We start from the raw sequence: 144,179 nt of genomic DNA, 5'->3' as shown, positions 1-144,179 counted from the left end.
CGGTGGGTCTGTGAGTGACACTGAATTTGTAACTCACTTTGTTATTTTTGTCTTCTTCCATGCATATCTCTTTAAGTCTGCATGCTTATAAAATGGGGATGCGTCTATTAATAATTTGATACATTCTATTCTTACTTTTACCCCCGAGGGTAATTTGGTCAGGAGGACTTAGATGTGAGTTGTTACAAGTATACTGCTTAAGAATGCCCTGCCCTGGCTCCCAGCCATATTCAAGGAGAATATGCTCTGCTATCAGAACCCTTCCTCAGTTGCTATTAATAGTATTAAAAATATCAAAGTTTTGGGGCGCCTGGGAGGTTCAGTCGGTTAAGCATCTGACTCCAGCTCAGGTCATGATCTCACAGTCTTGGGTTCCAGCCCACGTCAGGCTCTGTGCCGACAGCTCAGAGCCTGGAGCCTGCTTCCGATTCTGTGTCTCCCATTCTCTCTGCCCCTTCCCTGCTCATGCTGTCTTCTGCTCTCAAAAATAAACATTAAAAACAAATTAAAAATATCACAGTTTTGAGAACAGTGGGAGAATTCACCAGAAAACTAAAGAATGTAAGCAAGACAGTAACAGTGAAAAAAATTGATTGCAAGGATATAGAGGATACATGGACTTCTGTCCAGCCTCAGTTCTGCTAGTGGTTAGCTCTTCCATGGCTAAATGAACAGATATTATTATCTCTGGTCCTCAAGTAGTAATTCATGAATATCACAATGTTATGTAATACACAAGTTCGTAATGGTGACCTAGCGTGATTGACGTAAGGTACCTCGCATAGCCTACACCCGAGTACAAGAAGTTGAATCTATCTTGGTGTCCTGCTGGTCCTTGCCTTAGATTTCTGCTTCGTGTTAAACAAGTAGAGAAGATTTTTAGGTTGGGATATCACAGAGGTAGTGGTGAATATGTAAGGAAAGAACCAGAAAAAATACTGATTCAGCCAAGATAGAGTAACTCAGCTTTGAGAACCCATGGATGCAACAGAGTGGAAATAGACAAGCTTTCAAATGGGCTCAGTGTGATTATACAGGATAAGCAGAGTGGCCTTGACTTGCTTCATACTCGTTCTCCTCATTTGTAAAAGAACCTGCCTCCAAGAGCAGTGATGAAGGATAACTATGATGTAGCTTTATTTTTCAAACACCAAAATCTTAGGAATACTTGTTTCTACCCTCTCTTTTTATGCAGGATGTGTTATCAAGGGGTCAAGTGTTGGCATAGGTTTTGGCCCATCAGGTTGGTATGGATATGTTAAAAGACAAAAAAACAACAGAACAAAGCAAAATGAAAAAACAAGGTTTAGGTCAGGTAAGTCAACGTACAGTCTATCAAAATCTCATCAGGCAAAAAAAAAAAAAAAAAAAAAGGATCAAGATGGATCATCGACTTATAAAACTAAGAAAAAAAAAAAAAAAACCTAATAGGTGATGCCAATTTGGCAAAGTCTTCATTCTTAACAGAAAGCTTTTGTCCTGGAGCTGCTGAGAGACGCTTAAACAAGACGAGTCTGGTTGTGGTGTGGAACTCAGTGCCTCAAAGAACTTTCCTTAGGTATGGCAAAACCTGAGTAATTAACTTCACAGCCATTTACTGACATCTGCTATTAAGGACAGATTGGAGGCTGACACATTCACACTCTTGGCCAAGGGAGAGTGCTGCTACTGAGTTAAGCACGGAGACTGTGGGATCCACTTCCTTGAAATATCTACTTCTCAACCGAGAAGCCAGACTACTACTCACTTGGAACTTCAAATTGATCTCACTTCCATCATGTACAATAAACCGGCACTTTCCTTCCTTGTGCTTTAGAATTATGTATATTCAATCTATGATGAAAATCTGGAAAAAAAATTTTTTTCTGTCAGTTCTTAACTTGGCATCTTTCCATATATGAGCTTGTTTTAAGTTAATGCAATAAATGTTTATTAGGCTTTACTGTATAAAAAGCACCATTCCATCCACCTGGATGTAACATCTTGAGGATTCTTTTTTTGGTTGTGACTCGCCTTTCTCTGCTAAGTGCAACACAGAAAGCACCTGTACCGTGTTCCTTCGTCTTGGGAACTTGCCGCCATTTTCTGAGTCAAGGCACATTGACCGTCTTCAGGTCCAATCACCACTATCATCGTCACCTACCTGCTGTGTCCATTCTGAGGCCATATGGCCTCTTCCTGATTCTCGGACACTGTGGTCTTTTCATAGGCAATTCAATTGCTATTTCTACAGGCAATTTCCTCTGACCGGAGAGCTCTTCCCCCAGACATCACAGCTGTCATTGCTCAGTCTTTAAGCCCATGTATTAAAGTCATGTTGGAAGTAAGACCTTCATAACCACCTCATCTAAAGTTACAAACCCGTTACCCTTACCCTCCTTCTTGGGCCTTTGGCTCCACATCAGTCGCCATGTTGCAACCCGCTCTATAATTTGGTTGTTTTATTTATTTTCCGCCTCTTCCCACAGGAATGGAAGCCCTATGCGGGCAGGCAGGATTTTGTCTCCTTTGATGTGCTTCCTGTGCCTGGCAGTGTGCCTGATACAGAGGCAGTTCATTAAGTATTTGTTGACTAATGAATAAACCATCATCAACCTCATCTCAGAAATCTCATCCATTTGGATATGGAAGCTGACTCCTACAGTCCTAATATGAATTGAAATAATTAATGAGTTTTGACAGTAGCTATCAAAGGTATTAAAATTCTCCCCTCTGAAGATGTTTTCCTAATTTTTGGCAGCTGCATTTGAAAAGAATGGGCAAATCCTGGAGATAAGAGTCTCTGAGATTGGTCATTGATATATACAAGAATAGGCATAGAGCAAAGGCAAACGTATCTAAATTCTAAAAAGTAGAGGGATGGTATCTTGACACCATCATAGCTGAAGATTTAGTGAAGGAATAAAAATAAATTTTTAAAAAGTTGAAAATCATGGCCATTTTAAATTTCCAAAAGTGTTGAGAAGCAGAAATCAATGAAGACCCTCAAACTCTGTGTGCTGCCTCAGGCATGCTAATGTAAGTTTCCATGTTTTAGAACTTGGCAGAGAAATCCTTATAAAAATAAGGAATAAGTTCACTGCAACGAGAGCCTCTATAAGTTATGTGCTTGTCTCTAGGCCAGATCAGGGTGGCAATGAAAATATTTGGAGCCAGTCCTGGCCCACAACTTTTGACATTTAGGTAAAATTCACTGGGAAAAGAGTCATTTTAGGTTAACCCAAATCTGAAGCCTCATTATATTAGAGACATAAGCATTCATTTTTGCCGTCCTGCATTTGGTCTGCAAGCCAAATGGAGATGTGACTGTGGTCTTCTATTGGAGTGGTGGGATGTACCGGAGAGAAAATGAGGGGTCTCATGCTGACTTTAATCATCATGCCTAGAATGATGGTCTCTTTTACTGCTTTAAATACTTGACTCCAAAACAAACATCATATCTATCTATCTATCTATCTATCTACACACACACACATACACACACACACACAAATGTGTATATATATATGTATATGTATATATATGAAATTTATATAGTCCAATGCTTTTCTATTTTTCTACCAAAGGGCTTCAATTCAGCACATTTAAAAATGTGAGAATGCCTATGCACCTTTCTGTGTGCGTGTTTTCCTGGAGTGGACAACTGTTCTTTCACACTTTCTAAACTACAGATACCCTGTCGTGGGGGGAGGAGGAGCCGAGATGATGGTGGCTGAATCCTTCTGGCAGCTAAGAGGTGGGCAAATGTCCTTAGCTCAGCCAGTTGGATGTCCCCACCAAAGGCTTTGCACATTTGGTCACGCTCTTGAGATGGAGACGCAGTTTTGGACAGAGCTTGTTTCCAAGGGCTGCAGTATAATTGAGATCCCGCAGCTGGTCACGATGTTAAGAGCACCCAAGGGCGCCTGGGTGGCTGAGTCGGTTAAGCGTCCGACTTCAGCTCAGGTCATGATCTCGCAGTTCGTGGGTTTGAGCCCTGCATCAGGCTCTGTGCTGACAGCTCAGAGCCTGGAGGCTGCTTTGGATTCTGTGTCTCCCCCTCTCTCTCTCTGCCCCTCTGCTGCTTGCTCACCCTCTGTGTCTCTCTCTCAAAAATGAATAAACTTAAAAAAAAAAAAGAGCAATGGTGCCAACCAAGTTGGCAAGTGCCCTGACTTGATGGCTCTAGTCAGAACATACAAACCACGTTTTCACTGTCAGGATTCTGGCTGTGATTTGCCTCCCTCGGTCTCTGCCTGAACCTCTTTCTTCACACCCCCTGTCAATTACAAGAGCTACCTAAAACCCTTGCCATGAATTTCTTGTCCACTTAAGTGAATCAGACCTGGATTTTTTTGTAAGCAGATATTCAGGTGAGTACCATATAGCATGAGTGTAACTTTCTCTATGTTCGATGAGGATAAAACTGTTTATATTGTCTCTGCTATGAAAAAAAACATAGGAAATGTAGTAAGCCCTTTCTTTTTCTTGCTGACAACCTTTCCATTTTCATATTCTTTGAATAATTACTTGTACATTTTCTTGGTGTCATAATGACATTAACAATTACTCATAGTATTATATTTTAGTGGTTTCACTGTTCATCACCATTTATCTTCTATCATATCTTGGATTGGATTATTCAATTGTATTCATGTTCAGTGGGCTAGAGTGTTCCTTTCAGGAAGGGTAAATGGGTGTTCTATATTCTGAGCCCTTGCATTTCAAAAAATGCTTAAAGCTTTCTATGATACCTAAGCAATAGTTTAACTAACACATCTGTATGTTTATAGGATTCTCCCCATCTATTTTTAAAACAAAAATTATATTTTTATATTATAAACATATTTCTGTATATGTTTTATATATTATATATACAAATAAATACATTTTCTGTAGCTTTTCATTATTTTTTCTTAGAATTTGCTATAACCCTTTGATATGAAGGATCCCAGTCATTTTCAGCTCAGAGACTTGTTTTTTCTTTTTTTTTTTTTTTTTTTTTTTTTTGATTTGGGTATTGCTTTTACTTTGCATGTTCTGGATTTTCCTTTCTGCAATTCTGCAATTTCTGTTAGTAGATCTCTTTATCTCTGTCTCTCATCTTTATTTTCTAGCCTTCATTTCTTCAGTTTTCTTCAAATTCTAAGCATGATGTTCCTAGCTTCTTTTGGCTTCATTTCTCTGCAGAATCTATCCTTGATATGCTCACTGAACTATTAGTTAGTTCTTTTTCTGTTTCCCTGAAGACTTCTTTCAGCTCAATATTTCTTCCTCTGACTACTCTCTCTGGCCTACGAGATACAATAACATCCTGAATCTTTGTGAAAAGGTGAATTTCACATTTTATAAAATTTACTTTTATCCTTCAGATGAGTCCCCCCTTTTGTTTTTCCTACACGGAAACATCTTTTCTCACGTAAATGGTTGTTCCATCTTGGGTGATGAGATGATGTCATAAATCATCTTGAACCTCTGTCTGTAATGGTCAACCCAGGTACAGGAGGAAGGGAAACATTAATTATGGGCCATGGCTTTTGTTTTGCCAAATCGCAAGGGAGAATTGGGAGAGAGCAAGACAGGGGACATCCAAAGAAGCAAGCTGCTTTTTGTTGTAAAAAGATTTGTTTTCATTATTATGTGGGCCACCTGGAGTTAGCTGGGGGAGAATGCCCCTTCTCTAGCTGAACTTTCATTAGGCGTCAGGTATAGATAACACACCTTGCAAATCACTTCCGAGCACATCTGTGTGATGGAGGTTGGAGGCAGGGCCAGAAAGCTCTGGTGACTGAGGACATGAAAATTGAAATGTCCAATATAAAAATCTCAGTTGAGAATTAATTATGAGATAAGGAAATCCCATGGATTATAGCCTCAATTCAGTAGCCAGGGCTTTCCTCTGGGCAATAGAGTGAATAGACTAGCACCAATCAATCTCCATAAGGGGATATCTTTAAGTGCATTAAAAAAAAGAGAGAGAGACATTTTTTTCAGATGATTTTGACTCTGTCCAACCCTGTGGCTTTTTAAAAAATAAACAAGTAGATAGAAATTATTTTTCTTTTGCCTTAAATCTAAATAAGTGCTCCCTCCCCCCTGCCTTATTTGGCAGGTACAATTGCTGTTGGAAGGTTACAGAATAGACCACTGACATAAGAAACATGTGAAATTGAGGGCTTCCAAATTCAATGTTTTTGAGTCAGAGCTGTACAAAATACAATCCAGGATTAATATAGGCTCCAGGGTATAATCTTTTCATGATCAGAGGAGTGTGGAAATGAAGCAAAGGCATTTCACAAAAAGTAGACAAATGTAGAGCAAAGTCTGGAGCTTGAACTTACCAATGTGCTAACGAGCATGGAGAAAAGACAGCCATCCCCTCTCACATAGCTTGTAGCCAGGGAGGTCACAAAATAAACCTTCTGACAAAGCCCTGTCATCCAGTAAAGCATGGAAAAGGTCAACGTTGACGGATGTTCTTCAATGATATTTGTTTTTCTCTGACTTATTTTGCTTAGTGTAATACACTGTAGCTCTATCCATGTTGTTGCAAATAGCAACATTTCATTCTTTTTGATGGTTGAGCAATATCCCATCACGCACGCGTGTGCACGCACACACACACACACACACACAGCCCACATCTTCTTTATTCATTCATCAGTCAGTGGACATCTGGGTCTTTTTATAGTGGGGCTAAACATCAGGGTGCATGTATCCCTTCGAATCTGTATTTTTGTATCCCTTGGATAAATACCTAGTAGTGCAATCGCCAGATCCTAGGGTAGTTCTATTTTCAACATTCTGAGGAAGCTCCATATTGTTTTCCAGAGTGGCTGCACCAGTTTGCATTCCCACCTATAGGGTAAGAGGGTTCCCTGATCTGCTTACTCTTGTGTTCATCTCCAGAGACTTCGTTATCAGTTCACTGCCTTGTTTCACTCCTCAGTCACACTGACCTCCTGATCTAGACCCAAGGAATAAGTACGCAGGACTATGGAACTTAAAATTGGGACCATGATTTTGAAGCACAGAGCATTACTGTACCTTAAAAAGAAACGTGTATTTCAGCTCCAAACTCTTTTAAGTGAATATAGCACGATCTTTTCTTCTCTCAAAAATAAAGTAATTTTAATAAAAAAAGATACAGTAACTGAATTCACTAGAACAACAACTGATTTATATCAACAAAGGATCAAGGGATTTCTATTATTTTAAGCCTGAATCGGTTAGCCTGTTAGGAACCACAACACGTTTAGAAATGCCAAGGCTCCAACTTTAACTAAAGGTCACTATGTTAAGTTGTTAGTCTCCAAACATCAGATCCCCGTATCTTATCAGCTGTGACCTTTTCCCTTTTCCTCATCCTGAAACAGGTAGTGGTGACTTAGTGAACTATTTATTTTGCACAGTCTCCATAACTGCCTTCCATCCGTGCCACTGATAAAAAATTAACCTCCATAAATAAATGGTTGCATGTATTCTAACATATTAACATAATGAGGAAATAAATCCATCAAAAGTCCCAGTTTTAAGGTTAGCTACTCATTTATTTTAAATTAGAGTTTTAAGGCTATTTTGTTAAATTATCTAAAATACTCAGTCACCTCTAAGCATCACAAAGCCTGCAGATACCAGTAAAAGTTATTCCATAACACGAAACAGTATCCTTATCTGTATTTCTTCCCAACATTTTCATAGTTAAACATGAAAAATTGACAAAAAAAAATGCATGAGCTCTCTTACATGCGGAATCTAAAACAAAAACAAAAACCAAGCTCATATATACAGAAGACAGATTGGCGGTTGCCAGAGGTATTGAGGAGAGGGCGTGGGGAGAAATGGGTAAAAGGGCATCAAAAGGTAAAAAAATAAAAATAAAAAGTAAAAATTTAATAGGTCACTTATAGAAATGACTAATCATTTCAGGAAGTTTGGAGAGGCTGTCTCACTATTCTGAAGCTTCTTAACTGACAGGGAAGTTTTGATTTGCAAGGTAATTATTCACCTGACACTCCCTGGAAACTTGAGGTCCGTATAACAGTCATCATGGAGATTCAGATGCCAAGTGTGTGTCCCCCACAAGAGTTAGCTGATCTTGTGATACAAAGTACCATAGTCAAAGTTAAAACACTGACTTCATTTTTTTCCCCAAAGTTTACCCATCTTCCTTTAGAGAGAGAGAGAGAGAGAAAGCACAAGTGGGGAAGGGGCAGAGAGAGAGGCAGAGAGAGGGAACCCCAAGCAGGCTCTGCGCTGTCAGCACAAAACCCTAATGCAGGGCTCGAACTCATGAACCTTGAGATTAAGACCTGAGCCGAAGCTGGATGCTTAACTGACTGAGCCACGCAGGCGCCCCACACTTTCAGTTGTTTTTTTTTTTTTTTTTCATTTGAATCTGCATAATTATTCAATTGCTTGGCTAAATGCTAAATTCTACTTGCTGCTTCATTCTGTCTGAATTATTTTCACAGCCTTCTTGACATCTGGCCCCTGCTCTGGTCAATACTGAAATGTTGGATTTTGCCTCTATTGCTTGTCTTTGTTGGGCTTTCTAAGTCTCCCACTAATGACATTTGTTTAAGAGCCTCCTAGATCCCCACCATGTGTTATGGACAGAATAGACTGCTCTCAAAATGTGACTTACTGGAAAATATCCATAGGAGAGATACTATAAATGAATGATTAGCAAGTGAGCCCCAAAGCAACAGAATACAGCTTTTCCAGAATATAGCTTTCAGCTACTTAAATTCCTTTTAACCTAAATTACTTGTATGGAAAGCCATGTTGTATCCAACCCCCAAACCACCAAACCACAGGTGTTTAAGTAAGTCATGAACTTCTATTATTTTTCTATTCAAATAGATTCTTTGGGGTCCTAGGAAAATACTAGGAAAAACATATATCGTGTCACCAGTGTTTAGGTGGGACATTTTAACATTGGCAGCTCTTCCTGTCACTTCCCTCACCCTCTGTAGAGTAGACATACATAAGTCCATTTAAATGATTGCTGGGAATTTACAGGCCAAATGCCCTTCCTCATAGAAACCTTGAATCATTCGTTCATGTTAAGCACATATTCATCTTTCTCTGGCCTTTCCACCTGTGTGCCCATCTGAACTATTCTAACTATATGATCGTGTCGTTGTGTAGCCAGGAAATTTTCATTATCGTTCCGTTTCTCTCTCACCCCAGCAGGATGCTACAAGTCCACAGAAGGGCCTTTTGATTTCACGGCTCTCTCCTTCAGAACCATTGGACCTGATCAGCGTTGAGTTCAAACTGACTCTGGAGACACAGTAGGCGTCAGCAGGTGCCAAGTTTATTTAATTTTAAGAAAAGGTAGAGCCTGGCAGCAATAGAACATGCACAGAGACAGCACGACAGTAGCTATGTGCCTCCCAGGCACAATTTCCATTGTCTTAGCCACCCTACGCTGAGGGTATGTGTGATTGAAGAGTCCACACTGGGGGACATGGATCTCCTTGGTTGAGGGAAGCCATCAGCTCGAGGCCCCTTCAACTTTCAGCTTTTCAGTCCTGTGGCTCCCTCAGGCTCAGGGGCACCTAGCTTGTCCCATTCCCCGCTGCAACTGCATGCCATTAATGTCTGGCGCTTGTCACTTGATAAACAACCTTGACAAGGAAAGAGAAGAGCTTCATCTGGAACATAGTAATTGTGGCTCCTTAATCTTGGAAACTTGAGTCAACGTGGCAAGGAGGATTTCATCAAGGGTCAAATTCTCAGGAACCTACTGATTAATCCCGTCCTTGCAGAACCGTCCCTCAGGGGACTCTTTATCCCAATTCCTAAAAATTGATACGATTTGTGGATTAATCTATCTTCTGTTCTGTCTCTCTTGGTTGTGCTTCCCTCCCTCAGTCTCCTTATGTAACATTTGCTTCCACATTTGCCCAATAATTTTGTTTGTCCCTTTGTTTTTGTTTTTGTTTTTTTTTAAATCTCTTTAATGTCTTCTCTTCAATCCTCCTTTTTAAGAGCCATAGGCATATGGATTTTTACAAAGGAGCCTCAAGAACGGGTTTATCAATCATCCCTGTTTTTATTTCTCTGATCTTTTCACTGCCTGTGGAGATTTGGGCTACCTAGTACAGGATTTTGTCCCTGTGCTCTCTCTTCCAAAGGAGCACACAAGCCTGCAAGCACTGTCCGGTCTCCAAACCAGCCCAGGGGGTAGCAGTCTGTTCCACAATTTCCCAATGGCCTCATTGTTTGGGTTTCTCTTTTCCAGTAGATTCACCAATCCAGGCGGTCAGTAGGACCTGTCTGTGACATTGAACCACGTGGAAACCACTCATCTGAACATGGCCAAGTGACTTCCACACATCCATGGGGGATGGCTCACACTCACCAGGCTATCGCAATACTTCAGTGATCCATGTACATGAGCAAGTCTCATCTAAGTTAGGCCGTGTGACCCACTGACACTTATAGGGGTGTTTCTCTCACTTTTGGCGTGGGCCAAACCCTGTGCTGCTTCCTGAAGGCTGTGGCCCCCACGATGACTGACACTTACCTTGTTTATTTTCCTCTGCCAAGCAAAGGGAATGAGTAAATACTCCCAATGTCAGATGCAACTCAAAGCAGAAATTCACAGGCACAGGGCTAGTAGGGTGAATGATGTCCTCCAGACTCTCACCATTCCATGAGATGTCTATTTAGAATGAATGCATTTAGACTCACCAAGTGTTGTTCTGGTGAGTGTGGTCACTAAATCCCTGCCCCCTGCATATGTCTAGAGGATTTGGGAAGGAACAAGGATCATCCAACGGATTGGAAGATCTCAAGTTTATGTTTTCAGATGTGCTAGAATGAGAAACGTGATGTTCTTGGATGCCACAAGTGGGGGCATTTACATATTAGAAGGCTAGACGTCTTCCTGGGTGAGCTAGCTCGTTGCTGGGCTGCGTATAAGAGGGCCTTTCAGGTCAACTCAATAACGCCCTAACGTGCTCTTCATGGAAAATGTGCTACGCTCTCCAGGCATCTTACCATGATGATAAAGACCCCAATCCTGGTCCCTGGGAAGTGCAGCCTTCTATATATCCTGGCAGCCAAACTGAATCTAATTTCATCTATATGCTCTGTGAGTGAGGAACGGAGAAACCCACAGTTTCTCTCTCTCTCTCTATACACACACACACACGCACACACACACACACACACACACACACACATAATTTTTGTCAGGTCAGCTACCCTACTGTGTATACGGTGTAGTCTTGGCTTGGGAAGTGACACAGTTGCTTTTCCATGGTTGCATTTTCAGGATGATGCAAATTAGTGGCAAAATACTTTCGCAGGTAAGGAAGATTTGGTCCTTCATCAAGTTATATCTAGTGGTAGGATAGAAATTTCAAAGTAATTATAACAATGGAATTCCTACTTGCCATTAAAGTTTAGCATCTCTGCCCCGAGTAACTAGTACTCCACGAAACACTGGAATAGACTTTGCTAATGTGTCCCTGCTCCCTTTTGACTCATTTGTTCAAGGAAGTTCTGCTTATACATATTGAAATAGTGTCCGTAGTAGGCTTGCCATAAGGCTTATTGGTCGGATTCCTTTCCTGTTCAGCCCAGTTTCAAGTTTTCAAGTTGCTTCTACGTGCATTGTATTTTTGTGGCTTCCCAACTAGCCTAAGGGTCAAAGCAAGGGAACCACTGTTTCCACTTTGCAAGTGAGAAAAGTAACATCCAGAAGCCACAGACGGAAGAGCCAGAACTAAATCGTTACAAGTCCCAGAACCAGGACCCCATCCAGATCTGCATATATTCTATCTAGTAGAGCATTCGGACATAACACCACTTCCTACCGAAAAGAAAACTATGAAAGACAAATGGCCGGAATTTCACGTTTCTAAAGAGAAACACCAGTGATTAGAAGAATTCCAGCAAATATGAGGGATCGCAGAGAAACCCAGACCTGGTCTCAGAAACAGGAAAAAGAAAGGAAATTCTGCAGTGCCGTAAGGTTTACTCTGGGCTGCACTTTAGCGTTGCCATTGTTTAATTTTTTTAGTCAAAGCCATTCATCTTCCACGGGGATCAAATAAGCTGGGTGGTAAAACGAGGGATGTGTGATTCATGGGGAGCAAGGGAACAGCCTTACGAGGTGAAGGGGGAAGAGCTTGCAAATGCATGCGGGCTTGTGAGACTTGCTGCCTGGATCTTAGCACAGGGCTCGAGGGAAAATGTTGTTTTTCATACAAAGTGCAAAAGAGAAATGTGGGCTTCGCCTTCAGCAGCACTGTGCACTAGGGACCCTACGTGAAAAAAACTGATCCTGTTTTTACCCCAGGACCCATATCAGTTTCAAAACCAGATATTTTTCTTCTCCTCCCAAGATAACAGATAGTGTAGGTACAGTGAATTATCAGCATCTGCTTCTAGAAGCATAAATTCACAGCCACTGCCGGAATAGCCAGTTGCAAAAAAAGTGAGAAGTAAAACAATGCACAAAACTTATTTTGCTTTATCCCCCACCCCATATACATAAACACTTTTGCAAGTTACTAAAATCACTGTAACGTTCTGAGTTCTAACTAATACAGATTCCCTCTCTGAAGACTGAAAATTGGCCTGCATTATTGTTAAGAAAACTTAAATCCTGGGCGACGGGGTAGCTCAGTCTGACTTTGGCTCAGGTCATGATCTCACAGGTCACAAGCTCGAGCCCCGCGTCGGGCTTTGTGCTTGACAGCTCAGAGCCTGGAGCCTGCTTTGGATTCTGTGGCTCCCACTCTCTCTGCCCCTCCCCTGCTCATGCTCTGTCTCTCTCAAAAATAAATAAAAACATTAAAAATCAAAAAGCAAGAATAATTGACACACTTCTGATTTCTTTCCTTATCAGAAGTGGGGCAGATCAAATAAATTACATGGACTATTTCACTGGCTGCCTTCTCCCCAAGATTATAAAATGGTATTAGGTTTTCTTTTGGTGCATATTGACTGAGTTCCTTTCTCTGATCTCCTTAGGTCAAGGAAGTGATCTGCTCTAGTGTGAACACTCAGACATGATATGGAGATGCTGGAGGAGGAAATACGAAATCTAATTTTTTTTCTTCCAGAGACAGAATGACCTGGAAAAGACTATTTTTAAACCAGAGGAGACTAACATATTATTAAGTAGCAAGTTGTAACCCCCTCCCTCTACCAAAGTACAAATCCTGTATCTGATATAGGATTACAAAGTGTAACACATCTTGTGGATATTTTTAATATCTGACAACCTTCAAGAAACTTTCTGAAAAAAATGTTGGCAAACCGGACAGGGACAGAAGCTAGTCCTAAAATGAGAAGGGATTTTTTTTTTTTCTTTTGAGACTAATTTGTGAAGTGTCAATAAAGATGTAAATTTATAAGTGAGTTTTATGTGTATCCTAATCCTTTATTTCCTTCTGTAATTGTGGAAATTCTGGTAAAAATTATTTGGATACAGAAATATACTGTATTGAGTTGGAATAGAAAGTAGTTTATTACAAGCTTCCACCCAATGAAAACACTCAAGTATCTGAAACCTTAAGACTTCTTCAACCGTTATTATTGACGGTGTTTATTCCACTCATAAAGATGGAAATGGAGTGGAGGCACCTGGGTGACTTAGTTGGATAAGCGTCTGACTTTGGCTCAGGCCATGATCTCACGGTTCGTGGGGTTCGAGCCCGGCATTGGGCTCTGTGCTGACAGCTCAGAGCCTGGATCCTGCTTCGGATTCTGTGTCTGCCTCTCTGTCTGTCCCTCTCCTGCTCACACTGTCTCTCTCTCTCTCTCAAAATTAAATAAACATTAAAAACTTATGAAGAAAAATATGGAAATGGATGAAATTTCTTAAATAAGGATTCACTGGTTAGACAGATCACTTATGCAAGATTTTTTTTTCAGCAAATGAGCTAAAATCCTCATATAGCCACTGCCTGTTAAATCTTCACTACTCATTCCAGTCCAGAGACTTCCATTGACGTCAGTAGAAATCCTTGATATGAAATAAAAATATTAAAAAAAAAATAAGTATAAAGGACTCTGTGTGTTCGTGTTTATAGTAGGTTACAGATGTACGTACAGGGCTCTCTGCAAATTGGTCTACTTAAATAAAATGTGTGCTTTTGCTTGTACAAACAGAGTTTCCTTATAAGATGAATTAAGTACGATTAAGAAAAGAAACTTGCAGTAGCTGTAAGTACCTGCAGTTTTCCTTATTTTTTTTTCCCAGAGTATCTTCTCTACCCATGGAAACATTTTCCTTGTGAAACTGTGTTCAAATATTTGTTTTAAGGTGGCCAAGGACTACCACATAACGATACAATGAGGTGTTTATACTGACAAATCTAAACTTAAGTGAGATGTGAGAACAGGGCTCAGTCATTAGCATATGATTTTCAGAGGAGAAATAATCTATCCTATAAAGAACTTAAAATAGTACATGATTTGCTTATGTTAAGATGAGACAGAACTATACATTTTAGGGATAAATTATACATTCATGAAGTTGTTAACTAAAAGGGTAACGTGAGAGAGAGACACACACTTCGAAACCTGAAACGGATGAAAATAGGAAATTTCATTTATTGCTAAAAGAATATGAAGGATATATCAAAATGTCAAATGTCCAACTTTCCAGTGGTTGTCTAAGATTTTTTTATGATATTAATGAACCTTAGGGTTTATTCTGTGTTCTTGCTAATATATTTTTTTTAATGTTTCTTTATTTTTGACAGAGAGAAACAGAGTGCAAGCAGGGGAGGGGTAGAGAGAGAGGGAGACACAGAATCTGAAGCAGGCTCCAGGCTCTGAGCGGTCAGCACAGAGCCCAAGGTGGGGCTGGAACTCATGAACCGTGAGATCATGACCCTGGGCCAAAGTTGGATGCTTAACTGACTGAGCCACCTGGGCGCCCCCATGTTTTTTCTAATATTAAGTGAAGCCCATTTCCCTATCTGGGTGATCTTGGGAGGTACTCAACTTCTCTGAAACCTAGTGCCCTTCACTGTAAAAATGAAGATATCATTCTATACCTCATGACAATGAAATGGGTCATGTGACATGTTCTGTGTGTTAGCATATGGTAGGCGTCTACTAATTAATGGGTCACGTCTCTGGACCTTGGCCTAGACTGTATTTCCACATCTCTCTGAGGAGTTATCTGAAAATGTTGATAGACCCTCTGGCAATAGATTTTAACAATCATTCTGCCTCCGTAATCTGAACGTTTCCAGGAAAAGCCGTTTACCTTTAAATAAAATGCCCAGATAATGGTCCCCATTTCCTATCAGTGAAACGTACGTGGTTGAAGGGAAAGTGAGTGTCTGTGAACTTGAGGAAGGCTCACAAGAGAAGTTGGTGACTAACCTGTTTCACATGTGGCAACCACAATTACATTTCATACTGGAGCTCGTTTGCTTTCTTTTGCCTTCCCCCAAGTGGATTCCACGGTAGCTGGGAACTTGCAAAATTATTGCCAGTTATAACTAGAGGAAAAAATATATTGAGTTTAACTTCATTACAGCGAAAGCACTTGTATCAACAGGGCCTGGCATAAAATGGGAAGGCTGCCGAAATCCATCAAGTGACGTCACTGTTTAGAGGAGGTGGTGGTGACTGTTACCCCTCCCGATTCCAGATCTTCTACTGGTCCTGCTGCTGTGGTCTTCTGGCTCCACAGACTGTCCACTTGGGGACTGAGAGTCTACCAGGCATGGGGCATGGGCGGGAGGAAGCTACTAAACCTAGGTTGGCTCGAGAGTGAAAAATGGTAGGAAGAAATAGAAAGCTACGTGAGTCTAGACAGACAGGCAAGATCCAGGGTCGGACAGATTCATAGAGAAGCACTAGTCAGCAAAGGGAACACTGATTCTAGTTCAGAAACTTTTGTCATATCTTTATTCCTCGAGCATTTATTGGGTGCCTGATATCCATAAAGTGCCGAGCTGAATATTGACATAGACCAGACTTGTGCTTTTCAGCTTCAGCATGATTGACATTTTGAGCCAGATAATTCTTTGTTTGGGGGAGGGAAGAGTCCTCTGCATTGCAGGGTGTTCAGCAGCATCTCTGGCCACTACCAACTAAATGGCAATGGCAACCCTTCTCCCCAGTTGTGCCAACAAAAATGTCTCTGGACATTGTTAAATGTCGCTTGGTGGGCAAAATCTTCCCCGTTGAAGATTTTGGACTACAGGGATAGAAAATATGATCCCTGTACTCGAGTCTTCAGATCTAGGAGAACATTACTTCTGGAATTTTTTTTACATTTATTTTTAATGTTTATTTTATTTATTATTTTTTAAGTGTTTATTTATGTTGGGGAGAGAGAGACAGAGCATGAACAGGGGTGGGGCAGAAAGAGGGAGACACAGAATCCAAAGCAGGTTCCAGGCTCCGAGCTGTCAGCACAGAGCCTGACACGGGGCTCGAACTCATGAACCGTGAGATCATGACCTGAGCCGAAGTCGGATGCTTAACCGAGTGAGCTATCCAGGTGCCCCAATGTTTATTTATTTTTGAGAGAAAGAGAAAGAGAGAGAGAGAGAGAACATAAGTAGGGGAGGGGCAGAGAGAGGGAGACACAGCATCTGAAGCAGGCTCCAGGCTCCAAGCTGTCAGCACAGAGCCTGGTGTGGGGCTTGAACCCATGAACTGTGAGATCATGACCTAAGCCAGAGTTGGCTGCTTAACTGACTGAGCCACTCATGTGCCCCAATGTTTATTTATTTTTGAGAGAGAAAGAGAGAGAGAGAGAGAGAGAGAGAGAGAGAGAGAGAAAACATGAGTGGGGGAGGGGTAGAGAGACACACACACACACACACACACACACACACACACACACACAGAATCTGAAGCAGGCTCCAGGCTCTGAGCTGTCAGCACAGAGCCCAATGCAGGGCTTGAACCCACAAACCGTGAGATCATGACCTGGGCAGATGTCGAATGCTTAACCGACTGTGCCACCCAGGCATCCCAGCTCTGGAATTCTTTAGCACTGGTACCTGTCTGTGATTCTGGGCTCACGTTCTTTCTAGAAAGCTGTCTGATAAAAACAGGAAAATTCTTTTACTCTTGGATTCTTCGTAGTTACTCCTCACATTTTACCAGACAGGTAGGTGTAAAATTTAGAGATTCTCCTCCTCTCAGGCTAATTTCGCATGGGAATATTTCTGAACTTGTGGCTCTCAGTACAGTGTCTGACTTGTAAGAGAAAAGTGACATACTTGAAATAATCAGGGAACATGCAACCTTAACTTTGCATGCAGCAGGCTTCTAGAACACTGAGAAATCATTTAAGTAATTTGGAAATGAGAAGTGTAGGAAAATAACCTGATTCAAGAAGAGCCATGGGATCACATTTCAGAGCGATGAGGAGCTCAGACTTGAGAGAGCGGCACATGTTTGAGAATAAGGAGAAGCCACTTTAGAAATAGAAGCTCTTCTGTTGAACGACAATAAACTGAGCATGCACATGAATCGAAACACCCCCACAGCACTTTGTTCACGTGATCTTGACTCAGAATATCCCGGAAGGGAACGCTTAGTCCAGGACATTGCTTGAATTGAAGCTCAATCATTATTTACATCTCTGGACATAACCTGCAAGCAGTTCGGTCCCAAACCACTATCTCCGGGGCACCTGGGCTGTTTAGTTAGTTAAGCATCTGACTTTGGCTCAGGTCATGATTTTTCGGTTCATGGGTTCGAGCTCCGCGTCGGGCTCTGTTCTGACAGCTCAGAGCCTGGAGCCTACTTCATTGAGGTTTTGTGTGTCTCTCTCTCTGTCCCTCCTCTGCTCATGTTCTCCCTCTCTCAAAAGACATAAATAAACATTAAAAAAAAAAAAAAACGCTATCTCAGGGCTCAAAGGTCTGATGTCACGTCCATCGGGGAATGGAAATCTGAGCCTGACGGGGCCAGGCTTGAATAGTTCACAGGCAAGTCCCCAGGTTCAAGGCTAACAGACTTTGACATGTGAGGTAAACACATTTTGCAGGCTGTTTGTTGCAGGGAGAAGGCCAGCAAGCTTCTGAGGAGACAATCCGTGTGCTGGGATCATGGGAGCAGAATTCTCCACGTTGATAAATGAGCAAATTAAATCACCATGCCCCCAACTCTGAGCATGGTGGCTGTTGAAAAGAATTCAGCATGAAAGGCTGTAAAACAGAACATTAAAGTAAGCACTGGGCTCAAATATACCTCTGGGGGCAGACAGGGGGCCGGCGGTGAGGCGGGTTAATTTGTTTTTATTTGCAAGTTTCATTCCAAAAGGTGATGCTTGATGTTACCTCCAGAACTGGTGCCAGGGAGGAGATGCGCCCCACCCCCACAAAGGAGCCAAGGACTTCCCAGGCAGAACCCTCCCCCCGCTCCCCCCGGAGATGTTTGTTAGAGTTCCAGACATTGGTAAACAGCCCCTTGGATTTCCTGAGCTTGTTGTTATTAAAAATGGGTTGAAGGCCGATGAAAGCTCCCGGGTCAGTAGCCTCTGAACACTGTAGTTTAACAGCAGGGAAGATACAGCAAGGACACCCTCCAGTGCAAAGATAACCCCCCTCCCTTCCTTCCAGGCACTGCCTCCAGCTGGGCCAGAATCTTTGGCAATGGACCTCAACTTTGATTTGCAGGATCCTAGGGGAAGAGAAAGTTATTCACGCTTCATGACACATTCATGCCAGACCCTTATTTCTGTAAAAAGACCAGTGCTTGCCAGTGACCCCTAAGGTGTCTAATGAGGAACAGGGAAATGGGGAGCAGAATTCTCATACATGGAGAAGTAAGCAACATGGGAGCTGGGAGGCCCACGAAACAGCCAGTGTGTGACAGTGTTTCCAGAAGACAAAGAGGTCCCTCGTCATCTTAAATGCTGATGACTTCTAATTGGGCTAACATAATCCAACAGATCATGTCTTATATGATTTTGGTAGCAGATTATAGTCCTTCAGAAACATTAATGATGAATGTCATCTTTTCTCAAAAACAGCATAGTACTTCAATGGCTACCCAAAGTGGTTTTAAGGGCACCTGGGTGGCTCAGTCGGTTAAGCGCCCAACTCTTGATTTCAGCTCAGGTCATGATCTCACGGTCATGAGATTGAGCCCATGTCAGGCGCCACACTAAGTGTGGAGCCTGCTTGGGATTCTCTCTCCCTCTCTCTCTGCCCTTCCCCTACCTCTCTCTCAAAAATGAATAAACATTTTTTTAAGTGGTTTTAGAATTACAAGATTAAAAAGGCTGTATTTGCATTTCTTTTGCTCTTTTCCTAACTGGAAACTTGGGCGTCAACAACATTTCCTGAATTTTAAAGTATCTGCCATTTAGTACTTTCTCATTGAAGTATATGTTTTGGGGGGCACTTGGGTGGCTCAGTCGGTTAAGCATCTGACTTCGATTCAGGTCGGATCTCACAGCTCCTGAGTTCGAGCCCCACATCAGGATCTGTGCTGTCAGAGCCTCTGTCAGACCTGCTTCGGATCCTCTGTCTCCCTCTCCCTCTCTCTGCCCCTCCCATGCTTGTTCTCTCTCTGTCTCTCAAAATAAATACATAAAATTTTTTAAAAGTGTGTTTTCTTTACACTTAATAATCTGGGTCTAGCCATCTTACGTGCTAGCCATCTGTTCATATTACTTGACTCTCAGGGTGAGACATACTATGATTTCAAAAATCCTGATTACTTTTCTAGAAGGCTATGGTTGATATTATTTCTATTATTAATTACTGTATACCATATTAATTTAATGAGTAGTGATGGGTTGCAACCACGAAAGAATTGTGTGTGGGGTGCCTGGGTGGCTCAGTTGGTTAAGCATCCGACTTCAGCTCAGGTCAGGATCTCCTGATCTGTGAGTTCAAGCCCCACATTGGGCTCTGTGCTGATAGCTCAGAGTCTGGAGCCCACTTCGGATTCTGTGTCTCCCTCTCTCTCTGCCCCTCCCCTGCTCGTGCTCTGTTTCTCTGTCTCTCTGTCTGTCTGTCTCTCTCTCAAAATTACATAATAAACATTTAAAAAAAAAAACCGTGTAGGACCCGTATTCTGGACGTCTTCAACCTAGGAATGTCTGTGACTGCCTAGACTTTGCTTGAACATACTCACACACACACACATACACACAAGCTGCTTGAGCTATCATTGCTGTTGTTAGAACCTTCCTCTTCATGCTCCCTGTGTCTTTTTTTAAATTTATTTTTATTTTTTAAATGTTTTAAATTAAAAAAAATTATTGATTTATTCGAATTCGAGTTAATTAACCTACAATGTGGTATTGGTTTTAGGAATCGAATTTAGTGATGCATCACTTATGCATAACACCCAGTGTTCATCCCAACAAGTGCCGTCCTTAATGCCCATCGCCCATTTCTTACTGAGACCAGGGCAGTGCACATTTGACCAATGGGACAGTATGTAGCTTGCTGGTTTCAAGTGGAATAGAAGCTGTGCAAAATGTGATATCTGTAGAGAAAGAGCCATTTGAGGGATTCAAGTACAGAAGACATTTTGTAACTGACACCCGCTAAAGCAACTATTTCTAGGAACTAACTTCTTAAAATATTTCCCTATTATAAGATATTTCTAGAAGGAGTCTGTTTTGTGTTTAATTGAAATTTTCTGTAAAGTCTTGAATACGATCCAACATGTAGATATTTTTCTGACCTGGCACAACTTTAAAAATACGGTGTCTTCTAGGGACAACACCCTAGATGCCCACGCTTTAGTGGGAATGAGCTAAATCGGTTCTCCCAACCATCAGATGAAATGCACTGAACTTGGAGTATTGGAATTTTGGTGAGAGAGAGAAATGGAGGTGATTTACCCAATATCAGGTTAGCTGAAGCCCCAGGTATAAGTACTGAGAGCAGGGACATCTGTACTAAAGGTCTCAGTCACTATACCAGGGAGGAGTGCAGGAAGAAGCCTGGATTGTCTCTTTGAATCCTCTTGAATCCGTAGCCTTTTTATACACCCCATCACTTCAGGCAGTAGCCTTTCATGCACTGTCACTGATGCAGTCAATTTGTTACAGGCCACAGACTGGAAAGGAGACGGGATAAAACAGGGACACCACTGCTCAGGCTAGAGACACTTCCTCTCGCTACGACTTTAGTCATCAACTTCAACCTCGGAGTAAGGAAGATGGATTTAACAGCATCGGAAATGTCATGAATTTTCTAACATACTCAAAATCCTAATTCCTTTAGCAAAAGTGAAATGTTGGCCAAATTAAGCTGCAAAGACACAGATACACAGAGAATTTTTTTTTTCATTTTTCTCTAATTTTCCATGTATTGAAAATACATTAACATTCATTTTCTTGATGAAAGCAAGGTTAAATTATCTCTGGTTGTGTATCTAGATGAGTCCCTGTGTCAGAATACAGGTAGCCTTTCCATTATTGTTGCTGTGTTTATCTATCCTTAGTAAGCTTAATAAAAATAGGAAAGGAACATTGCCTTTTACACTTGGGATTTATCTGGATTATTTTACTTACTTGTTTATTCATTTGATTCAGTCAAAATTATTTACTGACCACCAACTAGGTACTATATACTATGTATTATGCTCTACGCTGGAAAACAGTCACAATCAAGACAGTTAAAGCTTTTATCTTCGTGAGTCTTAACAATCTTCTGGGAAGCTTATAATCCATACTTGTCATCTGTCATTCATTTTCCAGAATTCTATGCAGCAGTATTGGTAGATATGGATAGTTTAATGGTATTTTTTTCTAAACATGGGTGATTTTTCTGGATATTCTAAGTCAAAAATACTACTTGTATGAACAAGACATAATTCTTTTTTATCTTATCTTATCTTATCTTATCTTATCTTATCTTATCCAGCAAGAGAGAGCAGAGCCTGTTGTGGGGCTCGATCCCACGGCCCTAGGATCATGACCTGAGCCAAAATCAAGTAGGATATTCAACCGACTAAGCCACCCAGGTTCTCCTCCTATTTATTTTTACAAGAGTACGTCCTTGGGGCGCCTGGGTGGCTCAGTCGGTTAAACGTCCGACTTCGGCTCAGGTCACGATCTCACGGTCTGTGAGTTCGAGCCCTGCGTCGAGCCCTGCGTCGGGCTCTGTGCTGACAGCTCAGAGCCTGGAGCCTGTTTCGGATTCTGTGTCTCCCTCTCTCTCTGACCCTCCCTCGTTCATGCTCTGTCTCGCTCTGTCTCTCTCTGTCTCAAAAATAAATAAATGTTTAAAAAAAAAAAAAAAAGAGTAGTCCTTCCCTGAGAGGTTACAATCAAATTAGAGACTAGATAATTTCACAAATGATAAATCATAACCACTAACTGAGTGCTGAAGATGTGATTCAAACAAGAAGTTATATTGAAGAAGTTATATTGAAGTGGGGCTCCTGGGTGGCTCAGTCAGTTAGGCATCTGACTCTTGATTTCAGTTCAGGTCATGATCTCTGATTGGTGAGATCGATTCCCGCATTGGGCTCCGTGCTGACAGCGCAGAGCCTGCTTGGAATTCTCTCTTTCCCTCTCTCTCTGCCCCTTCCTCCCTTGCACTTGCTCTCTCTCTCTCTCTCTCTCTCAAAATAAATAAATAAGATTAAAAAAATAATTAATGTTGAAGTGAATGAAAGGGAATAAGCCCCAGGAAAGTCAAGAAGAAGCTTGTGGGTAGGACGGTTCTTAATTAAGCTGGAGCCTGGAAATCACTTAGGATGTAATAAATAGGAGTAGAGCACAGCAGTTCAGAGAAACGATTGGAGCAAAGGCAGAGTATGGAACAGATACCATGTGAGTAGAGAAAATGCATAGATCAGTTTAACTGAAGCAGGGTTTCTGGGCAGGGAGGATTGAGAGAAAGGAAGCATGATAAACATTGCGATACGGATACATAGATATGCCCATGAATTGGTCCCGTATTGGTGGAAGAGCTCCAGCAGGAAGGAGGATGATGCTTGCAGAATGCAACCGTTAACCATCTCCTAAGAAAACACTTAGCTCTGCAAATTTGTGTTAGTTTAGGGCTCGCAAAAATTGCTGAAAGAGAATAAAATGAACATATGAATCTACAAGCAAGTAGGTCATAACACTTCGAGAAGCCACACATAGAAAATGTACCTCTCTCCTTTAGTTAGATTAAAATTCCCAGAGTACATACGTGAGCATTACCATAAGCTTTGCATCACCTCAGCTTCTTTCCTGCTACTTCCTGCAATTAGATTCTTCAAAAAGGAAATGAGTTACATGCTTGTTAGGCAAACTTCTGTTGGACTTATTTATGTTGAGTAATACTATATTTTTATTGGCATGTCTCTGATCTCAACACTGTGGGTCTGATAGGTCAATGCTATCATAATAATCCATCAGAAAAATAAAAGTTTTGAAACTCAACATATTTGGGTACGTTACTTTTGTCCCAACTTGTCTTTGGTGTGAGTTCCTCAATTCACAAATATAAGAATATTTAGTTAGCAAGGAAGGGCTTAGATGAAGAACCTTCCTTACTATGAAATTTATCAATAAAGTGAAGGTTCTAAGAATCCCAAAACATGGGTTCTTGCAAGAATTTCTAATGACCTGTATTACCTTTTCGTGTTATCAAGATAATGGTGATTTATTGTAATTGATATACATCTCTAATTCTCTAATTCAAGAATCTTTAAGCAGGATGGCATAAATTCAATTGGGGAGGAGGGCCAATCCCTGTGATACAGAAGTGGACAATGAAGAAGTCTCTTGATCATAGAGCTGGGATAATTTCACGTGCATTGAACACAAATTAAGAGAAAGGGAGCAGAATGCATTGTTACTCACCCAACAAACTCTCTGAGTGAAAGAAATTAAACTCCTACTTCGGGAAATACAAAAACTAAGAGCTGGATCTTACCTTAAGGCACCTACACTCTCTTAGAATAGAAAGGCATGATAAAAAGAAGACCACGAGAGAAAAATAGCGAGAGGGAGTTCTTTTGGCTACTGGGTAAGGAGGAATGAATTCATTTGTTCAATTTAAATGTGAGGAAAGGGATGGCTACATCCTGGTGGTCTGGGTGGGCTCAGTGTATCTGGTATCCATTAAGATCCAAAATTTACTCGAACCTACGGATTAATTCTCCTGCAGGAACTGAGACAAACCAATAGCAGCTGAAAGTTAATCAAGCACTGATCTCCCCCAATCCTTCTAATCACAGCCAGCTGTGGTTTCAAACCTTTGCACTGAGGTTCCCTGGGGCAGTTCTGCATCAGCCCTGGAGAGAGCACCCTCAACTTTTGAAGGGCAAGAAAGAAGTTAATAAAATAAAACTTAATGCCTTCAATCAAGGAACCGAAGAACAGGACCGGGATGGTCCACAGCTTTCTGTGTATTAATCTCTTCCCTCGTTCCCAGCTGCCTATCCCTGGAAGGCATAGGATTTCTTCCGAATGTTTGCTGGGAATCCTTAATTGAAAAGAGTAAAGCAACTGGGAACAGCTGGCTGTTTGTCCATTGGGGAATCTCAACTTGTCTTATAAGAAGTGATTTTTTTATATATATATATAGTGCCTAAATAGGTTTTAAAAATTTTATTGATACAATCATGGAATTTTTGAGTTTTTATAATAAACGTCGCCCAAATTAATATGAACATTATTAGCCTAAGCTTAAGGGAGTCAAAACATATTTTGAGTACACATATCTGAGCCAAGGCAGTTAGTAAACTTTAATACTTTAACTACAAAGCCATAAAATTTGCAAAGGTGCTTTCCATAAGGCTGGTAGTCTTGCGATTTTACTTTTGTACATTGACAGTATGAATAAAAGCGTGACAGATAAAATGGTGTAATTACCTAGCTACTCTTCCTCTTGTCTATCCCCCTCCCTAAGGTCTGGTACCTACACCTCCTCTCTGAGCCAATTCTCTTTCCCTGGGGTTTATCTTTCTCTTTGATGCTTTGTCATTTTGGGCACACTTGAATGTTGGGATTCTCTGGTGTAGACAGCAAAATACAAATGTCATTGATTGTTGTAAGCCATATTTTGTCCACTAGACTAGACTTTCTTCTATCATTAAAATATCCCAGGGGCACCTGGGTGGTTCTGTCGGTTAAGTGTCTGACTCTTGATTTTGGCTCACGTCATGATCTTGTGTTTTAGTGAGTTCGAGCCCCGCGTCAGGCTCTGCACTGACAGTGTGGAGCCTGCTTGGGATTCTCTCTCTCCCCTCTCTCTCTCAAAATAAATAAATAAACTTAAAAAATGTATCCCAGAATTCACAAATGCTTCAGGCAGGCATTCACTGAGCCCCCCATACCCTCTACTGCAACTTAGGATTCAACTGTAAAATAAAGCCATAATGGATAAATGAATGTCTAAGTTAATTTATTATAAAATATAGAATAGGAGTCATAAGCTTATTGATTATGTTAACATACCAAAGCTGTTCGGTGAGGTTGTGAGATGTATTGAGAGGAGAGTACAGAATCTGATTCGGACATAAGGGAATGGCGCCATTCATGTCTAAAAATTTCAAAGAACAGCTTGATCATATAAAAATATTAAAGGATGGATCAACAAACAGATGATTCACTGAATGTAAGATGGCTGATTAAATTGAAATTACGTGGATGAGGGGCTCCTGGGTGGCTCAGTCAGTTAAGCATCCGACTTCAGCTCAGGTCGTGATCTCGCAGGTGGTGAGTTCGAGCCCCACGTCGGGCTCTGTGCTGACCGCTCAGAGCCTGAAGCCTGCTTTGGATTCTGTGCCGCCCTCTCTCTCTCTCTCTGCTCCTCTCCTGCTCACACTCTGTCTCTCTCTCTCTCTCTCTCTCTCTGCCCCTCCCCCACTCACACTCTGTCTCTTTCTCTCTCTCTCTCTCTCTCACAAAAATAAATGAACATTAAAAAAACTTAGAAATTACACGGACAATACAACTCCAGTAGATCTATATAAGAATCCTCTATCTCAAAGCTGCAAAGTTTGTGGGGGCCATGGCAGGATGCGGGACCATTGGTCAGCCCAAATCCAGATCCTTGTCAATATTTTGGAAAGTTCTCCAGCACAAGAGAATTGAGAGGCAGGGCAAGGTCCCACAGAAAACTTACTCTTGCTTTTCATTTGACGTAGACAGAAGTGGTAGGCGAAGCAAAGGCTTGGCTTCACCTGTTCTCTCATAGATGCCAGGACTGACAGATGATGAGGGCACTGCCCCAAGAATCTTTGATCACTGCAACAAACTAAAACAAACAAACAAACAAACAAAAAACCAAAAAAAAACCCCACAAAAAACCTATGTAATCTCCGATAGGTCACAAGTAGAGACACATGGGGATGAGGAGGCCAAAAAGTAAAAAACATGTAGAAGGACAATACAAAACAGAACTTTCCAAGTCAGGATAACAGACTGAACCCATGTATTTGCCTAACGTTCTTCCCCAAATCCCCAAATGGCAATTAAACCAATTAAAAATAGTAAGGGCATAGTAGCAGTAAGAGCAAAGGATAAAAGGTGCTGTCAGCAGGGATGCCTGGGTGGCTCTGTCGGTCAAGCATCTGACTCTTGATTTTGGCTCAGGTCACGATCTCGCGGTTCAGCGGGTTCGAGCCCCATGTTGGGCTCTGCACTGACAGCACAGAGCCTGCTTGGAATTCTGTCTCCCTCTCTGTCTGCCTTTTCCCTGCTCATGCTGTCTCTGTCTCCCTCAAAATAAACGAACAAACAAACTTAAAAAAAAAAGTTGCTGCCAGGGATTTAAAAACTTTAAAGCTTTCTTAAAGAACAAACAGATCATGTCATTCCCAGGGATAAACTATAGCAGAAGCGAAGCTGAAGCTGAATCCATGCCCTTTTCTTCAAGGTGCTGGAGAAGCTGGCTGCAAGGTGAGATCTGATCAGCACAGGGAAAATGAGCAGGCGGTGCAGCCCAGAGTACTGGAGCTCAGGGAAGTCAGCTCCCCCGGCGATTCCCTTCCACTCCTGCAGGTGAATCAGGCAGGTGCCGGCTACCTTTTTCCCAGTGGAAGCCTTAGCTGCTCTCTAGGTGACGCAGAGCGATTTGGGGAGACGGCCTGTTCTGTAGATTGGGCCTGGAAGAGACTCAGAACGGAGGCAGATCGAGTTCTCTACCTCCCAACAGATCAAGAGGGAAAATTGTCCATCCAGCAGGAACTGACGTCAAAGAAGCCTAAGGCAGGGTGCTTTAGCTTCTTGTCCCAACTGTAACAAATCACCACACGCCCAGTGGCTTAAAACAACACACATTTACTATCTTACAGTTCCTTTTTTTTTTTTTTTCTTTTTGGAAGATTTTATTAAAGGTTTTTACAGAGCCAAGTCTGGACTCCAGGTCCAGTTGCCAGGGAGACCCTGTTAGGCTGTGGGTACCTGCTGTACCTGTTCCGTGGTGGGGGTGGTGGGCAGTGTCTCAGCTCTGGCTTCCACGATGCTCGCACGATCAGGCAGGGGCTTCTTAGGACCAGTCTTACCACTTGGGTCCCATGGTCCTCTCTTTGATGTCCAGCACCTGTAGAAGATGCCGTAGTTAGAATCTAGCTGTGTTTACACCACTTCCACGATATGATCGGGCAGAAGGAAGAGAAGAGTAAGTTACTCAATACTATGTCACGGTTGAGAAGACCAGATGTCTGAAATGGGTTTTCGTGGGCTAAAATCAAGGTGTCGGCAGGCTGTGTCTCTGCTGGAGGCTCTAGGGAAGATTCTTTCCTTGCCTTTTCTAGTCTCTGGAAGCTGACCGCATTTTTTGGCTCGGTGGCCCCTTCCTCCTTCTTCAAAGCCAGCAGGGTAACATCTTTCAGTCTCTCTCTGCTGTTAACTTTTCCGGCTCCCCCTCTGACTTATAAGAACTCTTATGATTTTATTGGTTTCTCTCCAGATTATCTGGGAAAATCTCCCAATCTCATTATTTTTCACTTAATCATACCCTCAAAGCCCATTTTGCCACACAAGGGAATATTTTTACAGTGTCCAAGGGTTAGGACATGGACGTATTTGAGGAGGTATTGTTCCACTCACCATGCTGAGTAAAGTGATTCTTAATCTGGAAGTTTAGAAACCACTTTAGTTCTCTCTGTCCATACAACATGAATGGAAATCTGATGGTGGATAACACTCATGATCTTTGAGATAAACAGAATCTATACATCAGCAAAAGAAACTCAATCAAGTTGCCGATGCAGACATCATAGCTCATCATTCACGTGTTATTAACTTCAAAGTAGGAAGAACAGGCCTCCTGTATGCCAGGAATGCAAAATAAGTTGGAGAAAGATAAATGTCAGGTCTCAGTATCACGTACATAAGTTATATACTGTTAGGGTAGACAGAAGCAATTGATCTATTCCTTTGGTCCATTGACAAATCTTCTTTGTGCCAAAGACTGCTGTAGCTGCTAGTAGTTAGCGGTGAGCTACAGAGAAAATTCCTGCCCTGAAGAGTTTACATTCTAATATGGGGAGACAGACATATATCTGAACATATACATACACATATTACATACATATATATTGCCTATAATGTATTAAATGTATTTCTACATACATATGGACATAAATTCTAATATATCAGCTGATGATCAGTGATGTGAAGAAAAATAAAGCAATATAAAAGGTGTTTTTCATGTTAAATATAATTTATCAGCCCGATCTAGAACATTTTGAGAGGAATAGGAGATATTATTAATCATTATGCCATGACAAGGAGAATAATCTTAGACTAACCCAGGCAAAATGGAAAATATGATCATTCTAGATGGTCACGCATGTGTGCATGTGTGTGTTTGTGTGTGTGTAGGAAGACAGCAGAGTGTTTTATATACACAGCCAGAGAAGGTCTCACTGACTCACAGATACTTGGACTTCAGAGGTCTGAAGAAAGAGTCAGGAAAACATAGGCTGTTGATAATTCTGTGCACAGTCTTAAGATAGGCTGCTTTTTTTATACGAGAGGTTAATTGCTACTTTAAACTACGGTCAGAAAAAACCTTAAAGAGATGACATTTGTGTCAAATCTGAATGACAAGAAGAAACAGCAATGCACATATCAAGGAAAAACTGTGAGTTTCTGCTTCCAGTTGTGTTTGATAAGCTACTGCTGGACTAAATCTCCTACAGAGATAACAGCTAGAGGCTCTGGACAAAATACAAAAATAATTACCTGAAAGTGTTGGAGAACAACTAAAACATGACAGAAATTAGTGGGGGGTAACACTTGAAAGAAGGAAACGGGACTGAAAGTTTTCTATGTTCATTGGTCCCAGCCTGAGGACATGTACCATTCCGGATCACGAGTGGGGGGTGGGAGACAGCAGTGATGGCTAACATTTCTATAGAAAACCCATAATGATTCTGGTTTGACAAACCCAAGGGTCGAGTTGGGGTGCTTTCTAAGATATACAGAATTGCAAATGTAAGTTAAGTGTGTCGTGACTCAGGGGCACCTGGGTGGCTCAGTTGGTTGAGTGTCTGACTTTGGCTAGGGTCATGATCTCATGGCTCCTGGGTTGGAGCCCCGCATCAGGCTCTGTCTGGAAAGCTCAGAGCCTGGAGCCCGTTTCAGATTCTGTGTCTCCCTCTCTCTCTGCCCCTCCCCCATGCGCTCTCTCTCTCTCTCTCAAAAATAATAAACATTAAAAAAAATGTGCTATGACTTAGAGTCACAGATGGAATTTCAAGTAAGATAACTTGTTCTTAGCGTTTGGGGTGATGTTGTTTCCTTCCCTTCCTCTGTTTTGGTAATGGAAACTACAGGGCACCCAGACAAAGATCACAGTTCCAGATTCCTTGCAATTATGTGTGGGCCTGTTACTTGTTTCTGATTAATGGATTATAAGTAGAAACAGTATGACAATGTCAAAAATGTCCTTAAAGAGCGCTGTACCCTTCCCAACACCTGTCCCATCTCACTAGGTGAAAAGTAAGTAGGGGAAGCAGCTGTATTTGAACTCGAGTGGATTTACCTATCTCTGGATTTTGTTTATGTAAGAGAAATACACTTCTCTTTGTTATTACCCTATTCCTGGGTGTTCTTTACTACTAACCAACAAAACCTCTGATAACAGCTATTCTTAACTTATTCCCATGTGTGTTTTTATGAAATCAATTATAAATGCTAAGGACAAAATTATTATTATTACTATTATTATTGATATTTTTCTCCGAAGATCATTGTGGTTTTGAAAATGCTGTGTTCCAGAGGACTCAAGGTTCTACAAAAGATGCAAATGTGGGATTCAGCATTTTCAATGTGCGTGACTTATGTGCCAGCTGCCTTTAACACTGTTACAAACACAATCGTTTATATACAAAATGTTTGCATTTGGGAAACATGTTCATTTGTGCTGTAAATTGGACATACCATGGCAAAAATGCCATACAATATCGCTATTGTGATACTTTTCCTAAAATTGTAAGGCAGAGATTGAAATCTGTTACTATATATTATTTGGTCTTAATACACCAATGTGCAATGAAATAAAAATACAGGAACGAATAGTGCACTGAAGTGTAAGCAAAATTCCCATTAACATCTCTATTGACATCGTTATTATTTCAAAGATGTCCCTGTTTAACAGAGTAATCTCATGGTTCCTGGTGGATGATTCAGTAACTATCAGGAATTATAAACATTAAATCTATAAAATAAATAAGATAATAGTTTACTTAATAAGATAATAGTGTACTAGTTTTCACTTATTCGGATTTCAAGGAAGATTAATGTGGAAAATGTTTCCCTATGAAGAATTTGAAAATCATGGAGCTAGCATGGAATAATAAATTTTAAATACTTAATTTTTCCTTGCTTAAAAAAATTCTAATATTGAATGACTCTACAAGGTCAACTTTATTTTTTAAGAGAAAATGTTTTTTTTTAATGTTACAGTATTCACATAACATGTTTATATATTAAACTTCAAAATTCAGCTTTGTTTAAATCCCCTTGAAATGAATAGAAATGTTGAGGGTGCATGAAAATGTAAGTATGTTAAATCATGTTGATTATGCCAAATCTATAAAATACAGGGTAGTTATATTACATTACTTGTAACACGAATAAAAAAGAGTAATTTGGATGATTTCGGTAACCTACTGAACACACAATATCTGTCTGCAAATTTTTCTAAAAAGTTGCCAAAACCTAGTTATGTCATATATGGAATCCTATAATTATCTTCCAGATTCCCTTTCAAATAGCCTCTGGGTACATGTTTCACAATGACTGTTTCTATTTTGCACAGATGCTTATTAATAGTAGCCAAATCATCTTTTCTTTTTTCTCTACACATCAAAATCTCAAAGAAATCAGGGTTATCTACAATGAATCATCATTTCACTGAAACTGAGGGGCTTGTCTTGATGGTAACAAAGTCCCCTTTAAATTGTTGGCAACTAGCTGCATTTTTAGTAAAGGGGAGTTGAAGCCATTACTCTAAATTACTTCCTCTTGGAAATGCTACAGTGTTATATTTTATATCATTTACTTGTACTATGCAGCTGTAAGCATATTATCCTTAACAATTTGAAGTCATAGTTAGGCTGTGCACTTGATTTTCTCATTAATGCTCTATCTAAGCTTTTAGTTGAGAAGGGGGTGACTGTGCTTGCATGTGAATTCTCTCCAGGCCAATCCAGTTTCTTGAATGTACCATTTGCTTCCCTCTGACCTAACCAATGCTGACCTTCTCTAATCAAATATTCCCTAAGCTAGAAAGAATGGTACAAAAAAGACTTAAGCTCAGATTTCACAGAAAGTTCTTACTAAAATTGTGATCTGACTGTGATCACATCGCATCGATTCTGAGGGTAAAAACAGAAGAGAGGCAGCCAAATTCCACTAAAATATGAAGAAAAAAGAAAGAAAGAAAGAAAGAAAGAAAGAAAGAAAGAAAGAAAGAAAGAAAGGGACACTTTAATGCCTGTCTAGTGAAATGTAGCCAGAACGCTGTGCTGTTTGGCCCCAAAGAACATTGTCTATGCAAATCTAACCTCTTGCTACTGTCCATTGGAAAAAGTCACCAGTTTCTGTTCAATTTAAGGTATTTGCCTGCCTGATCATTTTTTTAATGTAAGGAAGCTATAGAGTAAGCAGAGTACAGAACTAATAATTGGGTGAAAAATGACACATTTAGAAAGTATAAGATTTTAGTGTACCATACTAGACCCCACTTGTAGTAAAAGTAAAAAAAAAAAAACAAAGGAGAGAGAAATTTGAAAAGCAAATGTTCATTTTGTAAATTCCAGTCACTTCTCAATTTTGATCATTCTGGTGATCCATAACAAGATGTGGAAAACTGAACAAAATCAAATATTATACTGACATGGACGTGTCTTCTTTATTTATCGAATATCCACGCATTAAAAGTTAATACAATACTCGGTTTTGGGGACAATAGCAAGAGTCCAGACCTGTTTATTCAGATGTGCTTTAATGCTACTTTATTTGACCTTCGGCACTTTGCAAAAAAGAAACAAAAATCTTTTTTTGTTTAATTGAAAGCACAGATATTAAAATCCAAAATGGTTTTTGTTTTTCTGATCCTCAAATGTTTTAGGCTGATATATATATATATATATATATATATATATATATATATATATATATCAGTCTGTAATGTCGAATGGGTTAATATAGTGTTCTACTAAAATGCGTAGTTAGATTACTTACAGGGCATATGCACAAAATTCAACTCTAGTAAAACATTTTTTATATAATCTCTAGTACACATCGGCCAAATATCTTATCATCACAGTTATTTGCAATATGGGAAAAGCAATTTAAAATTAAAACTGGTCAATGTAAGTGTAATTGCATTACATTTAGGCAATATAATACTATGTTAAAGCGTGGGTGAGAAGTGAAAAACCTTTGAAGGTAAAAGAAGCTGATTATGACTCTTTATCTTATAAACACATTGTATTTATTAAATTCCCATGGTTCTTTTAAGCATAGCTAAAAGAGGATTAGAGGGTTTTTCCCCCCTCAAGCTACCAAAGTAATTTATATTCTGTACCAGAATGCAGCGACTTTAGGTGATGATATCCATTTGTGGACAAATGGAGTTCATAGCAATTGAGACCTACCCAGAGGTCTGATAGAAGTAAATATCTTCTTATTAAAGAATCACCCTAGTTATAGTATAAAATGAATGTTTCAAGTGTATTTAAGTATATTCCAACGTTGCCAAAATATGTCTTTCAAAAAAAAAAAAAAAGATTTTCCTTCAGAATGAGACAGTCTGCTTTCATTTATTTCAGGCGACTGGAAGACAATGGAACAGAAGGAAAAGTTTAACACTGGCAAGGCAGTGTCTTGGAGCTAATCATTTTTCACCAAACACACACATGTAGCAGCAAAACATCCTTAAAATGTAAAACATCTTGCTTTTTTTAATAACCCCTTGTGGTATGTTTTTACTTTAGCAATAATTGTATTTTCTTTTTTGCACATTTTATTTAACAACATTGCCATGCCAGATAATCGGTTCCATGTGTGCAGGGCCCTAGCAAAGTGCCTAACGGAGAAACAATTAACTTTATTGGGCTCCTGTTATTGGCAGACACAGCCTCACACCCTTACTTTTTCATGGTGCTGAGCCACATAGGAGCTGCAAAGAATTTGGTGTCCTAAGTAATCTCACAGCAACCTGAATTGAGAGCCAAGTTGTCATTAAAAAAAAAAAATCACGATCACGAACTAGAAACAGAGGTTAAAGTCCATGGCAAGATCAGGATGTAAAGTTCACGTCGGCCACAAAAAGCAGAATGGATAGTCCAGCGCTTGTAGCCAGTGGTTGATGAGCAAGTCTGGACTTCTGCAGAACATATAGCGTGGGTTAAGGCCAAGACGCGCTCTGCGATTGGAAGGCAAACACAGCCCTTTGAGTTACAGGTATCGAAACAATGGTTACATGCAGTAAAGTGCAAGGAGTAACAGAGTTAGGTTTTATCAAACATTAACACTTGTACTGGAGAGTCCATAAAATTCTAATTGCCCTCTTCTGTGAGAAGCTGCCCCAAGAGGTTCTTTACGCACAAAGCAGCTCTCACTTATCCCAGGGGTGCTGTGAGAAATAAACCCCTGCTAACGTAGCAGCTGTAGATTGGTCAAGGAAATGATGCCCAAGTTACAGGCACGATAAATAGGTCAGGCGTGAGCTCTGCCGGGACTCAACCCGAAACTCCGCATTGCGTTGGACAAACGGAACTGAGCAAGTCCTCTCTTACCAGATAAGCCGGACAGCTCTTTTGCGTTAGGCGTACGTAATACACCTTGTGTGTTCAACTCATTCATCTGGGTCTCGGGAGACGGCTGATGCCGAACAGACACCTAAGAGGAGACTGTGGGCTCTGAAGAAGAAAAACGTTTGCAAGCAGTCGCTGGGCCGCGTGTTGCTTCAGGGAATCCTTAGCGGTAGGAAGCAGAAAACTAAGCACAAAATTAGAAGCACCTCCGGGGAATTTGGACAGCTAAAAGGAGATGATCGTGTGGAAGAGGAATAAAGAGGTGTTGAGGACACATTTGTTTTTACTTGTGTTCTGGATTGTTCCTCTTGAAGGGGCACAACCAGCAGGGCACTATTGGCACATCATCTATGTATCAATTTTTTTTTTTTAAATCATGAATTTTATTTTTTTAGATGGCCCCATGACCTATCCTAGTATTTATGAAAGTATGACCCCCCCTGCACTCTGATCTGTTTGGAGATGATCCAAGGATTATTGCCGCTAAGGCTGAATTTAACATTCCTTTCCTATGTTAAGAAAAACAATCAATGGATGAAATTATTGCAAAGTTTCGATTTCTTCCGCGAGTTAGTCTTGAATAGTTCGTACCTACCTTATCTAAGTTACAATCAAATATGTCGCAATCACTCTTGCCGTATGATTACACATGTAATTTCTTCCCGTGTCTACCATTTCAATATTCCACAAATGATATTTCTGAGTTGTGGCAACCAAGGGGGGATTGGGCTCAGATTGTGCTTCAGGAGAGAATCTGTCAAGAGAAATATGGATGTTTGACAGCCTCCAGCAGTCACATCGTGGGATGCAGTTCACCATCCCTCTGGGCTTATCGAGGAAAATGCCTGAGCACAGTTAGGGTATTAGAGCTCAGCCTTTCCTTTTGAAATAAGGATTCTTCTTACAAATGATCTTTCTCCTGGAACTCCCCTTCAGCCTGGCCAAGACTCTGTCAGAGTGGTTATAGCAGTCTGAGACTTTTCCATTCCATCCTTCCTTCCTTCCTTCCTCCCTCCCTCCCTCCCTCCCTCCCTTTCCTTCCTTCCTTCCTTCCTTCCTTCCTTCCTTCCTTCCTTCCTTCCTTCCTTTCCTTCCTTCCTCCCTCCCTCCCTTTCCTTCCTTCCTTCCTTCCTTCCTTCCTTCCTTCCTTCCTTTCCTTCCTCCCTTCTTTATTTCCTTCCTTTCCTTCCTTCCTCCCTTCTTTATTTCCTTCCTTTCCTTCCTTCCTCCCTTCTTTATTTCCTTCCTTCCTTCCTTTCCTTCCCTTCCTTCCTTCCTTCCTTCCTTCCTTCCTCCCCTCTTTCCTTCCTTTCTTCCCTCCTTTCAAAGATGTCAGACCTCTATCTGCCTTCTCCTAGCCTCTCTCCATCTTATTCTTCAAAGGTGTTTCTCCAATAAATGTGCTCATATCGAATTCCAGTTTGATGTCTTTTGCTTGGAGAACTCAAAGTGATATGCTGATACTCAGGTACTCTGTTTCATAATGTAAGAATTATCCTTTGACAGCATAGGTAAAAAGTAGATGATGTTACTAATATTACTGAATCAACTATCACGTGAAGAAAAAAATCTAACGTCACAAAGAAGCTCAGATGCACCGGCCCAGACTAATTTCCAACCTGTAAATAGCATATTTTAGAAGAAATATAGAGGTGTATATAATTGTAATTTCAGGGCTAGAATCACATCATGGAGAGATCTAGAGTACACAGTTTAAGCAAAATGCTCCTTGTCATATACCAAAACAAGGCATAACTTTTATACTTCCACAGTCTCTGAGCAAGTAATTCTTCCTTCTTTTGCAATATATTCTGCTAGTGAAACTACTAAATGCTTTATATGCTATCCATGGTTTCAAACATCACCATAGTTAGAGCTACGTATGAAAGATAGCCACGTCCTCAGGCATGACATAGTGTAGAAACAATTAAATTCAGTTCAAAGTGTTTGCCACCCATCTCTGCCGGGCGACCGTCACTCAGCAGTTACCCACCATGCCCGAAACTCACTCTAAGTGGTTAGGGTTGTTCCTGGAGCCTAGTTTAACATTCCCTTTCTTTAGCCACTAATATAATTTTTTTTCTCTGAAAGTGGATCTCATTAAGCATAACCCCTCTCTCAAACTACTTTACCCTATATCTGGAAAAACGATCTTACTCAGACTTCTGTGATCCTGAAAGCAACCAATGAAACATGCATTCAATCTGACTCAAAATGAAGTGTCTAAACTAATTAAGCTAAAAATAGTCTTAAATTCTGTGCGTCTTCTGTTCCAACCACCCAGAAGACGTTGGGATTTTTAGCAGCCCCAGGAAAACAAGAATCTTTTCTTACTCTCAGGGTCGTGTGAGAAGGGAAATTGATTTCATATTATATTTTGCACTTCATTGCTTCTGCCTTCCCTGTTGAGAGACCCCGTTAGATCTAAACAAAGGACATCACTTTTATGAACTGCCTATAACTCCATGTCTTTGTTGGGTTATGGAAAAGTCTGCCAGTGTAGAAAGCTCGAATTCAGAGTGCTCAGTGAGGCTTGCCCGATAGAGGCCAGCTCCGTAAATCATATCTGACAGCCTTTTGTTAAAGGACTTTCTCAATGCTGCTCTGGTGCTCTGTTTCGGTCCTGGCATACAACCCCCCGCGCCATACCCATCGCTATTGGAACCGTGTTGATTTTTACACGTGATGATTTTGCGGTGCTTGCCAGCATTGACTAATCTAATACTTGACTAGCCTAGCTATAGACTCTACCTTTTGAAAGCGATTTAGAGAGCCTCTATTTCTAAGTTTTGGTAGACATAAAATGATGCCAAAAAGAACGCATGCCCTTTTAAAGACCGTGAACCCTTTCATGAATCTCAATAGATGAGATCAGTAGTTGCTCAAGTGAAGGTACGGACATCTATTCTTAAATACAAATGAAAGTCGGTTCCTTGAATGGTATCACTGTTTGTAGCCAAGAAGATGGTGAGTCTGCCTCTTCCTGGAACTTTGGGGGCATAAGGTCACTCTCAGATTTCTACTTTTACCTCGGTTCTACCGCTCACCGTTGGCATTACTTTGTGTAGGGAAACGGATGCCTGTATGCGTCCGATTGCCTTTTCATTTTATACTTTAGTGATGCTATCTTTGTGTCTGAAGGGCTGTGCCTCCAGCCGCCTACACTTCCCCAGACGAGTCATTTCCACCTAACTTTATAATAATGAGGAGCTTTAATCCTAATATTTACGTTGTTTTAGCATCTGCAAAGCCTTCGTAAGTGGTCGACATTCTCAGATTTAATACACACGTACAACTGTGAAACAGCTTAAGTTGGTTTTCTCTAAGAGAGCCACTTAAGAAAAAAAATTAGGAATAGAAATTGTAAACCCTGTGATCTTAGACCAATGTGGTAAAGATATTCAGACAGTTTCTCTAAAAGGTTTCTCTCTTGTTGGAGAAAAACCATCAATATAGATGAAAGTTATAAGGTAATACTATTAGGTGATTAGTTCGTAGCCAGACAGGAGAGCTAAGAACATAATCCACGAGTGTGATTTCCCGCGCTGATGGCTCAATGTCTGTATCAAAAATCCTAAAGCAATGGTTTATCTCTTCTTTAAACTTTTTATGTAATAGAAGTTGTAACAGTAAAATTGTACAGAAGCCAAAAAAGTCCATAACAGATCCTTCTAATGCCAGTTGGCTAGGAGGCTCTTTTTAAAGAGGCTTTAAAAAGGCTCTTTTTAAAGTGACAGAGTCCTGCATACAAGGCTATTACGGTGTTTCCAAGGGATCACCTTGGACGACAAGACAAGTGGATCACTGAGGCAACTACCTCTATAATGCAGGCAGATAAAGTCTGTCATTAAGGAAAATATGGGTATTTGAGGCTTGTTTCCGTTGTCTTTTAATTGTTCATTCTTGCTATCTTCGTTAATATAAAGATATAGAAAATATTTACTTTCTTTTTTGCTTCTAATAGTAATTGCATGTCAAGAGCTGAATTCAGATCACTTGTATACAATCAAAATTGCCACCAAAAATCAGGTCCCCAAACGGCTTCCTGCCCAAAATAAAAGTTTTGGAACCCACATAGAAAGTTTAAAATCCTGATTCTATATTTAGCATTTCTTTATTTTTTTTAATGTTTATTTATTTATTTTTGAGAGAGAGAGAGAGAGAGAGAGAGGAAGGGGCAGAGAGAGAGAGGGAGACAGAGAATCCCAAGTAGGCTCTATGCTGTCAGTACACAGCTTGATGCAGACTCAAACTCACGAACCATGAGATCATGACCTGAGCCCACTGAGCCTCCAAGGCGCCTCCCTTTTTTTTTTTTAAAGTTTATTTATTTATTTGAAAGAGAGAGAGAGGCAGAGAGATCACGAGTGGGGAAAGGGCAGAGACAGAGGGAGAGAAAGAATCCCGAGAACTGAGAGCACAGATCCTGATGCGAGGCTGAATTGCACAAACCATTAGATCATGACTTGAGCCAAAATCAAGAGTCAGAATGGGCTGCTTAACCAACTGAGCCACTCAGGCGCCCCTACATTTAACATTTCTGACATTGAGTGAGCCATTTAACCTCTTTAAGCTTATGGGGCTTAAGAATCATACTTTTCCTTTCTAACTCATGAGGTTGTTATTAGAATCCAATGAGATAAATTACATGAAGGTCATTTGTTATACACCACGTAAATATCACCTGCTACATCTATATAAAATACGTTTTGGATTGTTCAGCCTTATAAGTAACTGCCAAATTTTTATTTTTTTTATTTAATGTTTTTAATGTTTATTTATTTTTTGAGAGAGAGAGATACAGAGTATGAGCGGGGAAGGGGCAGAGAGAGAGGAACACACGAAATCCTCTCCGAAGCAGACTCCAGGCTCTGAGCTGTCCACACAGAGCCCAATGCAGGGCTGGAAATCACAAACTGTGAGATCATGACCTGAGCCGAAGTTGGACGCTTAATCAACTGAACCAACCAGGAGCACCCCAAACTTTTATTTTTAAACCACATTTACTCTTTCTTCATCTCGAGTAACACTTTGTAATTTTAATAGTCAGGAAGGGAATAAGAACTTAAAATGGCTTAATTTTATTGAATTAAAATGGTTTACATTTATTACTACACTATAAATAAAATATGTCCAATGATTATTTAAAGCAGCCCATGGACCAAATTCTCCCTGCTGCCTGTTTTTGTAAATACAGTGTTACTGGACTGGAGCTATGCCTATTCATGAATGTATTGTCTATGGCTGTTTTCATGCTGTAAGGGCAGAGTTGAATAGTTGGGCCAAGGACCATATGGCTTACAAGCCAAAAATTCTATCGAGCCTTTTACTGAAAATTTTGGCCACCCTTGGCTTAAAGGGACAACATGGGAACAAAGCTGCTTCATAAGAAATATCTTTTGTGTCTGTCAAATATTTGGTAGATCTTTCCAAATCTTGCTGAAGCTACTGGGATTTGGTGAGAAAGTGTATTATGTTACCCGCCCCCCCTCCCACATCAGTGTGTGTTTGCCTGAAAATGTGCACCTTGTCTGACTACAAATTTGGTTACATTCAATGGCTTAAATATTCTGACACCCGGCCAGAAGGATTCCATGGTGATAGTGAAAGCAGTGCCTTGCTTCACAAATGAAACCAATTGCAACTGTCATCCTGTGTCACTTCAACTTAATTATTAATATAAAGACAATTGGTTTGGAGCACACAGAACATGGGAGATTTGAAGATAATTGTCATGAAATAATTCTGCCTAGAAGACTAGTAACAGTACATGATTTTTATTGTGCGCCTGTCATTACAAAAATCTGAACTGTCAAGCCCACTTTAAATACGGATCCAAAGAATAGGAGGTTTGCGTGCGTCTTTGAATTGGTAAACCGAAGCAAGGAACACACACCTGCAGAGGAATGGGCAGATAAAACCTTTAAGTGCAATGCAGAAAGAGACGTGACTTCTTTAAGTGAAAAACTCAGGGCAAAAAAAAAAAAAAAAAAAAGAGGGAGCTGTTACTGGGGTAGAACTCTGTATAGTTATTTCAGAAGTTATTTCAGATATTGAAGAATATCACCCTTGGCTTTCTCTTCTCAGCACAGATGTTCATCTGCCTCCCATCTGATCCGAATATTTGGCTTTCTTGGCACACATCTCTTTATCTCAATGGCGGGTTCTTCCTCTGGGCCGAACTCCAGGGTCACAGATGTGCAAAGAGAGAGAAAGGAAGGAGAATAGAAGGGATGGAAAAGTCAGAGCTCAAATTTATCAACAGGTCCTTATGGGTGCTGTTTATTTCCCTAAACTCCCACCTGTGGTCTTGCAAGTCTAATAGACAAATCTGGCCACAAATCTCCAGTCTGTGAAAGACTTTTATTCTATTTTATTTTTTAAAGAAATAATGCCATGCGGAAATAAGCTTTTAAAAAAAGTTGAACTCGGGATAGATAAACCATCCACAAATGCTTTACTTATTTACTTACTTTGTGTAGAAATGGGGAACATAATTCAAAATTCAATTTGTCTTGAATTAAATTTAAAAGCTGATAAAAGCAACACATTCTGACTTTTTATACCGCCTTACTGCATCTAACCCTGGCTGGCACCAAAGAACTATTTGCAATTCTTCTGTCCTAGTGGGAGCACAGAGTCTGGGGAGTGGCCTTGTTAACATTCCTACAACTGCTGCTCTTTCAATCTCTCCCTTCCCTAGTGAAAATCTCCCAACAGCTCAAGTTTTTCTTTGTTGTAAACCTTGGGCTTCCTCGATGCACAAATTTGTGCTCTGTGATATCGTACTTTGTCCATGTTCAGTTTTACCGTGGTTTTTGCTTCTTATTCTCTCTGATAAGACTTGGCAATTTTTCTTCTGTAAAGTGCCAGGTACCATCTCTGTCAGAACTCGGCTCTGCAATTGGAACACAAAGGCAGCCGTAGACAGTATGCAAATGAATAGGTGTGGCTCTGTTCCAATAAAACTACACTGGATTTGGCTCACAGGCCATAGTCTGATGTACCCCATTGTGCGCGTCTGAAGAGAGCGTATTTCCCTTGTAATTGTTTCCATCAACTGATATTTCTCTTCAGTCTGAAGAAATCCTTTCAACGTTCGTAAAATGTTGATGGTAATTAATTCTCTCCACCACTGTTTGACGGGAGTTGTTTTACTCCCTCCATCACTTTCCAAGTCTATTTTCACTGCATGTCGAATTCTAGGTCGACTTTATTCCCCACCACTTGGAAGACATTGTCTCAGTGTTTTCCAGCATCCTCTGACATCGATGAGAGATCAGTGCATTTCATATAATAAAATCAAATGTAATCTTTCTTTTCCTTTGGCTGATTTTGAAATTTCTCCTTGTCTTAGCTTTTTAGCAGTATGATTGTGGTATACCTAGCAAAGGCTCTTTTTATATTTATTCTACTCAGTGTACATTGAACTCCTTGAATATGTAACTGGACTTCTTTTCCCAAAGGGTGGGAAATTTCTTCCAAAGAGTATTTTCTTCCCTTCTTTTTTCTCTTTCCTATCTTGGTCTCCAATCACCTGTGTGTGAGACCATGTTTTATTTTTGCACAGGCCACCGAGTCTCTGTTAATTTTCTTTCAACCTTGTTTCTTTCAGTTTCTTTCAAATGTTTTCAAGCATTTTCTATTGATGTATCTTTAAGTTTACTAAACCATCTGTAATTAGTCTCCACATTATTCTCAAGCCACTCAGAGATTTTTTTTTTTCATTTTAGATCTCAAAGTTCAAAAATCCCCATTTCCTTTTAGTTTTAATTCCTCTATTGAGATTTTTTATCTGTGCATTCATTACGATTGTTTTTCCTTTTATGTCCTTGAACTCAAAAAGATTCCCTCAGTTAATTACAACCTTTAGGAGACTGTATGACTTATTTATATTAACAACTTTTGTTTTGGTCACATTTCCCTGCACTTTCACATTTCTAGTAATTTTTATTATAATCTGATCCCTATGGTCGCTATGTTATGCCATCTTTCTTAAAATAATGGGGTATTTTTTTGTTTTTGTTTTTTTTTCTGACAGTTAAATTACTGTGAAGCTTGGTTTTATTATTTCTTTCTTTTTAATGTTTATTTATTTATTTTGAGAGAGACAACATGAGGAGGGGAGGGGCAGAGAGAGGGAGGGAGGGAGAGAGAGAACCCCAAGAAGGCTCCACAATGTCAGCACAGGGCCGATGCAAAGCTCTAACCTATGAACCGTAAGACCATGACCTGAGCCAAATCAAGAGTTGGGATGTTAACTGACTGAGCCACCTGGACACGCCTTGGGTTTATTATTTCTGAGGACATAGCAGATTTCTATTTTGAACTGAGACCTAGGGTGTGGCCTTTATTCTAAAAGGTAGTCCTTATCACTAAGCTGTGACTACTATTCTGGGCCCTCACGTGAATACCTCAGTTCTTCAAAGATGTTTCTCCATTTTTTTCTTTCTGGGCCAAAATTCCATTTTCCATCGCTGAAAAACCCCAGTATCACTGTTCCTCTCATCTCTGCAGGAAGCAATTTCTGCTGTACCTTACGATCCCTTGTCCTGTGTGCACAAATTCTCTCAGTGGAGATCTCATGGTAAATCCTCATGCAGACTTCTGGACTCTTGATGCAACTTCTTATTTTCTAGGGTCTACTCTACAAATTCCCAGTGCTTCAGCAGCCTGAAACTCTTGTCTGTGCCTCATCAACTCAGAGACATTTCTTTCTCCTTGGGCTCCGACATGGTCTGCCAATGAAGTCTGAACATACCCACAGGCAGAACATTGGGAATGTGTTTACCTTCTTTGAGGGAACTACCCTTGTTACAGCCTGGATTGCTGGTGGAGAAACCAAGTGGCACTCAAAGATCTTGGTGGATCAGAGTTTTATTTCACATAGGCGGGCTCAGAGGAGATCTTTCTCCAGAGATCCGAGTCCCGAGCACAAGCATGGGGGACAATTTATCGCCTGTTACTTCCGCATTCCCTATTAGTAGTAATTTGGCAAGCCGGGGCAGGAAGAAGAACCTGGAAGGGGAATATCTAAGCTACGGACTAAAGTTTATGTTACTCCCATGGGCCATCTTATGGTGCAGAACTTTACTTATTTTCCCAACACCCTAACCCTGAACTACCTGTGGCCCAATGCTTAAAAACTGTTGGCTCCTATACTTTGTTTGTTTCTTTTTATTCTTGTTATGGTGAGGGCGATGGCGGGGGAGGGGGGCAGTAGGGAAGGGGGGCTGTGTGGACAAATCACAGCAAACATGGATGGAAATTTAGTAACAAATTTTAAACTAATATTCATCCTAGGACAAGTGAACTATGCATAATAAGTGGTCAGATATTTAAAAGAGCAAATATAAATGAAAAAGCAATTGTGGTGAAGTGAGAAAGCTCACCACTAGTCCAAAAATAATTCAGTCTTTACTAAGAGTTTGGTGAGTGTTTATGAGCACGTTGGGTAATGACAACTGACAGCAAATTCATTGCACTTGGGTGCGCAGAAGGATGTCCTATCTGCTAAGTATGTTTTCAGGACATGATGTGGCCTAGCTTAGATAGACATGAAAAAAAAAAAAAAAAAGTGGTACTTGGATAGACATGAGTTTAATTCTCAACGTAGTATCTTGCAGTTATGAGAACTTAAATAAGATCCTCTCTGAATCTAAAACTGGGATAGTATTAAGTAATCTTATTATTAAATAAGATGATTTATGTTAGCATCTTAGCTGACACATGGCAAATACTCAAGAAATGTTAACTAATAATTGTACTGGTAATGCTTGTAATAGTAACAAATAGCAACGTAGAACCAAAAAAACTAAAGTGCGGAATTGAATGCTATTAGCATTGCATTATATAATCATGAGACTGGCCTCTTGTGTTTGAGAAGATAGCTGGACATCAGTTTTTTAATTACTCTGCTTTGATTCAATTCTAGTTAACTGAATATACAATGACACCCTAAACTTTTTTTTTCCTGATACTATTTACACAGGCAAAATGAAGCGGGAGAAAGTCAGTAAGTGTAATCATCATAAACAATCAATAGGAACCAGCCAAGAAAAGAAAAATTTTTATCCAAGTATTATATTTCAAAAATATTTTGTCTTACATTTTGTCATTTTTTAAAAAGTTTGTCTCATCTGTTCTAATGAGATTATGCTTTAGCTTAAACAATTCTCTTTAGCTTTCATATGGAAACACACAAATTGAAGAAAAAATAAAAACATTTGGGATCCATTAATATGCCCTATCAGTCCATTTGAAACTTCTCCAGCTGTCATGTTGTTATTTCTAATAACTTCCTGTGCTTAGTCTATTTCTTTACAAATCTCAACTCTAATTAAAGCAGAACTTTATCACTGAGAATTCCTGAATTACAAGGGAATGCTGAATTTTATCATATGAGGGAAACATTGCAGGTTACATAAACCAGTAAAGAATCACCTCTTGGTGGAGCATGTGTGGCATATTTTGAATATATATGTTGATGATCTGTTTTAAAATGTGATTTCTGTTTGGGTTTTATTGAGAACGCATTAAAACAGAAGACAGTGCTAGTTAAGATACATTTTTGAGGACTAAATATTAAGAAAAAGCCAACTAAAATCTTCTGTGAAAATGGTGAGTCTCATATTAAATAAGCAGAATAAATATTAGAACTCATGGGATTCATACGAATTTCCCTAATAGATCTATTTATTCACAAAAGGGACAACCTGGAGATTTTGCCAACATTGGGCTAATTCTCTATGCAAATGAGAAACTTTGGAAGTATGTCTGTAAGAAGAGCTGTGGACTGGTAATTCCTTGGGCTTTAGTCATCAATTTGAGTGCTAAGATATCGAAATCAAATAATATACTTTCTATTTTTTTTTTGTTGTTTTGGTGCTCTGTTTGTAGACAAATCATTTCTTTTTAAAATAATCTCATCAACAGTGCTTTTTTTCTTTTTTTTTTCTTTTCCAAGCAACATCTTTGTTTTTGTCAGACATCCAATTCAATCAGAAGCATTATCAAGGTTTCCGGAAAGTATGAATAGATATCATGTAATGAGTCAGGATGGAATCTCATTGCTAGATTTTATTTACGGGTTTGCTAAGAGAAGGATGAGTTGAAGTTTTATATCTTCAATAAGACAATAAGAACTCCAGATGCTAAATGTATCGCCATGCTGAATTACAGCAACAGTATTTATATTTCTTAACATTTGATCTCACACTGTGAAAGCACCGATTTAGGAAATCAAAATGGTTTTGTGAGGCAGGCATTAAGTTCGGTCTCCTCATCTGTCACTTGCATAGTAATAAAAAAAATATTCATGTCACTACGTCTTCTGATTTCAGAACTTCTCTCTCCCCTGTTATGTTTGTGTTTAGCAAGGCATTAGTTCTTTTGTATGATATACAGCACTTAGCATAGGGTAAATTATATGGTAGATTCTTAGGAAATACATGTTCATTGATGTACGTCTTTTGATACAAATAGAAAGGTTTTGATACATAGATTGAATGAACAGATAGTGAATATATATTATTCATCAGATTTCAACCACAAAAACAAACTGATTGTGGAATTTTGTGTGTAGATGGAGAGATCTACACATAAGAAACTTACAATGTGTGTGAGAAATATGCATATGGATATACAAGCAAATATAAGGGTACTTTGTACTGCAGAGTAGGAATGCTTAATTGTCTTGGGGATGAGAAGGTTGATAAGGATGCTCCAGGCTGAAGAAACGATATAAAAGAATGGTATATGCCATGGTTCACTTGTAAGTACAAATAAGTATGTTCTTTTCATTTAATTTTTAAATTTATTTTGAGAGAGAGAGAGAGAGAGAGCAAGAGCAAGGGAGGGGCAGAAAGAGAGGGAGAGAGAATCTCAAGCAGGCTCCACACTGTCAGCACACAGCCTGATGTAGGGATTGATCCCACGAACCATGAGATCCTGACCTGAGCCAAAATCAAGAGTCAGATGTTTAATTGAGCGCCCCCAGATAAATATGTTCTAAGAACAAGTCGCTGGGTGTTATTTAGGATGTAAGTTGATAAATAGGTGATATGAAACTAATAAAGACTCCATTTATATATTATTAGTGAGTTTTGTTGGTATACGCATACACCAATTATACTTAGAACAAAAGCGAAATTTACAGACATGTTTCTAAACACCATCACTGGATTGTGGGACTGGGAGAGATTTTTATTTTGTTAACATTTTAGAGGGTCTCTATTTGTGAAAGTCTATATAGAGTGTTTAAAAACTCAGAAGCTGGTGAGATAAAACAAGGCTAACCATGATAAAAAGAGGTGCCAGTTAAGACGCAGGACTGACGTGATCAGAGGAAATAAAATAAAAAGAGAAAAGAAAGCAGACTCTTGGCGTTCAGTACACACCACCCTAAAATATGCTGCGTGATTCCAACTACACGACATTCTGGAAAAAGCAAAATCATGGAGACAGTAAAAAGATCAGTGGTTGTCAAGGCTTGGGTTGGGGGAATAAAGAGGTGGCACCCAGAGGACTCTTAGGGAAGTGAAAATATTCTGTATGATGCTATAATGATGGATGCATGTCATTATGCATTGGTCCAAACACATGAAATGTACAGCACCAAGAGTGAACTGTAATATAAGCTATGGACTTTGGGTGGTTATGATGCGTCCATACAGGCTCATCAGCTATAACACATGGACTCCCCTAGTGGGGGATAACAGAGGGGAGGCTATCCACAGATGGGGGCAGGGAGTTATAGGAAACATCCCTATCTTCACCTCAATTTAGCTGTGAACCTAAAACCGCTCTAAAAATAAATAAATAAAATAAACATCCAAGCACACAAAAGCACACTGCCTGACATTTAGCGTGTTCGTAAAGAAAGATCTTCTCTAAAGAGCTTGCCTGGTCTCCCTAAAGGCTTGTTCCTCTATTTCATTTTAAAAGGGGAGCATTTCCAATCTTACTCTGCTTTCATACTGATTAAATCTTCCAGGTTGTCTATGGAAATGGAAAGACTTCCTAAAATCCTCAGACTACAAATATCAAATGTGGATTTCAAGTTCATGAATTCCTAGGTGTTCGGTAAATTGGCAAAAAGCAAAACTCACCCTAGAATTTCAGGTTTAAACAAGGTGGTTAATGGGTAAATTGAAAAATAGACAAATATTCTTATGTCTCCTAGAAATTTTTAGTTTTTAAGTTTATTTATTTTTAAATTTATTTTGAGAGAGATCACTTGTGTGTGTGCACATGAGTGGGGGAGGGACAGAAAGAGAGGGAGACAGAGATTCCCAAGCAGGTTCCGTGCTGTCAGCATAGAGCCCTATGCAGGGCTTGATCTCACAAACCATGAAATAATGACCTCAGTTGAAATCAAGAGTCGGGCACTCAACCCACTGAGCCACCAGGGCACCCTTAAATTTTCTTATTAAAACCTACTCATGGAGACACCTAGTACTTAGTCATGTCATATTTTTTAATGGGTTTCTGCAAGTATGTGGCCAATAGAAGCCACAAACGCTTAACATCCATTCATGTATTTATTCATTGAGTCAACAACCATCTACTATGCTTATTTGTTTTTAAAGGAAAAGGAAAAACCAGTGGAGAAAAAAAGATAATATGAACAATAAGGAAGCAGTAAACGCTAATAGAAAATTATGACAAAACGGAAACGAATGAACGTCTCTGAAAAAGGACGGAATGGTACAGAAGAGGTGCAGAGGATTTACACCAGACAAGTGGAAAAGTAGTCATCCACTGAAATGTAAAAACAAACAAAACGGAGAGAAAACAGGAGAGGCAAATATGTGCACTTACATGTTGTTATTAGGTTTGTTGGTGTTTCAAAAATCTACAACACAAAAGTCTACTATACAGAAACTTGGTCAGGAATTAGCACCCCCACGTGAACAAAGAGGCAGAACTATATTTTGTCACAAGGTCAGAGTGATCTGGGATGTCAGGTATAATTTTATGATGATAGAATTACAACATTTAGGGGATGATGAGCATCTGTGGCCTAATTTTGAATCTAACTTGAAATGAGTTAACACTCCAGAAAACATTCATGAGGCACTTAGAGGAATACAAAAGTTATAAAGTCAGTGAACACAAAAACATAAATTCGGTCCCAAGAGAAGAAAGCACAAACAACATCTCCACATAAACCAGTGACAAGAATAACGAAAAGAATGACATGAAAAGAAAAAGGCAAGAGGAAAGCCATTTTGTACAACAGAAAATATTGTTGAGAAATGATAGATGTAAGAGGTTTATCAGGTTACTTAAGAGGCTGGTTAAGGTTTGAATATCTTGTGTTGAAATTATTGAAAATAATCATAACAAATGTCAAAGCTGGTATCAGCAAATGTCATGGGACTATATAAGATATGTATTTTTCTCTCATTTTTCATGTAATTTTCACATCAATCTTCTGTGGTGGGCACTAACATTACCTATGCTCCCTGAATTTCACAGATGAGGAAACTATAGCACAGAGAGGTAATGGGTAATGAATGAACTTGCCCAAAGTTACATAGTTATTAAGTGACACAGCTAGGGTTTTTAACTCCAAAACCTACAAAACTTAGCTCCTGTCTGAGTAAACACTTTCCGCTCTATGTGTCCCAACAAAAAAATTCTATTATTTTTCATCCCAGTGTTAATCATAACTACAATTTTATGCATGCCCTTTTTCTCATGTATGATATATTACTTAGTAGTTATATCATATGCCTCATATATAAATAGTGTAATAGTATGTAGGTATAGTTCTGTATAAGCAATGTATTCCTAACATTTCCCAATTTCAGTGTTCTTCATCAAAAGGGGACTCTAAAATATTAATTGTAGAAAATGTATTGCGGGACGCCTGGGCGCCTGGGTGGCTCAGTCAGTTGAGTGTCCGACTTTGGCTCAAGTCATGATTTCACAGTTCGTGGGTTCAAGCCCTGCATCAGGTGTTACCATGAACCTCTTTTTTTATACTGAAAAAGTAGAAATAGCTAAGCTTTACATTCATGCATCCAGGGATTCATTCTTACCAGGTCTATGATTTAAATAGCAATACCCCCTTAATAATAACAGCAATAATAATTATATGTGTCTAATATCTATTTTGTGTACTTAACTGTGGGTCAGGCATTGAACTAAGCTTTTTCAAACGTGTGGTCCCTTGGTATGCATGGTTTTTAATTCTCATAATATTTGAAAGAGGCACATAACTGTTTTCAGTTTTCAGGCAAAGAAACACAAAAATAAAACATACAAAATAAACGAGATTTAAATTGGGTAAGTTAGTGGAATTGAAGGTCAAATCAACCAAAACCTAAGTTCATGACTTTGATCGTCCATTATATTTCCTCCTCACCTATTAGGCGTTTATAATACTGACAAATTAGAAATGGCCTCCCCAAGAAATGGGGCTGGGGATGGTCCGTCTCTCTTCGCATCATTCATCCTAGTTCAATCTAGTCAAGATGTTAAAAGCCGTATTGGGAAGTTCTGCATAAGAGGGGTCCCCATTCAAAGGAAAGAACACTGGTCTCATCCTGCGGATAGTAGTTTGAGCTTCTGCTGTTCAGTGTGCCATAGGCTGGTTGCATGTGTTCTTGCAAGGTTAACAGCACAAGCATGTCATATGTGTGTGTGTCACAGCAGGACAAGGATCTTCTTCTCCTTCTCTTCCTCTTCCTCCTTCCCCCCCCCTCCTTCTCCTTCTCTTTCTCCTTCTCTTTCTTCTCTTTCCCCTCCCCTTTCTTTCCCTTTTTATTTCTCCAGGCAAGAGTTTGATGCCAAGTCTATTTACAAAGTTCAGCTTTGGGGTCATGAGAATTTTGCTGCACACAACTGACAGTTTTATGTTCCTGAGACTCACAAAGCTTTTATGCTCTTCCTTCTCTTTCTTTAGTGCCCTGTATCTTAACCTCTCCTTCCTAATGTGCCCAACTATTGTTCAGAATCATATAGTGAAGTCTGGACACAGACAGCTAGAAATACAACTTATAACCTGAGTCTGATTGCAGAAACACATTTGACAATATTTTGGTGAGTTTTTGCAGTAGTGAGATCTATGCAATGAGTTCGATAATAGTCTCCTTTTGAGCTAGTTAGGTCTCTGGAGAGGAACATAATAGGAGTTTTGGAAAGATGCAACTATTCTGAGGTTTTCCTGAAATCACACAAAGAAAGTAATGAAGGGGGATCACTTAGTAGTCTTAAATATGATTATCTTGTTTTCTTTCAGACATAGTTCATACACAGATCAGTAAATTTATGGTTTCGATCAATGACCTTAAAAATAAATTAATAAAGAAATCCCCCTGGAAAGAATGCTCTATACAGAACAAAGATCTAGAAAAATCCTTTCTTAACTAGAGGTCAAAAACAGTCCAGGCCACAATTTCCGGCTGTGGGTGTACTGTATTCTCAGGCAATTAATGACTTTAGGGTACCAACTTGCTTCCAGTAGTAAAAACAAGAAAAAAAAAAAGACTATCTTCAATGTACAAACAAGCTGTTTTGAATTTGTTTTTATGTCAGCTGTTTGAAACTTGGAACATATTTCTCCCCATGGAAACAATGATATAAATTGCGGTTAGGTTCTTAACACAGTCAACAAAAAGCCTGTTTAACTAATAATGTATTTGAAATATAGCACTAATGGCATTAACCTCAGGTCCGGGTCTTGGTGGCAGAGGGCCAGGGGGAACCAATGGATGAAGGAACATGGGAAAATAGATTTCTTTCCCTTTAAATTTCCAATGTCAGGGGCACCTGGGTGGCTCAGTTGATTAAGCGTCCAACTTCAGTTCAGGTCATGATCTTGCGGTTCGTGGGTTCGAGCCCTGCTTCGGGCTCTGTGCTGACAGCTAGGAGCCTGGATCCTGCCTCAGATTCTATGTCCCCCTCTCTTTTTGCCCCTCCCCTGCTTGGGCTCTGTCTCTCTGTCCCTCAACAATGAACACATGTTAAAAAATTAAAAAAAAAATCTGATATCAAATCATCCGTACATATTACAAAATAGTGTTTGCAGTGGCTGTTTCTTTACTTAAAAAAAAAGTTTATCTATTTATTTTTGAGAGGGAGAGACAGAGGCAGAGAGTAGGAGTTGAAGCCCAAGCAGGCTCCACACTGTCAGTGCAGAGCCCGATGTGGGGCTCAAACTCACGAACCGTAAGATCATGACCTGAGCCAAAATCAAGAGTCAGATGCTTAACTGACTGAGCCACCCAGGCACCCTGGCATGTTCTTAAAAAAAAAAAAAAAAGGAAAGAAAGAAAGAAAGAAAGAAAGAAAGAAAGAAAGAAAGAAAGAAAGAAAAAGAAAAAGAATACGTTTGTGTGTTTTGAAGTTTTGAAGAAGAAAATTTAGCATCACATAAAATCACAGACAAGGGATAACCACTGTTAGCATGTGGGTAAATGGTGCAGAAGCTGGTTGCAAACAAAAATGCACGGTATAAACTATTTGCCCAGCCGTGAGAAACTCTGGAAAGACATAAATACATTTTTTATTTGTGCAGGTTATTTTCTGCTTAAATAGTCATTTGGAATACCTCTTTGCTTTTCTTGGGATAAACGTTTCAAATTGTACTTGCTAGGGCAATGCCTGCTGTGTAAGCCTCTTGGTAGGCGTTGCAGTGACCCTCCAGAAAGGTGTTTCTACTTTACGTTCTCATCAGAAGGACGTGCAATAGCTGTGCAAAAAAAATGTGAAATGGGTTTGTTCGACTTCAGCACTGTTTCGCTTTCCTTTCGAAATAAAAAAACATAACACAATTTTCCTTTGCACATCCTTTCTAAAGGGACCCTCCCCCGTTTGTTGCTGTCGCTGGTGTTTCTTCCACTCGAAAGACTCTGGTACCTTCTCCACTGTAAACGTCTCCGCTAACACCCGACTACTCACCTCACTGCAACATTACTTAGAAAGCGCTCTTTCTCCAAATTCTCACTGGGTCTCCAAAAATTGCATCTGCACATCTGTGAAAAGATCCCCAGTAAGTGTAACTACAAACTGAAAAAGACGTGTTTTAGTAACGAATGCACATCTTAAGGAGCCAATGTTTTCTGCAGGGTGGCACGATTCAAGGTATACAAAAAGGCCAATTTCAAAAGAACAGCAAAAGTACTGAATTCCAAAATACATTGTGGCTGGACGAGATGAATTATACTTACTAAATCATTATCAATAGCCTAAGAAAGAGTTATGTGTTTTGACTTAGATTGCTCATTTCTAAGATGTAATCAGAGATATGAGCACAGATTTGAGTGAAAGGGGTCCATCCAGGGATGCTTAAAATATAGAATAACTAATTAGACACAAGTGCCAATCAAAACACTTTCACGTGAAGGAATAAACACTCTTAACATACCCCCCATGGAAGATGTTCATGGCATACAGAAGGACAGTAACACCGATTAGAAATCTTTTCGAATCCTCATAAATTTGTTAAAATTGGATTCCCGGGTCCATCGAGCAAACTGCAGTCACTACTCATTTTGGTGTTGATCGTAGATAGTGATTTCAACGATCTTTTCCATACTTTGATGCACTGTGAGTTTACACAGCTCTCAAAGCCTGAGCTGCAAAGTTTGTTTTAATAATGAGATCTGACCGTCAAAAGTCAATAATAAACTCTCTGAGCTCCTGTATTTCTGAATTTTTTTTCAGTGGAAAACAAGCTGTGGAAAAACACACATTCAAATAGCATCCGTGGATCCTTAAAGAAACAACAGCCCTTTTTTTCTTCTTCTTCTTCTTCTTTTTTTTTTTTTTTTTTTTTTTTTTTGGCCTCTGCCACTTTTCATCTTCAATAGTGCAGGTGCTTGGTTCTTTTTCCCATCTCTATGGCATAGAATAAAAATAAATAAATAAAGACACACACAGCTTCCTTGTCATTGCCATACTCAGCAACAAGCATTTCAACTGGGGTTTATGGGGTAATAAATTATTGTACCCTGTCCTGGCGAGTAGCTTTTTTGAAAGGCCACATCCGGTCTTTGGGGCACTAGCTTTTATTATGCATTTCATATTGAAACAAAGGTCAAATTAATTGACCTTATCTATGTGAAAAACCAGCTGGTTGCCTAGAGAAATAAAATCTTTTACAGAGACTTTAGGGACAAGTAAACAACAGGGAAGCTCAATCCACTAGCAGCTGGAATCTGCAATTAGAAAGAGAGTAAATTCGGAGGAATTTAATTTTTAAGTGACCAGTTAAGAATCAGTAACAATTACATTTTTTCTAAGGAACATTAGAGCCGAAGAGATTCCAAAGGTCATCTGTATGTACACGTGATACTTCACAATTTCGTCACGTATTATACATTTAAGGGAGGGGGGCAGAGAAGTTATAAGCCTTCCATTCTGTGGTCTCTAGGGACAAACTTCGCAATCCTTTCGATGAGAATAACCAAGTCATTCAGAGTCTGAAAGAAATCATTTTAGATCTGAAAGAATCAAAGTTGGAGTACCGTTTTAGTTTTCTCCCCCCAAACTCAAAATAGATATTCTATGCCCTCTGAATTTCCTGTTATTGTATATACCAGCCCAAAGACTGCAAAGTTTAATGTAGAGACCCAATAGGAGAGGAGGCTAATTTAGTTTTCTAAAATATCTGTCCCTCCATTGTCTCATCTGGTAAATGGATGATGATTCTTGAATCTCACAACGTTTGGGAAAATCACAACAGACAGTGTAAATTAATATCTCAACACTCCGGGTCTGGCAATAAGCAATAAAAGAGGTTATAATAAGGATTGCCATTCAGAACCACCAGATGCAATCGTCTCCACTTGTCACACACAAACAAGTAAGCTTAGGTCTCCAATTTCTTAGTTTATTGCTTCACTTCTCCCCTTTCAGTTTATATTCGCGACCACAGCCCTCGACACAGTTTTGTCTGAGAAAATGGCTCTGAGTGCCGTGCTAGGGAACGGGCATTTTGAAACCTTTGACAATTGTGACTCTAATACGTGAATTTGACTCACATGTGAATTTAACAAGTATATGAAGAAATAATGGGCTGCAGGGACCTGATGAAAGTACTTTCCCTGTGTCTCTTATTTTAATTACTGAGCACACTTATGACCCTGTGCGTTGAAAAATAATTATTTTGAATTAATCAGATGCAAACATAATGGGCACATTGGATTTGATGGATGAGATTTTCCTGCTCCTGCAAAGCCCACATTGGGTGGAGTCCTGCTGTACCGTCCAGCATGGAAAAGATTAAGCCCCAGAAAGCACATCTGCATGGTGGAACTTTGAAAAAGTTAATGGCTGTGAAAAAGGGTTTGAACTTCTAGCTGAGGTCAGAAACAGGGTGATTTAGTGACTTTAGTAAACAGACTCGCAATGAGGTAAAATGAAATTTGGTTTCGTTTTGGCCAGGACATAGAGAAAGAACATCAATAAAGTTTTCAGTGCTCAAAGGTAAGCCCAAGGCCCACGTGGCGAGTGAACTATTGGTAAAAAGCAGTTCATTGTTCTCTCCGATGATTAGTATTATCTTTTTATTTGCTCCAACCCAGGATGTAATCTTGGAAATGGGGACACAGAGGTAAAGGGATTCAGTCAAATCACACACACACACACACACACACACACACACACACACACACACACAAAGAAAAAAAAAAAAGAAAAAAGAAAAAAGAAAAAAAAATAAAAGAAAAAGAAAGAAGAGATAAATGACTGATCACTGAACACACAATGGTTGGACTAAATCCTCTGAAACCAGCGGAACTGACTCTCTAAATTCATATGCAAGGCAACATGTTAGTTCCTAGCAAGGCTGACTTAATGTGACAAAACCATGTTAATGAGCATGCTTTTTAAAATTCCTGGTGTTTGCTTATGAGGTGGTTAGTGGGGAAGAAAGTCAAAACAAAGGAAAAACAGGTCAGAAATCAGTAGAACAAAGATACTGATTTTGGAGCTGGATGGGGGGAGAAGAGGGAGAGACAAAATTAGATGCCTCTAGGAAGGAGAATTTTCTTTCCATTTTTCTAAAGATGTAACAACAAAAATTATCTCTACTTAGTAGAAAGGGCTGATGGTACATCTCCAGAAACCCATGTACAGACAGGGGCATGGAAACGATCTCACGGGAAATACATTACTGGATCTTGGGCCACAAGATGGATCCCTTGACTTGTCAGATTTGCTGCAACAATTTGAGATTCAGTCACAGTTGCCAGTATTTCAAAGGCATTTGCATTTCTTCATGAGTCTTGGAAGAGTGACCGTGATGTCCTTTGCTGCAGAAAAAGGCCAATTTGGGGACAGAAGGCTGATCAGATTCCTGCGGCCTCCATGGCTCCATGTTTCCTGGTGGAAAGCAGGAACGTGCGTGAGCTGCTTTGACTCCAAGTACCCCAGGAACCGCCAGTGAACCTGAAAGCCCCCACATCTGGCTACAGCTTGCCCTTGTTTGCTTTAAATTCTGCACACAGACGACCACCCTGGCTGTGAATTCAGGGATGGCCCAGCCTTCTTTCCGCATGGCCAGGGGAGGTGGGGAATCTGTAAACTCACCTGGTCTGAGGGTGAGGTCCACTGGCGTTTTCAACTCGCTTTTGTTTTTGTTAGTTTTACTCCTTTGGAAAGGGGTTTCTGCGGCAGTGAACACACATCCATCATCCTTTCTCCTTTGCTTATTCCTTCTCCGTCAGGTATAAACTATGTCCTGGCAAAGAAATGGTCAGTGCTTTACAGAGACACCCCCAAACACATACCCCTATAGAACAGAAACTTCTGGGTAAGGTGCCTCTGATAACAATTCACTTTCCACAGATTTTCTTTAGCTCTGTGACAGTTCAGCTTGTTTCTCTTTCAAAAATTGGCTTCTCTCTGGGAGAAAAAATGAAATAGAAGAGGAAACTCTCAAAGATCTCAGACAATTATTAAGTACAATGTGTTGCTCTTTAAAAATCAGTATTTGGTTATGAGACAAAGAGTACATGAGAGAACAGCGACCTCAATGCTCTGGTAGCTGATAGTTCAAACCATGAGCCACTCTCTTGTGCTTTCAGAAATCCATTAGTGTTCTTTTAATGGTGTATATACAACATTGAAAAGCAGTCAGCCAAGACATGGTCCTTAAAATTAAACCAATGCAATTTTTACAGTTGTTTCTTTTCTTTCAAAACAAAAATATGACTTTTTTGTGACAATTCAAATCGCAGGGACACAGCCTCAAGAATACTAGTCAAACAGTGAAAAATTTTATTGGAGCATTTTGCCCGTCCCCACACTGGACATATTTCTGAGTGCAAATGATAGCATGGAATGCTATTTCTTCATATATTTGATACAAATGGCTTTAAGTATATCAAGTGACTGCTGTATGAAGAAAAACAAAACAAAAACAGAGAACAGCAATAACAATCTAGATTCACCCTTTCTTCCTTTTATAGGCAAAAATGTGTGAAAGCTGGCAGGTACTGGAAAAATCTAAATTACGTTGAGGAATCACACCGCCGCTGTGTCTCTAGCTAGGCACCTGGCAGCCCGTTCTTCTCCCTCCTGAAGAGTCAGTAGGGTTATCCCTCCTCTCTCTTGTCGAAGTGGTGACTCCACAGAAGGACCACAGTGGGGGCTCTGCCCCCCCAACCCCTGAGTCAGACGTGGCAGAATTTTTCCAGAATATACACCGTACCTTATCTTTCTGGATCATAAGTGTTCACAATTCATCATCCAGGTGGTTTTTTTTTCTTGACCCCAAATTCTGTCTTATAATTGTCCAATGGTTGGCAAAGAATTTGCTTCTAACTGTCTATGTTGATTAATTATTACAGGGCAATTGGGAAGTAGAGGAGGCTTCCTTGAAGCAGGAAGGACGGATGCACAGAGCGGTCTACATTTCTGATAAAGGGCTTTCTAACTACACACCGAAGTCCGTAAGCACAAAAGTCCTTCTCTATTAAGTGCAATCCCTGAAAATGCCGTTTAGGGGAATCGTTGCTGCAAATAACCGAAATAAAGATTAATAGATGGATATGGACATAAAGAAAAGGAGAGTATAAAGGGGAACGCTGTGGATCACTAATGAGGAAACCAAATGTATCTTTTTGAGATTTGCACCATGGCCGTGAACGTGGTTGGCAGTCAACGTGGAAAATGTTGTTCAAACATTGTGTTTCAACTGCGGAAAATAAGTGTACAAATAAATAAAAGTAAGTAGATGGTATTTCTAGAAACAAATGGCGTTGCGTGTTGAGCACTAAAGGTTTTAGTGTTGGGATGTTTATTTTCTCAACTATTGATGGTAGGTTTTCTCGATTTAAAAGAGTCAGTATAGATAATTATTTCTTTTCCCTGGGTTTTCCTGATAATTGGGACAGGAATAAATTCTCAGATTTTAGCATCGTTTAACTTGAAAAGCAGGTAAAGATGCACTTTACACATGACATAAAAAGCCTTATAACTTTTTGAGAAGTCGGAAAATGGACAAGAACAAATATTGATTTCTGTTATTTCAGAACTTCAGCATCTAATGCAATGTGGTACACGTCATTGAGCCAATCCATACTGTTAACTTTTGACTGCATCACTAGGTTTCTCTTTGTGTTAAGTTGTGTCTAATATAATCTTTCTGGGAAAAAAGAAAAGTCCTGGTTTCCACTCATACCTGTATCAGTCTTTATGGAGAAAGTTTATACAGAGAACAGAGAATTTGATTGACTTAGAATCCAAGTCATAACAAATATCGGATTGCTCAAACTGACAAATGAAATTAATGAAATTGGAAATCACAAGGACACCTCCTTTTTTTGGAGACAGGAATCTATTCTATTTGCTTTTGCGGGAATGGGGGGGCGGTGTTTAGCATTTGCCTTCCTAGTTACACTTTGCATTGGCCGATAGGAGAGCTTTTAGTTTCAGAATGATTCAAGGTGTAAAAAAAGAAAGTGGCCGAAAGGATATAGATCGGTCCTTTAAATGGAAGCTTCCAGTCTAAACGGTTCGCCTGTACTTAGACATATCACCCATATTGAAGCACAGAAGGCATCTTGCTGACCATTTTAGACTTCCGTGCCTTGGTAGGCTCAGACATTGCATGCTACGCTGATGTCTAGGGAAAGATAGATGTCCGTTAATTCTCCAGATGTGCTATTGGTCGGACTGCACTTATATCCGCGTCTGGAAATGTTTAAAGAAATGGCTGAATTTTTTCCCCACTTTATTTTTGGATATCTTAGTATCCTGGATTCTTGTCGACAGCCAGTTTATATCTTTCTTGATCTTCATCACCACACTAGGAATTCTCCCTCCTAATATATATATATATATATATATATATATATATATATATATATAATGTCCTATCAGAGCATTTTTCAAATGTCCTTTGCTTGCAAAGTGTCGGTTTTTACCTCTGGGTGAGGAATGAATTTTAACTGATGTGTTGTTACTTCCACCTAGTGGCAAGAGTGGAGAATACAACTTTCTTGTGTTGAAAACTAAAAATCATTCCCAGATCCTCTAGAAATCAACGGATTTGGCAAATATTTCTTGAGTACTTTCCATATGCTGAATGCAGTGAACAAAATGTAATGAACCAAATGGTCTCACTTTAGAAGTAAAAATAAGATAATGGATTGAAAAATACTCCAATATACTTATTGAAACATATGGCTCCATGTTTAATTTTTAATAAGCATTATATTTTTAGAACACTTTTTATATTTACAGAAAAGCTGCAAATAGAAAACAAGAGGTCCCATATACACCTCATCCCCTTTCTCCTTATGCTGACATCTGACTTTTTCATGGTGCCTTGTCGAAACTAAGAAATTAACTTTGGTACCTTATTATTAACTAGTACTTGTGACTTCAGACCTCATTTGGATTCTGCTAGTTTTTCCACCTATGTTCCTTTTCTGTTCCAGAACCCAGTTTAGGAGACCACCTTATATTTCATATCATGTCTCCTTAATCTCTTCTGGTTTGTTCTTTTTAATATATCGAGTTATCGTACCCTACCACAATTATTTTGATAGCAATAAAAAGAGCAACAACAATACAAAAGTGAGTACAGTGCGTGTATCTGTGAGTCAACTATTACATTCTTATGAGAATAAACCTTGACTTTCAAATTTGGAAGATTTTAAGACTTGGGGAAATGACAACGTTTGCAAGGACAGAATGAGAATGTGCTGAGTCCATTTAAAAACAGGAATCTGGGAACAACATTTTCTTTGTTCTTTTCTGGTTGACCTTAGGGCATCTCTAACATGTGACCAGTGCTAGCATGAGCTGGCAAAGGAATAAGCTGTGTTACTTAATGAAACAGCAACAATAACAACAACAATGAATTGGAGGCAGAAGCAATAAATATCACATCTAAGAAGATCAGAAGAGAGAGCGTCATGGTTAAAAAGTATCAATAATATCCTTTCAAAGTTCAGTCGTAGATCTAGTGAGCCTACACTTCCTTTACCCACAGTGACTTACACCTCTCCAGGTAGTCTCACGGTCTACACCAGTTGATTGGTGAATAATAACTTCTGATTGGGTGATGCTGCTGTTTAACTTGTCTATTTAACTCACAGGTACTATTTGTCGCATTGTCTGCCCAACCACTTTGTACTCACTTTTAATAAAGAACGATGTCTCTTAATTCTATCCTGTTATGTGATCGACAGGAATACAAACAGGAAGACAAGAATCATTCATTCACTACTTCACTCCTTCATTCATCCCACAGATACTCAATGTCTAGCACAGGAAAGCCCTTCCTCTAGTTGCTAGGTGTGCAGAGTGAAAAACAAAACAAAACAAAAACATCCTCGATTTCATGAAACATCACAGACTGAGTTGAAAATAAAAACTTTCTGAACGGCCATCAAAGAAAGCACCTCCCTACTGTTCTTCGGCAATACTTTTTTTTTTTCTTTTTCAAACCATTTGTTCTGTGGCCACCTTGTATACCCAAGCCCCAGAGTCTTTTAAAAAGAGGCTTTTACGATCAAAGACAAGAGCTGAAAGTCTTCAGCTGTAAGATAAATAGGCTGAGTCCCTCTGGTTGCATCAGAACTCAGTTTCTAAATTATGTGAGACTAAGAGAGACTCCGGTGGTAGGGAGATGTCACTTTTGGTAGCAAATGAGCACTTGCTTTTCCAGAAAACTTTTCTTGAAACTGCAAAGAAAACCATTGTTAAGTGCTTCGGATAGAATCAAGAATACATACAAATTTAAGTTCATGATAGAGAAGGTACTCACATAAGTACGGAGAGGATAGTCTCATCCATAAATGTTGAGGAAAAATATTTCTTTCTCTGAGGGAAGGAAAAGCAGATTTCTCTTAAATCACAAAACATACAGAAAACAAAATCAGGTAAATTAAATGGTGTTGAAGGAAGAGGACACCATTCAACATTTGAAAAAAAGGCTGAATTTATTACTTACTTTAAATTTTTTTTTAAAGTAATAGCTATACCTGGGCCCCTGGGTGGCTCAGTCTGTTAAGCGTCTAACTTTGGCTCAGGTCACGATCTCACAGTTCCTGGGTTCTAGTCCTGCGTCGAGCTCTGTGCTGACAGGTTGGAGCCTGGAGCCTGCTTTGGATTCTGTGTCTCCCTCTCTCTCTCTGCCCCTCCTGGCTCGCTCGCTCTCGCTCTCTCTCTCTCTCTCTCTCAAAAATAAATAAACATTAAAAAAAATTTAAAGTAGTCACTATACCCAACATGGGGCTTGAACTCACGACCATGAGATCAAGAGTCCAACCCTCCCCCAAATGAGCCAGCCAGGTGCCCCAAATTTATTACTTACTTACATAAGACAAAGCTGTGCTTTTTAGGCATGGTTTTCCTGATTGCAAGGCAGGAAGCTTATTTTAATAGGGATTTGGGAAAGGTAGAGTTCAAGGATTTGCAAACTTTCATAGAAGCAGCTTGCTGTCAGATGTAGAAGTGTGACAGTGTAGGCTTATGCGGGTAGGCTTATTGCTGACTGACTGACTTTCAGAAATGTGCACATGGTGGCTGTAACACACTATCTGAGCTTCAAAAACATGTGGCATTACTGATTGGCTCTCAGAAGCATGACCACTGATTAGCACTGTCAGCAGCCTTTAAACAGATCCTACAAATAACGTAAGGAAAAATGGGCAAAAGGTTTGAACAGACACTTAACCCAAAACAAAAATACATGATGGCAGATAAGGATAGGTAAAATGAAAGATGTCTGGTACCATTAGTCCTTGGAGAAATGTAGTCTGAAACCACAATGGGACACCATTACAAGCATTAGGCTACAATGAAAAAGGCTGATCATAACAAGTGATGGAAAGGATGTCGGGGGGTTGAGGGCGGGAGCTAGAGCCCTCATATACTCTTGGTGGGAATGTCAAATGGCACTATCAGTTTGGAAAACAATTTGACAGTTTATTTAAAAAGTAAAACATATGCCTACCATGTATTCAAGCCCTTCTAATTCCATATATTTAACAGAGAGAAATGAAAGCCTGTGTCCATACACAGACTCCTACACAGATGCTCCCAGCAGCTTTATTTGTAATAGTCAAAAAGAAGAAACAACACAAATCTTCATCGATATAAGGATGGATAAAAAAAATTACGGGCAGCCGGATGGCTCAGTCGGTTGAGCTTCCGACTCTTGATTTTGGCTCAGGTCATGATCCCAGGTTCGTTCATACTCACTGTGGAGCCTGCTTAAGATTCTCTCTCCCCCTCCTCCCCCTCCTCCTCCCCCTCCTCCTCCTCCTCCCCCTCCCAGCTCATGCTTTCTCTGTCTAAAATAAATTTTTAAAATACGTTATATCCATATGATTTTATACTACTTACCAATAAAAATGAATGAGTTATTGATACACTCAACAACATGGATGAATGTCAATAACTTAGCTATGCTGAGTGAAACACATCAAAAAGGTACATACTTCATGCTTCTATTTTTATCAATTTCTAGAAATGCAAACTAATTTTCAGTGACAGAAAGAGGTTGATGTTTACCTGGGGATGAATGGGGATGGTGTTGAAAGAAATTACCAAGGAATCTGTTCAGGAATGAGATTGATGGGTAACATCATAAATCCATGTTTAACTTTATAATAAGCTGGCAAATTATTTTAAAAGCAGCTATACCAGATACCATATGTTTTCACTCTTATGTGGATCCTGAGAAACTTAACAGAAGACCATGGGGGAGCGGAAGGGGAAAAAAAAGTTACAGACAGAGAAGGAGGGAGGCAAACCTTAAGAGACTCTTAAATACAGAGAACAAACTGAGGGTGGATGGGGTGGGGGAGGGGAGGAGGGAGGGGGAAATGGGTGATGGGCATTGAGGAGGGCACTTGTTGGGATGAGCACTGGGTGTTGTATGGAAACCAATTTGACAATAAATTTCAATTTTTTAAAAAAGCAGCTGTACCTTTTTGTATTCCCACCAACAATGAATGAAAAGATATTTTAAAACTTGCTATAATATACCCTTGCTGGAATTTGGCATTATTTTTTTTTTTCTTTACTTGACTGTAGCCATTCTGATAGTTGTATCGCAGTATTTTGTGGTGGTTTTAATTTTGCATTTATTTTACGACTAATAATGTTGAGTATCTTTTCATATGGTTATTTTCAATCTGCATATTTCCTTTGCTGAAGCGTCTATTTTTAATCTGAATGGCTTTTTGTATTGCTATTTTGTAAGAGATCTTTGTGTATTTTGGATATGTATATGTCCAGATATGTATAACTGGCAAATATGTCTTCCCATTTCAATGGCTTGTTTTTCCATTTCCTTAGCAATTTTCTTTCACAGAGAAAATATTACTGGAGCCTTTAATTTTAATGGAGTCCCATTTATTTGTATAGTTTGTGGTTTTGGTTTTATATCTTAAGATATCCTTACCTGACCAAATGCCACAAACACTTTCTCCAGTGGTTTGTTAGACTTTTTCTATAGTTTTGTTTATGAGTTAGGTGCATGATTCATTTTGAATTAATTTTGTATAAGGTGTGAGGTATACCTCTAAGTCTCTCTCTCTCTCTCTCTCCCTCTCCCCACCCCCCTTCTCGTAGATGTCCAAACATTACCATCACTATTTCAACACGCTGAATAAGACTGGTGTTGACAGACACTGTTGCCATATTTATGATCCAGGGATAAAAATTACTGTCCTTCACCGGTAAGTCTGACGACACTTGTAGGTTTCCTATCGTTGTCAGTGTCTTTCGGGAGCATAAAGAAACTTCTAGTGTGCTGGCAGTTTTTTATAATGGATAGATGTTGAGTATTAAGTGTTTTCTGAACATCTGTTGATGCTATTAATTAGGCCGTTTTGGTTGTCACATGTTCTATATTCTCATTGGTTTTCTGTCTATTCATTCTATCACTTAATGGGAGTAGAATGTTAAAGTCTCCAAGGATACTTGGGAAGCTTGTCCATTATTTCTTTCAGTTCTATTATTTTCCTTTGTGCATTTTTGAACATTTTTGTTCGGTAAACAAACATTTAGAATTCTTATGTTTTCTTGATAAATTGGCCCTTTAATCATTACGCAATGTTCTTTTTCCCCCTCCATTATTTTTCTTCTTCTGAATTTATTTCATAGTAATACAGCCACTCCATCTAATTTTGATTACCATTTACATGTGATATTTTTTCCATCTTTTTATGCTTTTAATCTATCCATGTCATTATATTTCAAGTGTGTTTGCCAAGTAATTGGAAATAATTGTGGTGTTTCCCAAGTAATTAGGAACAATTCAATAAGTGGGTCTTGTCAATGTTATTCAATCTGACAATTTCTGTCTTTGAGTTCTTATCTTTCAGCCATTGGTATTTAATGTGACATTGATATGATTAGATTGGGTCTTACACTTAAAAAAAGTTTCTATTCATTTGTTCTTTTTTGTTCCTCTGTATACCCTTTTATTATAGACTATTTAAATATTTTCAGTATTCCATTTTAATCAGTCAGTTGCTTTTGGGCTCTTTCTACTTGTATCATTGGGAGAATGGGGTTAGTTCTAGGAATTATAATACACACAACTAATTTTTCAAACTCACAGTTGTTATTTTACCAAATCAATTAAAGTATAGAAATATTACAACCATAAGCCTTTTACCCTATTCATCCTTATGTCTTAGTTGTCATATATATTACATTTACGTAACACTGAACAATGTCAAAATTTTTGCTTTCAATATTCACATACTCTTTAAAGAGCATAAGAATAAAAAACATAATGTTTTCTTTACTCACATATTTTTCCTTCCTGTTGTACTTCCTGTGTTCTTAAACTAAGACTTAGACTAATCCCTTAGACTAAGGGATTTATGTTAGCATTTCTTTTGTAGCAACTAATTCGACAGCTGAGAATGTTTTTAATTCATCTTCACTCCTGAAGGATATTTTCATTGGATATAGGATTGTGAGTTGACAGCTACTTTTTCTTATTACATTGAAGATGCTTTCCATGGTCTCGCGGACATCAAGTCTCTTGTCGAGTGATCTCTAGTCTTTAAATCATGGTGCCCCCTTACAGATGTCATTTTTTTCTGGTTGATTTCACGTTTTTTCTTACCTTTGGTTTCACACGGTTTGATTATGATGTGACCAAGCATTGTTTTCTTTGACCTTTGGTTTTATTTATGTATTTATGTATTTATGTATGTATGTATGTATGTATGTATTTATTTATTTATTTATTTATTGCTGTTATACAATACCAAGGTTTCTTTGTAGCAAGTTCAAATAACACAAAAACAGAGGAAAAAAAAAAAGAAAGAAATGTACCACTGTGCAGAATTTTCTTTCAATTTCTCCCCTACCAACTGTAATCATTTCATCCTTCCACTCATTCAATAACTAACTTTAATTATGATTCCTCTCTTTCACCCCATAAATAATACTTTCGCCAATATCTCACATAATATCTATTTCAAGAAATGTAATGGAAATGTTTTGGTCCTTATGTTTATAGATGTCTCTTGTAACTTGTGCTGCAACTTGTAACACATTTGACCACTCCCTGCTTCCAGAGAATTATACTGGCTTATGTAACTCTACACGTTAGATTTCCCACACTGTCCAGTCTTTTTTTTTCTTTCTTTTAACCAGTTTCTCTTCATCTTTTAGTGTCATAAATGCTTCTAGGCTTCATAGTTCTCTCTGGGTTCTTATTTTAATACCATTTGCAAGCAATGTAATCAGTGTTCTGGTTTTCTTTATCCTGTATGTGTAACTCATGCATACACACCTCTGTTTCTGTTTTCTGCTGAGCTACAAACCAGTACAACCCAATCACCTGTTGGCCATCTCTACCTGGATAGCTCTCAAATATCTTAAAGTCAGCACTGACAAATTTAACTTACATTTCCCACCGTGTATGCTCCTCTGCCTGTATTGAAAGCATTTTCCAGTAAATAGTAATACACTATGTGCAATCAGAAACCAGGAATCTTAGCACGAATATTAAGTCTCAGTTTTGTCTTCACGTGCTCATCTATCAAGTAGCAAATCTTGTCAATTCTCCCACCTAGATATCTCTTGAATGGACGTGTCTGTTTTCTCCCAGCTGCTGCGTATTCTGTTCCAAATCGCCATCACATATGAACGGCAATCGCAACAATCCCTCTCACACGTCCCCCTGTGTCCACTATTGCTCCCACCCACCAATTCTCAGTGAAGCAAGTTGGAGTGACCCTTGATGTGCGAACCGGACTATGTCGTCTTCCTTCCTGAAGTAGACAATAGCTCCCTGTTGGCCCCAAAGAATAAAATCCTTAACACAGCTTATAGGGCTTCCCCGATCCCCACACTGGCAACACATCTAATATATTAATTTTATGTTGCTGCCCAAGAGAATGCCACAAAACTCAAACTAAAACGGCCAAAATGTATTCTCTGTACTCTCTTATCCTTCTTTAAGTCAGAAGTGCAACACACATCTCACCGAGTTAAAATCAAGGTGTGGAGCGGGATGTGCTCCTGTCTGTAAGCTCTACAGGAGAAGCCACTAGCTTGCATTTTCTAGCTTCTAGATGCCACCCAAATTCCTTGGCTCATGACCTCCTTCATCCATCATCAGAGCCAAGAATGATGGGTCAATTCCTAGTAATTTCTTGAACTTCTCCTCCTTTCATCTCATCTATCTGCCTTACCCTTCTTCCCCCACCCCCCACACTTAAGAGCTCACAGAATTAGATTGGTATCACTTCCCTATTTGAAGGTCAGTGGGGTTCACATTGTTCCCAGTGCCTCAAAAGTTCTTCCTCCTTTCCATCCACTTCCCCCCTTTATCTGATGAGCTCTCCTTTTTCCTTCATTCTTTAAATTAAATTTTAAATTTGAGTTTATCATGGTGGTCTTTTCTGACCTTCAAAAAAGGGCAAATCCCTTTGTTTCAGGATAATCTACTCCCCCTTTTCTCTCATTCATTTCATGTATGTGACTTTACTTGTAAGATATCATTTCGATGTTTGCAGGGACATAGTGTGCCTTGTCTCCTGTAGTGCCCTGGCACCTAGTGGGATACCTGGCAAATGAATCATGAAGACATGAGAAATAGAACTAAAATGTTTACTCCTCTCTATCCACAACATCCTTCCACCTTAATTCCACTTCTTCCCCTACCTTACTTCCCCCCAAGCAGTTTTACTCTGCTTGGGGAATTTCTAGACTAATTAATCCAGATTATTTTCCAATTTTCAAGATTTAGCTCTCATGTTGTCTCTTTTTCAAGGCTTCTCTGAGGGTACCAGTCTGAGTTGGGTGGCTTACCTGGGAATTTCTATAACATCTCTTGGTCATGACCCTTATATTGTAATAATATTCAGCCTCAGTTAGATCTTGAGCTGTTTGAGGACAGGCACATATTCTTTTTAAGTCATGTATCTCAGGTCTAGGACAGTGCCTAACAAATATCAAGCACTCACTCAATGATGTTGAAAGAGTCAATAAATGGGTTTCCTCTTAAGAAACAAAAATTACATTCATTAATTTCCAAAATATAAAAGTACCAAAGTTGCTGAAAAAGTGTATGCCGAATAATATGTATCCTGATAAAAACTTTACTGGTTTATCTTCTTTCTTTCCATCTATCGATCTCTATGTATCTATATCTATCTATCTATCTATCTATCTATCTATCTATCTGTCTATCTACCTATCATCTATCTACCTACCTACCTATCATCTATCTATCTATCTACCTACCTACCTATTATCTATCTATTATCTACCATCATCTATCTATCTATCTATCTATCTATCTATCTATCTATCTATTATCTATCTATTATCTATCTATCTATCTACCTATTGTCTATCTATTATCTATCTATCTATCTATCTATCTATCTATCTATCTATCATCTATCTACTTTGCTTATTTATTTTGGGGAAGGATGCCATGTAGCCATGACATTAGGATAAAACTCACTGCACCTGAGAAAATAATATGCCTGTCAAATGTCACACTACCACAAGATGGCAGGATTGTATTGTGCTTACCACTTATGTATAAGTATTTTATGCATTTATAAATAGTGTACATGGCGTATATATATATATATATATATATATATACATGCATATATATACGTATATACATATACACATATATATGTGTATATATGTATATATATACATACGTATGTATATATATAAAATCTGTGTTCTTCCAGAACAATTAATATCTATTATTATAGAATAAATCACTAATAAGTTGATCCCATTCAAAATAAATTATACAGAGGCAAATTCTGACTAAATTTTTATTTTTATGCTGAAACCCAAGATACAGTCACTAGCCTTGTATTTTTTTTTTTCCGTTCCTAATACTCAATTGCTACAATTTGATGCATGGCTGCTATAAACAAGGGGTCAATCCTATAGGCGGATAATAGCATCTCTCTTTTTATGAGGAGAAGCTGAAACTAGGAAATGTTTGGCTACCTCATCTGAAAACATCTGGAACAATTATGAGTGAAAATGTAAAACCCTGGCCTTTGGATCTTTTAAATTCAAAGTTACCAATTTTTGTACTAGGCCATTCTGCCTGCACAGCCTGTGCGTGTATATGTTCTCCCATGTGGTCCTATCTTCCTAATGTTGCTTGGTTTTGAAGGACACATGCCCTAAACAATAGATTCTTCTCCAATCAAAACTCTCAATGACACATTCCCCCTTCTGTGAATTCCTGACCCTTTCAGGTTCCCCAGCTTTCTGGGGTGGGCTGAGGCAGAGGTCTCCCCATGGCTGGCTCTGAGATGCTGACGGTGCTTGAACGGACCAGGTTCAAGTCAAAGAGTCTAATCAGCAAAGACCAAATATATATATATATATATATATATATATATATATATATATATATATATATCTCACTCTTAAAAGCAATTCTATTTACACATGGTGAAGTTGGGAGAGCTCTCTTACCAGCAGATAGATAAGTAATCAATTTGATACCCAGGAATTCCATGCAATAGGTGTAGGATTTTTAAAGGAAGAATTGGGGTGAATGACTCATTTGAACTATGCAAGCCAGTTAAGTGTGGTTTGGAAATCCAAGGGCACCATTTGACAGAGATGCTGAATATTGCCACTCTACTTTTAGTGTAGATGACTCAAAGTCTCCAGGGCTTGAATAACTGGAAGAAAGAATTCCTATATTAGGCAGATGTCAATAAACCCGAGAGCTTCAGTTTCATGATTCTGGATAATAAGACTGACATATTTGAATAGCAGGTGTCTGTAGAAGAAGCCCAAGCCTGGGTGCATGGACAATAGCTATCCTTACTTAAAACAAGTGCAAAAGATGTCAATAATGCTGCACCACCTTTAAGGAAGCAGTCTTCAGCCATTGTTACAAAGGATAAGTCACATATATTGACACAGACAGATGAGGTCTCTCTTCATTGAAAGCCCGAGTTTACTCATCTCCCTGTTGCTGGTGAAAGCAATTGTCAGGGTGTTCTAATCCACTCAGGCACACAAAGTAAATCCAGGGTAGATTAGAGAATTAGTATTTGCAACAATGTATTACCGACTAATAACAATTATGTATAATGTCATTTCATCAGTAGGGAGAGAGAAATGTCTACTCACTGAGAAATTTATTTACTGATTATTAGAAACTTGCACTTTAAAATGTTAATGGGTATCAGGGCACCTGGATGACTCAGTTTGTTAAGTACCCGACTTCAACTCAGGTCATGCTTTAACAGTTCATGAGTCCGAGCCTCACATCAGGCTTTCTGCTGTCAGTAAGGAGCCCGCTTTGGAACCTATCTCCCTCTCTCTCTGCCCCACCCCCCGGCCCTCTCAAAAATAAACAAACATTAAAAAAAAGATTTAAAAATTTTAATGGGTATTTAATAACATTTCTTTAATTTAAATATGTGAGTTGTGGATCTAATAATAAGTGAGGTGACCAAGATATTCATAAGGTAAGATGTTGAATATTCTAGAAGTTATAAGGTTTTTTTTTTCAGGAAAATAGTAATATTAGATAAAAATTTAATCTTAAAAAATAGTTTAACTGACCCTCAAGTTCCCCAAACCCTACAATGATATGATAAATTTTGTGAGTAGGAAATGTAGCTATATTCTTCTGTCCATAAGGAGGGAAAGAAGACAGGTAGTTTCAAAAGGAGCTAACTTTCTACAATATGGAATTATCTGTTGCACGTTGAATGACGGTCTGATGGATGAAGTTGAACCTCCAGCTGTCCAACTTTGGGCCAGAGTCATTCAAGGTGTGTTGTGGAGATGGGACAGGTGCAAGGGCGGACCGCCACACTCCATCACTTCTTCAAAAACTGATGACACAGAACATATGTTTCTAGTAGTCTAAATTTCTCACTTTCTTGACAGCTGTGCAACCAGCATACAGGCTGACTAAGCTGCATCGCTCCCTGGTTAGGAGGAGACACATTAGCAGGAACCTCAAGGGAGAATGGTTCAAAGGAGTTGAAGTTGTCTATGCGGAAGCCACAAGTTCACGGAGCACCCTCCAGTATCAGAAGTTTCTGGCTGACACAGAGTAACTTGAGATAACTCAGGGAATGGGGTATCCTAAGAAATGTGGCACAAATTTTCAAACTTAAATTCATCACTTAAAAAAAAAAAAGTAGAGGGGTGCCTGGGTGGCTCAGTCGCTTAAGCATCTGACTTCGGCTCAGGTCATGATCTCCCGGTTTGTGAGTTTGAGCCCTGGGTTTGGCTCTGGGCTGACAGCTCAGAGCTGGAGCCTGCTTCACATTCTGTGTCTCATTCTCTCTCTACCCTCCACCGCTCGCACTCTGTCTCTATCTCTCCCTCAAAAATAAATAAGCATTAATTTTTTTTAAAGAGTAGAAATAGGAAAAGGGTGCTAATCGTTTTCAGAAGCAAGACTCCTCTGCATTGGTTATTAATTTTAATGACTTCTGTTTAGTACCACTGCCTAATGGGCTTCTTCCAGAACACAGGGACTCTGCTGCAGTGATTGCTTAAATAATATCACACTGTTGAAGGAGAAAATAAGGGAACAATGTTTTCTCCCAGATCATTAGCATTGGAGAGAATAAATAAAAGAAGGCAAAACGAAATCCTAAATATCCTCAGATGATGTCTGTTTGACAATCTTTTGTCTGGGATTAATAAAAGTAGCTACTTATTAACAGTAATGAAAACATTATTTCTGGGAAAACAGCACGTCTAAGTTCATTTTACACAGAGGTGAATGCGATCACTGGCAAAAAAAGAATCACTTACAGAAGTCCTCATTGTGATTACAATAAATAAGTCATTTTGATAGCTTTCTTGTGAAATAACGGAGCAGCTTCGATTGACCCAGTAATATTTCAGGCAAAACTGGCCACGAGGACTTTTAGTTGTCAGATCAGTGCCTCCAGAATGATCTGGAAGGAGTTAACTTTGGGACAAAACCCTGTTTTCTAATCAACTCCATTACATACGCACACAATAGCTTCTTGATGAGCTTGCCCAGCCCCACTGTTACTCAGAACTGCATGTTCTAAACTATACCTGAGTCTTTTTACAGTAAAAATACTACCATTTAGCATTATCCCTATTTGTGCTTAAAACTGTTAGCCTCAGGAATTCATGCTTCCAATGGTGAAAATAAGTCACAGAACGACCATACAAACAGCCCCGCTCCCAGGTTAGAATATTGGTCCTGATTTTCTCCTCCTTTCTACTTGCCATATCTTTCTGACTTATCCATACTGAGATCAGTATGCTTTTGTATTTTGAATTTGTTGGTTTCTTAGAATTTATTTTCCCCTAATCCAGAACAATAACTCTGTTAAGTCTTGATAGTTACTTAAAATTTTTTTTTAATGTTTATTTAGTTGTGAGAGGCAGAGAGAGACAGAGCACAGCAGGGGAGGGGTAGAGAGAGGGAGACACAGAATTTGAAGCAGGCTCCAGGCTCTGAGTGGTCAGCACAGAGCCCGACGTGGGGCTCAAACCCAGGTATTGTGAGATCATGACCTGAGCCGAAGTCGGCGCTCAACCATCGGAGCCACCAAGGAGCCCCTTAATAAGTACATAAAACATATACATAACCCTCAACATTTTCTCATCAAAGTAAAACCTGAAAACTATTGGGCTTGTATCAAATTGTTTTTTCAGATGATCAATACAATATATTCTGCATAATTTTATATAATTTTGCTGGAGACCACAGGAAGGATAAAAACAGAGACCCTCGATTCTACATTGTATTCTATTAAATTCTACTCTACTCTACTCTACTCTATTAAATTCTATTCTACTAAAATTAAGGGAAGTGTTTCCTACTTAGGAGTTAGTTACATTTAAAGAATATTCTTTACATGCCTTAGAATATATGGAGACTTCCTGGTGTTACCCAATTGCTTTCTGAAACCAGCAAGGGTTGGACTATTTCTGGGGAGTGTGAGAAAACTAGTTCTCAGTCTGAGAGGACAGAAGGACAAATTACCAGCAGCAAGACTAACCAACATACACGAGGGAATGGATTGTAGTGCTTTAAGGGGTTCATGGTTCTGGAGTTATGTCCAACTTCAATGCCAAGTGAAAATGGGTTCATGTGAGTGACACAGGCCACTTTGGAGGAACTGTCAAAGTATGTGTAAGAGTCCATTCCATACCCCAGATATAAACTGCGGCGGTTTGTGGGATTTCTTTGCAGAGAGCTGATGTCATGAAGGTGAGGGATTGCTCATTTGCTCCCAGTCTAGAGAGAATGGGCTTCCACAAGACTACTTGGAAGGTCTGATATGTGTCCTGGCATTTGAAGACATGGTGGACTGGGGTCTAACTTCTACCCAAGGCACTGCGAAGGGCATGAGGAAATTTGGGAAGCTGCTTTGGCTGGTGGAATAGAGGTGAGATGCTTCTTGGTTTCAGAAGTAACTGTGCTTCTGGGGCACCTGGATGACTCAGTTGGTTAAGCATTCAACTCTTGGTTTCAGCTCAGGTTATGATTTCATGGTTTGTGAGTTCGAGCCTTTGGTCAGGCTCTGTGCTGACAACATGGAGACTGCTTGGGATTCTCTCTCTCTTTCTCTCTCTCTCTCTCTCTTTCTCCCTCTCTCTCTTCCCCTCCCCTGCTTTCTTTCTCTCTCTCTCTCAAAATAAACAAATAAACTTAAAAAAAAAAAAAAAAGAACCACATTTCCATTCCATAGCAGGCCAAAGGATGTATGACTATTTTTCTAGGACCAGATGTGGGCTTGGGTAGGATAGAGAGCTGGTCTGGAGCTGCTTACATTCTACCCAGAAGGTCCATTAGGAGGGTTCAGAGGGGAATCCAGTATTTGAGAGGAGAGAGCTTATCCAAAGATAAGGTCTTGAAGAGGGGGAGGAGGGGCTATGAGGAGGCAGCACAGCACACATCCAGAGTTTGAGATGGAGAGGGCAAGGTAAATTTCCCCTAAAGAACCTGGGAAAGTACGTATCCTGGACACCTCTTATGCATCATAACAGATCCGTTCAACCTCACTCTCTGATTTTGACCACCACTTCAGCAATGAGTTCTTCATGGGCTCCAAGTAGCTTCCTGTAGGTGCATTGTGGCACTGCCTCACTTCAAGCCCATGCATTATTCCTCTTACCTGTCCCTGGGCTTTTTTTTTTTTTTTTTTTTTTTTTTTGTGGCACTGTAGCAGAAGCTCTCTTGGAGCTCATGCATGTTCGCCTTTGAACTTTAGGAGAGGTAATGTCGTAATGAAAATTACCTCTTAACAAGAGTCAATAGGAGCCAATGAATAAAAGCTTCTCCTCCCTCCACTGAATGATTGTTTCAAAGCCTTATGCCATGCAGCTTCTCAGGAGGTCTCAGTGGATCCAACAACCAGTTAGACCCTGGCTGACCTAACAAGACATCTTTATTTTGCTTCTCTCTCCTGCCTTGTTTCATTATCCCTGCCCATCACTTCTGCTCTGAGGTCATAGTCCCTAATAAATTATGCAGGTTAAACATTCTGAGGAACTATGACTAAAAAAAAAATCCTTGAGATAAAGAGAACTCTAAGCCAACATAGAACTCATTTAAATACATTTCTCATGCTCATTACCTTTTATATACTTTTTCATGCTCCACTTCTCAGCTTTTACCTAATAACCACTCCAATTCCAGCTAATAACTGGGAGAAAAGGTGAGCAAGAAAGGAAATGTATCATGCCCTTCCTTCTCCCAGTGTGCTGTGGCCAAATTCTTACAGCTCAGCTGGGAGGAGGAGAAAATGGAAGGTTAAATCCATTCAGGCATGTGAATATTACATAAGCCTGAATACTTCAGCTTTCCAGTTAAAACTGAGTTTGTTACCTAAGGTGAGTGAAGGATTTCCCAATATCTAAGAGTGGGCAGGAACTCAAGGGCCACCCCCAAGTTTTCATCCAGAGTCCTGGAAAGGCTACACCACTGAATAGATCCTGAAGGAACAGTATGGAACAAAAATAAAGTTCCATGTGTTTATATCTCGTTGATCACTCCTACTGAACATATGGGTTATGTAACTTTGGATGGGTTAGTTAATATCTTGGATGGGTTAGTTAATTTGGTTTGTTATTATCCAAATTCAGGAAGCAATTAAATACCCCTTATCTTATTAGAATCGTGATAAATGAGATTATGTAGGTAAAAGTACCTAGCAAAATGCCGTGCAAATGGCAGACACTCAGCCACTGTTAGAGTCTTTCTTTCTCCAAACATTTGTATCCTGTCATCTTTGATATAGGAGCAACACTGAGGAATTATTAGAAAACTCAGTTTATTAGATAAGGGGAGAGTAGATAGAAATCAGCTGAGGTCTGAAGATATTATTCTTTGGTTATTAGGCAAATCATTTAACATCACTTTGGGCTATGGTCATGACTGGATTCATGGGCATGATACCTGAGCAGTCAGTCACACGTGGTCTCACCTTCTGAAGAACTTTATGCTTGGTTTAATACTCTGCTTTCACTTGTCTTGGAATTTTAAACAATGCTATCTTTGAACTTGTGTTTTGTAAGTAAAGTCCAATGGGACACTAGATCATATGTGTAAATGAAGATCTACATGATACATATGTCAACTGTGGTTTCTTACTCCCTGTTTACCTACAGCATCTGCAATGCTTCATGGCACAAAATTCTACTGGACTCTCCATGCATGGAAATCCAGGTATGGGGGAACACCACCAAAAAGACATGATCATCAACTGACCCGTGAGCAGGACCTGGGCATTCAGAGTTTCTTCACCCCTTCCACTGTCCTTGCAATATGGGTTCCACTTGACTTTCCCGCTTCCAGAAGCTGCTCCAAGGACATAGCCTTGAGATAGTAATGTGCTGAAAACTCCTGCATGGTATATGTGACTGCAACCAGTTAAGGCCTCTGCAAGCTTTTAAGATTTGATGTGCAGGTGTGGGCATCCATCCATCTTGCTGCCATTCAAGACATGCCTCCTATGCAAGTTCCCCTTGCTAGCTAGTCATTGATTGATTGATTGATTTGAGAGAGAGAGAGAGAGTTAGTGGGGCAGAAGGAGAGAGAGAGAATCCCAAGCATGCTCCATACTCGGCATAGAGCCCAATGTGGGGCTGGATCTCATGATCCTGGGATCATGACCTGAGCTGAAATCAAGAATTGGTCGTTCAATGACTGAGTCACCCCGGTGCCCCTCCCTTGCTTTTTAAAACTGCCACCACCAACCTGGAGTGCCCTCCCTCTTTTTCCGTCTCTCCTTGTACTCTGAGTGCAGGGCCGTTTCAGATTCTACCAGGGAGCTTCCTGGGAGGGTTGTGAATCAACGACAGGTAGACTCAAGGGTACAAGGTAAGCGTGTTTCATCTCTAAGTGAGTAAGCCAGGGCTCTGACATCCCTGGGAGGCCACATTTTCCATTCTAATTAGAAGCTGTTTTCCAATGGGAAGGAAGACAGTGACATTCTAGAAAACCCAAATGACTGAGGAACCTATCATGTCCTTTCTTGCTTGCTACTTCCCTGTATCAGCCAAACGTTTATGCTGAATAGGATGACCAAGGTGGAAAGGTGGTCATACCCACAGTTCCTTTCCTTTCACTCCATCTTTATTTATCAGTAAGCCACAGCTAGAGTGGTGATAAAATGTGCATGTATCAAGAAGTGACAAAACAGTAGAAGTAGTTTTCTAGAACATTTCCACTGCTGCAAAGGAAACACATTTGCATGTATGACCTACGAAACACAAAGTGTACAATTCAGGTGAGTCTGCATACCAGCAAAGTGCTCTTATATTTGTATTTAAAACTGTCATTGTAGAATACAAAGATGGCCTGGAAATTTATGCTAATAATACCACATCTTACAATTTTCTTACTGAGGACAACAGTAAAGAAATAACACCAAGGAAATTAAAAGTATTATGACAAGGTGAGAGAGATCTCAAAAGAAAGAAACTTTTCTAAAAAAATATTTTAGTACTTAAAAGTGTATTTATTTATTTTGAGAGAGAGTGTGTGTGCATGTACAAGCCGGGGAGAGGCAGAGAGAGGGAGAGAGGGAATCCCAATAAGGTTCCGTGTTGTCTGCAAGGAGCTTGGTGTGGGGCTGAGTGCGGGGCTCAATCTTGAGATCATGACCTGAGCCCAAATCAAGAGTCAGCCGTTCAACTGATGGAGCCGTCCAGGCACCCCTATATTTTAATACTTTTAACAGTACTTTTTTCCTGTTTTCTGAACCAGGGGTTCCCATTTTCATTCTGTACTGGGATGAACAAATCATACATCCCAGGCATTCATTCCCTTGTCTAGAAAGAGGAGTATTCCCACAAGAAGATCTCCTAGAGCCCCTGGTTTCTAACATTCTATCCAGAGTTTCTGCTAGAAAAATGGGCTCTCCCTCTGGCTGACCACAGCCCACTAAAGACAGTAACCTGTCTATGGGTTTGGCCAACAGATGGCGCCTTTGTGCTGAGAAGGAGTGGCTTGGATCCTGGGTGCTCAGTTAGGATACAGCAGCTTGAGATGAATTGTAAGCTTCTCTTCGCCCCCTTGGCTGGGTGCCTTTATGCAGAGCAAGCCACAGAGCATTACAGGGCAGTCTTGATTTTATCCGTCCAAGTGTTTTCCTCTTACCACTTGCAAATTTGAGTTTGCCTTCTCTTCTTCTAACCTCTAGTTAATGAATCATGGTTCAAAGCGTGGCTGCTCCTAATATGGAACTTGTTTCTGTGCTAAAAGCAGAAGAGACCAGTTTGGAACGATGCTTCTTGCATTGTTATCTGGGTTTTGGCAATTCTAAACCAGTGGTGGTTGAGTGAAACGTTATGAACTTTTGGAAAAATAGTAGGAATTGTACAAAAACAGAACCCAGTTGACTTTCCTTCTTTGCTGTTGGTGTTCTTTCGTTGTTTTGTTCTGAAATAAAAGCCATCAACTAAAAAAAAAAAGTGCTCCTTTGGTAGTATGTTCAAAACAGAAGGACCCTTAAAAGGATACCATTTAAATGTCTCATTGCCTTTCAGCAAGAAGTTGAAACCAAAGACCTGTTCTGGTGATTTCATTAAAAATTCACCGCCTTCCCCTTTGGAGTAGGTCTGTTGACTAATTAGACACTCTCAATTCTAAATGGTTGTCTTCTGCCCCGGTACCTTACCCTCCCAGGGCAGTTTAATTTAAGCACATTGCTCTTGTCTGTTTTCCTCCCACATTGCTGTGAAGTGTTGCTATGAGGCAGCTGAACAGCTGCTCTGCCTTTCCCCAGAAGTGGCTGCGTTCCAACAGTGGGCAAAGCCAGTTATGTAAAGATCATCTTTTTCAGGGTTTCCTAGGAAACTAGTGATACTGGTCCAGTTCCGATTTGACACGAAAACAAGAAGATGGAGTCTCACTTTGAGGGAATTGGAGGTAGCAGGGGGACAGGGAACTCTAGAGACTCCTTCCATACTAGTCTGCTTCATTTTTTTTTTAATTTTGAAAGTATAAAAATTCAGCTTCAAGGGGCTGCAATAGTCCCGATAGTAAAAATAGGAACTGGCTTGCAGTTCATGGCCTCATCCACACATCCACAGTGACCTAACTTGACTCAGTCCATTAAAAATGGGGAAGAAACAAAATCCACAATGTTTCCCCTTCTGAACTAAAAAAAAAAAAAAAAAAAAAAAAGCTGAGCTATGTAGAGGTTCCAATGACCCTCTGATTATTTCAATACATAAAAACCCAAACTGGGACAGTTCATCCTAATCTTCTCATAATGTATTCATTCCATTTAACTGGTAGATGAGAGAACCTACTTTGTACTCAGTACTGTGTTGGATCTTGAGAAACCAGAAGGATTAAAATCAGAGTATTCTTGGTTAGAACCAATAGGTTAGGAAAGGAAATAAGAGACACTGAAACCCTACTGTAATGTAATAAACAACTCAGGAGCATATGAGGACCGCTGACTGTATAATAAAGGCTTGCTGATTCTCCCTGGATATTTCAGGACTGCCTACTATAGCATGATTCTTGCTAAATACTCAAGAAAAGTTATTTAGAGTTAGTTCTAAAAATGACTATCCACATGATACCAAACAAAAAAAAATGTCAAACAACCAGTTGCTTTGCACATTATGCCAAGTAACTCATTGTCCAAAATATATTTCACTGAAGTGACTGACCACAGATGGAATAGACTAGATGTATTGGAAGTAGACAAACACGATAATAGAGGAGTTTTAATTCTTTACAAAACTCTCATCCAAAGAAATGGACCCTACCCACAAACGCTGATTTAAAAAAAAAAAAAAAAAAGGAAATTCAAAAGATTATAGAAATGCACCAAGAGTAAATCTTTAAATGGTGTGAGAAATTATGAATTTCTTGTGATGGTATTATATTATTAGTATACTTCCACTCTTTTTACAGTGTTTCTATTAACTTGATGAGATTTTTTTAAGTTTATTTATTTATTAGAGAGAGAGCAAACGGGGGAGGGGCAGAGAGGGAGAATCCCAAGCGGGCTCCACACTGAGTGTAGAGCCCGACACGAGGCTCGAACTCCCGAACCATGAGACCATGACCTGAGTGGAAACCAAGAGTTGGATGCTTACCTGACTAAGCCACTCAGGCGCCCCCGATGAAATTTTGTTTTGACGTGTGCTTTCAGTGACCAAAAATTTGCTTTTATAGACAATGCATGTGGTTTTTAATCAATATTTCAATCATTAAAACATTAAGACTTTATATTTCTTGGTAGATTGGATTTCTTATTTCTCACCCCAAACATAAATAAGTAGACTTTAAAAAAATCAATCTTGAAATAAGAGGAATTAGGCTTTGAAGGTTTTGACTGATAGATTTTGTAAACATATTGATTTTTTTCTATAATCCCATGTCTTAGTTTTTGGTAAAAAAAAAAATGTTCCCATTCAAATGTACCACATGATATTGTGGGGTGAGTCATATCTCCTTTGTCATTTCTAAGAATTGGTCAGGATCATTTGTTTTTCTCCTCTTTCTTTTCCTCTTCCTGCTTTTAAACCTCACAACAGTCCTTTAGGTATTGTCTGTATCCTCACAAATAATTTAGCCAGAGAGTTGAGTAACTTTGTAAGGATGTTACGGCTCTCCTAACAAGGGCCTTCAGAATTCTCTCCCCTATTATATATTTCTTTTGGCCAACACCCGTGGCCGAAATCCAGAGGCTGTACCCATTCCACTTGGGAGATCATATTCTCATAAATTATACCGTTTCAAAGCAGGCCAGGAGATGTGTGGCTTCTGGTTTGTAAATATACACTGTCAGTTCTCCCTGTCTTGAAAATGCAAACTTGTTCCAATGCGATCCGTACTTTAAGGACCAGTTTGAGGACAACACAGACCTTGTGTTTGCTGATGTGCTTTTCATGAATGAGGAGCACCAGGTAAACACAAAAAACTGCCCTCATGTGAACAGAGCGGTCTAGGAATACACAAAGCACACACACACACAGACCTCACTGGGCCAGGAGCCACACCCACCCACATCTGGTGTTATAACTTCCTGGTGTTCCTTCCACCACCCTCAATAGCTCCCAGCTGCTGCAATCTTCCCCACTTCCACCAGCAAGCTGTACTTGCCAGATTTACGGTGGTAGCTAGGTAGTTCTTAACCATTTTGCACGTGCTACCATTTTTATGAGATTCTTACCATTTTTTTAAGTGTCACTGATTAAGTTTATGAATGTTGTCCCCCTAATTTGATTTATCCAAAGCTCTGTGGTTTTAATTGTGTGATTTAAAAAAAAAATAATTTATATATTTTTGAGAAAAAGAGAGATAGAGCAAGCAGGGGAGGGGCAGAGAGAGAGAGGGAGACAGACTCCCACGCAAGCTCTGTGCTGTCAGCACAGAACGCCCTATGCAGGGCTTGAACTCAGGGACCGGGAGATCATGACCTGGGCTGAAACCAAGAGTCAGACGCTTAACCAACTGAGCCACCCAGGCACCTCCGTTTTGGTCACTGTTGATGCTAACACCCAAAAGAAAGAAAAAGTGGAAAAATTCCAGTTTATCAGCACACAGGGAGCTAACTGCTCGTGCTCCCCTGGAGCCCCGAGGAGTTCACCTCCAGCTTTGTCCCACCCATTGTTCCCTCCCTTTATCTCCACTGGCTGTGCTCCACTGGACTAAACAGTTCTCATTAGCTCTGCTAGGTACCCACATCGGGTCCATGGGAAGTAGTTATGCTTTATTGTTCCTGGGAATAATTGGAAGAGTAGAGCAATCCCCACGGAGCAGCATCTCTGTGTCTCCTAACACACAGACTATTCAGAAGATCGCTCATTTTCTGAGTTTCTCAGGTACGAGGCAGATCCCAACCTACCATGCCTCTGACCTGCTGGAGTCCTATTACAAATGCTCCAAAGAGCCTTTTGGAAGCTCTTTGGAAGGTTGGAAGAATGATAGAAGGGGTTGAAACCCAGACACTCTTCTCCAAAAAATGCATTTTCATAACATTTCTCCCTCTTTACTCTCTTGGTCCTTTCTTACCCTCAAAGTAGGCAAACAGAATCAACTGTGTTAGAACAGGTTTGACATTCCTGTTGAAAATCTGCACACAGTGATTTGGGACTTCTTGAGATACCTTGTCTCACAGTCCTTTCAGAAGAGGAAATGAACGGAGAGCAAGGGTGCTGGTTCCCAGGCCCACTCTGAAACTCAAGCAGAGATATGGAGAAAATAGAAGAATAAGAGAAGCTGAATATACCCACTAATTGGCTTTTGTTGTGGCTAAGAAATGTGTTTTGGAGCTGTGAACACAGTGTGTGAGAAGAACATTCTTATCTCCGTAGCTTGTAGAGGCTTATATTAACCCAGGCAAATTTTTACCCTTATGTCTTTGTCTCTTAGCTGTTGTGGAAAGGCCATTCTGCTTTTAATTGGCTGTGCTAAGTGTTGGGTGCTGCTTGTGGTGGCTTAGTCCACAGCAAAATAACTGTTTCCATAGAATCAGGAACACATGTACAGGCAGCTTCAAGTGAAAGCTTGGGCTCTACATGTCTCAGCCAAAGGGGCATAACCTTTGTCTAAGGCCCTGGCCATGAGCCATGGAGCAAGAAGGTTTCCAAGGATGTTCGGGCCACTCAGACCTCAGGCAGGCATGCAGGTCACGTAACAGCTTCGGGAAAGCCATGGAAGCCACGCAAAGTGGTCTCCATGGGTTCCAGCCACACAGGTGGCCTCCCTCAACTAAGATGCAGGTTGTGTGTGGGCCTCATCTGAGCCACTAACTTGTTTAACAGTGCAGGAAGCCTCAGTGTCAAGCTCTTATATCTTACCTCGGAAGTACAGCTTCTCCTTAGCAGAAATCAGCCATCAGACAGATAATCATTCTGCGTACAAGCTTTTTAGGTATAAGGTGTTGAACCACAGTTTTGGTGCCAGACTGAGTTGTGTGTACATCAGTTAAGATTCAGTATTTAAAGTTTATTTATTTATTTTTGAGAGAGAGAGAGAGAGAGAGAGAGAGAGAAGCAGGGAGAGGCAGATAAAAAGAGAGAATCCCAAGCAGGCTCTGCACTGTCAGCATGGAGCCCAATGCAGGGCTTGAACTCATGAAGCTTGGAAGTTGGACACTTAACCAACTGAGCCACCCAGGTGCCCCAGTAAGATTCAGTCTTTAAAGTGTAGATACTAGGTCTAAGCAGTCAGTTCTAAATCAGCCAAAAAAAAAAAAAAAAGAGAGAGAGAATGGACCAGTCTTGCATCATGTGGCCTGTCCACTGATTCCATAATCACCTCCTAACACATGGGCTTTTAAGTTGGGTCTAAATTGGGGAACATATTTTCCCTAGGAGGCAGGTGTCTTAGACCTAAGCAACTCAAAAAAACAGAAGTGGGAGGGGTCATTTTGATACAGAATTGATAAGGCAATGCCTCTGTTCAGAAGTCTGGATGCAGAAGGAGATTCAATTTCGAACAAGGGTGACGGAAATGTGAACCTCAAGTGACAAACAGAAATTAATAGGTTTTGAATACGTAGATATAAAAGATAAACACACACACACACACGCACACACACACACACACACACAAAGAGCAGAGAGGTCAGACTGCACCATTGCAAAATTTTAATTTCGGAATAAAGCAGTGATGTCTAACAGAATAACACGTACATTTTTCCTCCCAGGTAGAGCAAGTGAGTAGTGCTAAATATCACCACCGGTAAGGAGCTTACTCTCCACCAAGCGAGTTTACAGACTGCAGATTCTGGGCAACTGACATGAACTGAGAGCCATTCCAGTCAAGATAAAACCAAGGTGTTCTTCCTTTCCTCAGATGACATTGGTATCGTCCACAGCTTTTGGCAAGTGCTGGGTTCTGAGACCTACTGTATTTTCTAGCATCTATCTCTGTAGCTGAGGGGGATCTTGTTTTCTAAATTTGTGGGTGATAATTATGTGGAGTGATTTCTATTGGAATCTTTAAAGAAAGAACATGGGCATCAGAGTCTCAGTGTTGAACCAATTTAACTTCCAAAGTCCTGGGAAAAACTGTACCCGTTCTTGAGAGAAACAGCCCAGGCTACAGCTGCTGACTGAAAAGGACCTTTAGGTTGACATGAAGTGACCTTTAGCTAAATCTAAGCAGAACAAGAAGCAGGGTTGTCTGCATATAAATCAGTGCATTTATTTTAATTATAGTGCAAATATATTAAATTAATATATAAAATAAATAACAAAAAGAAATAATAAAATAATATAAATAAAATATAAAACATAAATATAATATAAAAATAAATAAAATAATATAAAATATTAAAAGTATATATCTATACATATCTTTGATTTGCAAAAGGAAGAGAGTTTGGTTGAGGGTTAATTCTTTTGGACCCTAATATACTATACCTAAGATACCAACTTTGACTTAATGGGGAGATACCATTTGGATTCATTCCCTCCTGGAATCGCTCATCTGAAGGAATTTTATTATTGAATCATAAGGCTGTCATTTAATCTATTTACAGTGTCCTGATACGCTCTGCCAGATTCTGTGGCTGGACACAGTTCAAGACGGAAATAAAGAAATAGAACAGGGTGTGAATTTTCAGCCGTGGGTTAAAAATGTAGCCTGAGAGTCCTATTCTGCCCCATTTCAGAGCGTCCTGAGAACAAAATGTGGACCCTCTACTTGTGGGTCAAGCAGGAGATCCCAAGACAGTGTGGCCGGTACTGCAGGGGTCCGAGAAGCTGAATGTAAGACTGTCCTGAAAACTGGCTCTCCCCTTCACACAATGTGCGAAGACCATGGGAACCTGGAGGGATAATATGGGGAAACGGCTCTTTCCCGCTTCGGAAGTTTCCCCAGATATAAACATTCCTGACCTTTCGTGACCTTTAATCACTGTTCCAGCCGAAGAAATGAGATGATTGATCGGACCAGCAACTTTGAGGAGAATCAATTTGTCATACTGACTTTAGCTCCTCTTTTTCCTTTTTTCTTGTTCATTCTTCTCTTCCTTTGCCCCAGGATGGGAAGTTCCTCCAAGCCCTAGGTCTGACCCTAGAGGGGGGTGGTCTTTGCCTCCCAGGTACAGTCTGGCACGTACATGGTGGTTATTTGTTTTACTCTGAGGTTCGCTTAGTAGGTCTGTCTGGGTCGGACACTAAGCTATATCCTCTAACTTAAGTTTTATCATTAACTCGGCCGAATAAACTCCATCTGTCCCTTCTTTGTAAAATTTTCTCAGTTTTCTCAGAAGTTGGGTAGAGAAGAGGGGTGCTATGTATTAAGCCTGTGAAATTCTCAGACAACTGACATGGATCCCAATATGCAGAAAAGAAGACTAAGCCTTCGTAAGAGGGACCGGCTAACCAAGTTCATATCATTAACAAAGGAAGATGCCAATATTCAAGGCAAAGCTTGGTTGGTTCTGTAGCCCCAACTTTAACCATCTTGCTACTTTGTGTTGTTTGTTTGTTCCTGGAGCTTGAATGCATACTTTATTTTCTGTGTTTAATGAAATCAGTCACTTTCTTTTAATTATCTAAGCAATTATTTGGTAACAAAGAATGAGTAGAGGTTTCAGACTCCTTTGCCCTTTGGAGGCAATGTTAACCTAAGAAGAGAATGATGAAAGGAAAGGAGGAGAAAAGGAGAGAAGTGCAGAAGAAAGTGGGGGTGGGGAGGGACATCTGGGAGGGTGGTCTTTTTGCAAATGTCTTTTCCCGCTCCTAACTCTCCATGGCAAGGAAATGATCATGAAAAATGACAAGAATTTGTCTCCAAATAATTTCCACGGTGCAGGTGCGGAAAATAAGAATGTGGTTAAGTATTCACATATGTTAGTAATTATAATTTATGTATATTTATAAGAAATGATGTATGAGATATGATATTTCTGGCACTGATATACATTTTAAAGAGCATTTCTTTATGGTATGTGTGCACCTTCATGCATTGAATGAACTGGGCAAAAGTATTCAAACTCAACGCAAGATTGACCTAAATCAAAGAAAACACATCCTCAGCCTTGCGGAGCTGGGGCACTAGATATCTCATTAGAATTCAATTAACTAGAAACCACCAAGAGTTGAGTAAGGATTTGTCTTTACTCTCAACACAGGAATGATTTAAGTAGTTGGATACAAGAGCCAATAACTGTTTCTTCCAGTATAATTAGTATAGTTCCAAAGTCTTACTGCTGCCTGAGGACTGACAGGGAAAGGAGAAAGAAGAACCCTGAATGGTAGCCCCCATTCAGTGAGGGCTTGTGGAACCTCCTTAGAAAGGAGGTTATAATGGGATTTCCCTGTAAAATATCTGGTTCATCATATGCATGTTTCTTTTCTAAGGTTCTAGATCTCTTTAGTTTAATTACACGGAGGTTGGGTTTTTAAGGAACATTTAAAGAAGGCAAGAAAGAGTCTGTGATGCTCTATTTTAAAATTTCTCAAGAGTGTTTGAATGTCCATAGCCAATGAGTTTTGAAACCAAAAAAACATAATAAAAAGAGTCCAAACAAGTAGGGGCGCCTGGGTGGCTCAGTCAGTGGTTAAGCATCTGACTGTTGGTTTTGGTTCAGGTCATGATCTTATGGTTTCGTGAGTTCAAGCCCTGAGTCAGGTTCTGCGCTGGCACTCGTGTTACCTCTGTCTCTCTCAAAATAAATAAACTTAAAAAAAAAAGAGTCCAAACAAATAACAATATCCATCCATTGCGTTTGCCTACAATGCACTTATTTTAAAAAAAGAAAATTTAATCAAAATCCCCTCACCGTTGTCTTGGTTAATACATTATAACCATAGATTTATATGATGTATATATGTTATAGACATATAGGACATAAATATATACTTATGAAATAAATAGATACTAAAAACAAAGACACCAAAAATAAATAAAATCTTTGATCTATTAAGATACATAGACAATCATTGGTTGTTGATATATAAAGATATATATTCATTGATCAAGGATTTTATTTATTTTTAGTGTCTTTGTCTCAGCTCTTAGAAAATGACTCATCTTCATATTCAGCAGATCTCCTTTGTACTAGAAAATAATTCTAGCTCTAATTATTTGTAATTTGAATTATTTGAGCTTCTCATAGGGAAAATGTGATACAATACTTTCTGGTTGTGTTCACCACTACCTACTAGGAGAGCACAATGTTTAAATTGTAAGATGTTGCTGGCCTTGACTTTAGGAAAGAGAACTCTCTGCCAGCAAGAAGAATCTTGCCCCGTTGTCCTGTTTCTTCTTGTGTTTACAGGGACACTCCACCAAGCTGTGGAGGAGAAGAAAGTTCCCCTAATAAACATAGTCTTGCAGTCTCTTCCTTCTAGCTTAATGCTGTTTAGAAAGAAAAGGTTCTTGCCTAATTACCCCAATACTTTTGTAAAAGAAAAGCAGTCTTCCAGATAACTGGATTTGGCCACAATAGAGCAAGTAGCAATGTTGGAAATAACAAACACATGTTAATTGCTAAATGTGTGGGTTCCAATAGCACATTTACTGGCTCTAATCCTATATTCATCCTATCCTTACCTTAGCCAAGGGATCCTGGGTAGATCATCTTAACCTGTCCATGTGTCATTTTCCCATTCAGAAAGATCTTAATAGCAATAATACTCCTATGGTTGATACGAGGATTCAATGAGACCTATGTCCAAGGCATTCAAAGAGTGCCCCCAATAAAACACGTATTCAGGTATTACCTGGTTTTGCTAAAAAAATAAGCGTTCATTTGCAAACACGTACTGTGAAGAGAATAAATATAAGACTTTTTCGATATAACCTGGACTTCAAAACTCTGAACATTTGAATGAAGGGAGAAATTTTATTTCTCTGGATATTTTCAAAGAGGCAGAAAAGGATTTGCTTTAGGTCAATTTTTAGATTTTTCATCTGCGCTGAGTAATATCTAATAGCTTCAAACTCTGTGCTTAGGCAAGCCTGGGTCTTGCCCTGGCACCCAGTGTTAATCAGCCAGCTGATTGAAGCACAAATGAAATCCCAGTCACAGAGATAAAATAGATTTTAAAACAGTATCCCATTGAGGACCAGATTATCATTCATCTATTCATTACAAAACAGAGTGCTTTATATTTCCTTCCTAACAAAAAAGACCAAGTACAATAACGTATTGTTCTCAGTTGTTGCTTTGTTGTTCTTTTTAACAAATCAAGAAATACTTGTCAGGCTCTCCTCACAGAAGAAGAGTAAACATCTAAATTTATGATAATATTTTGCAGGCTCAGGAAAACTAAAATATAAAATGGGATCATAATAAGAAAATGCATAAACATGCTGGCTGCAGAAGCTAAGGGAACAAAAAGTCTGAAGGTTTTTGTTTTTGTTTTCTTTTGCTTGGTTTTTGTTTTTATATGTCCACATTGCTGTTGCAGACCCTGTTAGGTTATCAGGTTCATTAATTAACGCATCTCAAGTGCCTCGCACCGTCTTATTATTTGCCATTTTTAATTGCTCTGGCCCTGTTTTTACATCAAGCATCCTGCTGTCTATGGGGTTTGATTTCCATAAGCTATAAGTCACCATGAACACTAAGATCTCAGGCTGAATTTCTCAGCCTCTTTTCCTTATGGTACCAGTGACTCCAATAGCGATGATGAGTTTCTTCAAAAGATCGCATGAGGCTTCCATAGTGTGAATCAAATGAGTTCCAGGTGCTGATGGGAAGATCATGTTACAGTGACTAATCACGCTCCAAAGGAACTGACTACTAAAAAAGGGTATTGTATGGAATATTGTGGGAGCTACAAAAAATGCAGAGACCACCTCGTATTCCAGTGGATCTCATTTTTCTTCTCTGTAAAAGAACAGAAATATTTCAAGTACTCTTTTCTGCTACTTAATAAATACTAGTATCCATCTTATTCTACCATTATTATATAAGAGAAACAAACAAACAAAAAAAGAACTTAACAAATAAAAGATTTGCTTAGTCATACCCACTTCTCATTGCTAGAGCCCTCAGAAATACCTTGCACATTTTCCCTGACCTCAGAAAAGGGGTGAAGAAGAATCTAAGGCTAAGAAAGAACTCTTGAGTGAGCACGTATTTTAAAGAAATGAAAGAAATATTGTGTCATTGTAGTTAATAAAGAAGCAATTTTAAAAGCATCTATCTGTAAAGCATCTTCCAATTCCTATAAACTGACTGCCATGGGGGAAGGTTACTCAAACTCAGTGTTGTGCAGAGTTTATAAATGCTTCTGCAAGGAGATAAGAGAGATTTTTCATTAGGATATTAAGTGCTCACAATAGAGCGGAGAAAATATGCCATTCACTGAATTTCTGTCGCTTCCATGAGTTTAATTTGCTTTATATATTCTTTTTTTTCCCCCCATGGATATTACAGAAGTTAGTTTCATCAGATTCCTTTAGCATGTTAAACTATTCAGAATTTAGAATTTTTGTACTTCAAGTAAATGAAGTTTTGGTATATTGGGTTCATTATCAAGCTTTTTTTTTTTTTTTTTTTTTGCACATACCAAAATTGCCACTTGCAAATTTAAAACTCTACTTTTCTGTCAGGCCCTGTCTCTTTTTCCTCCTGTAGTGAGATGCTGTTTCTGACTTCAGTTTAACTTATGCTGAAAAAGTCAGAAATAAAGCATTTGTTCCTGCAAAAAAGATATAAGACAGTTAAAGGAAACAAAAATGTCTACTTTGAAATTTCATTGTTATTTGTTTATTTATTTGTTTTTTTTAAGTTTATCTATTTATTTTGAGAGAGAGAGAGAGAAAGCCAGCATGGGGAGAGACAGTTAGAGAGGGAGAGGGAGAGAACCCCAAGCAGGCTCTGAACTGCAGAGCCTGATGCAGGGTTTGAACTCACAAACCTTGAGATCATGACCTGAGCTGAAGTCAAGAGTCAGATGCTTAACCAACTGAGCCACCCTGGCGCCCAGTTGTTATTTAGATATGAACAGCTGATCATATCTTTCTATCTTACAGGGATATGTTTATATTCTTCATTAGGACAAGAAATTTAAATTTAAAGTATAAAAAGGCTTAAGTTCAGCAAATCTTAATTGTCACAAATTAATAAACTCTTAACTTGATAAAATGCTCATTTATAAAAGGCGAGAATTTAAAATGCTAGTATCTCATTTTTTTTAAAAATGCTCATTTATAAAAGGCGAGAATTTTCCTAAGTGTGTTAATGGCTGCCTAAGCTATTAATAAATGTTTGGTGAGGAAGAGTTTCCATGATCCAATAAATTTGGGAAATACTTGACTTAAAAAGATGACTACATGTATTTTTGGGCACTTACAAGAATCTTAATCTGCTAACATATATTGTGATAGAGAATCAGATACTGTATGTGGTGTTTCCCAAACTTCTTTGATCGTGGAAGTACGTTTGAGCATTCTGTGGAGTTAATGGTCTTTAGAACACACTTTGGAAAATCCCTGCCCTGGGCCTCTAATTCAAAAATCATCCAACACATCATAAATATACATCTACATTGGGTTTATTATAAAGAATCAGAACACTACTTGTGATCAGCAAGGAAATGATAGATTCAAATTAACCTCAAAATAGTAACATCAGATCATAAGAGTAATTTGCACTGGGCCTTTCTCTCAGAAAAAAAGTCATGCTTCATTAGATCAGAACCATCTGTGGACTCAGAAATTAATCAGTGTAATTTTCCACATTAAAAATGTAAAGAAAAAATATACAAACATAGGAATAGACTCAGAGAAAACATTTGGTAAAATTCAACACTGACTCACATAAAAACCTTCAGCAATGAGGAAAATACAAAGTCATTATATTATAAAATACTTGTGTAAGTACATAATAATGATGGAAGCTAAGGTCACCAGGTGAAAGTTTGAAGAAAAGCAAGATACATGTACAGTTTCAAGGTCTCTCTCTCAAGGAGTTTTTTTTACAACAAGGAGAAAGGTAGTAACTTCACCGTAGAGAAAAATGGCAGGCACCACCTTAACCAAGGAAACCCAGTAATGTGGCATGGACTTCATATATCCTTGTGATACACAGAGAAAGGCACGATGCCCTTTCTATGGTAGTCTTGCCAAAAGTGCATAACTTCAATATAATTTAAAAAAAAGGACCAGGCAACCCCCAAATTGAGAACCTGTTATAAGATAACTGGCTGGTACTCATCAACCATGTCAAGATTATGAAAAACACGGGAGCTTCAGGATCCAGCTGCCACAGATTGCTGAAGATCAAGGGCCCATGATAACTAAATGTGAAGTGGGATTCTGGAGTGGATCCTGAAAAAGAAGCAGGATATCTATGGAAAACCAATCATACTTAAAAGAAGTCAGTTAATAGTGTTGTGTCAGTGTTCATTTCCTGCGCTGATCATTATACTACTGAAGTTATCAACATTAGGGGAAGCTGGATGCAGGGTACTGTGTGATTTTTTGCAAACAGAGAGCTTTTACAATACGATTTTTAAAGCATTTCTTGGACGACTTTCCAATACCCTCATATGCTTTTTTATGGGTAGACCTAACCTCAGTTTGGATATATAGTATGAGATTGTAGGCATGGTGCAAGGCAGCAGGGAGTTCCGTTCCATGGCTTGGGTGGAATTTGTATTCTAATGTTCATAAAACATATTTTATGTATGAGCTCATAAAAGTACACAAAGTCAGATCATCCAAAAAGTTGTCTCTTCTACCTCTCATTCACTTGAAAATGCTTGCATGTTAGAATAAGTTGTGGTTTGACAATTGTTATTTGTTGTTGTTTTGTTTTGTTTTCTGTCGATTTGGATAGTTTTCTAGGAAAAACCTAGAGTATTCATGGGGAAACTTTTAAGGGGAGGTTTGCTTCCAGCCATTTTTAACACAGACTCCTTTTTTTCCAAGTACAATGGGAGACAGAACTACTCGGTGCAACTCGAGGGCTCAGCTGCTTTGTTTCCAGGAGGGCCATGGAACTAGAGTTGTCTTTACGTGGCTTACCTCTCAGTCCCTGCAGGGAGAGAGCCTTCAGAACCTTCTGCAAGTCACAAGGTTACTGCTAACAAGGTTTGAAAACCATTTACGCAGAGAAAGTTTCAGAACATGAAAATGGGCGGAGGGAGCTAAGGAGAGAATTGCTTGGCTCGGAAAGTCTTCATTTCCTTAATGGAATAATAATATGTGCTTTACTCCCTGGGGGATGATGGGAATGAGCAAATTTATGATTATAAAATATCCTGCAGTTTGAGAGTATTTTGTTTTCAAAGTCCTATTGGCAAATACAGTACTTAAAATTGAATCCGTTGAGTTACTTTCTTCTCAAGATGTGTGTGGGAAAATGAGATAAAAGGAATATAGGAAATGTGCAAATGAGAAATCGGAGAGAGAGAGAGGAATTTTAAACTAGGACTCTATTTGCTCAAGCACAAAAATGCTTATGCTGCTTTTGGGGACAAAAATTAAACTTGAAAATCAGAAGCCAACTGTGTTACCATACGTAGGGTGCAGACAGGAAAATGGCAGAAGTTTGGATTGGGGTGGAAATGGAATTTGCATGTAAATTAACTGAGATATAAAAACATATTTATATCCAAGGCAAACATTTAGGAAGGGTAAGGGGGAAGCTCATGGGGTGTATCCAACCAGTGTAGTTCAACCTTTTTTTAAAGGAAATAAGGATTCGTTTAGAGCTTTCAAAATTACTTTTAGTCATGACTAGAGTTACTTCCACTTTCTAACCCATTGCAATTTAAATCCATTGGAATTATATATTAGATCTTGCTATCTTCGTTTTAAAAGTTAAAAAAGAAAATATTTGAGAAATAAAACCATCGCATTAGAAAGTAAACACACATCCAGAATGGGAGCAAAATAACGAATGCGAGTGAGGATAATTAAATGGGATGGAAAATATATGATAAGCTTAAGAAGTAACTATAAAGCTTCAGGAATTATTAATAAAAAAATACCAGAGGGAGCCAAATGGACTGTGAGTTGATCAAAAGACTAAGGAATTGAGAAATGCTTTGATGTCCCGAAGGACATTCACTTCAATTCAGTTCTTGTGGGGATTTTCAATTAACTTCCTGCAAGTTGAAGCCAGTTCTCTTGCTAAAGGAAGTGAAATTTCTTGAGAAAATTTTTTTCCTACCTTTGCTTGTCAGAGACCATTGTTTTTAGATATCGCATTAGAGTTTTTTGCATTGCATATGTTAGTATTCTTCACCCAAACTAGCTTTAAAAATCCAGGGAAACTGCTCTCCCCTGAAAAACCTAAAGATAGAGTAGCTTTCAAGACTGATTGGATCCAAAGTTTACCAGGGCTTGCAAATCCATTTTGCGGCCCTTCCTTTGAAGTTTGGTTTTTCCTCTAGCGAGATCACTATTCACAGCAATGGAGCCATCTACACATTTGCTTGTTTCATTTGACAGAAGAGAGAGTGCTTTCATTCCAAAGACATTACAAGGTATCCAACCGTATGGAGGAAGATAAGTGCAGTGTATTTCTTTTTTTAATTAGCATGCGTTTCCAGGTAGTATAAACATGCAACCTTCCATTATTTATGGTACAGTAAAGAAGGCTCAGGCATTTAACCAGTGGGGACAAGTCTATTCCTACTAACAAAAAAAAAAAAAAAAAGTAAAAGAAAAGTTTTAACAAAGTGCAGGATAGATTAGGACAAGCATGTTCAAGACTAAGAGGCTAACATCTCAAGAATTTTCAAAATTGTTGAAGGTGACCCAATTTTGCTGATTCACTTGAGGATATGCTATTGTCAGAAGATCTCAGTAATGCATGGCATTAAAGTTTTGAATAAGGGATGGAATACCAGGAGACAACATGCCCACTTCTGTTTTCCTTTAAATATTGTATTATTTGATACCTACAATGCTACATGCAATGTATATGTATGTTGTGAAGCAAAATAATACAATGAGCACTTGCAAACCCACCCATTCAATCACCAAAACATTACCACCCTTGGGTTTCCTCCTGCCTGATCCTATTTCCCCACCTCTTTCCCATTATCCTTTTTTTTTATGCTTTATTTATTTTTGAGAGAGAGAGAGAGAGAGTGAGTGGGGGAGAAGCAGAGAGTGAGAGAGAGACACACACAGAATCCAAAGCAGGCTCCAGGCTCCAAAGCTGAGCTGTCAGCACAGAGCCCGACATGGGGCTCGAACTTACAAACTGTGAGATCATGATCTGAGCCAAAGTCGGAGGCTTAACTGACTGAGCCACCCAGGCACCCCTCCCATTATTCTTAATCTATGGTTTTTCTCTCTTACCTGTGTATACACACAGTGGAATAAACATATGTATGTTTATGCAGTAGGATAAACAGCAAGGAGTCTACAGCTGCACCCATGGGATTGTTGAATCTCATAACCAAAATGCTTAGCGAACTAAAACAAACCAGAAATAAAAGTATGCATGCTGTACAATCCCATTTAAGTAAAGAACTAAATAATAAAAAGCACAAAAATAATCTGTGCTGTTAGAAGTCAGGACCTTAGTTGGATGGTGATATGGAATCGGAAGAGAGCAGGTGAGGAGTGTTTAGGAAACTGATACTATTCTGTTCCTTGGATATTGTCTTTGTGACATGTGTGTTTAGCTGTAAAAACTCATCAGGTTATAATCTTAGGGTACATGTACTTTATTGTGTATATGCTATCCTTAATAAAAAGTTCTAAAAATAAAATGGCAGAAAAATATCACCTGAAATGAATTACCTGAAAAGTCGAACTCTTAAAAAAAAAGAAAAAAGAAAAGAAAAGAAAAAACAGGAAAAAAATGGCAACATGATAGAAAAAAATAAGATATTAGAGGAAAGTAATAGAATGTCAGTATACCCAACATAAATTTAAGATCTTAAACATTAAAGGCAAGTGTAGATCACGTACAAAACACCTGAAAGAATAATAACTTTCGGCCTTTCAACATTAATATCAACGTTTTCAGAAGACAACAGATAAATGCCTTGAACATTGTGAGGCAGAATAATGGCCATCCCAGAATTCTATAGCCAACCAGACTTAACGGTTGTCTGGGTAAAATAAAGTGCTCAATCACGCAAACTCTCAAAAACGGTACTGGGGTATACTGTTTAGTTTTAGAAAACTGCTAGAAAATACGTTCCCCTGAAACAAAGAGACAAATCAAGGAAAATGAAGAAAATGGAAACCAGGGAACAGGAGATCGTAGTCAGGAGCCAAGCAAAGGGATCCCAGGGTGAAGACCAGAGGAGAATGGGGTGGCGGGTCTGGAGGACAACCAACCCAAATTGTGGGAAAAAGACAAGAGGGCTCCCGACAGAGGTCTTTGGGGGAAAATAATTAACGAGATGGGTTATCCGCCAGGATGTAAAAATGATTTTCAGGATTGTTGAAGGAGACGCCAGGGCTTAATGAGAAAATCAATGAAATACATACATTATTGCCTCCGAGAAAAAGAAAATGTGCAATAAATGATAGATAACTATAATATCTAAGGCTCAGTCGTGGGTAATTGCTATGTAATTGAAACAGAAGCGGATGACAACGTGAAAATTAAACTTTGCAAATGGTTGTCTGGTGACCAGTTTTGGGGGTGGGGGGTCAGGAAGGGTGTCCCTAAGTTTTGCTATATGCTTATTCACAATGTTTCAATTTTAAACATAAGCAAGACTTGTTTTTCTAAAAATAACTTTACTTGAAGATAATAACCATAGATCGATAAAAAGTGAACTGAATCTGTGATGTTGGGCTTCAGCAAAGTTGTGCTGGTAAACTCTCCCACTTTCACAGAAGAGCAGATGAATGAAAATCAAGGAGTTTAGGGCGGCTAGAACGAGCCCACGCGTGGTCTGCTTTAAAGAGGAGGAAGGAGAAGGTATAAAACATGGTGTCAGTTCTGTAACGTTGTTTCTGCAAGAATCTTGTCTGGAGATCCTTGTGCCATTTGGAACCTCCTAGTTCTCAAGCCAACCTTTGATACATTACACAAGGCGCCAGTGTCCTCAGGAGTCTGGGTAACTTGCTATCTGAGAAATGGGTGTGGAAAATGGAGATGTTTGGCTCAGAGGAGGCACATATGACAAACTACCATACATAATTTTCGTTGGGCCAGATGCCAGAACTGGGAAACATGGATAAAAATTCACGAAAACAGATATAAAACAATTCAATTTAGAAACCCCAAGTAGGAAAGTATACTTTCCCATGAAAACGCCTGCCGCCTAGCACTGCCCCTTTCCTTCCTTCCTTTCCTTCCTTCCTTTCCTCCCTTCCTCCCTCCCTCCCTCCCTTCCTCCCTCCCTCCCTTTCCTCCCTTCCTTCCTCCTTTCCTTCCCCCCTCCCTTCCCCCTCCCTCCCTCCCTTCCTTCCTCCCTCCTTTCCTTCCTTTCTCCCTCCCTTCCTTCCTTCTTTCCTTCCTTCTTCCTTCCTTCCTTCCTTCCTTCCTTCCTTCCTTCCTTCCTTCTCTCCCTCCCTCGCTTCCTCCCTCCCTCCCATTCTTCCTTCCTTCAAAAGGTGGGGAGGACCAGAGGGAGGGAGAGAGAGAGAGAGAGAGAGAGAGAAACTTTAGCAGGTTCTGTTCTCAGCATGGAGCCTGACACAGGGCTCGATCCCATGACCCCAGGATCATGACCTGAGCCTAAATCAAGTTCAGACACTTAATCAACTGAGCCACCCAGGCACCCACAACTTGGTTTTACTTCTAAATTTTGTGTTTATGCCTAATCTTGCCTGCAATGAACAGTAAATAAACAACTTTTGCCTTATCTATAGCTTCACTCTCTCCCTAGCAAGTAGGGACTTTGTTAGCCAGATAGAAGCAAGAAAAGCACACAGAGTTGCTTCCACTGTTTACTTTTTGAGGATCATAGGAAGCTCTGAGATGGCTCAGATGTGGGGCAGGGGCGGAGGAATGAATTTAAGGAATATATGAGCCTTCCAATTGGCCAGAAATTGTCATACGTGCTAATGGAGAACAAGAATGTAAATGGTCTTGAAAAAAGGATGATGCCATTGACAATGGCATTCCTTAATTTAAGCAACTGTTTCTTATCACCCTAGACTGCCAACACCCCGGCTGGAGTTAATATCCTTGGTTTGCAAAGCCTCTTCTCATCAGGGTTCAAAGACATCTGCGAGCTTTCAGTCAGTTGTTAAAAGAATGCAAAGTGGTGAGTTGTCATGAAAATAACAATCTTATACTTACGTTACAAATGGAGAGCATTACCCCAAAGAGCACGCTTTGATTGATCACCGCATCCATACCAGTTACCTAGGCTACAGAGACCGCAGCCCTGCAGTTAGCAAACATATTGCTCCTCTTCCTCATCTATCTTTTGCTTGGTTCTGCACAGATACTTTGTAAATCTATCCGCGCACACACAGTCCACCCGCGCACACCACAGGTGTACTTTCTTCTTGTTTTACAGTTTCAATGTTGTGACAACAGTGTGTTTCCATGCAGTTAATAACCTCTGTTAAGTCTGGATTGTTAGGATCTCTGTAATTTTGTTCTTTCTGCATTTGCAGACACAGATGTCTTTGACACAACAATGTCTCGACACAGAAAGCCTTGACACAATGGCTTCGCAAGCACACACAACCATCCTTTTTTTTTAAAGAAAATTTTTTTCATTGTGTTTGTTAATTTTGTTTTCCAGTTTAGCTGGTGCTTATCAAAAGGCACCAACCATTAAAATAAGCTCACCAGATGAACTCTTCAATGATGAAGTCTCCAAGATGGGAAGCTTTAGATACCACTAAGTCTCCATTCTATAAAATGGAATATTATTGTGCACCTAAAGGAGGCATAACTGGGAAGAAAAGGTAAAACTGGATCACAATTGATCCTGGAATTTTGTCCTTTCAATTTTTTTAAATTTTTAAATTTTTTTATTATTTATAAAAATTGTATTTAAATCCGAGTTAGTTAACATATAGGGTAATAATGGTCTCAAGGAGTGGAATTCAGTGATTCATCACAAAGAGCCTATTCCCATGACGTATTCGACCTCTTTATGCCATATGCACTTCCATGGGATGTAACAAGCTAAACTGACTTCTGTTTTAATTGGCCATTCTTAGCCATGTGCACAGTTGGTACGTGTGTAATTGAGGGGAGAGGAGCTCTTAGTACCCCTAAGGGTGCTTTGGGTTCTATATGCGTCCCCTCTTAAGAGAATATTAGTTTTGGAATCTGATATAGGCTGACCCATGGATAAGGGGCTTTAACTGTGAGAATTAGGTAAGAAGAGAAACGAGTAATCAACCAGATCATTGCAAAGACTCCTCCCCTCTTTGTAACCCCTTTCTGTTTCCTTTCTCTTACTTGTGTGTGCAAACTCTTCCTTTATGCTATTTCTGTCTTATGTAGGCGAACATACTTGCCCTCCTCTACCTTGAGAAAGAAAATGCCACTTCTCGTTCTGGGACTGTCTAGAATCAGCATTCTTTTGATTTTACTGCCTGGTTTCTCCACCGTATTTGCTCGAATCACCTCTATCTCCTTTTCATATGTTCGAACTCTAGTTTGACACCGAGATTTTCACTCCTGTTATTTTATCAAAATGGCTACAGACAAGGTTGTCAATGGCATCCTAACCCTCAGACACAGAGTAATTTTCTCACACCTCTATGATCACGTCAGCAGTTATATGTAATTTCTTCCTAGAACTGTTTTTTTTTTTTTTTTTTTCCAGGGTAGAGCTTCTAACAGCACACTGTTTTATATCCTTGTGACCCGGCCATATATATCATTTTACTCCTTCCCGTCCCCTCCATTTCCCAATTCTCCCCACCCCCAAGTCTATGGATGTGTAATTGACCAATACAAATTGTATATATTTAAAGTGTATAATGTAGCAATTTGATATACATACACATTGTGAGGCTGTTACCACAATAATGCTAATTAACACATTTGTCACCTCACATAGTTATTGTGTGTGTGTGTGTGTGTGTGTGTGTGTGTGTGTGGTGAGAACACCCAAAATGTACTCTCTTAGCAAATTCGAGTACGTAAATGAAATTCCCGGAGCTTAGTCATATCGTAACTGAAAATCTGTCTCGTCTGACCAACATGGCCACATCCTGCCCTATCCCCAGACCCAGGCAACCACTGTTTTACTTTCTCCTTCTGAGTGTGACTTTTTCAGATTCCATACATAAGTGAGGTCATGTAGTATTTATCTTTTTGTGTCCGGCTTATTACACATACTAGAATATCCTCCAGGTTTATCCATGTTGTCACAAATGGAAGGATTCCCTTCTTTTTCATGGCTGAATAATATTCCAGTGTATGTATCACGTTTTCTTTGTCTGTTCATCCATCACCAGACACTAAGGTTGTTTCCGTATTTTGACTGTTGCGAATATCCTCCTTCCAAATTCCAAAGTTCAGACTGGCACCCTTTTCCCTCTGTTGAATCTGACTTTATCTGGAGAGTTCCAGAATTATCAAAACATCAACAATCCTTTATTTGAAAATATTAAGTATATTTTCTTCTGCACACAGTGGGAATGAGGGATTCTTTGATTCCTTACTTTTATTCATCACTCCACTTTGAGTTAATCATCAGGTTCTGATTTTTCCTATAGTATATTATTTGTCATTGCTGTTTTTTAAGTGTGATTTCATACTTCTTAGTCTGTGTTTTTATGTCATAGAACAGTAAAACATCTGTTGTGACTTTTATGCTTTGCTTCATGCTGACATTTTGATTATGTCAGAATCATTATAGATTTCTATAATTATTGAAATTCCTTCTCATTTGTTTTGCAATATAAATTACTTAACTGCTGTTCAATAAACAATTATTTATTGAGTACGTACAAAACGTCCTTCTGAGTAAAATGGTTACTCATGTATAATAATTATAACCTTGAGTTTGGATATAAAAACTAAGACATGCTCCCTTAGCATGTAAATACAGATGTCTAATGACTCATTTTGGCGCTTATTATTGGTATTAACTATTACAACAATAAACCCTTCTGATGGTTTCATATTGGTTATGGTCCAGCGTTTCATGGGAACAACTTTAAGAGGCTGTTTCCAGGAATAGCATGAGGAAGAAACCACGGATTTATGAAGTTCTCTGGTTAGACAAGCTTTGTCCAGTCATCATCTCCTAACTAATTCCTCCTTTATAAATAATATCAGTCTCAAGTAGAAAGAAGCATGCTTCTCTCTTTTTTGCCACAGATAGCAATTGCCTATGCTTTTTATATTGGTAAAAAAGAAATCCACATTACATCCAATATCTCAAAGTAGCCTACATAGCTTTCAATAGACCCTTCAATCATTCACTTCAATGCAAAATCTATTTGGTCCAGCTGTGCAAAATTACAACTCTTTAGTTACAAAATCACATACGAGAAATTTGTTTTCACCCGCAGAAAAAGAAGTGTACCAGCAAATTTGGCATTGTGCAAAAATGCTCTTGTAATGCAGAATCCATAAAAATTTGCATGTATCTAGTGAATTTCCTGAATGGCAACTGAACTTACCAATAAGAATTTAAGAGGAATAATACATTCTGTATTCTGGGTTGTTTTGGAAAAAGACCTAATTTACAGCAATAATTAACATTTCCTGTTATGCTAGGCAAGGTTGTCTGTCAGGGTCAGCAAACTGCTTCTGGAAACGTCCAAATATGAAATATTTTTGATTTTGTGGATTACACAGCCTCAGTGGCAACTGTAGTTGCCTTTGTGGGAGGAAAGCACTCATATTTAACATATAAACACGTGCAAAGCAGCCATATTTAACATGTAAACACGTGGATGTGCCCACAAACTTTATTTACAAGAATAGATAGCAGATGACTAGACTTGGCCCATGGATTATATATATTTGCTGCCCTCTGGTCTAAGTAGTTTACTTCTATAATTTTGTCTGATTTAACTGTCTTTAACACCTGCCTTAGGTGGGAACCATTTACTTATTCATAAATTGTATTTTCTTGCAACTAAATATTTGAGAAACACAAAGACACAAAAGTAAAGTAAAGTTTCGTTAGGTAGGTGCTGTTTACTATCCTTAGTATGCACATGAAAAACTTGAGCCTCAGAGAGAATAGGCAATTTACTCACATTGAGTGGCTTGTAGAAGATGGGCATTCTGACTTTAGGAAGAAGTGACAAGGGAACACAACATAATATCAGATAGAGACTTGGGTGTCTAAGGTCATGACTTACCACATAAGATGAGAAATGGAGTGGGAAATTCAATAGGATCAGGGAAGTTGATAAGTCAGTGGATATCTAACCGATCAAGAGCAAAGCTGCAGATTCCAAGAGTCCACTAATAATATTGTAAAAATTTCCTTCCTTAATTTAATTTTTATTTATTTTTAAATCAGCTTAGATGAACCAGAACAACCAGAAACCTATTTTTCAAAGTATCCTCTTTCTTATTTTAACACGCAACTGAACACTTGGCAGAATGAAAAAGAAAGAATTCACTTCTTCCCCCCAACCAATTGGGTCATATTGGTTAGTGGACCCGTTGACAGTGTGTCCACGGATAGAATGAAATGGAAAATTCTAGCATTTTCTGCTCGAAAACCACCCCGGGCAAGTCTTTCAATCCCTGCAGGACTCATAAATAAAGTGAAGGGGCTTGAGGTAAATCATCCTTGAGATCCTGTTTAGTTCAATTTTCTTCTGAGTATAAATTTTGAAGACATTGAACTCAGACTTACTTCACATTTCAAATAACTATCAAAATATTTTAGATAACAGCCTTTTTACTGCTACCTGAACAATGGTATTATTTAATACTTCAGACAATGTTGTCATTGAGCCTTAAGAAACAACATAATTATATTTAAATAATATACAATTATAGTAAAATAATATTTACAGGTCTGTGTAAAATATTCAACCCAAAACAGAAGAATTGGAAAAAAATAAAAAATGCACTTAGGAAATGGGGGTTGGGGGGGGTATCATCAAAACGTCTCTTTCTTTTCCCTCAAATACTATCTATTTAATCTCAGTCTGGGAATCTAGTTACAGTGACATTTTACACGACCTGATCTCCAGTTCAGAAATCCTACTGGTTTCTTTGTACAACCCATTGTTATCCTATCTTTTTGGTTCTTCATTTCCTATGTCTTATTTTTTGTTGTTGTTTTTTGTTTTAGAACGCTGCCTTAACTTAATTTGTAGATTCAAATCTTCTGTGGAAATTCTCCATTTTTGCTCTTGTTTTTGTCTATTCTCTTGAGTGTATTAATCACAGAGATCTTAAAGTCCTTTTCTTGGTCTTTGATGATGCCCATATACTCTTACTGCACAATCTGAATGATTGCTAACTGTATGCTGTTCATTGACTATAAAAAATGGAGGCATTGAATGGTGTCACTTCCACCAATCTGCCCAATAGATTGGGAAGCCCATCACTTTAATCCAATCAGAGGCTGAGTTTAGCAAGGCTGGTTGCCACACTTAGGACTCCACCTCCTTCGGGTTCATCATTATTCCTAAGACATGGCCTTTGGGGTTTGGTTTGGTTTTGTTTTTAAGTAGGCTTCACGCCTGAACTCATGACCTTGAGATCCAGACCTGAACTGAGATGAACTGACTGAGCTACTCAGGTGCCCCATGGGGGTTTTCCACTCAGAGGTTGGGGAAGGTTTCTTTATACCTCTAGAACTAAGAAGTGGTAAGAATTTTTACTATTCTCTTCACAATGTTTTGGTTTAGTTAATTAGCCTTCTGCCTCAGGCAGGCTCAGAATGTGAGAAATGTCCTGGGGGGAAGACCACCTCTGTTTTAGGTCTCAATTAGTGTCTTATGTTACCAACCTAGCCTTACACAACCACTAACAGTTCTGCTGATTTCTCTTTCCCCGCACAGACTCTGCCTGGGCCTCGTCAGTTTTCTCATCTGTTGCCAGTTCTGAATGTCACGGAGCTTGGAGACGGCCACAGGTCCTCATTGACCTCTGGGAAGTTTTATTCTCTCTGGAATTTTAGTCCCTGTCCTCCTCATTGTTTCTCTTATCTTCTGATTCTTCTAGAAATACGGGTTTTTGTCATTTGCCCAGCTGTCCTTATTTTATTCACCGGGAGTGCTGACAATTGTAGAAACAAACAGAAGTCAAGTTTTTTGTTTGTTTGTTTGTTTGTTTTGTTTTGTTTGGATTTCTTAGTTTGATGAAGGTATCTACAAAAACCTATGAACATATGTTATGCTTAACGCCATGTTTTTAGAAATTCACCTCCTGAGATCAAAAACTAGACAAGGATGTTCTTTTTCACCGCATCTGTTCAATATTATTTTGGAGGACTTTGAAAGCACAGTAGATCAATGTATGAATGCATACATATATATGTTAAACATATAAGATCTGGAGAGCAGAAATAAGTCCTCATTTGCAGGAGACAGAAAATTCAAAATGATCTGCAAGTAAATCATTCAGATTAACACACGAATTTAAACTTCAAATTCAACATAAACAAACTGTATTCCCGTATAGTACCAATAGAAAATGAAATGTCAAGGGGCACCGGGGTGGCTCAGTTGATTAAGAGTCCAACTTTGGCTCAGGTCATGATCTCACAGTTTATGAGTTTGAGCCCCGCATCGGGATCTCTGCTGTCAGTGCAGAACCTGCTTGTGATTCTCCCTCTCTCTGCCTCTCCCACTCATGCTCTCCTTCTCTCTCTCTCAAAAATAAACATTAAAAAAATAAAAAAAAATAAAAAAAGAGAATGAGATGTCAAAAAAAAGCAACAACATGTATAATAGGTTAAAAATCATCAAAGAATTTGGAAATCTCTTAAGAGAGATGTGAAAGAGCTCTATACAGCCAACTATAAACTTCAGAGAAATTAAAAAGACACAAGTAAATAGAGGGATGAATTATTCCTATAATGGGAAATTAAATATTTTATAAGATGTACTTTACCTCGCTGTGATCTGTAGATTTAATGTAATCCTAGTAAAAATTCTGGCAGGGTTTTGTTTGCATATCTGTATAGAAACTGACAAGCTGATTCTAAAACTTACAAAGAAATTCAATGGGCCAAGAACTTTGAAGAACAGAGTTGAATAACTCATTCCACAAGATACCAAGACATATCAAGAGTTAACACAGTGGAGTATTAGTGCAAGGAAAAGGAAACGTAGACCAATGGAACAGAATAGGGGGTCCAAAAACAAACCCACAAATGGTCAGCTGATATGCGGCAAGGTGCCCTACGAAGTAAGGAAGGAGAAATGATCTTTCCGATAAATTGTGCTGGATTAATTTATGCTCTATATTCACATAGAGCAAGGAACACTAATCTCTCCCCACCTCATGGTTCAAAAGAAGCTTCAAAAACACTTCTAGAAGGTAACATTGATTATCCTTATAATCTTGGGGTTGTGCAAATATTTCATAAATAGGACAGGAAAAGCACTAACCATAATGGAAGAGATTGTGAAATTAAACTCTTTTGAAATTAAGTACTCCTGTTAATAAAAAATATATAGTATTAAAAGTAAAATGTAAGCCCTAGATTGAGGCAATAAATATCAAAATATATAAATAATATAGAGATGCTTAATATATTACTAATATAGAAATGCTTCCTACAAATCATTTCAAAAATAACAACAACCTTTTTAGAAAGAGCTAAAGTATTGACAAAGCACTTCGCAGAAAAGGAACAGGACACATTAAAAAATGCCAATGAGTATGTGAATGCTCGCAGTATTCATTATCAGAAGAACAATCCGAAAAATAGAAAATAAATAACAACTCGACCATCATTGCTAAACTAAAAGGAAAATTGGCAATACACAATGTTGCCAAGACTGAAGGACAATTGTCATTTTTGTGTACCGCTGGTAGGATTGTAAACTGGTACGGCCACGTGGGGAAATTATTTGATAGTAACTAATTTGAACATTACCTTACTCTAAAGATCCCATAATTCCATATATATATATTATATATTATATATATGTGTATATATATATAATATAGATACAGATACATATAGATACACAGATACATACATACCACATTTATATGCACCAACAAGAAGCCTAAAAATTCTTGAAATAATTGTAGCAACATTGTTTATAATAACCCCAAACTGGAAACACACAAATGTTCATCTGGTATAAAAGGAATACATTGCAATATATTCGTATGATAGAGTGCTGTACAGAGATGGAGAATTATGAGCTAACTCTGTACACAGCCACAGGAACTAATCTCGGGGACATAATGCTAAGCTAAAGAAACCAGACACAAAAATGTATATGCTGTGTGATTCCATTTATAAAAAAAATTCAGAAACAGAACAAACCAATATCCGATGACAAAAGTCAAAACAAAGATTACTTTCTCTTGGTCAGGGAGGGGCTTGAGGGAGTACTCTGGGGTATTGGTAATGATAATGATATTTTGATTTTGGTGTTTACACAGTGTGTTTACATTGTACAATTCATCAAGCTGTAAGTTAAAATCTGTGCATTTTATTTATGCATATTATAATTCAATAATAGGAGCTTACTACAAAATGAGCCAGAAAAAGCGAGTTTTACCTATATATATCACAGACTCGATGTGTAATGCAGAATTCATGGGCTCAGCCCTCATTTTGACATTAACAGAAGTGACTCAGATTCACCTGACTAAAATCAACTCAAGAATAAATGCATATAAAAGGAATCACATGAATGATTATAAAAATGTTACTTAACATCAAGCAACTACATGAACTTTCTTTGTGCCCTTTTCCCATAAATGCCACCTGAAGATGTCAAATAAAAGCCTGTTTATTTTTGAACACATGAAATTAATAGTCATTTAATGAATGGAAAGAGTTAAGAGGATCTGGCAAAGTCTTAAAAGGACTGAGTAATTTTCTTAAACACATGAATGCATTTGTGTGTGTGTGTGTGTGTGTGTGTGTGTGTGTGTGTGTGAAAGAGACATCGCTCAACAGATTTTTCTTGGAGACAAATATTAATCGAAGACATGTACAAGTATATGAATATGTAGTTTGAATTATCTGCAATACAAGTCTTTTTATTGTGCACAAGAAGACTAAGTATTCTTAAAGTAATGCAGGTACGTGACATCAGCAGGACTCTTTGTATCATTTTTCCCCCTACAAAATCAAACAGCTGTGCAATTTTGCCATTATTCCATATTCACTGGGAGTCTAAATAATGAAAGTTCCCTCATTCCAAAATGCCGCTTAGTGATTTCAGTTCCCTATTATAATAAAATGTTTTTTTTCCTCAGTCAAGACAAATATCAAATTTGATTTTACCATACTTCTTAACATCTGACTTAAAAAAAAAATAACTGGTTTTAAAGTGATGGATAGAACATTCTAGGAGATCAAGTTCTCTGGAGCTGCCAATTTCAAAATTTCATCTTAATTAGAAAACAATGAACTCTCATTCTCTTTTCTCTTTTCTCTTTTTGCCTAATTAAAAGCCAAGTAATGGATTTTAAATGAGCTTAATTAGTTGCAAACCTTTTACTGTTCTTACAAAGTCCTTTTCCCAATTTAGCTAACAAATACCTATTTAATGGTTTTCCATGTGTCTGTAGATACAAAGGACATTTCTCATCTTTTGGAATGACGTCCACCCTTGCAGAATTTCAAATACCATTTTATGGGTTCCATGGAAACCCAGTGAGACTCCAAAGGCAAATATATCTTTTAAGGTGAACTATTTCTTGCTCTTCATAATATACCCAACAGCTTGTCCTGCAGATGTGCTATGTGAATTCTGTTCCATCAGAAACTCATGAAAATTCAGGAAGAGGCATGAAAAGGAGGAGTTTACAGCTTGCTTGTTGTAATAATATTAGTTCACATTTATATATCCCTTCTGCTGCATTTAGACCTTTCTAAACAGTCTACATATATTTTATTTATTTATTTATTTATTTATTTATTTATTATTTATCTATTTATTTTGAAAGAGAGAGAGAGAGAGAGAGCATGCACATGGGAGAGGGGCAGAGAGAGCAGGAGAGAGAGAATCTCAAACAGGCTCTCTGCTGTTAGGGCAGAGCCCAATGCAGGGCTCGATCTCAGAACCCGTGAGATCATGATCTGCACCCAAATCCAGAGTTGGACACTTAACCGACTGAGCCATCCAGCCTCCCCAAACATTCTACATCTAACACATTAATCTCTCACAATAACTGAACGAGAAAGGAATATTTTATAGGTGAAAGAAGTGGGGGTCATACCTAAGTACTTTGTCCAAGATGAGAGAGGTAGGAATCTGCAAATTTGGGGATTTGAAACTATGATGGACTCCAGATATCACCTGGTATAATGACATATGAAGAAAAGGAGAAAAGAATGCCATGCAAATGAAAATCAAAAAAATAAATAAATAAAAAAAGCAGGAGCAGCTCTTTTGTATCAGACAAAACAGACTTTATGCCAAAGACTATACATATCTTAAAGCCTTATACATACACACACCCACACGTACATATACATACACACACACACACATATATATATGTGCAGATACGTGTATATATATAATTTTCCTTGTACTAATTATATTCCTTCTCGCGAAAATTTCCCCCACCACAATTGTTGCGTTTGTGCGATTTGCATCCTGCAAATGTTCAGTGGATTTGAACTGCGCTCTAACCTTTCCAGGTAGCCGAGCCTCCCTCCCTCTCTTATATGCACTTTCTGTGAAAGGGACTCAAAGTGACCGCAGACACTGGAGTTCCCCTTAGTTTTTAGTTAATGCCCAGGAACACAGACAACGCCATGGGTGGGGACCTAGGGAGAATAATCGCTTGTTAGTGGGAACTTCCTATTTCTACAGGTTCACCTGCTACCCTATTTCTCTTAGCCAAGCTTCTGTAATCCCAGACCATAACCATGTGCAGAAATCGGATCACTACCACCTACCACCTGGCCTGGAAGAGCTAAGTGCGCTTGGGGGAGGGAGCCACGTGGCCAGGGGCCAAGGGGAATTCTTAGTGGTACCGTGTCATTTGACCCCGGACCTCCTGTGGCTGCTGCCATGCCTCACCATGCTTGCCCTCTACAGTTCATCCTGTTCTGGGGCTTTCTTTCCTTCTCCAAATTTCTTCACCCTAGAGAATTTTACTGTTCCGAACATTTCTCACAAATCTCTCCTTCCTTCTTTCAAAATGTGTAGCACATACTCTGTCTGCCGTTTGAAACCAAAACAGCACCCCTTTCTATATTCAACATATGTTATGCAAATAGAACTCTGTGTAAATGAATCACATCGTCTCCCTCAGCTACCTTCCTTTTATATCTCCGAACATCTGACTTGACACTTACATTCCCAACTCCTTTCCACCCTTCGCTCTTAGAGATCGACTTGTGTTTTTTGCTACTAGTAGTAACTTCTAGAACATACATGGTAGTCACCTGGTGACTAACCCTGAAAACAGGCTCTTATAGTCAAGGATCATGCGGAGATATACCTTGGCTTCACTTAATCTTAAATATATTTTCTTGCATTCTTCTTCGTTTGTATATGTACGTCTTACCTTAACAAATAAATTATACAGTTTTGGGCTGTATAATTGGACTGGAAGAAATAGTACCTTCTAAGTTTTTTGTTTTTCTTTTCCTAATTTTTTTCTATGCCTACCATGCCTTGGACATAGAGTCCTTCGGTAAATCTTACCTGTTTACCTTAGTAGCTGTCTTTGTCTTGTGAGCCAACAGTATCACAATGCCTTAAAAATGACATCCTCCCAACACGTTTTGTTACTAAGTTTCAGCAAGGGAAAAATTACATAAAACACGTGTAAAATGATTTGAGTAGGCTCTTGTTTCAATGCCAGTGCCAGGTGGATGAATTTTATTTTGAATAATACTTTAGATATTTGTTCTCAAAACCTAATATTGTTTTGGGAAAGTTTGGACTCTACCTGTTCCTCTCTGCCTTGTGTTTAATCTAATGCCAGGGGGAAAAAAAAAGCAAATAAAATGTTGTGGAAATTATTTTACTTTTACTATAATGAGCAAATGGCCATCAAAGGCAGTTGAAAAATAAATATTTTACTATTAATATATATTCCAATATTGAGAATTTAGAATATAAATTTATCAGCTGCTTCTATGATCTGGGCATTCTTTCATTCTTCTTATATTATACCTACATATATGTATATATGTGTATATAGTTACCTCTTTTTGAACCCTATAATTGGATAGTAGAAGATTTAGAGTCTTTGAGACTTTTTTTGCTTGAGAAATCACAGACCTGTGTAATCCTGAAAATTTGCCAGAAGTTAGAAAGGTGTCTGGTAGAGGTAATTTAAGATGTAAAATGTTAGGGGACTGGATTTTTTTTTAAAAATGAAGTCTGGGAGTCTTACTTGGCTTTCTCATAGCCCTTGACTTTTGAAAAACAATAGAAATACCTTACTGATATTACATGTTGTTTCACATTTATTTCTTGGATAAAATGTATATAAAATAGTATGCTTGGGAAAAAAATGTACGCTCGAGCTTATTGTTCTAAGAAGCACATTTAGCCTTATAAGCCTTATAAAAAGAAGTTTGTTCACTGGATTTAGTGTAGCACAGAGCTGTATTTGAAGGTAGACATCAGAAAGAAACATAGCTCAGAGAAAAGCCTGGCTGTTATCACAAAATTCGCCTTTCTTTGGCTAATCCATCATCCCAAAATACAGACAATAATAAACAAGAAGCCTTGATAGCCATACCCAAGTTCAAGTTTCTATTACCTGATTGAAATGGAATGGGACATACACTACCTCCAGATTATAAAGCAAGAAAAAATTATTATTATAATTATAATGATGATGATCTGGATTTTTCAAGCAGCAACTGGATGAACAGGAGGCATTAGAAAATAGCTTTTCAGTTTTTTTTAATTTAAATTGATTTTAGCATGAGACAATACAATTTATTGCTATATTGCTATTTACTTTAAATAACTATATTCAGATTCAGAAAGCATAAGAAGAGTCCCTTGTGTTGAATGTTTTACCAAAAGCAAAAGATTATCAAAACAAGAGATGACTTAATTCTGCCATTAAATATATGATGTTATAGGACAAAAGAAATCCATGAATAATGAAAAGAAATACAGCAAAAGCAGTAAGAAAGAGTAAATTCAATAAAACTTCAGGGATCCTGATATTCAAGGCATTTGTTAATTTTTATATGTTCATTTATGTATTTCATAAATGCTTTCTGAAATTATTTCAACAATATTGGATATAAAGTGTGTCTGATTTGCTGTGTAACCAAGTGTGGCCAACTTGAGTGGCTTGAAACGACAGTTACTGCTTATTTCACAGTTTTTGTTGGTCAAGAATCTAGATATGGCTTAACTGGGTGTCTCTAGCACAGAATCTCTCCAAAAGTTGCAATCAGGGTGTATCTAGGGTTGCAGATCATCTGAAAGTCTGATTAGAGAAGGACCCAATTCCAAGCTCAACCACGTGGGCTGCCCACAACATTTCAGCTGGCTTCCCCAAAGAGAGCAATTAAAGAGAGAACAAAAGAGGGTAAATGCAGAAGGAAGTCACAGTCATTTTATAACCTAATCTTGGAAGTGATGTCTCATCACTCCTGCTGTATTCCTTATGTATTCCGCTAACCCACAGTATTCTATATGTATTCCATTAACCTGATGTGAGTTTCTGGGTCCAGGGAGGTGAGGTGATTACACAGGACGGGGACACAAGGAGGCAGGGACCATTGGAAGAAAACATACAATGATAGGCTGAGACCAATTAAATGTCACAATGTCTGATATAAATGAAAATCCAAAAGTTACCATGCATATATAGAAATAAAAATGATTTAACACCAGAAATTACATTAGAAACAGTGGATGAATGTTTTTAATGCAATTAGGACAAAAAGATCTACTTATAATAACCACAGACATATATACATGCTATCCACACACACATAATATACACAAGTACATAAAAATCCAGATGAACTAATGATTTACATGTGAGAAAACAGAAATGTTTATATGATCAAAAGTGAGCATTTTTAACCATTTATATAGCTCAAAATGACATTTTAGGATCATTTTGAAATAAGCATGGAAATAAAAGACAAAAAGTATGTCCCGTATTTTAGATATATATTTGAAAACCAGAAATTACATTTAGGAAAAAAAAAAGAAATTTATATTTAAGAGCAGTATTTGTCACTTTGAGAAACTTCCTAAGTTTTAATGTGTTTGAGAGCTCAACACCTTGAGTTGTTAAAATGTATATTACATAATATTACTAAAATCATCTGAAATGAAATAATTGGTATGTGAAAGCTGAGAAATATTTCAGTCCTTAAAATTAATGTTATTTGTTATACAGAGAGAAAGCCTGAATGTGAAATTCTTCCAAAACCTGTTATTTGATTAGTTTTTCCTAGAATGGAAAACAAAAGTGTTTTGTGAGCACCTGTTAAACCGTTCTATGCACTTAGTGCAATTATCTCAAGACACACACTTTCATGATTGCTGGATTCGGAATGAGACTTGGCTTTGGAGATTAACATCAGTGTATCTACCCATCAATGGTTCCTTGTGCTCATCACCATACAGTAGGCAACAAATTCATTCCTCAGACCAGTGTTTATTTGGAGTGTTGTCATGGCAATCTAAATTCTCACCATAAGCAGCTGAAACAGAGAGAGAGAGAGAGAGAGAGAGAGCGAGAGAGAGAGAGAGAGAGATTAGAGAGAAACAAGGAAGAGAATAGAAGGAAAGAGAGAGATAGGACATTTAAATTTGATAAAGCTTATTGACTCTTCTCTTTTCCTTGAATTTTGGTAATATTGTTTCCTTGAAATCCCCAGTGACATTCATGGCCAACTTATTCTCCGGTCAAATTTTAAATTGAATACACATTTATGAAAACAAATGGAAAGCTTTCATTTGAAAGCTCCTTCTGCGTAACTATTCTGTATGACACCCAAGTATTAACCTGGGTGGGCACTTATAATGGCACCCACAGTTAATATTATATATGTTGGTATCTTTGCCCTTGGTCTTCCAGACTTCACCTCTTTTATGAGAGACAACAGAAGGAAGAGGAACTATCACCAGCATAGAGACACGTTAAAGAATTTACTAACTATAACCCTGGATTCAAGGTCTGTGTATTGCCTCTAACTTCATCTCAGATTGTTTTTTCCCTCTATTCTTTCCCCAAATAGACATCGATGTGCAAGCACACATTTGGTTGTTGTTGGTGAGATATTGATAGTATTAGATGGAAAGTAGAATAAAGTTTTGAGATCCAAAAAAGTTTCTACAAATTGTCGGGTGTCTCTAAGTAGAGTTCCTGATGGTTCTTTACATATACTGGCTGGCAAGCGTCCTATGGGATCTCATCTGGAATTCAAGATGATGGTTAATGGTGTCACTATGACACGTTTGTCCATCTGTCCCTCTTTGGACCCATGAAGGTTTTGCCGGTGAATTGTGCATGCAAAGGGAGCAGAAACACAACAATGTGTTATCTTTTACTGTGTGGATTGATGGACTGGTTGATGGTGTCTTCGTTTTTCAATAAGCAGTTAGACTCTCTGGGAATTCAAAGTTAAGTAAGAATGACACTTTACTGGAAAATCTTAGTCTCATAGGAAAGAAAACATATCGACCAATATTTAGTAAATGGTCATTCCACATCAAGAAAAAGACATATACCAGAATTAGTGAATATAAATAAGGAAAACACACAGGCTAAAATGAAAGTATGTGTGGGCTAATGGGAGTGATGGGGAGGGGGCTGTGGAGTGGATTCCCTGATGAGGGAAGAAGGATGCTCAGAATAGAAAATCTTCTGAACTTTTCTACAGAGGGTGCAGTGTTTGCTTGGTTGCTAGGTTGTGGAAGATTTTCAACAGAGGACAGAGCATATGCAAGGATTGAAGGTTCATGATGTGTTTGGAGAAGTTCAGACAGGCTTGTGCATCTTTCATCAACAGGACATAATAGAGACTGGCTGGATATGAGGTTGAAGGGACAGTCAGGCACTGAATGATGAAGAGAATTCATTACCCAACTTGTGTGGGCTTTATCTGAACATGGGCAGCTAAAGAAGGATTCAGACTAATGGCATTTGCAGCTTTGAATTCAGAACCATCACTCAGAGGAAAGCATAGACGAACATCATCCCAGAAATATCCTCTTTCTCCTCACCACTCCTGAAGGAAAAAGAATACAGTGCACAATTATGGTGGCTGTGAAGCCATCTATGAACAGACTTACCGAGGCCACCCATGTGCATAGAGTAAGCAGGAGAATCAGGTTTCTCTGACCCCAAAGTCTGTGCCCCTTTTCACTAGCCCGTGGTGCCTCCCCAGTGTGATCTTTTCATCCTTGGAATCCTCATACAAACTTGAACTCTTATGTTTATTTTATAGTACGTCAACCTATTTGAAAATTATCTTATTCTTAAGCTGCACGTTTTTGGGAAAGGGGTTATATGTCACTCACCTTTTTAAATTCTTAGCTGTGTTCAGCACATTCCCTTATATTAATAGGTGCTTGACCTATCCCTATTAAATATACACATAAACAAACAAATTAAAAAATAATATAAATGCTATTAACGTTAGTAGAACAACTCAGCCATCTATCACTTATATTAGCAAAAGTCTTATTGGGTAGAAAGGGATAGGTTTAAAAACTTTGTATTGGTTAAAGGATCACTAACAAAGCCTTACTTGCTTCCATGGGGGAGGGGACACTGATTTGTCACGTGCCACGGGCACTTCAGTGCTCAAAGTATCAGGATGTTAAAGAATAAATCCTCTATTTAAATGCATTTAAGTCCTTATCAGTTGTTTAAATTCCAGATAACGGAACAATTTCTTTTGGTCAAATTTATCATTGAGGTAATTATTGTCAGGTGTCTTGAGGAGATAATGTGAATTAGCATCACAGCTAATTAGTCAACTTTCAGAAAGATACACTTAGTTGTCACTTCACGTCTTCTTCAGTGCAAGAAAATGCAACAATATTTATAAAACTTCTTATACATGCCTAACAATAAACCATACTGATCTTCAATTTATTTTTTAAATATGATGTTTATTTTTGATGACAAGGATTCACAAGAGATTCATTTATTTAGTTTTTCCTTCAGCACTATTTATTGGGTGCTTATTCTATGCTAAGTTCTATGTTAAATGGACAGAAATATATGTATCCTTTGCCTTAATGGAGCATATAGTATGGAAGAAGTGAGTGGGCGAGGCTTGGATAAGATGGTAAGGGAATTAGAACCGATAAGCACCAATCAGCAGGCGTCATGGCCTCCAATCAACGCTTCCTTGGATGTTTAGCAAGAAAGTGATAGAAAAAAATCAGCGAGCTCCCCTCTATCCCAGCAAACATTTGGAAACAAATTTTGAAAATGAAAAGCGTGTCATGAACACCAACCATTGAAGAAGGTTGTGTATAACAGGTTCCAAGACCCAGTGAAATGAATTGCGGTCTCTAACAGATGGGAAAGAAGAATGGCAACACACCAGGAGCCCATAAGGAAAAGCACCCAACCAAACAAATCTTGCAAAATGAGGGGCCAAAGAAAGAAATAGAAGAATCTGATACTTCTTACAATAGATTTCTAAATTCCAGGCACTGTACAGAGGAGACAAAACACTGACATGTTGCACTTAGAGTTTTAGTGCAGAGGAAGGAGACAAGATGGGAGAGAGAGAAAGGCACAAACAGGCAGCCTTGAGGAAAACCGAGAGAAATTTTCCATGTGGATTTACCCTGCCTTCTACCACTAGCCTGTAACAGTGGCTGGAATGACTAGCAGGACTTACCTTTTACCATGGACTTATGATATTACCATGGTAATATGGATATTACCATGATACTGCCCTGCCCTGGGAGAATGAACCACAGCTGAAGAAAATGGAACTCAACCTTGACTGTTTGCAATGGGCCCTGGCATAGAATGTTCAGATTTCAGAAGAAAGACCAGGACAAGTGTCCATGAGCAAATGGAAGAAATCAAGAAATTTCATCCTCAAGAAATTTCAGAGGATTTCCCCTATACCCACCCCCATGTCCTTAGGAAACAGAACGAAGGTAAAAAACAAAAACAAAAACAAAAACAAAAACCCAACTTCCATGTGGTCAATGTAGTGCAGAATGGACAAAAGCTGTACAGTGTAAGAATGCTTGGCATCCTTCATAGAAAGCATTTGAGAAATGCAGCAGAAAAAACTGTTTTGGATATTTAAAAGGAGCAGTTGTCTCTGAAACCAAGGAGAAGATGAACCCTCAGATAGGAAGGACACATTTTGTTTCATGTTTCAGAAAAAGAAAAAAAAATACATATAAGATAATTGGCACTAAAACATATTCTGGTTAAGTTTTTGAACATCAATAATTAAGAAAGAATAGTTGAGATTTCTAGACAAATAGAGCAAGCCATCCACAAAGGATCAGTATGTTGAGCTTTTGATGCCCACACAGTGTTCAGTGCCAAGAGGTTATTAGATTACTGTCTACAAAGTTCAAAAGAGAATGAGGTATGACCAAGAATATTCCAACCAGGCAAAGTATCATTTAAAAAAGAAGGCAAAATGGAATATTCATCCTTCCAAATAGGTGATGTTTATATCCACCCATCCAAGAGATCAAGGTAAAGAAATTAGAACAGAGAAAAATTGGGTGAAGTTCTACTCATAAATCTTATTTCCATTTAACTATAGAACTTAGACTAAAAACTGCACCATTATGGCTAAGGAATAAAAGGTAACATAAAAAAAATCTTGATAAACTAAAATTGATTACAACTGTAACAGGAGAGGTCAGAGAAAGTAACAGTACAAGCAAACTATCCCATTTTCTTCTAGAAGGAAATCAATTGGTAATACTCAAAAACAGATAGATGGAGATACAGCTATAGATAAATATTTAGCATCATGGTGGGCAGAATTCTCAGGTGGCCCTGAATATTCCCTCCCCAAAGTGCAGAATTCTCTCCTGCTGAGTGTGGGTATAATGGGATGTCACTCTGTGATGAGGTTATGGTATATGGAAAAGGTGGAGGGGTGTTGCAGATGTAACCCTATTTCTCTATTGGGATATTCATATCCATTTTGTGTCTTTTTCACACTGTTAAAAGTAAAATCACACATATGGTTATGTTGTGAGTAGTGGATAGAGCGACCCCCAAATTTGGACCAAAATCAAATGTCATTTTTGAAAGCTTTGGCCTTTCTGTGTCATTTCACATCTAAGCATCCAATATACTGAGAGAAGAGTAAATTAGACACTTTGAAGACTGATACATCCTCTAGAACGCATTGATCTGGAGAGAAATAAATGGGTGTGAGTATTGTAGGGCCTTCTGGAGGTGATGTCACGGAGTTTCCAATTCTGACTTCATAAGTCTTTTAGGTAGGAGAGCCTGACAGGATGGCCCTGATTGAGAGAGCTTCTGGTGGAGAAAAGATGCCAAGGTTTAACGTGGAACTCATGGGATGGAGGGATCCAGAGCTGTTCTCCAAGACTTACACCGAAGTTGAAGTTTGGGGGGCCAGTCTCGGCACAGCTCATGGCTGTGTTTGGAAGCATTGGGCTCAGCAGCTTATAGCTGAGACTAGAGGCTGCTCTAAATTCCTCTATTCTGGCTAGCAGAGTCACAAGGAAAAACAGAAGGACGAGCATTAAAATGTGAACCGAAAACTCTGTCATTTTGGAGCACTATGTGAGCATTATTACTATTCTTGCAAGGGTATAGATCAGCAAGGGCAAGCCTGGGTTAATTACTAAAGCAAAGTCACCACAAATAGATTTGACTTTGCAGATCTCTCTCTTTGGCTTTCATTCAGGATTTGGAATCGGGAATTGTTCCTTTTAGATACAGAAAGCCTTGGGATTCTTAGACAATTTGAGATGACAAGAACACCCTAAGAGAAGAAACAGAGAAAGAGAGAGAGACATTTATACCTACCTATGTGTATGCACACTATGATTTTAAAATGTATTTATTATTTTTGTAGTGAAGTGTAGTTGACATACAGTGTTATATTAGTTTCAAGGGTGCAGTGTAGTGATTCGACAATTTTATACGTTAAGCCATGCTCACCGTGATAAGTGTAGTCACGTCTGTCACCATACGATGTTATTACAATATTATTGACTATATTCTCCATGCTGTACTTTTCATCCCCGTGACGTATTTATTTCCTAACTGGAGGTTTTTACCTCTTAACCTCCTTCAACAATAGGGGGAATTCCAAGAGGGCAAGTCTGAACTGGCTATCAAATGGGGAGTCCTACTGAGCAACCAAATATGTGACTGTATTTGTACCTTAAGCTCACAAATTAGTTCCTACTGGTTACCTAAAAAATGTCAGAACGACTGTCATTCTGTTTAATTCTATTATCTCCAGTCTAAAATTCAGAAGCTTTGCCACTGTCCTTTCTTCTCTATACATTTGCAACTTCTTGTAACCTTACATTTCCCTTTAAGGAATTGTATTTGCTAGCTCCTTTGCAAGTAAGGCATTGCTAACGGCTCCAGTCTCTTTGCCAATCTTTCCTGATATTTTAAGCTTTAGCAACACAGAATTTCTTACATTTCTTTGAAAGCATTTGACTTATTTGGGTGCAATTTCTTGGGCTGTCCAGCTTGCCAGGGGAACCAGGAGCAATCTCCCCTTACTGTGAGGCTGGACAGCTCCCAGCATATTCAGTGATGCACTCAAGATAGACCCTCTCTGTTATGTGTTTCCTGAAGTGATTGCCCCTTCCCACCAGGGCTAGACTCGATGCCTTCTTTCCTAGTTACTCCCAAGTGCATGGGATCTCTACCACTGCACGGTATCATGCTTGCATGTTCCCCTGCTGAGAACAGTGTCTTATACATAGAAAATACTTGCTTAGTATTGACTGAATGAACAAATAAATAAATGGCTCATGGCAATGGCTCTTCTGGGTAAGCTATTACACTGCCTTTATACATGTTGTACAGCTTACTTATTGTGTCGCTGACAGAAATGTGCAATTCAAAATATTGCCTGTGCCATCTATCTTTTTGGATGTGTTTTTCATATACAATTACATTTAGTTTGAATAGGAAGAAAATTAAAAACAAATTGAATTGGAAGAAAATTAAAAACAAATTAAACAACTCTCTGTGATTTTTGACTGTTAAAATATGTGGAATGAAACCACATAACTCACTTATTTGTTTTTTAAGAACACCCAATTTTTAATTTCCATCCATTTTTCACTTTGGGTAATTCTACTTGACCGTGACACTCAGTATGTTATTTTACAATTTCAAGAATTACAGGGACAGCCACTAATTTGATAAATGCATTGTCACATAATTGAAGTTGTCTGCACTTTGGTGATAATGGTAGTTATTAACTTCTCTAAAAATGCCAGAAATATTGTAGGAAAGCAAATGTGCATGTGTTATCCTTTTAGACTTTTATAATATTTTACTTTCTCAGGTTTATAAGCTGATCATAGGAAAAAATATCCTATCACCTTGCAAGATCAATATGCAAGAAATACATGCATGATTCCAAGATTTAGCAAGTATAATCTTTAGAATTGTTTCTCTAACCATTTTTAAATATTAGACAAATAACAGTATAGCTCTCCGGCCAAAGTAACCATAGGAACTGGGTTTTTCGAGACAGTCTTAGATTTGAATATGCCTATAACTACCATGGCAAATCTAACTTCTGTCAGGGGGAAAAAACAACACTGCTTCATGCGGAAATAAAGTCTAGGCAAACTGCATCAGGTTTAGAATATTTATTTATTTATTTATTTATTTATTTATTTATTTATTTATTTTTGAGAGAGAGAAAGTGTGAACAGGGGAGAGGGGCAGAGGGAGAGAGCGAGAGAATCTTAAGCAGGTTCCACACTCAGCACAGAGCCAAATGTGGGACTTGATCCTACAACCTTGGGATCATGACCTGAGCCAAAATCAAGAGTCCAATGCTCAACTTGACTGAGCCATCCAGGCGCCATAGGATAGCTTTCATTTTGAAAGGAAAGTAAATCTTAATCATTTGTCTGAGCCTATAACCAACAATATTATCTTTCTGGGAGTGGCTGATCAATAGTTTATGACCATGAAGGAACTAGTTAGAGCTCACTAAGTATATTAGTGTGGTTTAGGGAAGGCTGTAAGGAAGCAGGAGTTCATAAATGAGAGGAATTAGTATTTCTTCAGGCTCAAAAATTTTTAAGAGTTATCGTTTTGTTACTTTCAAGGCATATAACTAAAAACTGCATAAGACTCTCAGAGAAGACTTCATGGGATTTATTTCAATGAATACACATATTTTATTTGTATTATTGTGCCTAGCAACATATTGTTGAAGCCTTAAAAATGTTATTTCACAAAACGTGACCCATAGAACCTCTGGTGCAGAATTGCCTGGCATGACTGATTAAAATGGAGCGCCATAGAACTTGTCCCAGACCTACTGAATAAGAACCTCTAGAATTGACCGGGAATATGATCTTTAATTAGTTCATTCTGCACACTGAAGTTTAAGAATTCTCTTAGAATGAATGAAAAGAGAGTGTGTTGTCTTAACAATCACAAGCACACACAAATACATGTACACATGTCACATCTCACCTATGCTATCCTAATGTCACTCAATGAATTATGTTTTTAATAAATCGGAATGATTTATTTGATAAATAGATTGAATTGTGGCGTTGTTACTAAGTACCATAACTTAAGGTGACATAACTTGATATAGTGGAAAAAGAACTTTGTTAGTGTCACATCATGTGTATCACTACAAATAATTATATCAGAAAATAGACAACTTCTACAGTCAACAAGACCAGACACAAATCTTTGACAGTCATTCAGCGCACTCCACAGTTGGCATGCCCTGCCTAGTTACAAGCGTGTTCCCTTTTATTTGAGCCATGTCAAACTCTTTTCTATTCCATAAACATGCCATAGAATCCCTAGCTCTCCCTTCCCTTGAAATGTCTGCTAATGCAATTTGGATTCTCATTCATGGTGTATGGTTCCATTCATGTATCTCCTCTCCTGAGACTTTCCCTAATACCCTTGGTAAGTATTGGCTACACACTGTTCTTCTTTTAAGACATTTTGCTTTTAGAACTATAATATGACATATACTGCATTATGATTGACAGTATATATGCTTCCAGTCACCAGTAGATTATGTATTCCTAGAAGTCAAGAGACATACATATATACTTAGAATATACGTACATATATACATATACATATGTATATATACACATACATATATACATACACACACGCATACGTATATAAGTTCTCAGTAAGAGGACATATTCTCACCAGTGACCTGCTCATTAGATTCTCATTCAGTATTGATGAAATTGAATTAGAAATCATTTTTAGTGAGCAACAAGCCTTTACAAACAGAGGTCTGAATGTGCTGTGAAGTCCAAGGCAAATAAATTACCTTCTTTACCGCAAATCTAAGAAACCACTAAAATCACACTGAAGGAAAACTTAGACTTGTTTTACAAAGCTAAATTTTGCAGGTCTGAACTAAATGTTTTTCTTCTTTATGGAGTAAGTCTCAGAGAGTGTAGAGCAGTTTTAGAGCAAAAATGATATCACATCACACTTAAAATAGATGTCAGACACAGAGGTCCAATATCTTCCTTCCTATACACTGCCATAAACTCTTGCCCACCAGGTTCTTTTGAATTTGTCTTCTGAAACTAAGATGTGTTGTGTAAGGAAAAGGAGACATGGGAACATCATCTCTTCAGAGTTCTATCTTTGCCAACTACCATCTCTGAATTACCTTTTTTTCTCAAAGTGATTCTATAATATTTGTTTCAGATATCATAACAACAATGCATTATTCTCATGCAGAAGGCCACCTTCAGTACATGTTAGATTGAATGAAAAACTTGGAACAAAAAAATCATTGGGAAGATGGCATTGTTCTTGGCATTCTCTTTTTGGGACTGATACACATCTGTGCAGTTGGAAAAGATGCCAGATATAAATACAGTGAACTTTAGGAGCAACAGCATCCTTTCCATTCTTCAAAGGTCTCGGAGAGTTGTTGTGAAGAATAAAGATCAAATAAAAGCAACAAGAAATTCAGGAGAGTTAATGCATGGCCAGTAGTGGTGCAGAAAGAGAAAAATGTCTTTTCCTAAGCCATTGGGAAGAGCATGAAGAGTGATGCATCTTCAATTTTTTCTTCAAGATATGAAAAAATTGGAAATTAGCATTCCCTTCTTAGACATGCATGACAGCAAGTTGAATTTTTAGTCATGGCTCAGCCACTCATGCATGTTTCTCCAAAAAGGCATGCCGCTTTTGAACACATGTGTTATCAGGACCAAGATCCGCTACTAAAATCTCAGAGAACATTGTTTTTCCCCACCATGTCATTTAATAGGACTTAAACATCTCATCCCAGGAAATGAATTCAAAAGGAATATTAAATATTCTGCTTTCCTTCCCCTCTTTTAAGTTAAACCTGAAGCATTAACTGTGTTAATCATTTACCAAGAGGGGGCACACTTGGTATTAGTCTGAGTCATGCATCAGAAAGCACACACCCATTTTGAATGAGAAAATTACTATTTGCTTAATAAAATGAGTAGCTCCTGCCTTTCATATAAAATTATCTTGATAATGCCGCCCAGTCAAATGCTGTTAATTTGATGGTGGTTTCATCATTTTTCCATGGACTAGATACACTCCCTACCTTTATAATACCAGTTATTTAAAATTATTTTAATTGAAGGACAGCTCCCAGAAATTTGAAATTTAATCAAGTGTGCCTTTTTTTTTTTTAACTGGGTGCACATAGAGGTCCAAGAAAAATGCTTCCATTGAAAAGAAAACTCTGCTGTGTTGATCTTTTTATGGGCTGAGCCTACAATATATTTTCTCCCACTCCTGTTTGGACTATGCAAGAATGTCTATTTGAACATAGAGTGAGGAAGGCTGAAAGGTAGCACCAGTGGAAGCAATTAATTCACCCTACTATGTTCAGTCTATCAACAAGGCATAAGGACAGTTTTTGAACAGCATTATGGTGTCTTTGATTTATGATGTTTACTGCTGAATCTGAGTTGTTCTGGAAAATGTTTCCTCTAGAAGGTATTACTAAAAATATGTATCAATCTCTCTCTTTTGAGCATTCACCCCTGTACAACATTTAAGTAGACAGAGTGCCTTAGTGTGGAATAATGAAAGATCTCTGAAAAAATACACGTCAGACTTCATCAGCCAATTTCACTGGGTCTGTTAGTTTCTCAATTTGTTGACCTGACTTCTTATTAAAACATAGACTACAAAGATGGCTTAGCGGTGAATAATGAGATCTGAATCACAGATGTTTTTTCTCTGTGTCTTTCCACACCATTTCAAGCCCAGGCCCTTTAAACATGTTTTCTACTTTAATGGACTAGATATCTTACCCACAGTAAGGTACATGGTTTTTAAATTATTCTTCCTCTGATTCATTAACATGGGAGTTTTCCCCAGTGGAAAGATGGAGATGATGCAAAAGAAGCCAATTATTGTCATCTTTTGATGGGGCCCAAGTTAGCATCAACACACACACACACACACACACACACACACACACACACACGCGCGCGCACACACAGGAGGATTATCTCAACGCAAAAAGCAAGTTAGTTATATTTAAAGATAGTTTATCAGTCTTTATTACTGAGTTATTTTCTCTAACACCCAGAACACATTTCCAAATGGTTATAAATCAATTATCCGTAGACATCTCAAAGGTATATTAATTAATGATATATTCTTACATCTTAATTTTTTAAATGGGAAAAGTCAGACTCAGAAAACTGAAGTGACTTGCTCTTAGATATTTAGCAAAAAGGGATTGTAAATCAAGCTCCCCTGAATGTTTCCATGTTTCCAATGGATCGCTCATCATTCAAACAATTTTTAGAATTTCTTTTTTGGATTCATCTTTAGAACCATTTTAGAAAACAAACACTTCTGGTTTCATAGGTATGATCTATAGGCTGTTTTGTTTTTTTCTCCTGCCACGATTATACTACTTAACTCTATCCCCTGCTTAGTCATCAAACCTGGAGGTACTGTGACCTCCTTGGGGGCAAGTATCATATTCCCACAGTATTTATGATAATATCTGTTCCATTATCAAATTGATTATATACTTTTTTTTGGCTAAAATATATGCAAAATATATGTAACTTTTTACACACTACCATAACTAAAAGCATAGACTCGGAAATATTCTTGACTAAACTATTTTGAAGTCTCCTCTTGCCAAAACCTTGAAATTCAATCTCTATGTATTTATCTTTAGGATATCATTACTATTATTATTGTTATTCATAGATTAATTTTGAGACTCCAAAAACAGCCTATGCTAATGGTATGCTAATCCCACTGTCTAAACAATTACAAATGTTAATGATTGGATCAGAGTAATTTTTTTTCTATTATTGTTATTTCATGCCTGAAATATTCAGTGCTTGGGTTTGTTTCTATAAATGGCACAAAAAGAGTCTTTACAGCAGATCCTAAAATGACTATGTGGATTTCAAAGAATGTTTTCCAATGGAAAGAAAGTGTAAATCTTTTATGTAGTTGAGTGCTAAAACAGCTTATTGACCAATCTCAACAGGTGGAGCCAAGACAAATGGTCCTAATCTGTGCCTTTGTAAATATGTTAACCGCAAGGAGACAATTTTTTTCCAAAGAATCAAGAAAATTAACATGAGTTTTTTGTTCAATTATTTGGAGTCCCAGCCTGTAAGCCAGAAAGTCTAAGGGGATCTTCTATGGTATATTTGAAAAGTGTAGGTTATATATTTTGCCTGGAACTACTTAGAGAGAACTATGATAGCCATTTTTAGAAAATAACTATGGTTACTTGGGCCAGTGTCAAGGTAACACTTTCCAAAATACTACGACCAGGAAGATTTGCACGTCTCAAAGATATTTGAAGTTGATGGAGTCTGTGGTTACTTAAAGATCAGCTGCTCTTATTGGATTAAGTAGAATCGGGTTATGAGCTGGATACCGATCGTGAACGTTCTGGACACACTCTTTCCCCTCACATGATCTAACGTGCCATGGTTTTTGACCCCTCCCTATCCCAGTCATTCTTCCTTGGAAAATACGTTGTTCAGTCTTTTAAAACTGTCACCTACTATGGCATATTATTCTCTGGATATTGATTCACAAGCACAAGGTTTGGTGGCAATATTACTGTCTATTATTAAATGGGTAATACATATAATTAATGTAGAATATGTCAAGTCCTCACTAAAATGTCAATAAATATTCATCTTATCATCATTATTATTATGTGTTCCCCAGAGCTTTTGCTTAGCTGTTGAATCAACCTGTCAAACATAATGTACATTATCAAATAAAATCTCTACTTAGGTTTTTTAGCTTTATTTTTGTTTGCTTATATTTTTGTTTTCTTTTAAAGATTTTTTAAAATGTTTCTTTATTTGTTTTGAGAGAGACAGCATACAGGAGGGGCAGAGAGAAAGGGAAAAAGAGAATCCCAAGCAGCCTCCGAGTTGTCAGTGCAGAGCCCAACTTGGGGCTCGATCTCACAAACCATGAGACCATGACCTGAGTCGAAATCCAAAGGGGAACATTCGACCAATTGGGACACGCAGGCGTCCCTATGCTTTTGTTTTCTTTGTTTGGTGGTGAGATGGGAGGATTATTTGTCTCCTTGAACTATTTTGAATTCAGCCTTCTCCTTAATCTGTATTTCAGCAGGTAATTCTTTGGACACAAAATACAGAATTTTTCACTTGTTTTTCCTAACTTATGAATACTGACTAAGGAATTCAAATTTTTAAAATTATTTATCATCTTGGTTTTATAAGGTATTACATAGGCTTTACAGTAGAGATCCATGACATCTTCCAAATGAATAGGCATTTTGTGTGTGTGTTTTCTTATGGATTTCACTATAATACTTAGAATGTAAGTTATATAATGAACTTAAGCACTTTTGTGAGCCTGTGTCGGGTAGAATAGAAAGGGACAGTGAAAAAAATGAGCCACAAGAGTAAAGAGAATTCCCTACAATGAAGTCTTTCAGGTGAGTAACAGATTCTCAGAATCCTGGATAAGATTTTCCTGGGCAGAGATTTATCATACAAGAAACTGAGGTGGCCACATTTTTTCAACATACAGGGGAAATTTAGGGGTTCTATTAAAATCAGAGCAAAAGTGTTGAAGACATTCTCCTCTTTGATTTCCCTATGTGCCTCCAAAATTATTCTCTTCCTGTCTTTTTCGTGAATTTATTATTGAATGCATTCTCTGGGGCAAACAGGATTATTAAGATATGTTTTCTCTCTATAACAAAGAATGGTGTGCAGTTAGATGCACAAGCAGAAAAAGAAATGAAACACATTTCATGGAGATCCAGACAAGAGGCCTGGGCTGTCTGTCAGAAATCACTTTCAGCTGATAGAAACAGGAAGCTGAAAAACAGTGGCTTACATACATTAAGAGTTTATTTTTCTCTCACGTAGAAGTCTAGAATAGGCTACCCAGAGATTGTATAACAAGCTTGCAATACTTAAAAATTCAGGGTCCTTCTAGCTTCTGCTGCACTATTTCTTGTCCTTTCAAATTGCATCTCAGACTCCAGAAAGGGAAGGGAAAAGGCAAAAAGAGTTAGTCATGGAGTCAGCCCCGTTAGGGAGCTTCCTGGAAGCCCTCATTTAAGGGCCTTCCACTTAAACTCTAATGGCTAAAGCTTAATCATATAGTCACTTACATCTGCAAGTGACACTGGGAAATGTAGTTTTTAAGGTAGGTTATTATCACTGCCGCCCAAATGGAAGGATGTTAATAAAAATGTCAGAAGAAAAGGGGGGAGAATCTGTCTCTTACCCATTACCTGCGTTCTATATTTATATTAAGCTTCCCCTTCATTTTTCCTAGAAACTGTAATTTCCTTGAACGTGAGATCTATCGGGGAATCTGCTTGCCAACCTATTTAGTCCTTCTGTGTAGACATAAGGTTAACCTGCTGCTGAGTACTAGCCTTGTAGGAATGTCAAAGTTCTTCTCTTAAGTGACACTCTAAACTACATCTCATTTCACAGACATTTGAACCACACACACACACACACACACACACGCGCGCGCGTCACAGTACTTTGAAGTTATCCCATAAGGTGTCATTCAACTTTTCCAATCTTGTTCCTTCTGGCCTTGGTTATATTCATTAAATTGTCAACTCTATAGAACCACATTTGCTTTTGATTAAAAAATATGCATGGAAGTACATTTAAGATATATAGTTTCTAAGTGACAAACAGAAAAAGGAAACTCTGCTTTTGTCCATGTACCCTAAATGTCCATAGTTAAATCATTGCAAGTTACAATTTGTTCAAACATTTTGGAATCACAAAGTCCTGCCAGTCAAACTCCACACGCAAAGTAATAGCTCATTTAGAGGGTCCCAGTCTCCTTTTCAATACTTTCAGAGTAGATTTGATTTGCTTGCTGCTTGAAGAGGCAGAAAATTCCATTTGGGGAATGTTTCACAATTGGAAATTCTTCCTATGTTATAACCAACTGTTGCTCTATAACTATTTTTTTTTTTAGTTTATTTATTTTGAGAGAGACAGAGAGCACAGCAGGGGAGAGGTAGAGAGAAGGAGAGACAGAATCCCCAGCAGGCTCCATGCTGTCAGCATAGAGCCTGATGCAGGGTTTGAATTCATGAACTTTGAGATCATGACCTGAGCTGAGATCAAGAGTAGGATGCTTAATCAACTGAGCCACCCAGGCACCCCCATAACTTTTAACCACTCACCTTGCTTCTATTCTTATACTGAGTGTTTGAATGTACTAACTCACATATTTCCATGATACGAGATGGCATAAAAAATGACCTTGTCTGTGTGAGGGCTGTAGCCTATAATATCTATATGGTTTATATATAGCGTAAGGATTGTATATCCAGCACAGGGTTTTAACGTGTCCACTACCAGCCTTAAAGAAAATCAGAAATCTTTGTTCTTGAGGTCAAGTTTCTTGAAGCAACGTTAAAAGTTACTTCACTATTTGTAATGTCTCAGGCCCAGAAATATAGTGGAAAATAACAATTAAAAGCTACGTGAGTATCATCACTTAATAAAAATATCTTTACCTCCACTCCCTCAATATTTTGGGTCTACCTACTTCATGACATTTATGATGTGTAAATTGTTTCCCTTCTCTGACCTTTTAGACTTAAGATGCCACTTCACAATGGAAAATATGTCTCAAGAAAATACAGGAGTCAAACTACTTGGCTTTCCTCATCCACTGTATCTCACTTCTATCAACAACTCAACATGAGCCATAAATTCGGAAACAGGTTTATTCATGTATTACCTATGTATTCATGGAGACATTTTATTTTTTTCTAATGATATTCACTATTGCTAAACAAAATAATAACAAAATAGCCACTCCAGAGTCTCTGAATTCTGTTTTTCTGTGCACCGTGTCCTCACACTTCCCCTCATGGAACCCACCCTCTTTTACTAAGTGAACCACAGTCACTTAAGTAATCTTCTTAAAGACTAAATAGGAGAACAGATGGTCCAGGCAACTATGAAGTTCAGCTGCCCATTCCATAACAACTGTACTGCTTTAAATGATTAGGGGAATCACGGCAGCCAGGAAATGTTTATTGTTTTGGAAAGAGGGTGGGTCAGGATGGGATTTCACTTTCACTCTTTCCTAGAGGAAAATATTCATCCAACAGATCTTTTGTGACATATCAGACCTGCAGTCTCCATTTGCCAACTGTCAAGACATCCGATGGTTAAGGCAACTGGGAAGGGTAGCAAGAAAATAAATTGACTTCCAGCCAAGCAAATGCCAATTATAGTTTGTTTTAAGTGTGCTAGAAAAGATGGCAGGAGGCCAACAGCATGGTGGATGGACAGGGGTTGCTTAAAGGGCACATAGCAAAGGCTAGAGCCCATGGAATTCCAAAAAAACATGATTGGCATGGTGACAGATGGAGGCGGGTGGCCAGGCTCTCTGAAAGATGACATATACTCTGTGCCAATCAAACTATGCTTTCACATGTAGTTCAAAGCCGCTATGTATGATGAGAATTTCAAGACAAAGAGAATGATTTATAGAAAGTCTTAACATGATTTTAATTAGGAGAGTAGAATCGCCATGTACTGGTGACTGGCTAGGCTTTGTTAATAGGCAATCCAAACCCATTTGGAGAAGACAAAAAAAGAAGGGGGGGTTTCTCCAGTGTGCCCAATTTCCTGGATCAGAGTGTAGCTGGGGTGTAGGGGTGCAGGAGTACCTGGCTCCAAGGGTCCCAAACAGATGACGTTTGGCCATTCTCCACTGACAAAATCCAAAGACAGAGAAATGAGTGGTGGTGAAATAGGAAAGGAATTTATTTCAGGGAGGCCAACACCAGTAGGGAGCCAGCAGACTAACATCTCAAAGACTGTCTCCAAAGTGCTGAAAATACTTCCAGTTTTATATAAAGAAAATGTGGGGCAAATGTGGGTGGGTACGTGGTCAGTGTCGGCCAAATGGATCAATGTCTAAGAGTCAAGCATTGGGGGGTCTTGCTGGCTCAGGGCAGTAGTTATGTTTGAGGGGGTAGTTTCAGTTCCCATTAGGGGGTGCTTTGCTCTCAGGGTCTTCCACCTGAGCCTGGAAACAAGCTGGAAAGAACCCAACTAGGAAGCTTGAGGTCAAAATGGAGGCAACCGAAGCCCTCTTTCCCGAGTGAAATGAAGTTACTTCTTGTTTCAAATCGCACCTTGTATTTGGTCAAGTAACTAAATTTAAGTGGTGAAGACCCAAAGATTCTTACTTGGATATTCACTAAAATGAATGAAAAGTTTATTTTGTTGTGTAAGGGAGAAAACATATTTTTCTCCCCTACTCTTTTAGTTTCTTAGCTGAGATCCCTTTATAATAAAAGACATTCCCAAGGGAAAATGAACAGATGTTCAATGACAGGTATACCTCCTGTATCCATGGGAGGTACCCAGAAAATATGAGTAACTCAAGAAGTGGCTCAAGCTGAAATACCATTTCCAGGTAAAGACAAAAAAGATGTTGGTGGGGGAGGTGGCAGGGAGAGCCAGGTTTTCAGAAAAAACACAGTGAACAAGGGTATGGCTGTATTCAGATTTAAGTCCTTGCCTTCTCCATTTATAAGAGTTTCTACAGATTGAGTCATCCTCCTTTTCCTGGTACAGAGAGGGAGGCATCCTTACATGTGGAGATTTTCCTTATAAATGTAAATTGCTCTCACAAAGGGATAACTCTACTTGATTTCAGAGCTTCTCTGGTGTTTATTGTTTCAAAAGAATAATCAGCCTAAAATAACCCTTATGCCAAAAAAAGGCATATTTTGGGGTGACAAATTCTGCTCCCCTTCAGTTAGCATGCTGGAATTATGTGGTTTAAATGGACTCATGGATTTGTCTGGATGCACTCCATGAAATGATTTCATTGAAGAATAAAATCCACCTACTTGGGGGAAGGCGGTTAAAGTGTGGGCATGACAGGTAGAGAGTGTTGCATTTAGAAATATAAAAAGAAACATTCTGTAAGTTGCTTTCTAGATGGATTATTATATGGTCAATGTTAGCAAATTTTGGAAGGTTAGCATGAAAGTAGAAATCCAGTCATGCATAGCAGACATACACTTCATCAAGTACATTCTATCAAAGTAAATTCTAATGGAATGTCCCAGTCAGTTTTCCCTTCTAAAATGAATTTCTCTTCCTGAAATACATGCATTCCTGAAATCTTAGTACATAATACACTTTCATTCATTAAGCCACTGCACAGTATTGCATTAGGAAAGTTCATCATTTAAAGTCATACTATAATGCTTTCAGGAAAGCTGAAACCACATGTTTTTAACCCACTTACAAGGAAGGAGATCTTTATGTGACATATAATTCAGATGCTATTTCTTTGGCTTAACACCAATATTCATGTTAATTCATGGAGAAAATTAGGATGTGAGATGATGTAAACATTAATAAAGGGGAACCTTACCAAAATGGAGTCGGGAGGCCAGCAGGGGGAGCTCTCATATCCTACCACTCTACATCAATTGCAGATCAAGAGGAAGAGAGGGACCTAGCAGGTAGATACTACTTTACTATCCTGCAGGAGGAAGAAATACTTTCTTCCTTCCCTGGCAACAGCCCAGCCAATGAGAGACAGTCACACCTCAGTCCACGAAAAGTCACTATACTTTGAACTCCCACTTTACACTATGGACATTTTGTTTTTAACAGCCTTCCCAACTTCCCCTTTTCATTTATAAAACAGAGTTCCTTTCCTTTGTTCTGTGAATTTGCTTTCTGCTGTAGCTTACTTGTCCTGGAGTGCAATTCTCTGCTATTCTTGAATAAGCCTACTTTTGCCAGTAAAATATCCACCAATTTTAATTTAAAGGTTAACAAAGGGGCGCCTGGGTGGCTCAAGTCAGTTAAGCATCCAACTTTGGCTCAGGTCACGATCTCGTGGTTCGTAAGTTGGAGCCCTGCGTCGGGCTATGTGCTGACAGCTCAGAGCCTGGAGTCTGCTTCGGATTCTGTGTCTCCCTCTCTCTCTGCTCCTGCCCCACTCGTGCTCTCTCTCTCTCTCTGTCTCTCAAAAAAAAATAAAATAAAATAAAATAAACATTAAAAAGACATTTAAAAACAAGGTTACCAGGGACTACTTGGATGACTTTACATTGTTGAAGGATAAACTGAGGAATATTTAAAGTCCAAAGTGTTCATTGAGCAAAAATCAATGTGAATTAGGCAGCATCCAATTTAGCAGATAGAAAGGAGCTCCAAGGAGCTGTATGAAATGAATGATTTTTATAGCCAGAGGGAGTGGGAACAAGGAAGTTATACTAGGTGAGAATGGGTTGGTGACTGCAGTTACCTTCCCTTTGGGGATGGTAGGATCTATCATGCAGATGACCTAAGTAGCGTTGATCAGGTGATTCCTGACTGAATGTTCTAAGATTCTGTTTCTCAGAGAACCAAGATGATAATTAAGCTAACCTCAGTTAGTGGACATGGGGCTTTGCATAAGTGATTCCGCTCTGGGTATGTTGTCTGGTTTTTAACAACGTAACTATTATTTTACTAAGTCAATGCAATATTTTTAATTTTGCCATCCAAAGTATAGAAGATCTTCTAAAGATATGTGATTTTTCACAAGGAAATAAGATTAGGGCATGCGAATACAATAACTCACCTGAAGAGTTATGCCTACTTAAGGTTTCTTCCTGAATCCTCTCCAGTGTTGTCAGGATGATGTGGATGTACAACAGGCCAGGGATGCAGGTAGAGGGACTCTCAACTGGGCTACACATGGTATGGAGTAGATCAGGAGTTATTATCCCTGACTACTCCCTACTCACTGTAACCATCTGGAGAGTTTCAAAGAGTATAAATACTTGGTGCCTATGCCCAGACATTTTGCCTTAATTGGCCTTAGGTATTGTGGGTATGATGATTTTGAAAGCTCTCCATGAGTTTCTAATGTGCAGTCACAGTTGGGTGTCACTGCTCTAGACTGATCCAGTGATTCTCAAATTTCTCTAGTCATAAGGTTCCCCATGATGCTTGTTAAACAGTGTGTCTAATCAGCTATACTGGGGATTTGATTCAGGTGGTCCTTGAGCCACATTCTGGAAAAAAAAAAGAAGAGGAAAAGAAAAGAAAAGAAAAGAAAAGAAAAGAAAAGAAAAGAAAAGAAAAGAAAAGAAAAAGAAAAGGAAAGGAAAGAAAAGAAAAGAAAAGAACTCTCGTCTTACCTTATTTGTTTAAGCCCCTGGGCTTGTCACCTGGTGACACCAACTTCAGCTATGTGAAAGTTCACTCAGAGTACATAATTCTTAATGTTGGCAGTTCTCAACATTCATGGAAACAAAAACTTTCACAGAAGCTTCTATACAATTGTGTTGCCACATGCAACGCCAAGGGCGATTCCAAATTCCCATAAGTCAGACGAATCTCCAGCCAAGAAAAAAAAAATCTAAATAATGCAATAGATGGCAAAAATAGACCGAATCTTAGGGAGTTAAAAAAGGATCTTTTCTTCTTCAGATGCTTTTTGCTTTAACAGACAAAATTTTATTTTAAATATTTATTTGTCTATGACCCCATAATTATCTTCTCAGGCGTTTATCGAGAGAAATGAAATAGATACGTACAAGAATGCTTATAGAAGTCTTATTTATAATAAACAAATGTTGGAAATAATCTAAATATCAACAGGTGAGTGAACAAATAACAACATGGAAAGGCACATGGGAGACATCAAAAGGCTACCTTGCAAGTTTGTTTAGGCAGATTGAGTTAGTAACTAAAATATTACTTTGAGCATTTTGAAATGTAATATCTTCTACCCTCACGACATGTATTGATAGATAGACAAATAGATATACATACACCTATCGCATGAGAAGATAAATATTATGTCAGTATTTTCCTGTGTATTCCTTCTGTAATAAATTGTATCTCCTCACCAAATAGATGTCTCGAGTGAAATATGATGAAAAGCCTTATAAATAGCGAGGCAAAGGAGAAAGAAATAATATTAAGAATTTCAAAAACCTCATTCATGGTATAAATTAATCCACTGAGTTGTACACCAGACACATATCCAGAGCTTGTTATATTCCAGGCACAAGATCTGACAGCGCATATAAATTAGGTCCTCGTCCTCAGGATTTGGGTTCTCCTGGAAGATACGTAGAAGGTGACAAGCATTTGAGACTGGTGTGCCAACTGCTAGATTAAAGGTAACACATGTGCTTTGAGAGCAACTAAGAGAGGTCCCTAACCAGTACGGGGATAGGTCAGACATCTAAGGAGGAAACTGAGTGGAGAATTGAATTAAAAAAAAAAAAAAAGGAAAGGAAAGGAAACCATAGAGGTCTTGAGGAAATCAAGGTCTGCTGAATACACATGATTATGAAAAGGTTGAGGAAGGAAAGAGGGGGAGGTGTTCAGAGTAGAGAAAGTCGAGGCAAGAGAAGTCAGAAGTCAGAAGAGTCAACAACGAAAGGCTGGGTTAGTGGCGTTAAGGATTTGGGGGGATGCCATCTTGTCAAAAATGGGAAGCCTCCATCTACAAGACTTTTAAACTTGATGCTGGGGCACCTGGGTGGCTCAGTCGGTGGAGGGTCGGACTTCAGCTCAGGTCATGATCTCACAGCTCGTGAGCTGGAGCCAGGCATGGAGCTCACTGAGGTCTGTGTGGAGCCCGCTTCCGATCTTCTGTCCCCCACCTCTCTCTGCCCCTTCCCAGCCTGTGCTCTCTCTCTCTCTCAAAAATAAATAAATCTTAAAAAAAATAAAAAAAAAATAACATTGATGTTTTTATGATTGCGTTTGTGTTTTAGAAAGAGCACTCTAGATGCCACCTTTAAGAATATATCAAGTCAGAAACTTAACTAGCAGCAAAAAAACCTCTCCAGACCTCTGTCACACCCTTGCCCCGTTTAATTGACAAAGAGTAGTTTTGCATGATTGTGTATTTTGTTCAATGAGTTTCATGCAGCATGTACGCTCTTGGGTCTGGTTTCTTTCACTCAACATTATGTTTTGAGATTCATCTGTATTGTGGCGTGTAATTTAAAATCATCCAGTTCTGTTTCTATTATTCTAGTGTGTGTGTGTGTGTGTGTGTGTAGAGCACAATTTATCCATTCTATTGCTAATGAGTTTCTGAGTAGTTTTTCATTTCATAGTTCATTTTCAGAGCTATTTATTTTAGTTCTTGAAATAAAAATCAACCTTGTATCTCATCATGTACGTAAATTCAGAAGTTTCCTGAAATTATCATGTTAGATTTGGAACAAATCGAGTATATAATTCTATTTAATCTTAATGGGATATCCTAATATTTCTGGTTACAACTTAACCATGAAATTTGATAAATATTAATAAATTAACTTGGAAATTCTTTGGTGTTTCTGTGTAATAAAAATGATACTGAAATATAGCTCAGGTGCTTAGTAAAACAACCATGATTAATATTATTCACCATATCAAAAAAACTTTCTTTGCCATAATTAACATGGATGGAATAAAGTCTAAATGAGTTATATATGATTTGACACAGAATGACTCATAGATATAATATGTGTCTGTGTGAGAGAGAGAGAGAGAGAGAAGGAAAGGGGGATTATTGATCACTAGTTGTGGAAATGAAAAAGATTGTGAAATTTACGTTTTTAAGTTTCCATAAACTTGTACTGACAATTAAATTTTGATGCTCAAAATACTAACTCCAGTGTGTGAACCCAGTGAGGCTTTTGTTTTTATTTCCTGGGCATGTTTATTTTCTGCACTGGGAATAAGAGTTCAAGTCAAAATTATTTAATGTGAACCTGTTACATGCCAGGATCTGTGCTGGGGAATTGCATGAAAGTAAGGTGTGTATGTTGGTTTTTTACCAATATCCTCTGGATCTTCTAAATCCTTCCTTCCTCCCTCCCTTCCTTCCCTCCTTCTCTCCCTCCTTCACTCCCTTCTTCCCTTCCTTCCTTCCTTCCCTCCTTCCTTCTTTCCCTCCTTCCCTTCCCTTCCTTCCCCTGCCTTCCCCTCTGCAACCCACCCCTCCCTTCTCCTCTTCTCTCCTCTCCTTTTTTCCCCCTCTTTTTTTAAATTCAAGAGGAAGATGAAATAAGGGCCCCTGTGAGTGCCTTGGGAGCCATGGGAGCTGAAGTGGCTTCAGAAGCCACCATTATCCCTTTTAAGCTAGAGATTCTTTCATGCCTGGAAGCCAAATAGAATGGGCAAGTTAAACTGAAGTCTATCTTAAATCAAGTGTAACTAACCCCAAAAGATTGCCACCAAAGCTTTTCCTTGTGAATGGGAAATCACGTGCTTATTCCTTCTTGTAAGAGAGTCAATTGTGCCCGGTAAACAGAAAGCCTCCTCCAACACAGAAAATTACACTCACAAGGAAGGACGTTTTTCTTTAGAATCTGGTTTTAGAGTTACCCAACTTAAACGGGAAAACGGCTGGGCTTTCAAGTCACCATTCACAGTAATTTTAGAATCTTGAAGTGGTTCTGGCAAAGTTCCACTACTTGTATTTCAGAAGAAGTATTTACCTGTGTAGTGGTCATTACCATGCACGCAATCCCTAGGACTTGCGGTATATAAATTTTTCAATCAAAGATTTTAAAATGCTTTTTATTTTGCTTGGACTCTAAATGTGTTCCAATTCAACAATATTGTATGGTTTGTCAAGAAGTTTCTTTTTGAAAAAAAAATCCAGGCATAAATTATACAGATTCCTCATTCTTTAATTCATTCATAAATATCTATGAAACGTATTCTACCTCTTGTATTATATGGAAATATATAGTTATACATATAATATACCTTTGTAAGACATATTCTTGTAATATGGTGGGTGAATTTTAATACTTTTTGCAAAAGAGAAATATATTAGCCAATGTCTTCTTACCAATATATCAATATATCCTCCTTGGCTATATATATATACACATATATGTATATGTATATATACATATATGTGTATATGTATATGTATATATATATATATATATACACACATATGTATATATACACATATATATGTTATATATATGTGTATATATATGTACATATTCGAGTTTTGACAAAATTTTACATATACAATAGAGATATATATAAATATATCTATAATATATGTAAATATAGAAATAGAAATATATTTATAATATGTAGAAATATTAATACAGGTAAATAATACTATAAATAATACTATATTATTACATTATATACATTATATGCATTATTTATATATTTGTATTTATATAAAAAATTCTGATTCTATGGAATCTAGGCCCTTAAAATCTCTTGCTGAAAGAACACGAATTTTCATTAAAATGTCATTTTATTCCTAGACTCCCATTCTTTGTTGGCTGATATTAGTTACAACCCTTTACATTTGACGTACTCTAATGACAGTTTGGCACAATAATGGTCAGACTCCTTTTCTGTCTCCCAGAAACAGCACAGAGGGAAAGACACAAGTTGGTGAGATCATGGCCAAGCATCATTCAATATATTACTGTATAATCACACTCTGAAAGTCATTGTTTGGTTTAAAGTTTCTTTTAGAAATGACCCTTCATGTCGCAAAAGGCTTTTATATCAAAATACTGAGAAACAGCAAGACTTCAGAGACATCTCAAGTGAGGTCAGAATTTTGGGAATCTCTGAAGTCTTCCCATGATGGAAACATTCCTGGAAGGTGGTAGAGAAAAAACTGAGAGAAAGTAGACTTCCCAGCAATTTGGGAAACTGATGCATATTTTCCTTTCTGCTTCAAGGGCTAACACTTGAACGAAGGAGTAGGGCGCCCGTGAATGCAGCTCCAGCAAGGGAACCTTGTGATCCCATTTATTCCTGTTTTGGGATTTCCTAATTCCATTTTCTTACTTAAACTTGAAAAAAAATATGTAACCACCAGAGGGCGAAAGACATTACATTTCAAAGCCCTTCATGTGCTATTTCAGGCACTAACTCCATATTCCTACGCAAACTTGCAAGGTGGATACACACTGTGGTCTTTTGATATCCCCCGTGGGTCCTGCCATATGGATCACAGATCCTTTTATCTCCGAGCCTCTATCAGCAGTATTATTCCTGCTGCTTGCCAAACAAATCACACCATTTTGAACCTTCTACTTTCATCAGATTAAGCCTTCCCTTGTCCCTTGGGTCACCTGGATCTCAAGGAAATAGTCAATTATTCAGAGGAAGTTTAGGCTGTATCCCTACACCTGAGGGCATTTTTCTACCTAAAATGCAGAAACAAACATTGGAAAAGACCTTTGCACATGCTCACTAGCCAAGTGAATTCCTCCGTGTCTCCCTTTCCTGTTTCCTTTCTTTATGAACATTCCTCACCTCCTGTGACCTCACTTTTTTTGTTTGTTTGTTTGTTTGTTTGTTTGTTTTTAACTTTATGTTGACTCACCTTTGCCGTGTTAACCTTTTGGACTCAGTGACCTAGTTCAGGCTTACCAGCCCACGTTGTGACCAGCTTGGAAATCCTTATCTGTGGTGTCCCAATGTTCAAAAATGACTCACTTCTTTACTTCCACATTACCATCGCTAGAGCCTTGAGCATCTGTGTCTAGGAGATCCGTGCCTTATCTAATTCATGATGCCACCCTTATTAGGCATTGGACTCTAAAAACTTGAATGTGGCATGTAAGGTGCTTTTGCCGGCCTGTCTAATTTGAAACCCTTTGGGTAAATGTGCAACGGCAACTGTGTTTAAGCAAATGGCAAGCCGGAGTGAGCTGAAGACTTCTTGCTGTCTTTTTTGGTTTTTTATTTTTTTAATGTTTGCTTATTTTTGAGAGACAGACAGACGGAGTGAGAACAGGGGAGGGGCAGTGAGAGAGGGAGACGTAGACTCTGAAGCAGGCTCCAGGCTCTGAGCTGTCAACACAGAGCCTGACGCGGGGCTTGAACTCACGAATAGCGAGATCATGACCTGAGCTAAAGTCGGAAGCTCAACCCACCGAGCCACCCAGGTGCCCCGGCTCCCTGCTGTGTTTTGAGGATACTCCCCCTCTACATGACATTTCTGATTTATTGTCACATGCTCATGATACCATCCAGGTGGTGGTAGATAGCATCCCCTACATCTCCTGTCACCATCATTAAGACTTTGCTCTCATATTCCCTTTCAAGGTGGTTTCTGCCTTTAGTGCCTTCTACTTCTAACACCCCAGTGCTCTGGAAGAGCGTAGTAAATTGAGGCTCTATGGGCTGCTGCTTCATGACAGTTTATAGAGAAGTTGTTCCAAAATTTGGGGTACATTAGAATCATTTGGAGTACTGTTAAGAAGTAGGCACCTGCACCTAATTCAGGAGTCCTGGGAAAGTATTCAAGGCTCAGTATTTTCAATAGAAATCCCCAAACTGTTCTCATTTGGCATGGTAGACACCTTCTACTGCTGTTTTAACACCCATGCCTGATAATTCCCAGTTAACAGAGGCTCAGTTAATGAATCACGAGCATGGAGACACCTAGAACTCAAAGAAAGTAGTCACTGATTCTCTCCACTTAGATGAGTCATGATTGTCCTAAAACAGTGTATCAGTTAGCGTAGGACTAGCTCTGTAGCAAGTGGACCCAGAAAACTTCATAAATTAACAAAATGAAAATTCATTTCTCATTCACACAGGAGTCAAAGTGGGTGTGTATCAGGTGATGTTCTATGTGGTAATTCATGGACATCTTGCAGCTCTATCTCTCTCCTGACCTTAGAATACTTAGCTTCCATCCAGAAGGGACACACACACACACACACACACGCTCAGTGAGAGACATAGATAGAGAACAGGGAAGAGACAAGATTACTACCGTGAACAATCTATTGCCATATCTAGCCACATGGCTCCACCTACATTCCAGAAAGGCTTGGAAATGCAGCCTGCTCTTATCTAGGAAGTGCCTTCTCAGCCACCATTCTAAACTATAAAAGGGAAGCTATTTCCCTATAAAAGGGAAACTCTTTGATGGGCAGCTGGTCACCTTGGCCATGTCTGGTCACCCTAATCTTATTCCCCTTTGCCAAGGATTAATTGATGGTAGCCATGTGACTGAATCCTGCCTAGTGAGACATAAAGGAACAGCTTTTGGAAATGTTTTTGTTCTCTTCATAAAGGTTAACATGACCTTTAACCTCTTTTTACTTCTTCTTTTCTCCTTTCTGGAAGGAAGATGCAGTAATGGAGGCACAGCAGTCATCTGGTAACCATGACGGAATATGGACAAAAGCTAACGCATAAAGGATGCTTGATAGAAAAAAGGAAAGAGCCCAGTTCTTTCACGTGTTCTTCAATCACTTTTTCTGTCTTAAATGTTTTGTTCTGGATGTATTATTACTTAAAACATATAGCCTCAATTTCTTCAAGTTACTTTAGTTTTCTAACCCTGGTAGATGGTGGTCTACAGATCACAATTTGAGAAACGCTGACCAGAGTATGCTCAACCCACTCTGAACCTTACATGGGAGACCCTGTGTTGAAAATGCTACCTGCCTATTCTTCTAATAAACACACAGCACCTGTTCCTGTAGATAGCTTAAGTGACTTCAGTGACCTAAAAGCACCATCATAATGATAACAGTTATGGACATCAGTTCCGGTTTCCGTGCTCTGACATTCTCGACTAACCTGTCTTGTATGCTATCTTTTATTTTAGCAATCTACTCTGAGAATCTTGGATGGGGAAGCAGACTCCATTGTCAAGAAATGGCAAGGCTGATGGAAACACCATGAATTACTTGGTTTTCTGGGAGGGATTCAGGCACAGAAGGTTAGTAGTCATGGCAAAAATATTTTCATCACAGAAAATACTTGCTGTTGCTTCTGTCCATGGAGATAACTCCACCTGGGAGGGGAGTTTTGAGGGGACAGATAATTCCCGTCTAGTGTCAATGTGTGTTCCAGTTTCCCCAGGAAGAGCCATATTGTATGCATTTCCCAGCTTTGCTAACCGCACCCCCTTTCATTCCCAAATCACCCCATTTATAACCTTAGAATATGCCACAGGTGTACAGGGAAGACTCTATCTGTATTTATAGAAACTATACTCAAAGATTCCACACAATCACATGCTTTTCAGCTCAGAGAATTCTTCCAGCCTCCCTCTCACTGGGTCCTTAACAGTGACAGGTGCTTTAGGCTAGGGTTTCCCATGATGTCAAAGGGCACCAAGCTGATGACCCTAAGTGCAGGCACTCTATACATTGGGAAACACAAAGGAGACTTCAAAGGTCCCTGGGCTACTCAAGCTACATTCAAAGGGCAAAGTTGCTCAGCATCTCAGCACATCTGAAAACCAGTAAGTGTCAACCTATGTACCACACATGTTGCATGGGAGGCCCTGCTTCAGGCCTCACATCTTGCCTTCCCCCGCTACTGTCAGTAGCCTTGTTCCCAAAAGCCTAATGCATTATTAGAAGTACCCTAGGATACCATCAGTAGGCTTACACAGAGACATCAAACCACCAAGGACCATCTTGTCTATAACCCGTGGGGCCTCCAGCTCTGAAGATAACACTTTAAAAGAAGGATTCACTCAAAGATAGTTATCTCCATTGCCTTAGGAAAGCTGAAAGTGTCCAGCACCATTTACATGAAACTAAATAAAGTCGTTTGCCTTTCCATCCATAGGGACAGTTTTCCAATTAAAATTCCCAGAAGGCCAGCATCCCCTTGTCTGACTCTAATGAGGCAAACTCCCCTGCTTCTTGTTCATTTCACTAGTCTCTAGGTCTCACTTCCTGATCCATAGATCTTAGGCTTGAGTTCAGCTTTGCCACTTCTTTAGATGCTATGCAACCGTGGAAAATCGCTGAAACTTAAGCCTCAATCTCATCTCTGGTAAAACTGGGATAATCCAAGCACTTATCCCATGAGTGTGTAAGGATCATGTAAATTTGGTAAATTGGCTGAACTCAGTAGAACCCAATTAGGAAAGGCCCTTTCAACACTCGGCAGCAGAACTTCCTCATTTCTCTCTTACTTTTGTTATTACATCTATCTCTAAGAACACTATTATATTTTTAGTTGTTAGAAATTCCCATCCAGTGTAGGCAAAAAAAGCAAGTGAATGTATAAATATCTGCCCCGCCCCCCCCCCCCCCCCCACCAAAACACATACATACTAAGTCAGGCCTAGTCTGTGATGTGTAGTTATTAAGCAAAACTGTAACCATTCCAACCCTGTTTAACCCAGCGTAACTCCATTTTTAGCTGTTTTACATTTAAACTCTTGGGGAAAATGTCATTTCCATAAGTGTTGCTGCAGCTAGAAATATTTGCAATCTAGAGGATTATGTCGCATCACCATAAAACACATCATCTAAACCAGACACTTTTGAGATTGATGATATGTAGTAGGAACATTACAATGAGACATCTCTTTAATCCAAGATAGTCTTAGGTAAAGTGAAAACGTGGACCTCTTAGGCTTAAATGAAGGTATCAGAATAAGATTCGGCCGAGAATGCTAAAAATCCACTCCACCGTAGTTAAACAAAAAGAAAAAGAAAATTTTGTCTGCTTTTCTTTGTTTATTTTTAGCACCCCGTTCCTTAAATGTTGCCTGGCCATGGCTGATAATGTGGATCCATGATAGTAGGCCCCCAGGCTCCAGCCTGGTCCAAACTGTTTGCTTGTGCTTCATCTATCAGCTTTATGTCAGAAAGAATAAAGAGGATCTTGCCTTCTCCCTTTAAAGACATCACAGGAATCGCATAGAGTACTTCTGCTCATATTCCATTAGCCAGATCTACTTACATCACCACATCTAGCTTTGTGAAAGTGGTTCTCTGGCTATAAAAGAAGGAAAGACGATAATAGTGGAAACCAGCATTTTTGCCATTGCAACATTTAGTATTAGGTATGTGAATGGGCCAGATATCTATTGAACATTACACAAAAATGTTTATATAACCATTCCATTAGATTCTTTCATCACGGGCTTTGCAATGTTTACACCAACATATTTTGCTACTTTCATGTAATAAGCACTCAGTGGATGGTAACTACTATTGACATTTGGTCCTTTTTGTTGAAGAAGCTAGAAATACTTGCAACGGAGAAACTAAAACAAAAAGTGGGATGAAGAAATGCCTACACACACACACATACACACACCACATGCGTGCGCGTGCACACACACACACACACACACCATGCACAGATGTATGGATGGTATATCCTAAATGCTCCAGAGATGAGATAACACGTATCCAGACAAGGAAGGCTATTGGAAGACCTTGGTCTTTCTTTGGAACTTACAGATGGCATGCTTTGTTTACAATGAGAAGAAGGGGGCAGGCAATCCAAATGGGGGCAATGACATGAGCAGAGGTATAAAAGCAAAGCAAGACCAATGGGAGAGAATAACCAACTCAGAGCGCAGAGTACTTGCTAAAGAGGACCAGAGGGGGAGGTGCAAGAAATGTGTGGAGACAGCAGATTTTGATTCTCCCACACGTACCTGGTTGGCAGAGCCTTTGCATATATCTACATAAATCATGCAACCATTTGTGCTCGTTCTGGGCACTGAGATGGAGAAAAATAATTTATCAAACATCTAAATGCATGCGAAGATTCTTAATGTTTTTGACCCATGGAACTTCGTGCCCCTTATTATACAAATGACCTTGTGTAGGGTAATCTTACCCAAATGCCTCAAGTCAAACACCCCATCTCTTATTTTGGGAGACCTAAGTGTTTTCAAGGAAGTGTTCTGAGGTGAAGGAAAAGATTGACGGTGTTTCTGAGATCAAGCTCAGATTCTTTTATGTCTTTTCCCGGCAGTTTGTCAGATTAAACATGTTTTGTAAAGAAGAACTCAAAATGTGGTTGGAGCTACTGGTCTTGTAGAGGAAGCAAACAGAATAACTCCCACGTTGAATGATAAGAATAGTTACTTCAAATCTCTTGGTCTTCTTGCTCATCTTGCCAAAATCAGGAAGCTCCAAGAAATAAGACATTAAAAAAACACAAATAGAGATCTCTTTCTCTCTTTTGCTCCCCGTGCTTCTTTATATTTGAAGTGCAGTTGCATCTTTTCCTTTACCAAGTAATTGAAATGTTACGCCCATACACGGATAAATCTAGGTTGAGAGTTTTGATCACTAAAATCCAAGATAGGAGAGCTGAGCCCAAACACTTACCAGTTTTGAAGTCATGCTTGTGTCCTCTCTGAATCCTTGTCTCTATTGGCTCTTGACTTCTTCAACTCACCAAAAGTGGTCAAGTTCTTTCCTCGGTGGAATGTGTACTTTCCGAGGATAGACTTCCCAATTATTTATCACTAAGAAATGCAAAAGTGAAATGTCAAGGAATCTCTCAAAGGAAATTTCAATTGTCTGCTGCACATGAAATGACAGTAGGTCACTTGGCACATTGCATTCTTCCTGCCATTGAGATCGGCATGGATTGTGGCTCCCACCTTCTCCATTCCCCGGCTTAATGAGACTTTTATTAAAAAAATAATGCAATGTTTCATTCTTATGTACTTATTTCTTGTACAAGAGGAAATTATAGCAGTTTCCTTCTAAATGCAAAATGGATCACACACAGAATAGCTAAGCATATTACCATTCAGTTTCCAAATAAAGACATTATTTTGATTCTTTTCAGAGACAATTATTTTTCAACAAAGTCTTTAATGGGGAGGGATTTAGCAACAAAAATATTATGCGCATAGAGGCAGTAAACCCTCAGCATTTTATTTTCTGTTTTAGGTCAAGATATTTCACTTTCTCCCATTGATCTGTCACCTAAACCAGCAGAGCAGTTTTTCTGTTTTAGAAACTAAAAATACATATTTTTCAAAAAAAATGTATCTAGATTTTGTTTTGTGTAAGGGATTCTGAAGACCTGACTTTAAATAAGCAAATTAAATAAAAATCATTAACAAATAGTAGCCTGCTTTTAAGTATTGTTTGCATGAAATCCTGGGGTGTAATGAGCTCCCTAAAAGAGGTGGCTATATTCTCAAACTGCCATGTTACATGGTAGAATTTCCTAAAATGGCAATGCATATCAAATTTGCATATTATTTTGTATTACTCCCCACAAGGCAGCTTCCACATGATCCTCTGGGGTGATTGAAGCAAACAGCATAAAACTGACATTTTCAATGGATTTGAAGGCATTTGCATTTTGGATTGAGAGACAGATACAAAAAGCAGAACTGGCAAAAGAAAGAGCGATACAAGCATGGAAAGAAAACAGGAGTGGCCACCTGTGTCTTTGGCTTCTAAAGGCACACGCTTTATTCCCACTTAGAAATTGGATTTGGGAAGGAGTGTCGCCAACAAAAAGTGTGTTAATAAGAATCTTGAGGATATTAACTAAATATATCTATAGTGGCCACCACTATGGTGAGGCAATAAATGTTCCAACTTATTCCAAACACCAGAATTCTGGCTTCTCTTTGGTTCTGTCTTCATGTCTTTCTGATTTCACTTAATTGTTGAGAAAAACAAGATGATTTACCTGGCCTTGACCGTTCAAGAAATGGAGTTCCTGATGAAGACAGAAGTAGAAGAGGTTCTTCTCGGATGACATTGGCAGTCAAGTCCTTACAAGAGAAAAATGAGGCTTATGAACTTGATATTTTTTTCTTGAGTATAATTCCCAGAATACATTCTTGACCATAGCCATTTGCCAGTTCAACAACCCTGTTTGCCACTCAGCTTCTTTTGAATTTACCGTAGTGTGTTCTGTCAGAGCCAATACATAAACTCATTTTTCCCCAATTCTCTTTCATTTCACAGGAAGCTACCATCAAATACAAATATACTCACAGGATATTAAACATCACTCTTACTTAGCCCAAGATTTCAGAGTCTGAGAGAAACATGGAAAAGGTTGTGTGACTCATTGAATCCCGTGTAGTCAAAGAACCCTGTGATAAAGGCTGACAAACATGATGCATATTGAGGATTCTGTTTTTATTTTTTCTCTAGCTGAGAATGTATCAATCTGCTGAGGCATTTTAAGGATTTGGATTGCTTTGCCAATATTTATTTGAGATGTGACTAGAAGCTACAAGTTGATTATGAAGCCAGGAAGAGTAGAACAGGAACATTTATTGAGCTAAATACATTGGCAGCCACTCAACCCACAAGAGACAGATAAAAATAAGTGAAAATAAACAATTAGTAATGTGTGTCATTTAGCTCACAAACACAGTATATGTTTTCTTGAGTTGAATATGAAACATTCTATACCTAACTATATACGATAGCTCAGAAAGGCAATGGGGCTGTGTAGTAGGTGCACAAAAAATAATCGTCTAGTGGAAAGAAATGACCTTTCAAGCATTCTCTGGGTAGAAAGGACCCTGAGATGTCTCCTAGGCATGAGATCCTATTCTGATGAGACTCATCCTATTCTGATGACTCTCATCTGATGAGACTGACATTACTTTGGACATCTTGAAAGACAATAAGCATAAAAGACCCTTCTTTCCACTGTTGATGTATTCTCATGTTTTATATTACCTTAATATAAGAGCAATTTAACAGTAGACCCCAAAAGCATCATGGAAATCTAACTTTGCTGAAAGAAATAGAAGGTGCCCTGAGGAAAGAGACAGAGGTCAAAAGTGATTGGCTGAGAGAAACCTCATGCCTCCTGAGAAAATAGGAGGCCATGATTGTTCTATGTCTGGAATTGTAAGTTGCAGAAAAAAAAAAAGACTCTAGAGGAAATAGCTTTTGCCTTAATCTGACAAGGAGATGTAGTTACCCTGATTATTACCCAGGGATGAGATCTTCATCCAGTTATGCAGGATGGAAAAAAATAGAGAGCCTAGGGCACCAGGTGGGGTTTAGCAAAGCGGTGTTTCCTGCAGATGCCATGGCGCCCAAATGGGAGAAAATAATCGACTCAGAGTGCATGGTCCTTGTTAAGGAGAAGTGGTGGGAGAGGTTCAAGGAATGGGTACAAGTGGAAAGAAAGCAAACTTTGACCCTACGTGCAAAACAAATAAATGAATGCAGACACAGACCTTACACCCTTCACAAAAATTAAC

The sequence above is a fragment of the Panthera leo genome, chromosome E1, assembly GCF_018350215.1.
Source record: "Panthera leo isolate Ple1 chromosome E1, P.leo_Ple1_pat1.1, whole genome shotgun sequence".
NCBI lineage: Eukaryota > Metazoa > Chordata > Mammalia > Carnivora > Felidae > Panthera > Panthera leo.
This window is presented reverse-complemented; position numbering follows the sequence as displayed.